Here is a 139,149-nt window from a genome sequence, read left to right on the forward strand (position 1 = left end):
TTGGAGCTTTCGCTGAGGCACTCATTGCTTGTTAACTAAGTGATAAGATGATGCTTCAAGTTCCTTTCCTCTTAAACAATGGATCTCAGGTTTCCAGCAATATTATCAAATGATTTGGGGGATTCCATTACTTCATGCCCTGCCTTTTACTGGTAATAAAAACATGCACCTCACAAATTTATGTCAAGAACAGCGCTCAACGCCTGTTACGAAGGATATGCTTGCCACCTTATTGCTGTCACAACGACATGACAGGTTCATGTGAGGCTTTAAGCCTACTCTGGTTACCCCATCTTAATCACGTTTTCCATTTCTTTTTCCCAGTCAAATAATTAGATGTGTTCGTCGCTCAAGCGCCACCTTAGATAAACTAGTATAATCCCACTACGTATCCTGTGACTGTGCTTGTCCTTCACCGTCTTCAACCCCCCCACTAGCAGAGGTGTTAAGGAGCCATGTCAGGAAACACTCAAGAGTTTGATGAAATACGCGAGTGGAGAAAGCAGGGCTTTGATTGGTTTTAGGACACCTCTTGACGGTCTCGATATTTTTCATGCTAAAACACGTAACTTCGGCAAGGAAAATCATTTACATAAAAATGGGCTAATCATTGGTTCCTAAGACATCAAAGCTTTAAGGCGCCAAGAAAGTTAGATTGGTAAACCTTGCCTGTACTTGTGTCTTTAGCATCATGAATCGAGAATTCTAATCTTGGGCAAAGTAAATCAGGATTAACACTTTTAGCATTCAAATACGAGCATGGAATGCAAAGAAACACGCTAACAGTTGTAGCAACAGCAGCATTACATTACATGCACCCCCCCTTTAATGCCTTCAAATAGATATTCACAGACTAGCAGACCAGTTTCTTCCCAAATCTCTGCATTTAAAAACCAGAAAGAAAAAGACAATTTGAAGTTCGAATACTCCCATCCTTTCACCTAACAATATGTGAACCATTGGATAGCGAAATCTTTAAAACTTGCTAAATGGATTCTTCTGCATCAACCCATTGCATACTTCTGCGTCCAGCTGCGGGCGGTGGCCTCATACTTAGCCCTGTCAGTCTTGTACATGTGAGCGATTTCAGGCACAAGTGGATCATCAGGATTTGGGTCAGTCAGCAGAGAGCATATAGATAGCAGCACCTGGATTGAAAAACACAGCTGCTGTTAAACACTTCACACAAATAAAAATATTCTAGACTGGTTTGCATGAGTGAATAAAATGAACGACTTCATCCTATTATTCCAAAAACACCTCAACAAGTGTTGTTTGGAAAGCGCCAGATGCCCAACTGTGTGTTCAGGAATGGGTTACATAATTCACTTTTTCACCAAAATCAAATAGCATCAGAGAAACAATTGTTGATGAAATATTTCCTTTCCAATCAAATTTTCTGTCACATCATCTTCTTACAGGGAACCCATTTTAGTTACCAAAATCTTGTAATTTTTCTTTACTTTGTTTTCAGGAAAGGCAAAGCAGGGTCAGAAGAAATACCTATTCAGACAAGTTGGGGAATAACAGACCACCATATCCACATCAATCAAATAACAAGCTCACACCAGTAAGTGTTAGAGAAACAGCTATCAAACACAACATACAAAGTCTAAATCTCAATTCTGTGAAGGCCTAATTCACAAAGCAATATAATTAGAGCTGACGCAATCAGAAACTGTGAACCTTCTACATTTCCTCCTTTTCCTGATTCCAATTTTGTGAAAGATTTAATTAGCAGCACCATGGTATTCTCCCTAATCACCAAGAGGTAAATGGACATTGAAAAAAAGGCACGGATATGCAATTAAACGTGTTCATACACAGTTCGAGACATTATTTATTACATTCATTGATACATATAAGAATATTACTAGCAGGCCTTCCAAGACCTTATCATTAATGGTTACTATCATTCTCTTTTCTATTCAGGACCCAGGGCCACCATAAGTTCCTTCATATTGGTAGCACATACTCTTGCATAGATGTGAGACCTTCAGGACCTTAAAAGACTGTTCAATACATCACTGCTACAAACCTTAAATCCCGAACTAGGTACAAGTTGTGTTTAAACTAACATTTGTGGTAATTCTTCATATTACTTATGTTGTTTTAATAAAAAAAAATGTTGAAAGATCGTTTTTAACGGATAACAATATCATAGCGAACACATCATTTTGGTTTCAAGTATCAGTTGTGATTCTAAGCATTTTATGTATACGCATAGAACACCAAATCAAGTTATCAGATGAGTAAGTGTTTCAGCATCAACAAAAGCCTACATGGATAATAAGGCAAAAGAGAAATGGTCATATCAAACCTTGGAAATGGTTAGTGCAGGGCTCCACTGCTCTTTAAGAATATCCAGACATATGCTTCCATTGCTGTTAATGTTCGGGTGGAAGACTTTTGTCCTGAAGGCAACCTGATGTAAATAATCAAGAGTCAAATCAATTTGTTTAGTAAAAAAAGAAAAAAAAAAAACACAAGATACTGAAAAATTGAACTCATTTTACAAATCAAGGCAAGCAAGTTTATGGCCCAAACTAAATGGGATTGGCTACAAGATATCTCTTATATTTTATTATGATTGGATCAAACTTTTTGTGAATTGTGGTGCTTCTATTTAAGTGGATTTGAAGTACAATGTATCATCAGACAAAAGTATTCAATCCATACCTATCAGCCACTAAATGTAGAACATTAAAGCACAACACTTTCTGCTTATCTAAATGCCTAAATTGATTCAAATTCCAAAAATAGTGCGGCCCTAAATCTATCATCAAAGCACATAAAGATGATATTTAAGCCTTATGACACTGATATTTGATAGCAACTCTATTTCACGCAATCTTGGGTATAACATGAGCTGTTCTCCAACTATATAGCTCTTTTAGGCTTGAACTTTTAGCATGGTAAAATAAATCCTGGCTATAACATGCAGGATTATAAAAACTATCTAGAAAGTCATTCTTACTTCTGTGCTGCCCTCTGATCTTAAATTGGTAGCTCCTTTTCTATATTACAAGTAAACAAAAAAACTTGACAGTCATTGCTTTGCACATAGAAAGCAAGTAGAACTATCAGACATTAATGCTCATAACAAGCACTGACCAGAACTTCACAATATCATTTCCATAAATACCTTTCATTTTACTTTTTCAAAACCTACATCTATGCTGGAGCAAATTTCAACCTTTATACAAATATCAGCAATCAATAGTTTTGTGAAGTTCAAATAAGGTCTGACATAATCATATTTCTCTTTCCTTCTCTTTCTAACAAGAAGACCAAAAAACTTGATGTAGTAAATACTGTGGTCTCAAGGGAACTTTGCGCGAGCGCACGATAAAAAAAAAAAAAAGTACAGAGAAAATGATCACCTTGGGGGGCTTAAAAGGATAATCAGGAGGGAAATGAATAGAAACTAAAAAGACACCTCCTGCATATGGGCTATCAGCAGGTCCCATAATAGTCGCTTGCCAATGGAACATGTCCTCAGCTACTGGACCTAAAATTCCAACCATTTACAAGTCAAAAATCAAGTTACAAAGCCAAAAAGAAGGAAACTTTACACCACTAATTCCACAAATGATACAGAATCAGCTCTCAAGAGCAAGAGGGTCAACATAACTAAATAATGTAACAATAGAGGGGAAAACAGTTTTAAAGACGAGATTTTTATCAAGTTGAAGAAAAGAACAGGAACCATACCAGCACTGCAGGACGTAGGTGGATCTTTCTGCAAGTCCTTGAGCTCTTTCAAGATGCGTTTGGAAGCCATCGAATCAGAACCCAAAAATCAAATCTAGACTGAGTCGCTGAATAACAACCAAAACAGCCAAAGAAAAACAACCCAGATGAGGAAAAGAGCAGATCTATAAGTACACACAAAGGATATAGAGAGAGGAGCACAAAACCAAGAGAAGCCTTTTGGAATCTAAAGACAGGTGAGGAAGAGAAAGATGGTAGCTTTGTAAATTATTAGAGACCTGGCTTGAGAGAGAGAACTACTTTTGCTTCTAGAATTTTCTCTTATCTCATCAATTTTGCGTAAGATCAACGTCCTGCTCTTTCTTTATTTTATTTTATGCAAGTCCATTAATACTGCTATCCTCTATGACCATTAATATTATCTCTTTGTTTGCATTCTGATCCCTCTTTTTTTTTATTTTCATTTTCTTGCACTTTTTTCTTTATTGTTTCTCCCTCTGGTCCCTAAAATGAATTACATACAGGCAACATTTTGTTCACCATGGTAGCCCAGTTGAATGCAAGTAAAGTATAACGCCTTTAGGTAATAATGATTGAGATGCAGATGAAATTCTTTCTTAAAATGTTTTTTATTTAAAAATATATTAAAATAATATTTTTTTATTTTTTTTAAATTTATTTTTAACATCATAATATTTCAAAATCACAAAAAAAAAAAAAAAAATTCAAATTCCAAAAACAAAAATAATTGAAACAAAGAGAATTGTTTAAATTTATTCCAAAAACATACAAGATACAAACTTATTTTATATTTTTGTCCCTGTCGCTTCAGTCATATACATTTATGTATATTCTGTATTTGTCACTTACAGCCTGTAACTCTAACCAAACGGCAAAGGTGGCATAAAGGAAACCATAAAATAATATAGGTAACTTGTAGAAACAAGACATGAGAACACCATAAAAAAACCATGTCAAGGAAGAGGCCACACTGATCAATAGCCTGTCTTGCTGAACACAAATCCAGATTTTAAGCTCCTGGGCTTTGACATATTACTGCCTAAAAATTAGAATTGTTTGTCATGTGTAAATTTAATGTTTGATAATCTCAAGCAGTCAAAAGCTGTTCTTGTCACGCTTTAGCTGAGAAAATCATGATTTCCAAGTGCAGACCAGAAGATAACCGTCGTTAATTTCATCATTTTCATGAAGATGGCTAAGATGGTGTTCGACATCAAAAAGGAAGCACATTCACCATCCAAGGCAGAAAAAATGCAATGTTCTTGATTCAAGTCAACAATTCATTCACAGTATTGAATTAAATTTTACAACGAATCAAGAGGTTTCCACCTAATCAGACTAAAAAATCGAAAATCAAAGCATTACTACACATCTTAGGAATAACAAAGGAAAAACATGAGACAAATTCACACTCTATGATGCTGCACATACACATAAGTTGGAAAAAATGCTCCAGAGACCTTTCAAGGCAGTTGCTCATAGCACATTTTGAATCTTGATCCTTACATCAAGCGGCGACAACATTCAGTCAATCACGGAGTCTGCACATTTGAGTCCTTGGATTTATTCTCTTCAGAGGATGGCCGGTTCTCTGAGTCAGATTGCCGGATTTCTTCAATCATTCGAACAACTTCTTCCATGTTAGGTCGCATGTCTGGCACCTTTGCTACACAGGTCATTCCAATTTGCAACATCTGCACCATTTCTTCTTCAATGTTTTGGTATCTCATCAGTTCAACATCGAAAACCTCAGCTGTCCACTCCTCCCTTACAACTGATTGGACCCATCTAGGGAGATCAACCATGTCATCACGTCCTGGTGATTGGATTGGAGCTTTCCCAGTCAGCATCTCAAGGAGGACAACACCAAAGCTGTAGACATCTGATTTATGAGTGTGCTTACGAGTTTCAATCACCTCAGGAGCACGATAACCTGCACTCCGAGATGAAGTAGCAGGGACATTCATAAGAGGGGTCAGGCCAAAATCAGAGATGCAACCATCATGGTCTTGGCTAAGGAGGACATTTGTCGACTTGATATTTCCATGAGTGAACTTTGGACCGCCAACTGAATGCAGGTGGGAAATTCCCCTAGCAGTTCCAAGGGCAATCTTAACTCTGGAGTCCCAATCTAGTGGAGTTCTGCCAGCTCCCCTGTTCGCTGTTGTCATATTTGAATGAAGTTTAGCATATTAGTGAATCAACAGTTTTAAATTCCATGCCTGAGTGAATTTAACAGCAAAGAGTATAGGTTGATTGATGCAAAATGGAAAATGACCTCCTAGAATCATCTTTTCTAGGAACATGGACAGCTTGTCCAAACACAATTGATTGAAAAATGACAAAATCCATAGTGCCATTCTTTGGCATGATAAATAATTACTGAGCTAATCCTCCATGTAGGACCTCAGAAAATGGTTATTGCATCCAAAAGGCTGGTCATAAACTGCGAGGAAAGTAAATTTGGTAAACAGTTGTCGCAATGTGTAAAAGATTTCATAGTATTATCACCGTTCCGGTCATACCCATGTTCTTGTAGTGTAAGATAAAAGTGAGTGAAAGCATCATTCATCAGTTTCTAAAGCAACTTCTAAGACTCATTACTAGAGCTTAAGGCGTACCATGCAAAAGGGTGGATAAGCTGCCACCAGGGATGTAGTCGTACACTAGAAGCTTCTCATCCTTTGAGTAGTAATAAGCACGAAGTGGCACAATGTTTGGGTGCTGCCCAACCCTCCCCACATTCTCCATTTGCTGCTCAAAGTCTCTCTTCCCAATCACCACTTCTCTCAACCGTTTGACCACAACTGTAGTTGATTCCTCCAAGACAGCCTTATATGCTGTGCCATAACTACCCTTTCCTAGAACTTCAGCTGAAGCTCTTAATAAATCCTCGAGATCAAAATTGTAAGAGCAGCCTTCAAAGAACACCAGCTTGTTTTTCTCATGTTCTTGCACCCCGCTTCCAAACTCTTCTTTGGGCTTCTCGCCCCTCCCACTGCTAACTGCCTTCCCTTTCAACACACTACTGCCGCCATTATCTTTTTTCTTCAAACAGCAGCACAAGATGGTTAAAACAACAAGAAACAGAACAGCAGACCCTCCCACAGCTATGGCAATGATAGCTCCCATTGTCAGTTTCACTTTTGAGCTTCGCTTATGTGGAACTGTTGGTGGGGGAATGTAAGCAGGAGGTGGAGAAGGCGGACGAATGACTGGGGAGCAAGGATTGAGAGGAGGTCCACATAAGAGAGAGTTTCCAATGAAGGATGAATTAGGGAAATTTTGAAGAGATACTGGAATTGAACCGTTAAGATGGTTGTAGCTTAAATTCAAACGCTTGATCCTAGTGTGGTTAAGATCAGGTATGGGTCCAGAAAGTGTGTTATTTTGGAGGCTTAAGCCAATAAGTTGTGTTAAATTTGCTAATGTTTGAGGAATGTTGCCTGTGAAAGAATTGAATGAGAGATCCAGCACATTGAGCTGCAAGGAAAAGGAGGTTGGAATGCCACCGGAAAAGTTATTATGTTGGAGGAAGAGGTTCGTGAGTGATGGAAGCGAGGTAATATCAGAAGGAAGATCACCTTCGAGGACATTGGATCTGAGGCTGAGAACCCTGAGGGCATCAAGTTTACCAAGAGTGTTTGGTGGGATATGACCCACAAGTCCAACTCCAGGGAGTCGCAGTCGAGACACACGAGTGCGATTCGAATTGCAAGTGACACCCACCCAAGAATTGCAGACCGATGAAGCAGGGTTCCAATTGAGCTTCCTTAAATGAGGTACAGCAGTAGCAAAGTCCAGAAGAGCTTGCTTATCTGACTTCAGGTCAGCAAAAGCAAAAGGAAAAATGGTGGTTAGGATGACGAAGAAATAAATAACTGAACCCAGGAAGATCTTCATGGGGAGTTAATTTGGACTTGCTATATGGAAATATAGGCCCTTCACTTATTGCTGTTTCCCTGATTCAGCACAGAAACCAGAAAACAACATTAGACAGCCAACACAAGGCAATTCATGAATCTTTACAAGAAAAGAATATAAGCATCCCCATTATATCACAAGCTAATCGCAGCAAAAAAGACAACATTCTCAAATGCAATAATCATGGCGTAGCAATCTCTCACATGAAGAGCTTCTCACTTTGCTATGCATCCATCAAATGAAAACTTCATGAGTTGCTATCGAGCTTAAATCTGAATCGTCTTAGTTTTCCAGTTCATATTTTCCACAGCATAAGCAATAATGATTACAGCAGTCTTGTCTGCTAAGCACCCAAAACAACAGCAAGTGTGTCCTGTACTTCAGCCATTAAAGATATGAAAATCTAAAATTAAAAAGCTATTGATTGATCATTACTTTTCTTGCCAGAAAAGTTGAGATAAATTTTTCTACTCCTCCTCACTTTTATGTTTCATCCAGTATCTAAAGAAATGCCGAGGACAAATAGAAAAGGTAACACCATCCAAAAGCAAGAGGCAAAAGACATCACAAAACGAATAAAGCAAGCAAAAGAACAACTCTTTTCCATTACATTCCGGGGCTCCCCAAATGAAATGCTTATTCTCTATAGTGATGGCCAAAGGACATAGAGAAAGACCCAATACCAACAGGAAAAAATAAATAAACAACAAAAAGGTGAGAAATAAAAAGGCAGCACATGCTTTTGCTCATCAAAGACCATCAAATAAAGCAAATTACACCCACATGCTAATTAATTAAAGAAAACAAAATAAAAAAAAGAATCCAAAGACTTTGAGAATGACCAAGTTTGGTTCTATACCAGAAATATCCCAGTAAGATCCTACATTACAAGTATTTGAAGGATAAGAGTTAGGCTTCAAGGACATAACAAAGGTACAACACTTGTTGAAGTTGAAGAGAGAAAGAAGCCATGGAGAAACCAGAAAGTTTGCTAAATTTTACTGGACAGAATGGCAATTAAGCAATTTAAAGTCATGCTAGCTAGAGTTGTTGAACAACTAAAGGTGGATTCTTTGCATTGAAAAGAAAGAAAACAAGTCGAAACTAGTCAAGCCTAAAAAGCATCCTTAAGAGATCCAAAGCAAACACAAGTATGACAAACATTGCAACAAACTCACTAGAAAATCTGGAAACCAAAAACTTTCCTCATATTAGATAAGAAAATGACTTTCTTGTGAGAATCAACAAACAATATTCAAAATGAAACAGATCTAGAAGCTTAAGAAGATGCCCAAAATGCAAAAAAAATAAATAATGCAGGTAGACCTTGAAGAGCTTGATTAATGAAACAGAAGAGTAAAGAATTAAAGGCAAAATTGTGAACCTGGAGAAAGAAGCATGCAGGAAGACTCTCTCATCAAAAAATGCCTTGATAATTGAACCCAGTAGCTGCCATTTCTCCAGCTCTCTCTCGCTCTCTCTATGGAGAAACTATAACTGAAACCTCCAAAAAACCAACCAACTGAAGAAACCCATTTCCAGCATATCAAGAATCTGCAAAGAGAGAAGCTTTAGATCCAGCATGAATGTTGTAATTAGCTGAAATGGGTAATCTTTGGACAATGAGCTAGCAACATTGGAATTCACAAATTTTGAGGATTTGATTCCACCCCCAGCGAATAGTTGAGCACTTTTAGCCCAAGATTATCATAGCATTTAAGAGGGTAGAGTCAGCGGCAGCGGCGGCAGCTTTAAGCTTTGAGTTTACTTAAGACAAAATAAACAAAAAGTGAGAGCAAATAACTAGTACTGTTTGTCTAGTTGAGGAGTGGAAAAGAAGGCAAATTTCTTGTTTTTGAATTAAAAAAAAGGCGAAAGGGAAAGATTAGAAGCAAGAGAGAATAAAAAGGTTAGAAACTTAGTCCCTGTAACAGTTACAGTAAAGAGAGAGGAGAGAGTGGAAGAGAGAGAGAGTGGAAGAGTTTGACTTATCAAAGACAATTACATAATCAACCTCATACCTTAAACTAATCAACTCCAAAGAAAGCCACTTTACTGTACAGATTCAGGGAGTTGAGGAGATGTTTATCTCACTCTTTGTCGACACTTCACTCACGTCATAATCACAACTATGCCACTATAGGTTACAGTCTGTGGAAGGATGCCTGGCCACATGGATAGGCGACAGAAGTGCAAGCCTGGAGGCAAAGACTTTTTCTTTCTTTTTTTCTAAATTGCAACTGCTCTCCCCCTCCCCTTCCTCTTCTCACCAAAACATGACAATAAGAATTTGGTGGGGACTGGCCTGCGGAGACTTGCCTCCTTTTTCACTACCATTTGCTACGCAGGCAATTCAGCATTTCCTCGCAAAGTCATCTGCTTGTGCGTGTTTCGCATCCCAGAATATATATATATATAGATCTTTTTAAAGAAGTATATTGATCTTTTTAATATATTTGATATTGGTATATAAAAAAAACACAAAACAATAATTTAAAATAAAAAAGTTTAAATATTCAAATAGATCTAAATACCTCCAATTGAATATGAATAATAGTTTTAAATTCAATCAATTATAAATAAAATAGTATCAAAACACTACTCGTAAACATCTATTATATTGCTTTGATCCTCAAATTTCACACTGTTCTGATAGAACAAAACAAAATAAAAACTATATTATTCTATATTTCATGGGAAAAAACAAATAAATAAAAAATATTAGTTTCTTGTCATTTTTTCCGTCTTCGTCTATGATCTACTTTTGCAACTTCGAGAGAGTTTCAGGTTTGAAAAGGATAAAGTCTTTAAATTCAAAGTAAAATGCCATGGGATGCATGTTCAAACCCATTGAAAAAAAGTTCCACTACAAATATTGCATGGAGCAAACTTGAGATTTTATACAGACAATTAATAGCTTTACAACAGTAATGCCCTGCATTTCTAACTCTTTAATGCCCCCTCCTTTTTCCCCCCCATAATTCAATGAAATTATAATGTCTCCTCTCCACTATTATTCCATGAACTACATTTTTTTGTCTTGTTATTGTTTTCAAAAACACTTGAAAGCTAGCCAAATAAATAAAAAAGTTTGTGGTCTGCTTCCTGAATTTTGATAGTATTTGATATTGTTTTAATTTTTATTTTTTAAAATATTTTTTATTTGAAAATACATGAAAATAATATTTTTATAATTTATTTTTTATACCAACACATCAAAAATATTAAAAAATATAAAACATATTTTTAAAAAAAAAAATCATTTAAAAAAAAAAACACAACTCCGCCATAATAACAAAGGGTACTTTTTATGCTATCCTATAACCATATATATCTGATTGGGTATTGGACATTTTTAAATTTCATCTTAATTTAAAAGTTTAAGTTCATCGTTGAGACTTCATAAATAGTTTTATATTATTTTTCAACATACTTTTAAAATAAAAGTATTTTGGATTTGAAACTTGTATAAAATCAAGCGATGATTATCATTTAAATTTTGATATTATATTGAATAATTATGGTAACTCAAAAATTTAAATTGATAAATAAGGATTTCAAGAATGGTTTTAATCATATTAAATATAACTCATTCGCTCACATGAATGGAGAGGACAAATGGTAGCTGGCTAAGCCAAGCAAAACAATAGCAAGTCACAAAGTAGTTCTCTCCTTGGTTTCTGCGTTTTATTTGCCAGTAGTTCTCTCCTTGGTTTCTGCATTTTATTTGTGGGAATGGGTGGGCAAGTCAAAATGCACAATCTTGGGAAGACTTTGAACACCATGAATATGAAGTGAATTCAAGATCCTACTACTTAACAACGAGCTTCAATGCAGACTTCTTACCACAAATCTAAGGCAATGTAATTTATTTTTTAGAAATAATTTTTATTTAATAACATTAAAATGAGTTTTTTAGATTATTTTTGAATCCAAGCTCACATTATTGAGTTGTCCCATGAACAGTATGCATTAATTTAAAGAGAAAATTTGAAATCTGGAGGAAGAATGGATGGGCAGACCTTGGAGGAACTATGAGGACAGGGTTTGGGAAGATCGAAGAAAATACAGATCAAATTCCAACAACTATCTACCTTCTTCTTTTTTTTATTAAGCCCAACCACCGCCACCAAAACCATTTCAATTAATGCTTTTTTTTTCCACGTCCACATGCAGCTGCAGATCTTTTATATGTAAATATATATAATGTAAAAAATTATGACAAAAAAGAGAGTTGTCTTTGCTTTGAAATCTGGTCAATAAAATGTTTGGAGTCATAATTGATGCCAGTGATGGATTTTGGAATCATGTTTTGCCTCCTGCTGCTGCTGCTGCATATTTTAAATGTTCCAGTGAAGTTTACTCCTAGTTTAACCACAAGCTAGCGAGCGAGAACCCATCTAAAAGAATCCATGGATGGAAACTTCCAACCCTAATTATGATGTCTGATCAACTCTCATAAAAGAAGTTCATGATTGCCATCTGGGGACTGACTCTCTTTATCATACTTCATTTGGTATAAAAAAAAAAACACTACCAGAAAATCAATAAATACAAACCGAAATTATTAAATTTTCAGGGATTTTACCGACGATAATTAAAGGGAATTACCGAAAAAAAATAAAAAAGCTCATTTTTTATCAATTAAAATCACAAATTTCCAAGTCTCTCAGTATTTTACTCCAGAACTGGCACTGTTAATTGTTTTACTATGGACAAAATATAAAATACGGTTTTCTGATTGATTTAAAATTTTCATTTAAATATTACAGACAGAATCACCGACGGATTGAAAAATCATCAGTAATTTTTTGCAAAAACTTATGAAAATTAAATTAATATTACCGAAGAGTCGGTAACATGAATCTGCTTATTTGAAGAGATAGACTATTTCTTCTACTATATGTAGCTGGGTATGTCTTCTTCTCTTCTTTATCCTCTTAGTTTTTTTTAATTAATATGGTTTTTTCCTTAGCTTCAAAGTTATTGGTAAGATCTTTCTTTTTTCTTATTTTTTCATGATTTTTCACTATATATTTAAAATTGATTTTGTTCCATATGAGAAATTTTTAGTTGATTTATTTATAGGATTTCAATTGTTCATTTTTTTCATATGAATTTTTTAGAATTAATTTTTTTGTTTTACAGCTTAAAGCATTTTGAGTATATAGTTGAATAATTTAATATGAAAACGTTTAGGGTGAATGAAATCCGACGTGTTCCACCAGAAGTCTTTGGAGACAAGTGTGCACGGACATGGCAGCTGGTCATGGAAAGTTATTTTGGAGGAGGAGGAGGAGTGGGGACTCGGAAACCATTACTTTATGATCACGTAATGTCCACATCAATTTAGTTTTAAAACTTGAATAGAATAATTACAAGTCGAAAAAGTTGTTGATCTAATTTTATTTTAAAAGAAATTAAAATAATATATTTTTAATATATATTAATGATTAGATTAATTTAAATTACCAGATTAATTCAAAGTTTTAACCGGATTAGTTATATTTTTATTTTTTTTAATTCAGATAAATTCAAGCCAATTAAATCTACGCATGAGTCAGTCCATGTCTTAAAAATAATGTCCATAAGGAATATTTTAAAAAATTGATTTGTCAATGATCCTAGGTGGGTAGGTGTACATGAGAGCAGACATAATTCCTGGGATCACCTAGATGTGATTGAGATTATAATTAAGGTGATGTTTATTTTTATATTTTAAAAATATTTTTTTAAAAAATAATTATTTTATTTTAATTTAATATTATTTTTTATTTTTAGATTATTTTAATACACGAATATGAAAAATAATTTTTTAAAAAATAAAAATATTATTTTAATATATTTTTAAATAATTATAATCGCGGTCATCAAGCTGATTTTGACTTGTAAATTAAGTTCATAACATTCACTGCTCAAATCTCTTTCATATTCTTGTATTTATGGGAGCACAAAATTCTAATTGCATGCTCATTGAATTGCAAATTAATTAAAGCAGCATGAACATTGCAGGTTTTTCTTTTAAAAAAAAATGAAAATAAAAAAAATGGTGTCCACATGATAGGATATTTTCCATTTGTTTACGATCGCTGTGTGTGGTTACTGTATTATAAAAGCAGCATGGGAGGGCCCCATTCCTTTAATCTTTCCCTTTCTTTAATCCTAAATCGTCCTCGTTGCGAGAATCTTGTTAATTTATTTATTTTTTTTTTTTTGGGTAACCCGGGTGTCCGGGCCAGCTTACGCGCACCACGACTATTTCCCGGGCCCACTGAACATCCTGCAAGCCCAGTAGGCAGGTAAAGCACCGCGGGGGTGACAGGCTGGTACTCTTGAGGATCGAACCCAGGACGTTCGCAAAGACAAGCTTTGCTGTTGACCAATGGGCTAGACCCTCAAGTGTTAATTTATTATAGTTCGAGATTGTGGCCCAAAACCAGGTAGCCTTGGACCTTTAATTATAGGGATTAATTTAAAATATAATAATTATCAGAGATAATTTTAAAAAATATAGTTTAATTAATCATATTTGAAATTCTTTTTTTCTTTTCTTTTTAGTTTCGTTTCCCTGTAGAAAATGAAAATGGGAATCACATTTATACGAGGTGTGGATGAATTGCTCTATGACTCTAGGCTCCCTAGCTAGGTAGGTTGACAATAGCTTATCAGCTAATTAATTTCATTTAATTGAATAAAGAAAAGTGCTCCGTTTCATTGGAAGGAATCTATTCAAAAGGTCATCTCTTCCCAACCTGTCTCGGCTCGCCACCCTTCCATGCGAGTCAACCTCAAGCATTCATTTTTCTCATCAATAACAAGACGCAGCAACCAACCCATCTTTTCATAACGAAAAACAATTATTTTTTTATCATTATTTCATTTTTTAAAAGATAAATATACACGCTCTACAGTCTTCCTTCTCTTTATCTTTCGTGTACATCAATTCCACACATATATATGTCGCAGCATGATCAGGTATTATCAAGGTGACAGACGATTGCCACAGGAGTATTTTTTTTCATATTTCTATAGTTTCCTCGTGTATTTAGGAATCAATGAACAGTGCTTTCAGGGAATAACACAGACAGGAAAGGACAAACAAAACAGCGGAGAGATTAAAAAGTTAAGGTTTCCTCTCCTCTCCCCTGCATTACCTGGTAGTATATACTGGGTTAACAGGATTACTAAATGTCCAAAACCATCAAACAAAATTGATCTAAATAGTTTCTTTTAAACACTCAATTCAAATGTTATGACTTATGAACTCCAAAACTGCAATGCTTTTTTGTTTTTCAGCGTGATTTAGGGTCCATTTGGCCCAGCTGCGGTGCAATTTATCCATGCTCCCAAGCCGGGAGCATAGTCCCTGTTTTTTGTTTGGAAACATGAGTTGCACCGCAGCTGTGCCAAAGTTGTGATTCAAGTCATGACATTGTTATCAGATCCATCAGGTAAAAGGGGATTCAGGTTCTCCATCAAATCTTCCATTTTGGCTCAGGGCTTCAGCGTATCTGTCCATCTAGTAGCTGCCCACTGTGACCTTAAAAATCCTGTGAAATCTGTCCATTTTCAGACTTTAGCTATGGGACCAGAAAGTGGTCATGTTGAAGAAAAAGTTAAGCCTGAATCTTTGGTGGTCAATTAAAAGCCCAAACCGGGATTGATTCCACTGTAAAAAACCAGCAGCATCTACCATTTACACTTCATCATCAAGTTTCTCCTCTGTAGACACACACACACACACACACTCATATATATATATATATATAACTAAATTATCTATTTGCTCCAGTTTAAGCATCAATTGTGTTGAAAAACGAAGGGTGCAAATACAATTTCCTTTGGGCAGTAAACAAGAACTAAAGGACTAAAATGGGGGAAGTGAAAGATGCAGGTCTAGAGCATCATCATAGTCTACAGCCTGTTTGCTTCGTGAAAGTCCAAAACCATTTGCCTAGCATCTTAAAATCCAAGCCAGCAAGATGAAAAAATCACAACCCAGTTCATGAAGTAGAAAACACCAGCATGCTTGGAATTCAAATGAAACGAAATCCTTTAGACTATTAAGAATTAAATTTTAAATAGAATTTAATCTTTCAAAATACTACAAATATAAATCAAAAGTTAACCTCTCTATCTACAATTTCAAAGTAAAAAAAATTTAATGTTTAAACTAATTTTCTCAAAATACTCATTTAGCTGTTTTTTTTAAAAAAAAACATATGAAAAAATAAGATGAATATAATAAGAGTAATATAGAAAATAAAATGAATTAAATTTTATGTGAATTCAACTTATTTATTAACTGAATTCAAATTAAATACTATAATTAAATTTAATTATAGTAAATAATTGATTCTAAACAATTAATGTAAAATATATAAATATGGATTGATTAAATTGAAAACACGGTAAAATTAATAATTGAAAATAAACACATGATTAATTAATAAACTATAGAAATAAATAGACTGTTTTTCAATATTTTTCATATTAAAATTATATAAAAAAAACATTTAAAATGACATAATTTAATTAAAACACAGGTTGAAAAGCATTTTGAAATTTGAATGATTAAACATAATTAAAAAAAAAACCCGATTAATTGAAAATTTCATAAAACATTTCTCCATTAACCAATTATTTCCCTTCTTAAGTATTTTACTTCACATTGAGATTACACAGATATTCACTATTAGAACTTATAATCCAAATCAAGTAAGAAACTAAAGGAATTAAACAAAATAATACCATCACAATATTCGAGTGGATCACCAGCCCAGCTCCATCTACGCAAATTTATCACACAAATTCAATGGAAGGTAATTAACTAGCTAGTTTTAACTTCTAAGAAATGGAGAACCTTCTCCTCCTGGGCTTGGTAATATCCACAGCAATATTGTCATCGATATGAGTTGTATCCTTAGATCCATGCTTGAAAGGATTCAACTTCCCCAAGGTCTTCGACATGGATGAGAAGAAGGTATGTTTTCGAGGCCCAGAAGTAGCAGCAGCAGCAGCAGCAGAAATACTTTTAGCTGAACTCCCTTTATTCTTCTGCATGTCTGAGATGTATAGCTTCATCTTCGTAAGCTCTGATCGCAAGGCCTCATTCTCTCTGACAAGTGAAACATCAGATTGCAATTGACTCGTTGCAGGAGCATCAGGCTGATCATCTGCACCACTCCTTAGTTTAAGCTGATCGTAGTAAAGGGTATGCAAAACAACCTGTACTGGTAATCTTTTGTTTTGTGAAGCATGGAGTCGAGCTTCATAGGAGAGTTTCAATGGATCCATGACACTGCAAACCTTCTCTCGTTCTATCTCATCGAGATTCGGATGAGCCTGCAATCAGCGCTCAAAACCATTACTTCTATGCCTATTCTCAAATGAACAAACACTGAAAAAAAAAAAATAAAGAAGCTTGAATTGATAAGCATAGCTAATAAAAGTAAACTGATTATACCTTCAGATAGATGTCGATGGCACGATAGAGATCATCGTTAACCTTTCTGGCTCCTTTCCACACAAGAGTTGCAATCCCATTGAATTTGGAAATGGTGAGTTCAGGATAGGTTGCGATCTCACCAAGGTACGAGTCCACAGTTTTTGCGACTCTGTGCATTGCTGCAGAACATGTTTCCTTGAAATCACCACCACTAAAGACAGCCATATTCTTCTCCTTCTCCATGAATCCTGATATGATCCGCCTGATGCTATCCAGATCGTAAAGTTTCTCACCATTATAAGTGAAAGACATGACGAGTAGATCATCAACCGTGACATGCTCTAATATCACAGAGATTCGCTTCTCGAGCTCATTCTTGCAAGAATTTGAGGCCTTGACAAAGATGGCAGTACGGAGAAGGCAGCAGAGGAAGTTGATAGGCAAGGCAGCTTTCTCCGAGGGCAAGAGAGAGACTATTGATTGCAGAAGCTCGCGTTCGCGGGCATACATACCAGAATCATCAGAAATGGAGGACTCGGTGCACCTGCCGGAGTGATCTCGAACAAGATCTCGAAGATTTCTTTCTGTGTATGTTATTAAAGCACTTGCTAAGGCTAGTGCTTTCGCGCCGCGTTTCCTCATTCCAGACAGGATTCTGCCAATGAATTCTATGTCTAAAATTGATAACTCCTCAGTCCACCAATTTGGTGGTGCTCTGCTTGGAAAGTTTGCCTCATTACAAGCCTGACAATCATCAAACTAACATCAATCAACCAAAATTGTAGTGAAAATTAACCAGATAACCCGATGATATATGTTACACAAGCTACTAATTTATGTGAATATAGCAAAGTACCTTAAGGCTGATGGCATCGACACATCTTTGGACAATTTTGACGTCCTCAGCCAGAGGAAGGAGATCTTCGCAGGATTTTAACACAGTGATGGCGCCGGAAAGGCTAGACAGGGCTACTTGAGCAAAGAAATCTTCAGTCCGACCAGCGAGATTGTTATCACAATACATATCAGTCATTTGAAGATACTCAGCAGCACAACGAAGGGCTGCTACGTTTTGAACCGTGATCTCAAAGTTAACACCATAGCAGAATTTAGCTGCTTTTACGAAGATCTCAGGCCCTCCAGGTATGCCAGACAGATCGATCCTAGGTAGGTCTGGTTCTTTTGATTCAAAAATTAGTTTTCGTATGTAGTTGCTCTTTGCCAGTAGCATGAACTGCCACAAAGTAATCAAAGCATAATAACATATTAATTAAGCATTAGAAAAGCCATTCCTTGTTTTCATTCTTTAATTCTTGCACTTGATCTACAAATTAATACAAGATTGGCAAAAGATCAGTAACACAACATTTCCATACCTTATGAAGAGAAAAGCTGGCTTCACACACTACAACCACAACATCTGTAGGAATATCTTTAGAAAAGACCCTGCAGAAAATTTAGAAAGGACTGACAATAATAAGCAAGAGCTAATGTTCGACTTAGCATGTATAATTAACTACAAACAAGAATATATGTATGAATAATATTGGTGTTCGTACCATTTGCCAGTTCTCTCCATGGCAAGAGAGAGCCTACTTCTGACAGGAGAAGCCATGTTTCTGCCTTGTCCTAACTTGGCTTTTAGAAGAAAGAGATCTTCAGATAAGTAGAGTATCTATGTTGGGTTATATAGGAATCTTTGTCTGGATAAGTTGCTTTTTCTTAATCTAGTACTTATCTACTGTAATTTCACTGTTTTTTCTAAAGATAGTCTTGCAAATGTATTGATTGTTACCCTATTAATCTACCCTAGTTGGCTTCACGACAGATAGGCATCAACATGTGTCAATTCTATTCGGCTGCAATCACAATCTCAGAAATTTCAAACGTCTATGATGACCCTTTTATGTATTTCCAATCCACCGTTTTTATTTTTAATGACTAAATTCCATGAATTACTCTTTTGATCCTGAAAGAGACGAGAAGAGAGAGAGAAAAGAAAGGTAAATGAGAATGGGGACAGAGTAGGTTATGCATTGCACAAAAAGAACAAGAACTGGTCGAAATCGGGCTATCACAAACACGACTCTTAATTCTATTTTGTTGGCCTGCTGTGATCGGATTTCATCTTATATTTAGCTGTATGCTGCTAATCCATAAATATATATATATATATATATATATATATATATATATATATATATGCAATGTTATTCACCTTATCTCTCATGAAACAAAAGCATATTCTCACCATCACCTAGAGTCTCTAGTTTCTACTGGACCGGCTACATCGTTAGCTAATCAAATTGACATGATGACAAGAATATGACAAGAAACAATACAGGAAAGTAGTCATGGCCAATCTGCTAGATCAAACATACGAATCCAAATAATGAAGAAAGAGTAGCGTAAACATATATTATTGGACGTAGGTCTCGAGAGATGTCTCTGCCACTCAAACAAGTGGTGAAGACTTCTCCAGCAACCTTTGTCATAAAGTTTTGGCCAATGATCCACCACGTCATACGAGGCATTCCCTTCCCGTCCTTCGCCTCGCTATGATGATAGGCCACCACACCCAACCCCTCTAGGCTCGAACTTTGACTGACATGCCTGCTGTTGCTTGCTTGCTTGCTTGGCTGGATAAGAGAAGGTGGGCTTCCACTGGAATCAGATCTCCATCCAATACCGTATCTACTCGTGGCATCTACTGCCACGTTGTCCCCTGTCATTGAAGAAACAGATATCCATGAATTTTCTTACAATATCAAATGAGTTAAGCCCAGATGAATAATGAAAAAACACTACTGCTTGTAGCAGAACACATTGTTCCTTTTGAGATTATGTGTATTGATGGGCCAATGCCCATTGGTGTCTCTCTCTATTCATGCCCATCAACTGTGACCGTACCATGAATGGTTGCAGTTCGTACTCATCTACATACCACAATTATACATCTAGGATTATCTTATGTTTCTGCAAATATATGTGTCTGTACAAAATCCTAAGAAAAATACTTAATATTAGTGGCATAAATTGTATGTTTTGTAGCTATTATGTTTCGATAAATGAAAAGGAATGCTATTTATTACCAATATTTCCTCCGAATTAGTTTCTAAATTGGTATCAATTGTTCTAATCCAATTTTTAACCTCTTGATTTTTTTGTTGTTTTTGTTCTATTTTCAGGGTCATTACTAAAAAGTTTTTATTTTTTTTAACCCAGTCAATTTTTAATATATTATTTTCAAAATCATTTGTTTTTTTTCATTGAGTTGGCATTGATTTTGCTGTTTTAAAAAAAAAAAAAAAAAAATATATTTGAACAAAGATGTCAAAATAAAAAAGAAGAAAATAAAGGACTAAAATGAATTGATATTGCTTGTTGGACCAAACAATTAGAAAATTGATAAAAAAAAAATAAAATTAATGCGGGGCCAAACTCCAAAGTCTATTGAAGGAACTCCGTAAGAAGCACGTTGTGATGGCTACTACTGGTCCCGAATTTCAGCCCTTCGGACATGCTCTTCCAAGCTAAATAAGATTGTGGACTCAATTTCAGATGCAGTAGCTTTCATGCTTGGTGAACGATGTTACTGCTACACCTTCAATTTCATATGGGTTCTTGGTTTCACTGCACGTCCAATCCAAGTTAATTAGGGCTGGAATATAGTTTTGCAGTCGTCAAGCTGCATTCAGCTATCCTAATTTATTGTTTCTGCATTTATGGCATTCCCCGTCCACCAACCTACCTTTCATCGCATCATAATAGCATGCGAATTAGCAAACATTCTTGCGCGCCGCCCCTCCTGACATGAAATAATCGACACCAATCAATTTGGTATTTCGTTTCCCGACCCACGCTAGTAATCAAGTCATACATTTTGATTATTTATTTTAGTACCCAAAAGATAGGAATAGTTGAGATAAAAAAAGACTTCTGGATTTAGAATGACAAAAATCACTCTAAAACATATTTATTTTTATATTTTCATCTCAATCTTTAATTTTAACTAAATATGTTTCTATCACGTTTATATTTATCTGCTCTTTCTTGAAATGCTAACCAAACACAATACAAGAGAACATCCAAATCATAGCTTCTCACTAGGCATGCAGATCATATAACTATGGGAATGCATCGTTAAAAAAATAAATGAAAACCTGGACAACTAAAAATAAGACCTCAGAAGAACAAAATGTCTGAAATTTATTCAACAAGATGATACAGTCGCACATGTACAATTGTTACTAACATTATGGATATCAGAAAGTTAAAAACTAAAGCTTACACTAAAAACCTGGAAATATATTAATCACCGATCGATCAGTAAAGCGTACATTATTTCATCAAGTGGAGAATCTCCAAGAAAGCTTAGAGCTTTGTTGAATGGAATGGATTCCCCGGATTTAGACGTTCTCAAGGAATTGGACTTCGATATTCCACTTGATTCACCTTCTGATGAAGGTTCCATTGTTCTGATGTTATTGTTTAGCTCCTTGATCAAACCAACAGTTCGAGTCAAGTTGTCTGGGATCTTCGATTCCTGGTTTTGGTTTATTTCATTGATTAGTGGCCTGTTTTGATGCAGAATGTCCTAAACTTGCACAAAACTCTTCTGGAATGTTTGCAAAATCTTGCTATCTACTTGGTTTCCATTGCTTAAGCCTGAAGATAAATCACCTTCCATTTCAGTCGATCAAAACCTCTAGTCTTTTTCCTGCATCAAAAAAGTAAGAAGTTCTCTACATTGTAGTTATTTTATCTTATCTCTTCGTGGACTTAGTTTTATACGGTAGCTTTCATGCTTGGAAAACCGACATGAATGATGTTACACTTGCACCTGCGTTTCCATTCGACTGCAAGAAGGTGGGGCCTTGCACTTCCGATCAAAGTTAATTAGGGCTGGGCCATGAAGATTCGCAAGCCCATCTTCTCGCTTGCCAGTCTCACTGCACAAGGCACCAAGTTAAAAAACTCCGGTGATATACCGGAACTTCAATTATAATATTACTGTTACCATAAAAAATATATTAGCGAGAAAAATCTAATAACATCAAAAACATTATCAACAGTGATCCAAGTGAGACACACTTGACATTTAAAGGTGACGGATGATTCAATAACCTTTGACAACAAGTATGACCTACTAAAATTATTATTTTTTAGTGTTGTGAGATTCATTTCCTCTAATTTTTTTTATAGTATTAGTGATGCTTTCAAAATCTTTTTTCTTTATTTCTCATCTCTTGTGTGTGTGTATATAAACTGTGTAATTTCGCATTGCCCAAGCCCACAAGGGGCTTGTTATGGATCCATTAATTGGTCTGTGATCATTATCAGGGCCAAAACACGTTCTTGAAGGTTTGTGCTGAAAATAAATATTTTTCTAAATATATTAAAAAATATCCATAAATCTTGGCCATAACAAATATAATCATTAAAACAAACATGAAATCGACATCTATGGGACATTTATCACAAACTAGGTGCTCTCTACGATGTCGACGAAGAAATCAGAGAATACTTGAAGAACATCCCGTCATAGCTTCTCAGTTACGGCTAGATCACAAGAACATCGAACGAAGTCGGTTCTTGCAATGATCTGGTTAAGACTCGGAAAGCCACAACCCAATATGCTTTCGTCGTCTTTAGATTTTTTCTGAGGCACGAGGCATTTTGACTAGTAGAAAGATCGGGAGGCCTATCGGCTAGTGTTCGAATGTTGTCCCTACTTGGGATTCTTTAGAGATGCAGTCAACTATTTTGGAACAAATATCTACAGTGTTGCATAAAATCGTAAGAGGATGATTCATGCGAAAAAATTGGATTATTGTACATTAGTATATATATTCCGATTGAAATGTAAGCATTCATCACCAGCACGTGTTCAGGTCAAAAAAATTTGACATTTTAAACTATAGAGGTCAGGATATAATTTATATTATTTTTTAATACATTTCTCTAAATAAAAGTCATTTGAACTTGAAATTTATACATGCTCATATTATTTTGTGCTTAATTTTTATCAAATTAATAAAAATAATAAGATTCGAACTCGTGAACTGCTTGATTATCAAAACTATAGTACTATATCAAATAACTATTTCAACCTAACAATTTAAAATGTCAAGTTCAAGGATATGATTTATATTATCATTTAATACTCACAATAAACAGAAAAAAAAACATGTTTTCGATAAACACAATAAAAACTTTAAATAAATTTTTGTTTGAGGTAGTCTTTAAAATGATTTTATGTAATTAATTTTTTAAAATAAAAAAGGCATAGAGAGATATATTTTTATTATCTTTAATTTTTTTTTTCTCGAAACAATATCTAAACGCCGCATTTAGAACTCTAGATAAACAGAATACATCAAGTATACAGTACAGCATAGGCATGATTCCTACCATCCCTACGTTCTTCGGCTCCTCAGAGAAAAAGGGCCTATATCATTGAGCCTATACAAGTTAATTATACTCAACGTTTAGCGTGATATAAGACATTTCCTGCGAAGTGCTAACAAGGTATCATCATCAGATCCCAGTTAATAGTTAGGCCATAATTAAGAAAATATAATAATTAATATTATCAGGGTATCTCACAGTAGAGTTTTCTCTTGACAGATTGTTAGTTCTGGAACCATGAGTTTGCTGCTAGCTAACGATGATGTTCTCTGTAGATGGAAGCTGTATGATGACCAACATCTATTCGGTTAGCACTCACTGCACTCTCCAGAAACATTAAATTGGTGGTGTAGATGCATCTTCAAGGACTGCTGTAATTACCCCATTTTCTGACCATTGTTGATTCTAGGAGTTGGGGTTTGGGTTTGATGTCTGTATCAAGTGCTAATATATAATCTTGGCTTTGGATTTGTTATTCTTTTTTATTTATTTATTTATGTGGATGTCTGGGCAGCTTGCGCGTATCACGACTAATTTCACGGTTCACTGAACATCATGCAAACTCAGTGAGCATGTAAAGCACCGCGGGAATGACAAGTATGTACGGTGAGATTTAAACCTAGGATGGAGAGGAAGACAACTCAAGTGCTGTCTTTGTTATTCTTTGAATTGCCTTGTTGCAGCTAATAATATTTGGTTATTTTGCTGAGTTAAGTTTACGCAATAATATCATCCAAAGCCATCAAATAATCTATTGACTGTCACCAAGTTGCTATGGCCTGTCACTTCCTGACATTGATGATTACGTGTCCAGAACATGATCAGTAGGCTTATATAATTTAGTTTTTGAAAATAAATTGATGATCAGTAGGCTTATCTAGGAGAAATTGATGATTCTCTTCTATAATTTAGTTTTTGAAAATAGTCGCTCACCCTTAGTCGCGTGCATATATGAGCGTATCCATTATATATATAAAACAACCATCAAGCCTCTGTCCTATGCAAGTTAGGGTTTGTCCAAATCCTTTTCAATATTGAGAGATATTTAATTCTTAATTATCATTTACAACCATTTTAATTAATTAGGTTTGTTAAACAACCTTCACATGAAACTAAAAATTTAAGTTGTTAAACAAATTTCAATAATAATTTTTATATTATTCTTTAATATATTATTTCAAGTGAAACAATTTTGGATTTATAACTTGTATGGCGACCTCATATTATATTATATATTATTTATTTTAATTAGATTGAAGGGTTAGATTCGAACTCATATCTATTTGGTTATCAGAACTTTAATACTATATTAAAAAATCATTTTACCCTTAAAAAATAAACTATTATGTGAGGTTTCTAAATAATATTTATATTATTATTTGAGTTATTTGTATTCGAAACATACACAAATTTAATATTATTTTAAGCTTAATTTTTATAATTTAAGCAAATAAAATAAGATAATAAGATTAAATTATTAATTAAGATTTCAAAAATGATTTTATATTATTAGTTGATGCATATCCACGTATGAAAACTAATGATGCCATTGGTTTCATGTCAACTATGAAATGATAATTCGTGTCTTTATCTGCACACGATAGCCTTCCAATAAGTATTGTTTTGCTGAAATCACATAATAAGTTTTGTTATTTTAAAAAGCATTTCTTGGAGAGAAATATGTTATTTTATGTTTATAAACAACTAAGATCTTTGTTTCTTTGTTGATATGAGATTGGTGACATCTTTATAAATGATTATATGTGTCCATATACTTGTTTATTAATTAAAACTTCTAAACCCAAAACATTAAATTATTAATTAAGATTTCAAAAATGATTTATATTATTGGCTGATGCGAAACAAAATGGTTAAAATTTGGTCAACACAAGCTAATTACGATGCTTTACAAAACTGTTCCAGTCAATGGCTTGCATCTCAAGTTTTTTCAGTTTTGAACCCGCACCTTTTTTTTTTTATATTCATAATCATCGATAGATTTTCAACCCACACCTAATATTTGCCACTTGGCGTTCACCTGGCATGGTATTGCTACCCCAGCAACTGACGTGACGAGGTATTAATTCCAGATTTTATATAAAGCTGGGGGGCATCATTTAATAGAAAGGGATTGTTTAAGCATTCATTCTCTTTGATCTTCATATATATATATAACTCTAACCTAGCTAGCTAGTTTCGTTGTCATCTCGATGTTAATTAGCGCTATAAATACAGGGAATATTCAGACTTTTGTTCCTCTTAATAATGTGATGAAGCTGTGCACATGGTCACCAGGATTGTCCTGTGTGGCTAGCTAGAGGGAGGTTGGGTGGTATAGGTCACAGATCATGAATTCAAGAGATGGATCGATCTGGCTCATGATCTCACCGTTAACTGGGGATGGTGAGATGTCTAGGAAGAACATGACCTGCATACATGCATCCATCCATCCGCAGGATCATTAAATAAAGTTAGTTGCAGAACTGCTCAACAATTATTATAATGGGCTTGGAAGTCTCCTTGTAATTTGAGACGTTGAAGAGTATCACACTTCAATTTGTTTGCCCCATTAATTGATTTTTTAATTATTCATTGAACTTGATTTTGCTGGCCTAAGAATATAAGACATACATACATACCACCTCTTCATGTATATACAATCCTAGGATTGCAGGTGATCAAGGGTTTACTTCACGGTTCGGTACAGTGGTATTGAAAATGGCTGGTAGTATAATTATGGTTATTTTTTTTAAAATATTTTTTATATTAAAATATATTATAATGATATTTTTTTTGTACAACCACATTTCAAACATTTTCTATAGTGCCAAACATATGCTAATCACAGTTTTATAAATATTTAAATTATAATTTATATATTTTTTAATATTATTTTTTAAACTATCATAGTGCCAAACACATGTTAATAATAATCACAAGCCTGTCACCAGAAGAAATAAATGTTGAGGTTTAATTTTTGTTTATGATGATCATGTAATCCTGGTCTGAACGTTTTATTATTTTAAACCAACGCGGATATGACCACTTGCTTTGAATGTATTCTATGGACTGATCAATCCTAAAACCATTAGCTGCAGGTGTGATTTAATATTAATCAAATTAGGACTATAATGATATTTAAATTTGTATTTTTAAAAATATTTTTTATTTAAAAATATATTAAAATAATTTATTCTTAATATAGCACATCAAGATTATTGAAAAGCACTTAATCTATAATTAATTCGTATCTTAATTAGGACATCAGCAACTTTAATTATATTTTAACCATTCAAAAAATTATAGTTTATTACAGTAACACCAGTAATTATGTGAATTAATTATAGATTATTACAATAACACCAAATACAGGCCACGATTCCTTCCCTTTTGTTTTCTCTTGCTGACACGTTGACTAACAAATAATAATGCATTTCATTATCGGTTAGGAAAAGAAAAAAAGAAAAAAGAGTTTAATCATGACAGAGAGAGAGAGAAGGATGGTTAGGCATAAAATAGTTAATAACTTAATTAGACCCACCATGCAGAAGACAGGAAGCACGAAGACTTGTATGTATACTTGATTAGGATCTTTTGCTTTCACACGAGGTGTGAACTGCAGCTGTACTGGATGTTCACACAGCCGCCGCCATTCAAGAGGTGACTGCCTGTTCCAATTGCGTGTTTGGAGTGGGTTTTTTTTTTTTTTTTTTTTTTTTTATATATAAAAAATAATTAAATTAATTTTTTTTAATAATTTTAATATGTTAATGTTAATAAAAATTTTAAAAATACATATATTTTAAATTATTATACGTGAAATAAAAAAAAAATACACTAATGGTTAAACAAGTCCACTAAACTTAGGAATTAAAAAGATAAAAATAAATGTGGAGTTTATTTGGTTTGTGAGAATTTGAGAAAAAGTCTTTGAATTATTTTTTTGTTGACAATTTCCTTTTTCCTTTTTTTTTTTTTTTTAAAAAAATTTGGATAGTTGTTATCTACTCTTTTTGCTGTTTAAATTATTATTTGAGAGGATAAGCTCCATCCTTGGCCATCAAAATAAGACTCTTAACTATGAGTTATTTATTGAAATAGAGAAGGGCCTTCCTGTAAATTTTATATATCTGAGAGCATTTCAAAAATGGCTTCTCAATAAACTTGAATGTTTCAATGTCCGATACAAGAAACTGAAAGGGAGTGGCAGTCATCATCTTTGACTTCATTACAAAGGTAATCTTCAATCTTTCACCTACTACATACATACATATATATAATATTGAATCTTTTTGATCTTCAATGTATCATAAGATCAAAAACATATAAATAAATATATATACGGTGAACCACTCCCAATGACCCACCTCCACCTGCAGCCATTTACATGTTCAATTCATATATCAAACACTAGCAGTCTAGCACAAAGCAAACATAAATATAGCTGCTCAATCCCTAAAATTAAGTAAAAAGAAAAATTTCTTGGGCGGAGTTTAAAGATTCGGCTGGTTACAGTAAAGCAAGCCTCAATAGAACTAGAACTGTGTCTACAAGATTTAAGCATGCATTCAATGATTTAATCTAAAATCATGGTTGTTCTTACTAAAACATGTATACATCATATCCATCCAAACTACTTCTTCTGTTTATTAACATATCCACGATTTCTTGCACGTCAATTCGAAGCAACACATCAATTTCATGTCTAACTTTTGCCACAAACCAGTATGAAGTACGAAGACTACTCTCATGTTCCCAACAACAAAGTCAAAAGAGCCAAACCCATTTTGTTTTTTTTATTCAATCAAAAGCATGGTGGTAAGTTATGAAAAGAATCGATTCCATCATACTTATTTTCATTATCCATGATTTCTTCTTCTTCCGCCGCTGTTGCATTCCTAACTGTGACTTTGTCAAAAAGTTGCCAAATTGTAAAAACTCTTCGGTTCCAGATTTTCTTACTCAAGCATCATCAAAACTACTGCTTTTCAAGCCCACCAATAGCTTAGGTCTGTTTGCTCTACACTTCCATATATGTATCTCATCTTTTTTATCTTCTTCTTCATCTGTTGTTTTTTTTTTATAGCAATTCCTGGCTTTGTCTATTGCATTTCCAGCCGCCTGGATAAGTAATTGGATAATATTCAAATGTTTTCACTATAATATATGGACTTCTCTTTTCAAATTCAATTCCTGTAATCTTCCTTTTCTTCGTCTGTTTCTTGATATCAGGTGGCATGTTTGGATAGTCCAAGAAATTTCAGTTTTGGGTTTTAGTAAATGATTCGGGATTCTGGTGATATTTCCTTTCTCGGGATGCCTATATCGAGAACTTGGACATTCGGAGCTGCTCTGCTCATCTGGCTCTGTTGGTCTTCAGTACTTGTAGCAGCACAAGATGCACCCACTGACCCTGTAGAAGGTGATTTTCCTTGAACAGCTGGCTGTTCTTTTCTTTTTCCTTCAAAGATGCTTTCTACAGTAGCATTGCAGCCTTGATTTTCCCTCTTGCAATAGACTTAGAAATGCTTGGAATTGTTTGGCGTGAATAGTGTTCCTACTTAGCGAGCTAGATTGAGTAGTACCTTCCATTGTTTGCTGGTACGTGCATCATCAAGTACTGAACTACTGATATAGTAAATAGAGTCAATTTTGTGAGTTCCAGTAGTTTTGAACTTTATATCCTTGCTTGCGAATTGTCCAAGCAATAAATGATGATGTTTGTATCTCGGATGATGCCAAAAACATCATATGACATTCAATGTGGAACCCTACCGGGATATCTGGTTAAACTTGTACCATCTTATCGTGTTGTTAATTAGTTGTTCTGGGCTTAATAAAAATGATATGATGATGACCAAATGATTAAAAAATCCTGCAGTGAAGGCATTGCGAGACATCAAGAACAGTTTGATTGATATCAATAACAATTTGAGTAATTGGAGACAAGGCGATCCATGCACATCAAACTGGACAGGGGTTTTGTGCTTCAATACAACCAAAGAGGATGGCTATCAACATGTTAGAGAATTGTATGATTCCAAGCCTTAAATTTTCATTTTTCTTATTTTGTGGGAAAAAAATTATTTCCTTTTCAATTTCTTCCGATTTGATGCATGCTGAGGAACAATTTTATTTTATTTAATTTTTTTCGATTTGTTTTAATACTGAAAAAATGCTGGGCAAAGTTGTTCTTCGAGGTTAGGAGCAATTGTGTGAAAATTGCCCTATTTTCCAAAAAACATCACCTTAAAACATGCAAAATCCCAGTTTGAGAATCTATCACAATGTTGCGCTAGCTCTTATCCAACTCGCAAATGACAACTCTATAATTGCCTACTAAATTGATAACTAGCCTGTGCTGAGCATAATGCAAAAGCTACATGTTAGAATTTAAGCTCATAAATTTGGCAATTTTAATGGGACTTTGCATACAAATAGAATGATGGATATTAATTTCCAGATTTTCCTTTCCTCTTTTCTTCTCAGCACCGTGTAACAATATTTTTGTTTTCTTTGCAGGCAACTGTTGAATATGAATTTATCAGGAACTTTATCACCATCCCTCGGCCGCTTATCTTATATGGAAATATTGTAAGGGTCATTTCCTTTGTTCTGAAACAGATCTCTCTGTTAGAATGTCTATGGTTTTGACTGTTTATTTGTCCAACTGATATATATTCTCTGTTGATCTTATCATAGGGATTTTATGTGGAACAACATTACTGGAAACATACCACCGGAGATAGGAAATATTACATCTTTGGTACTCTTGTAAGTTGAGCTTCTGTTTAGCTTGATAGCTTAGACTGTCAACATTGTTACAGCATAATGCAAATAACAGATCAAGCATTTTCAAGTCTCTGAGTTCTAATTTCTTAGGTTATTTCTCATGAACTGATTTATTTAGTTTTGAATGTTGACAACATTGTCAATGTGAATAGAGTTGATGTTGTCACTATTGCTGAGCTACATTCTACAGCTGTTTAAGCTTTTATGTTTGATGGAGTATTTATTTTCGCAGGCTCCTGAATGGAAATCAATTAACGGGTCCCTTGCCTGATGAGCTTGGCTATCTTCCAAACTTGGAAAGGATACAGATAGACCAGAATAATATATCAGGATCAATACCTATATCATTTGCAAACTTGAACAAAACACAGCACTTGTGAGAATTACTCTGATGCTATATTCTCTATAACTAGTGCTAATAATCTTAATTGTGATACTTGAATGATTCATATTTCATGGTACTTGTATTCTTTTCCCTTGTGGACAGTCACATGAACAACAATTCAATTAGTGGGCAAATCCCAGCTGAACTTTCAAGATTGCCAAGTCTACTTCACTTGTAAGTTTGCTACATTCGAGATTCCTGTTTGAGGCTGCAAATTAAGTTCATTTCAATTCTTTCCCTTTCTTGTTGAACTTCTCTCATATGTGTTAATTTATTGTTAATATGACAAATATTTGCAGCCTTCTGGATAACAACAACCTATCAGGAAGTCTTCCGCCGGAGTTAGCTAACTTTCCGAATATACTTATACTGTATGGCTCTCTTACTTCCTGTAAAATCGTGAATCATTAGTTTATGGTTTCTTATGTCAATATAGTAGATTTTAGCTTCTATATTTTTGTGTCTCATAACCTTTGGCTATTTTCATTTTGCAGCCAGCTTGACAATAACAACTTTGATGGGAGCACAATCCCGGCTTCTTATGGAAACATGACTAAATTGTTGAAGTTGTAAGTGCAAATTGCAAATGTAGATCTGCTAGTATTCGAGAAGGAAAGATTGCCTTTTCTTCTCATGTGGATGTGGGTGTTAATGTACGTGCATGTATGTCTATTAGCAGAATTGAATGCCTTGATCACAAGTTCCTTTAATTTGACAAGAAGTTTCTTTGACTTAAGTCATATAGATCTCTTTCTTTGCCTTCTTGCAATAACTGTGTATGTCTGTTGAATCCTCAACTGAATAGTCTCAGTACCAAACTGGTTGGAGCACACTACATTGGTCATTTTCCACCAATCAATACTGACACCCACCAAACTGTTCAAGTTGTAATGGATCAGTCATACAGCAGAACCACTTGGAGCTTTACCTTGAGTTGTTTGAGTCTTTATCCTTGCATTTTATTGCCTCTACGAAATATGGAGTCTTCTATTATTTTTATGAGTTTTTATACTATCATTTTCTAGCTACTTGTTGTCTCATCTCACCTTGGATAATCTATGCTTGCTGCAATGCAGAAATCTGCCGTGTCAAATAGTCCAGATTTCACAAACCTTCCACGTTGTTAAAACCTTTGTGTTATTTCTCATTTCATAATTGCAATGTAGTAATCCATGCTTCAAAATCTGCACAAGTTTTTTAATGTGATATCTGCATGTGCCTTGATTGGCCTTTATCAGGAGTCTGAGGAACTGTAGCTTGCAAGGTCCAATGCCTGACTTGAGTGGGATACCAAATCTTGGCTATCTGTAAGTTCATTTGTTTGCTATCCGTGGCTTTCACCTGACTGAATAATTACTGTTTCTTTCTTTCCTGGATAGCTCTGCGGGCTTTTTTTCTTCCTTACCACTTACAATTTTTGATGTGATTTCTCAGAGACCTCAGTTTCAACCAGCTAGCTGGACCCATACCTACAAATAAGCTTTCTGAGAATATTACAACCATGTAAGGTTTCTCTATATCGCAAATGTTACACGATCTGACTGATGAATCTCTAAAGTGCCTGAAGGATTTTAAATTTGGACAGCAATGATTTTTTGGATGTTGATGTTCATAACTTTTTTTGCAGCGATTTATCCTACAACAATCTTAACGGGACTATTCCTGCCAACTTTTCAGGACTTCCTCTACTTCAGCAACTGTGAGCATTTTTCCACTTGCTCTTTTGTTCTTGCTCATCAGTTTCTGATTTCTTAAGAATGATATTATAGCTTGTGTTACTATAGAAGCTGTAAGATTGTGATGTTACTGATTAAGCTTATATAGGTCCAAAAATAAGGTGACGGGTAATAAATTAAATGTTTAATTTGATCCTATTCTTTGGCAGGTCAATTGCAAACAATTCATTGAGTGGCTCTGTTCCCTTCACAATCTGGCAAACTAGGGCCAACGGGACTGAAGGACTTGACTTGTAAGAACTGAAATGACAATGAACAATTTCTCTCTCTCATAGAAGTGTGCTTATGTGTGGGATAGAATGTAATTAAAATGCTTTCCTGTTATGTTATGATACTCTGAAGAACACTTCTATTCCTGATTTTTTAGCATGGTACTTGTGTCACTAATCAACAGTTTTTGGCTCTTTGATGTTGCAGGGACTTTGAAAACAATACACTTTCAAATATTTCTGGCAGTATCAGTCTCCCTCAGAATGTCACGCTGTGGTATTCTTCCGCACTAGCAATGCTACATAAGTACATCATGTCTACATATACATGATGTGAAGTTCACTCATGTCCTTCTTTCTGAGACAACTATGTACCTTTCAGGAAATCATTTGTTGATGCATTTTATAAATAATTTTCAGGCTTAAAGGAAATCCTGCGTGCTCAAATTCCAGCATAGGCCAATTTTGTGAATCTCGGAATAGCGATATGAACAATCAGAGTTCAACAGAATCTAATGCTACCTGTCTTACTCAATCATGTCCACCCCCTTACGAATATTCCCCAACATCCCTGATATCTTGTTTCTGTGCTGCCCCTTTGATCTTTGGATATCGACTGAAAAGTCCCGGCTTCTCAAATTTTATTCCTTACAGAATTAGATTTGAGAATTACTTGACCTCTGGTCTCGAATTGAGTCTCTACCAGCTAGACCTTGCTTCAGTTGCATGGGAAAGCGGACCTCGATTATATATGCATTTGAAGCTATTCCCTGTCTATGTTAATGAAAACAGTTCCCATGTCTTTAATACAAGTGAGGCTCGACGCATCATTAGCATGTTCACTGGGTGGAAAATTCCAGACAATGAAATATTCGGACCTTATGAACTTCTCTACATCACTTTGTTGGATCCTTACGTAGATGGTTTGTTTCTTTAACCTATCATTGTTATATAGAAATGAATTAATGCCTATCTAATTAAATAAGTTGTGAAGTATTCTAACCTAGAATGTGATGAAAGTGTTACCAAGTTTTGATATTCTAATCTTCATTCCTGTTGCTATATCGCAGTGATTGCCACCTCTCAGAAATCTAATAAAATAAGCACGGGTGCTCTGGTTGGCATAGTATTGGGAGCCATTGCTGGCGCAGTTACATTATCTGCAGTTGTTTCACTTCTTATCTTGAGAAGGCGTTTGAGGGACTCCCAAGCAATATCAAAAAGACGTCGCCGTGAGTGTCTTTCCATTCCATGATTAGAATGATGCAAATATATTATCTTTTCATGTGGTGTTTTGTCTCGTATGATATGTCAACCCTGTAAATCCTCCTAACTTCAATTATATATGCATTGTGAAGTCCTCAAAAAGAAAAAGAAAAAAGTCACATTTTGTTTCGAGAATTTTCTGAGATGCTTTATTAAAGTCTATATAAACAATTTAATTCTTAACATGCTCTGGTATTTGGTCACAGAAACCAAAGCCTCCATGAAAATTGAAGGTGTGAAGGATTTTTCTTATGCTGAAATGGCCATGGCTACAAACAATTTCAATAGCTCCAGTCAAGTTGGTCAAGGGGGTTATGGAAAAGTTTATAAAGGGATCCTTGCTAATGGCAGAACTGTGGCTATAAAACGGACCGAAGAGGGATCTTTACAGGGCGAGAAAGAGTTCTTGACAGAAATAGAGTTGTTGTCAAGGTTACATCATCGGAACCTTGTATCTTTGCTTGGATATTGTGACGAGCGAGGAGAACAGGTACTCTTTGTGTTCTTTTAAACTTGAGATGTTTAGTAAAGTCTATCATTCCTAATTTTAGCTTGAGCAGCATTAAACTGCTTGCTTCTCATCCTTGGGAAGCAACTCGAAGGAAATTTATCATTTTCAGTATCATTTGGGAAAAAGCTGTATTATCTGTTCCTTTTGTGCATGCAGATGTTGGTTTACGAGTTCATGCCAAATGGCACTCTCAGAGATCATCTATCAGGTAGATCTCACACGTTTCCCTTTAGAATTCCATTTTTCTATCCTAAAGCAAGATTGATCTCGGATTTCGAGTTCGAATTTCTATGTGCTTATTCCACGGGTTTCATTTCATGGATCATGCATGTGGTATCTCAGTGAAGGGAAAGGAACCCTTGAGTTTTGCGACAAGATTGAAAATTGCCATGACTTCAGCTAAGGGCATCCTCTACTTGCATACAGAAGCTGATCCTCCGATATTTCATCGAGATATCAAGGCCAGCAACATATTAGTGGACTCCAGGTATGATGCCAAAGTCGCTGATTTCGGACTTTCAAGACTTGCCCCAGTTCCAGATATCGAAGGGAGCGTGCCGGATCATATATCCACGGTTGTGAAGGGCACTCCAGTAAGTCTATTACGTTCAAATACTATCTTTCTGTAGGATGATGAAATTCGAAGTAGAAATAGAAAATGGGACTTGATGGATTCCTGACATTCCTTATCTTTTAAAATTATGTAATCTTTGCAGGGTTACCTTGATCCGGAGTATTTTCTAACTCATAAATTGACAGACAAGAGTGATGTTTATAGCCTCGGTGTAGTGTTTCTGGAGCTGTTGACGGGGAAGCAGCCAATCTCACATGGCAAAAACATTGTTCGAGAGGTAATGCTTTTCAGTTTATAATTTCATCCTCTTCTGTTGTCGGTGAAAAACATTGATTTGTAGATCCTGCACTATCTGTACCAACAATCTCAACGCCAAGTCTCATGCAAATGAACTTCGGCATTTATTCCCCACGTCCATTGTCATTGTCAGTTCAATTTTATGAATCTCAAAATCTCTGACAACAGGTTAAAGTCGCGTATCAATCTGGTATGATCTTCTCGGTTATCGATGAACGAATGGGTTCTTATCCTTCCGACTGCGTTGACAAGTTCTTGACTTTGGCCATGAAATGCTGCAACGAGGAGACAGATGCGAGACCATCAATGGCTGATGTAGTCCGAGAACTTGAAGGTATATGGCATATGATGTCAGAATCGGACACTACAACAACAGTTACAATCAGCACCGACAACGGAAAGGAAATGACTCCACCCTCTTCATCCTCTATGATGATGAACCCTTGCGTGTCATCGGAAGTGTCTGGCAGCGACCTTGTTAGCGGAGCCGTTCCTACCATCACTCCAAGATAAATAGAAGACACAAAATGGGAAACCAGTTCTTCGGTTGCTATAGAAGTCCTTGAAAGATTGTGTGGGGAGTCATCTATCATCAACTTTCTGTTCAGTCTTTTGTGTAGTCTTCGTCGATTTTTTTTTTTTTTTTTGGGTAAACATACTAGGTAGAGCAATGGCAGTAGAGATGCATTACAGTGCCGAAATATTTTTTTCTGACATGTAATGAAAAAATAGTGATATCACAATGAAATCCATTTGTATATCCATTTTCTCCTTGGTTTTGTGATTATTAGCATCTTGAAGTATGTTTGAAAAAGTGGTTATGGTTATTTTTTAAAATATTTTGTATTTGAAAAAATATAAAAAAAATTATTTTTAATATTAGCACATTAAAATAATTGAAAAAACACTAAAACATATTAATTTAAAATAAATAAATTTTTAAATTTTTTTTAAAACACAAAAATAAACAAGAATTTTCTAAAATCAATTTTTGTTTTTGTAAAGTAGTGTTGTTGAAAATGTGTGTTTTTATCACTATAATTTTGATAATCTTTAGTTATTCAATGCATGTTATATTAATACAAGTTCAACTGAAATTTCTCTTAAAAATTTGGTTAAAAAAATTATAATTTATATAATTTTAAATTAATTTTTTTAAATTACAACAATAAATGTTATCATAATATCAAATACATATTTAGATTTTATTTGGCATTATAGTTTAACAGTATTTTTTAAAATGTTTAAATTTTTTAAATTTAAAATTAATTATTTTTTATATTTTTAGATTATTTAAATATAATAATATCAAAAATAAATTTTAAAAATAAAAAATATTATTTTAATATATTTTAATTCAGCAATAATATTCATGCAATGCAGTGCATCTTGTCACCAAATGAAACCCTTAAAAAGAAACCGACATTGAAGAAGTGGTAGGCTAAGAAAATTGGACCACTTCCAGCCCAATTTGACGCAACCACACACGTATGCAAGCCCGAAACGCGTTAGGGTTTTATGCGGCCTTTTCTCCTCACCCCACCCCTCTCTATAAATGAAAAGCCTCTGTTAAATACCTCTTTCATTTTCTTTCTTTAGGGCATCTGCCGCCGATCCACTGCACAGAAGTCGCCATGGGTAGAAGTAAGCTTCTCTCTCTCTCTCTCTCTCCAATTCCCAGTCTGAATCTTTATGATTTTTGTCTTTTTTTTTCTTGTTTAAATTAGTAATCAATGTAAATCTTCTAAAATTTTTGTTTCTGCTATCATAAATATGAATTGCTTTTTGTATGGATAGAAGATTATTGATTTTTCTTTCCTTTTGGTTGATTTAGAGTCGTCTTTATCTATTGTGGGAATATCCAATGATATCAGCTTTTTTTTTTTTGATCATTTTTTATGGACTGTAAATGATTGTTAGATTTCTGAATGCTGGTATTTGAAGATGGATATGGCTAAGTTTGTGATGCAATGGATATGGTTAAGATTATGTCTAAGAGATAGATGCCTTTGATGAAGAAAATTAAAATAGGATGAGAATACTTCTATTTTTATTCTTGGGCTTTTGGAGTTAATCTAGATCTTAATTTTGAAACGATTTTGATTGTATGTGTACCTGAAGTGATGTTCTTTTTTTTATTGTTGGTGTGGTTGGAACAATTAGTTTATTAAATTCTATGCAGTTTTGAATTACAGGGGCCTTTTGTTTGTTGAAAAACTTTCTTTTCTCTGGTGCATATTTATGCAATATGCTCCATTGATTATGTCCCCGTTTTACTTTCTAAGGGTTGTTTTTTGTTATGTGACGGGATTTTTAAAAGAAGTGTTTTCTGCTGCTAAGCTGATCTAGTTTATTTTCTTCTTTTTCTCATTTTGCAGGACCTGCAAGGTGTTACCGCCAGATCAAGAATAAACCATACCCAAAATCACGTTACTGCCGTGGTGTGCCTGACTCTAAGATCAGGATTTATGATGTCGGGATGAAAAGGAAAGGGGTTGATGAGTTTCCATTCTGTGTGCACTTGGTGTCCTGGGAGAAGGAGAACGTCTCCAGTGAAGCTCTTGAAGCGGCACGTATTGCTTGCAACAAATACATGGCCAAGTTTGCTGGAAAAGATGCTTTCCATTTGAGAGTCAGGGTTCATCCTTTCCATGTCCTGCGAATCAACAAGATGCTTTCATGTGCTGGAGCTGATAGGCTCCAAACTGGAATGAGAGGTGCTTTTGGTAAACCACAGGGCACTTGTGCTAGAGTAGCTATTGGACAGGTTCTTCTTTCTGTTCGTTGCAAGGACAGCAACAGTCACCATGCTCAGGAGGCTCTCCGCCGGGCAAAATTCAAGTTCCCTGGTCGCCAAAAGATTATTGTCAGCAGGAAGTGGTATGCAATTTTTTTCTTTTATTCAGACTGTTGAAGTATGTCTGCAGTCTATTACATGGCCTGTTGCCATCATAGTTGTGCATGAAGGATTGCACTTTTTCCTTTTCATGGTGGCACACCTTTTATTCATTTTTCTTGCTACTTTGCTATTCTGGTAAAAAACGAAGGTCTGCCATCTCCCTATGGAAGTGTGGTAGTGTTCGTTTTGTGTGCTTGCCTCCTATTGCAAGCTTGTTTTGTGTTTTCTAATTTTGGTAGTTCTTTACTTCCTCCTAAGTCAGCGGCTTCACCTTGTCTGTTAACTGTGACGTGCAGGGGTTTTACCAAGTTCAATCGCACTGATTATTTGAAGTTGAAGGCTGAGAATAAGATCATGCCAGATGGTGTGAATGCCAAGGTCAGGCTTTGCTTAAAGTTTATTTTTGCATCCATTCAATAATCAACGAAACGATATATTGAACTTGTGATAGTAGTAGTGTTTTTTCTCTCCTTTTTGGAGCTCCCAATTAAACTGATGGTGATTATGTGTTTCTCTCAGCTTCTTGGATGCCATGGACCCTTGGCCAACCGTCAACCTGGAAGAGCATTCTTGCAAGAAACTGCATAGGATCTCTTCTTTCTGGAAGGAACTTTCATTCATCTCTTGACGTCGGAGGAATTTATCTATTACTGTTTCTGTTTTAGTTTCGAATATTGTCAAACTTGTTGGGTTTCATCGAAACTGTATTTGGAGGATACGATATGAAATTCATGGTATTAGTGTGTTTTTCGCGATATTTGAATCAGATTTGTGATATCTTTTTGGATTTAGCCCTTTTGAATATTTAACCAAGTTGCAAACGTCTTTTATCTTGTTGATGATCACATGCTTCATAAATCCAAAGTTAACAATTGACATTAGAGTGGATATTCATGATTTGGTGGGGATGTTTAAAGAAAATGTAAGAGCAATGAAGGTTTAACAACCTTGAGTATTAATCCTGGTGGATGGATTGCTTTTCATACCATTATTTGATAACTGCCACGCCCTAGCATTAGTGGGATTTAGCTTTGCTGCTTTGCAATAAGATGAAAGGGAGAGATCATCTTCAACCCTTGGAACAGGACTTGTGTCAGACATGGATATGACTTCTGAGGCTTGCCAGAAACCACTTCCACCTTCCAATAGAGGCACCTATCCCAAACAAGTTTCACATTAAAAGACCCAATGGGTCTTCTGTTAATGTGGAAGGATTCATTACAAGATTCATTACAAATATAATATCGGTCTTATAAATCATTTTTTTTTAATCTTTTTGCGCCTAAAAAATAGTTGCGAAGTGAAAAAAATAAAATTCAATTCCATGTAAAAGGGTGGGCAACCAAATTACTAAATGCATGTTTAGAATTATGATATGGAATATCTTTTTTTAAAAGTGTTTTTTACTTCAAAATCCATCAAATTATTATTATTTTTACATCAAAATCATTGAACAATACTTAAAACAAAACATAAATTTAATGATTTTTAAAGCATTTACTAGAGACAAAACATTAATTTAATGAATTTTAAAGCATCTATAAACAAAAATCACCGCACTCCTAAACAAGATATAAGTGCTTGATTGGGGCGGTGCACAACAATTACTCATGAGTAAGTTGGCTCATGCTTAATAAAACAAGCACATTAGGTTTGTTTTTTCATGTCATATTTGCATACAAGTTTTAAAGAATCCTCATTTTCAATGCAAAAGGTTTACTTGCATCTTAAAAACAAAGACTTGGCAAGCCTAGTGTATCCCTTTTTTTCTCCTACAAATCTTATTAGGCTGTCCTCAACACTACATTACAGTGCGTCAGTACCGATGGCATATATATATATATATATATATATATATATATATATATATAATATGAATCCGTTTATGGTGCAGCACCATAAAGATCATAAAAAGATCAGTAGTGAAGATGGTACATGAAAGAATATGCTAAAACATAAAGACAATGGTGTCTTCTTGAATCAAAATTCACACCCGAATCTTATTGGTGGGTCATAACAGGTGATAAACATGCAACATCACAAACAGCTCAAGAGCAAGTTCTAACATGGGCTATAAATCATCAGAATAACTCAGTGCAGATGAAGTTCACAAGTTCTGAAAACTGACAATGCAGCTAGTGACATTCAGTTTATTTGCCAGGAGAACAAGAAAAAAATATGAAGCCTTCGAGAAAAAAGCAGACATCCCTACTGCATGCCTGAACTCAGTACCTGTGTTCCAACTTCTCCTTTTCCTGGTAGTTTTGCACATACCTGCATGGATTACAAGACAACGATGCAGGGAAACACAGTCAGCTCAAGCTAACAGCAGGTAATAACATAGAAAGGCGTTAATGATAAGGCACAAAAGACTGAACATTTCATACACGACTGCATCTTCAGCTCAGTATGTGGTAATGGCATAAAAAACATCCTACTGATCCGAGCCTTGTGAGACTTGTTTTGGCTAATTTAAGGTGCAATTGTATAAAACTAGTAACCTTAGGACCACAGACCTTCTTTTCTATTTCTCTCTCCATCCATTCAACGGACCAACAACACAAAAATGAGGATGAAGGGAAACACTATCATGTCTAAAAAAAGGTATAAACATCAAATAGCATAGAGAAAAAGAAAACATAAAACCACATCGGAAACCAGATTAACAACTTAGACACAACAGAAACCAGAGGATAGAAAAGTTAAAACATGGTTCACGTATTGCTCAATTCTGCAATATGTAAGTTTGCAAATAGATTGACCGAAAAACCCATATCCTAATTAATAATATGTGAGTAAAAATGGTGCGAAAAAATACATGTAACTACTTTTCTTTAGCAGTCCCTTGAGAAAGGAGAGATTTTGTCTAGGATCAGTTAATGAAACATACAAGCAAAAAATATTTAACCTGGCAACGCTGTCAGAAATGCTTTTTTTGTTTCCTGATTTACAAAAGAAAAGGAGGAGGAAAGAGGAGCCTGGTTAAAGGATATGGACAAGTACTCCTTTACACTATTATCAGTCAATCATACAATGATTTGAGTTTTGAATTTGTGCAAAGCTAATAAGAAACACAGATAACAACATCAGCAGGACAACAATTTGGCCGTAGAAACGAAAGGATTTTAATAATAAACCTAAAGCATAAATGAAGCTATAATTGCTGCTTTTCCTCGATTTCACACAAAGGAGAGATCTTTTCGTTTCTTAGATAGATTAATTAATTAGTTAGTTAGTTAATTAGGGGTTTTTAGGGTTTCAAATTAATTTAAGTGATACTGAGATTGAATGAATAGATAGAAGAGAGGAGGTTACGTGTAGACGCCGACGAGAGGAGCGAGGAGGAGGGTGGCGCTGATCCAGTTCTCGGAGACTTTGTGGTGGATCTTGCCGGGCAGATCTTTCCAGAGACCAGGCATTACCTTCTGCTGAAACGGTGACAGAGCATACACCACCGCCTTCACTTTCACCGGTTGCTTCCCCATCTTTGTTTTCTGCCGCTTATGAGGTTGATGAATCCGCGCTTCCAAAAAACCAATTGCTGCTACGCAACGCTCTCCTCTCCTCTGGCACCCTTCCTTTATTCATCAAATCATCGGATCGACCCGGATTATTGAAGTGATTGAGATATATGGGCCGGGGTTTATTTTCTTAAGATGGCCCGTAAAGGTTATGGTCCATTGGGCCATGTTAAACATGATCCAATTTAGACCTCTTGGTGTTGTTTGTAAGACTGTGATTCGCAATTAACTTTTCAAAATGCTTTCCAAATTTACAACCCGAACAAGGGTTCCACTGTAAAAGGATATTTATGGAGTGTAGTGTAAAATAGTTTTTTATTTAAAAATATTAATATGAACCCTTTTTAGATTTTTTTTTTTAATTTTTATTATTAATACATCAAAATAATCATTAAACATTAAAAGAAATATTAATTTAATATTTTTCTAAGTAAAAAAAAAAAAACCATAGCTTTGAAAACTCATTCCACTAGAAACCTTGGTTTTGATAAAATTGAAATTTGATGCCTTTTCAAAATCATGGTTTTGAAAACAAGATCCCAAAAAGAGCCTTAAATTAGTGGTGAACTCAAACCTCAACCAATTTGCTTCAGAACAAACAGAAGTAGCTGCGAATCCATCAGCATTGCTACTTTCATACAAAGAGTTAAGGTAGACTGGCCGACCCATCCCTCACTTCTGCAAATGGATGAAACTCCTCTGGCACTTCTATGGCCACTAAAGGAGGTTGAGATGGCGGCAAGCAACAGTGGTGCTGCTAATGCTATGGAGAGCCAATCATGACGGGAAAAAAAAAGGGGATTTGCTAATTAATGCAAAGCAACATGGACAACCACCATTCAGATAATTTTGCCCTAAACGATTGTTCCTACAATACATTATGCATGCACAGAACTAGATGAAAGAATGCGAAAAAAGAAAAGGAATAAACCAGATCTTCCTTCATTCCACCCCTAAAGAAAGAAAACAGATGTTGCAGTTGCACTATTGGCATTATATTACAGACTAGTTTAGCAAAAATGCTGATTTTAATTACAGAACAAATGTAAATCACTGTTCTATTTATACTTTTACAACTGCAAACAATTTCATTAACCACTATGAAAAATGAATTTCTATTCCTTTCCCTTGTTAATGTTTTTGTTAACAAAGAATAACCTGTTTCAATTCATATCATCAACTCAGCAAACCATACTTCTCTGTAGCTGTACAGAATTGACAAGCATGTGAAGTGTTCAAGAGAAACCAGTGGGGAGATTGGGTCATATGAAGGGTTATTGACCAGTTTTGACACGCTTCATCCCGCTTGACGTGAAGGGAGAGACGCTACCACTCGGACCAGGGCTCTCCTCCCTATAACTCAAATTCAGCATTGCTAGTTCTCTCAACTGTTGCCTCTTGTAGATATCCTGAGATTCATCCTGCAATTTGAAAAACACGGGAAAGTGAATGTCTGGTAGGACAGCAAGATGTTTTTGACATCGAAGACATTGATGTTCAAACGCTAGCATTCTCAAGCCTGCCATACATAAGTATGCTGGTGGAATTCATGAAATATTAATACCAAAAGCAGGAGAGGAGTCAGGATTCCTTAAAAGAGTGCATCTATAGCAGTACAACTTTGCAAGGGATGTCTTCTATTGGTCATCTCACACCGATATCATAACTGTTCCATTGAGGTTCAGCACCACTTACTAAAATAGAATTGATGTATGCACTCATCATTAATCATATGCTGACCATAATTAAAAAAACAACAGCAAAGGCACAGCAAATTGTCTACAAATTATAACTGTGTGATCATCATGTTGACAGAAAGAAAATATAATGAATCAAATAAGAGCAATATTCCACAAACTGCTAGAAAAGCCAGATAATACAGCAGAAGGAAAAGATACAAAGAGATACCACAGGCTTGAGCAATTCTTCTATGATTTCCTGTGCTTGTCTCAGTCTTGTATCTATAACATTGGCAGGTAACTCAGCCTCAATTAGAATGTGCAGCTGCTCACTTAGATGCTCATAACCTGGTCTTCCCCTTAAAGACTCTTCCTTTTGAGTAAAAAAAATGAAAAAACTGTTAAGACAGTGAAAATCACGCTGAACGTTTTGGAAGCTTAGCAATAACTGAATTAAGACTTTCGATGGATTTGACCATAAAAAGGGATCTACAAAAAATTTGAAAGCCTCCAAGGGAATTGAAAAGGCCAATCCCAAGCTTAACTTTATTCTGAAGGGGAAAAAATGGTACCTTCTCTGGGTCCTTTATGGAACCTTTTCCTCTAATATACACACGGCAGCCCAAAGAAGCTTCCACTCGCTTTAATGAATTGCCCCTAGGTCCTAGAAGCCGTCCAACAAAATTGAACTAAAATCCACCAAGAAATTAGGCATTTAGTACATTATAGCCTTAGACTGAAATATATATATATATATATTATGCTCCAAGGTAGACGCTTCGCTTACATTTGGATAGCTATCAACTGGAATATCCAAGCGCAATATTTTCTTCACAATATGAGAACTTGGGCTTGCTGGAGCTGCTTGCCAGTCTATACCCATCCCCTGAGGTCCAATTCTCTGTCACGTAATTAGGATGAGGCTGTAAGTTCATACTACTGTGACCAATATTCCATGAGAATGAAACAGAAAATGCATTTGATTTTTCAAAACCATGGTTAGTCAGCACGTAGGTAGGACGTAACACATCCACTTTTCTGCTAGTGATGAAGACTGGAGCTCATTTTTCTACAGCTTTTAGACAGATCAGAATACACACATGCTGAAACTCAAGAAAATTAAGCAAAATGGCAGAAAACAAACACTTCACTAACTAAAGAAAATTCATCGGCTGAGTGGGGCAAAAAACCAGACCATTTTGAACCTGCCAAAACTATGTTCTTGATGAAAAGTAACCCTCTAAAAACAAAACTTAATCAGCCACCAGCAGTTCTGGTCTAGTTCAATTATAAAAAAGAAAGCATCATGTTGAGGAAAGCCAGTACTGCACTCTCATTTCTGTTTTTATATCTTATTCTAGATAAGTCAATTACCATGCATTTTGTTGAAGTAATATTCTGGTCTAGAATTTGACAACAGAACCAAGTATATGGGTTAGAATATGAAAAGATTATTGACAGGAATCCCAAGCAGAAGATGAGTAGTTGAAATACATACTTCATGTTGGAGTCCATTCCACCCATTGAAGCCTGCTCCTATAGTATTCGGAATCATGTCTAAAGAAGCCATAGGGCTTAGGCTTCCATATTGCAGTCTGTCCAAGTCACCGAACCCCTGGTTGGGGGTCCTTCCAGAAACCCTCAATATCTCTGCTAACATAAGGAATAACTAAAATTTCTCTTCCTCTAGAATAACAGAATGAAAATACTGAACCATGTGTTCTCAAGTTGAAGCTTTTGTAGTTAAAATTTAAGTGATCAAAGTACGTTGACTGATTTGTGAGCAAAACACACACACATCAACCACACGGCTGCCCAGAATCACTATCAATACTACTAATCAACAGACACAATAAGCCAACATCGCCTTAGCTCAGCTAGAGAAAGACACAATATTGATTTATGAAATCCATTTTAGACTGATTCAAATGGTGATCTATCACAAGCAAATACAATTGAGGGTTTTTACAATCGAAAGTTTGATGCTTTATGTGCACTTCTTGTATGACATGCCATTTTTGTGAGATAAATCACTTTGGATTATTGCATAATTGAAATTAATTAGACATGAAATCTACTCCTGAAAGCTGTTCTGCTTGGATGTTTTAGACCATGATTCGTTACTATGATTGATTTTACAATGCACAAAGAACATAAACCAACTCTCATGCCTCCTACTACATCTCAATAATCCAAGAAACAGCTAGGCATGATATAAATTGCTTTTCAACAAGATAAACTAAGGTCGGCAACCTTAACATTACATGTAAGTTACTCTGATTAGTGTTTATTTTAATGATTATTAGCGTATTCTCATCCATGGAAACCACAGTGTAAAACAATCAATGCATAGTAGAGTGTAGAGATGCGAGTCCCTAGATTCATTCATGATAAATCACTTGATTTTGCAAGAAGTAGGTTGACTAACATTATGTAAACATCAAAAGAATAGAATTTAAGGAGAACCATACATTTATATCATCCATCAAAAGTAATTTACAAAGAGGACTCCAACATTCAAGAAGCGGCAGTAACAGAAAATTAAAATTTTAAAAGTAGAAAAACTAATGTTTTCTGGTTTTTTCCTCCTGCATATAACAGCTATAAACAAGAGGGGTAGTCTTTATAGCACCAGAATCAAGAAGGCGGAAAGAAAAAAGAATCAAACAGATCGAGATTAAAGAAGAAGATAAAAAGGAACCTTGATTCAAAAGCCGGCTACAGATGGGAAGGACTTGCATGAAAGGTCCAATCTTTTGGCGCTCCTCTAGCAGCTCTGTCAAATATTGACCACTGGGAACAACAAGAAAACAAAACCCAGAAAATAAAAATCAATCAAAACTATGAAACAAAGATAAAGTAGGTGAAAGGAAATTGAAACAGGAAAAGAAAACAAGTACCTGTCAACATCAGGGGTTATTCTTACATGTGGAGATGCTCTTACAGGTGAAAAGTTATGTGCGTATAAGCCTGACATGATGATGATGATGATGATTCTTATTGACAATCGTGTAACAAAACACAGACAAGCAAGAGAAATATGAGAAGAAGAAGAAGACGAAGACGAAGAAGAAGGTGAGAAGGAGGGAAGGAGAAGAAGAAAAAAAGTGAGTAATAAATGGTGGTGGGCTTTTAGTAGTGCAGTAGTATTAATGGTGGGGTTTAAATATGGGAGCGGAGCTTTAAAGGCTTTTCTTTCTTGCTTGCTTGCTTCTATTTTTTTTTTTTTTTTTTTCCTTGTACTGAACAAAAGTTTTTACAGGTGCAAGGATTGGATTGAAATCACCATGAACAAATCATAGAGTGATAGGGACATATAGATGGACAGTTAAAAAGAAAGAAAAGATTTGCAGAGAAAGGTGAGAGGTCTCAGTGTGATTTTCTTAGCTTTTTAGACATAATTAATGATTTTGATACCACCTCTTATACCTCAAACGAGTGTGGATCACTTTCTCTTTTGTTTACTTTCTTGCTATAATTTTATAATATTATGAGGATTTTATTTTTTTACATGATATTATATAGGGATACCTATTAACGTAAGAAACATACGTGGAAGTGGGAGATCGAAGTCAGAAACTTGAGGCCAAGAGGGGATTGGTGCAGCTTGTTATGTTGGGTTTTGAATATCTGCACCTTTGGAATGAATGGTAAGAGGATCTACCTATCCTTCGCTCCTACCTCCAACAGTTCCTATATTGGATTCTGCCAAGGAAAAGCTTCCCTTAAGTCGGTCACTCTTGTCTTCAAGCTTCCCTCTCTCTCTCTCTCTCTCTCTCTCTTGTACTTTCCCTTTCATTTCCTTGGTTAGACATAAAAATTGCTGTAATAAAATTCAAATAGCAGTACTTTCATGTTGCCTGTATTAAATTCAATTATGATGTTGAATTTTATTTTTTAAAGATCTTAAGAAAAATAAGTATTTTGAGGAAATAGTTATTTTTGAATTCAAATAGTTAGAGAATTTACGAGATACACAAACAATTTATTTTTGGATGGAATTAAAGGAACAGATTTGGTGGTCAAATAGACATATATGCTTCTTTTATTGATTTATTGAGTTTGAATTTTGAGGTCCTTGCTAAGGAATCTGTAGCCGCTATCAAGCTTGTCATTTTCTACGAAGCAAACTACGGAAAATGTATGCAACTATTATTAATCTGGACGAAAACTGGCCAGCTGAGGAAGGAACTTGGCGTCTGTGAACCACACACATATATATATTGAGTTATTGACAACTAGCTAACATATTTATTAATCTAGAAAGGGAGGGATGCTTGTGTTGTGAACTTGTGACATGCAGCTGCTGCTAATTTCTTTCAATCACTCCCAAACACACCCGAATTCCTTGATACAACCTGAAATGATTCTGCTTTATTAATGCTCGCTTTATTTATGTTTTAATATATGATAATCATTATCACATGACAAGAGATGAGAGCGTTGGACCAACAAGCCTATATGGTCTTAGCTCAAGTAGCTACGTTAGTGCATAATTTGGCCTGTCTGTGGATCCTCTTTTTGCCCTCTACCCATGTCCATCGCCACGTGAATCATTTACAACAATCAGGAGAGGAGCATCTCCCACCAACCTGTAAGTCCACCCAGCGCGCAGGAGTGCATCAATCCAATAATGGAGTAGACTGTTGCCCACCTGCTTCCGATTCATCAACCAACTGTTCCCTTGGAAACATCACATTTCTTGAGAAAAATGTGGTCTCTTGCAATCCCGTATCCGACTATGGTTTCGGTTGTATCGGAGAGACATACTTAATCCCGGTAGACTGGGAAAAATCTTGATATCACAAGGCACGGGTGAAAATGAGCATAGGATTCCCATGAGGCCTGCTTGAAAAGCACATGGCAGTGCATGTTGTGCTGGGGACACTAATGTGTTGATCACAAGAAGCCATGGGGAAATCCAACTTATCCGTCATATGGCCATTATTTTGGGTTGCAAATGATGCCTCAACAAGAAAATGTAACTCAAAAGATGATCCATGATATAGATTTTGGTCTCCGTCAACATTGATTATAGCTGATGAAGGAATATTCATGGAAAACAAGCTTGACGGTGATGGTAAGAGCCTTCGAATCAAGTTCTACTGCCCACGGATGTACATGGACTCACATCATGGTCCACCAGATGGATCCGTACGTCTCAATTGGCAATCACACCGACCGACTACGTATATGTTCAGGATTTATTTGGCATGCACTCAAAAGGGAGGGGGCCTGAATTATTTGTCATCAAAGAAAAAGGAAGGCGGTACGTAGTCTGCATTTTGTCTACTGGTCTTAAACTACACGGGTTGTCGTTTCTGATCTCTGGTGCTGTATGGCGATACACTGACAACGCTGATTGCCCTTCTTTTCTCCCGCAAGATATTGTTGCTTGCCAATGATGTTGTCTGTTGATGAAGAGACTTTGAGCTACAGTTGACGAGCTATACAATACTGAAGAACACTCGTCAATTTCTACATGGATCATGCCTGTTCGAGGTATATATCCTCACAGCGTGGCCTCAAACACTATTAGAAAATCAATAAATACAAATAGAAATACTGAGAAAATTACTGTGGAAAAAAAAATTAAAACAAAGCAAAAAAAAATGACAACGTGTCATTTTTTACCAACGGAATTACTGAAGGATTTAATCCGTCGGTAAATTCGTCAGGAAATCCGTTGGTAAACTGTGAACATTGTTCATCATGTCAATTATAAAGGGAATTACCGACGGAATTTTCCGTCGGAATTTTCTAGAGAGCTCCAGAACTGTTCATCTTCCACTTGCACTGTTAATTGTTTTACTTTACGGACAAAATCACCGACGGATTGAAAATACGTCGGTGTGTTTTGGCGATTTTCTGAAAAAATTCAATTGATTTAAAATTTTCATTTAAAAATTACAGACGGAATCACCAACGGATTGAAAAAATCATCGGTAATTTTTGGCGGTTTCTGAAAACTTTTTACGAAATTGAAAATTTAAATTAAATATTACCGACGAAATAATTAAAAAATATTAATATTCAATTATCCGTCGGTAAATCCGTCGGTAACGCGCCCCAATAAAAAGCCTGAATCCGCTTATTTCACAAGAGACAGACTCATTATTTCTTTTTCTTCTTCTACTACTTTTTCTTCTTCTTCTTCTACTTCTTCTTCTTCACTATATGTAAAAAACATCAATATCTATTTCTTTCTCTTCTTTTCTCTCCTCATCTCCTTCTCTTTTTCTCCATGCTCGGGTATGTCTTCTTCTTCTTTCTTCTTTTATCCTCTTATTTTTTTTTAATTAATATGCTTTACGAATTTTTTTTTCCTTAGCTTCACTTGCAAGTATATTAAGGTAAGATTTTTTCTTTTTCTTATTTTTTCATGATTTTTTCACTATATTTTTTTTGTTTAATTTTAATTGATTTTGTTCATAATAATTGTATAAATGTTGTTATGAGATTTTTTTTTTCATATGAGATCAATTTTTAGTTGATTTATTTATAGGATTTTTAAATTTTTAGCAATTGCAACTTCATTTTTCTCATATGAATTTTTTTAGTTGAATTAATTTTTTTGTTTTATTTATTTGTTGCAAATTTGTTTGAGTTGATTTTCTTATTCTTTTTTCCAAGCATTTTGAGTATATATTATACAATGTTGATTTATGTTAATTTAATTATTTTATAATTTTATAAAATGAATTTTTTTAAAAAATGTTTTTAAATAATTACCGACGGATTTACCGTCGGTAATAAAAAAAAAATTTACCGACACGTCTGTTCCGCTAGTAAATCCGTCGGTAATATTATTACCGACGAATTTACTGACGGACAAAAAATTACCGACAAAAAATTCACCGACAGAAATTTTCTGTCGGTGATTTCGTCGGTAAATTAATTACCGATGGAATATGTGTTTTACACCGATGAAAAAATTCTATCGGTAAAACTGTCAAATCTTGTAATGAAAATTGAAGTGTTCAGAGAAACCAGCCAACCATCTGTGACTGATGGTTTCACGAGTTGAGTACCATGGAAGGCTCGATCTGTTGTAATCATTGCTGCTCTCCAGTAACCTCTACTAATAATCTTGTGTCCTCCGGTACTGGTAAACAGGCCGACTTCGCAAGTGGACAACTGGCCCCAAAAGATAAAGTCATGTAGATATTCGGAAGGCTAATCAATGAAGTATATAGTTGCGTCAATTATAAATGGATGAGAATACAAGTCCTGGACTGATTGGGTCCAAGTTCCCTCTGCCATGGCTAAAAAATACTTGTATATAAAAGAAAATATTGTATTATTTATCATTTTATTTTATTTATACATGAAAAATAATGAAAGGTGAAAAGCCTCCAAAATATTTTTTCCAGATATAAATTTTAAAAATATAAAAAAACTAAGTTCTTAGTTCTTCCAATGAAAAAGTATTACATTTAAGCAGTAAATTCCAGTTTTTTTCTTTTCTTTTCAGATCTTAATTTTCTTAAGAATTGAAATATCACTTTAATTTTTTATATTTTTTTAAATAATCAAGGAAGATTGATGGCTACCACCCATGTACCTGGGTTTTGCAGAGTAAACTCAATGTAGGGTGGTGGCCCATCATCAAGTTCGATAATAGCTTGTAGCGTTTCCGTACACTATCAGCAAAGGTGTGGTGTGATTTCCAGATTGAAAGTTCACTTTTTTTTTTCCCTTCTCCTCCTCTTATCTGTTTTTGGAGAGGCAGCGTGCGTTGAGTTATATATTCAACAGTAACTTTCCTCTTCTGAACTCTTCTTTGACATTGATGTGAACCAAATATGATCTCGGCTCCATCTCTTTCTTTTGGTGGAATCAAAAGATTCATAATTCTTATTAGGATCCCTTTACAGCTTAGAATGTATTAAATTCTGGATATGAGAAGTTGTTCTTCTGTCTAAGATTGGAAGATCTTGACCACGTTTTAAGAGCACTTGAACTTGGAGATATTGAAATCGTCCAAAATTATTTTAAAATTCTTAGATTTAATATATTTTTAACTCAAATATATTTTAAAAAAGCAGTTTCATATGTTGTACTGTGCAAAATCATAGATAAAGAGTTGAACTCGACCACCTCTGGAAGAGTTGATTTCTGTGCTCACCATAGTTGAACACCATTATTATACTGAGTATGTAGGTGGAGGTAAATTTGACCCCAAAAACAAAAAACAAAAAAGAAGAAGAAGAAAAGAAGCAGCTTCAAAACGTGTGTGAGAGGGAGAGAAGAGGATGAGGGGGGGATAGGGAATCTATGTTAGTTGAAATGTCCGTGTAGTTGAAGCTTATGTTTCCCTGTCTGATGATCAACTCGTCTCTATAGGAAAAGTTGTATCCTTGTCCTCCTCCTTTCTCAATCCTAATCAAGATAAAATCAGAGAAAGATCAGATTTCAGCAGATGTTATGTGGACAAAGACCCTCATTTTTATTTTTATTTTTATTTTTATAGGAATTAATCGAAGGCACGTAGCCGAAAAGCTGTTTCAGATAAGGACAGAAAGTGAAAGACTCCGTCAATGGAAGCATTAAGAAGAAGATAAATGCTGCAGCTGCTGCTGTATCTAGCTTGTGGGAAAACAAAGCATACCTGTTTTCAGATATCCATCCCTCCACTTTAATTTTGCATTAAAGTTTCATTCTTTATCATAAAGTTCCTTTCTTTGTATATCATTTATAGTGGGAAAAGATTAGGAAAAGGTATGGAGAGTTGTGGTGTAGACAATCTGGTGAAATCTATAGGAATTCTTTTTTAGGAAGCAGCAATAATATTAGTAATGGTGGTCATGATGCTGGCGGCGGCGGCAATAATTCAAGAAGTTAAGGAATCAATATAGGAGCATCAAATTCGACACATGCTCCATTAACAACCCTTTTGGAATACTCGGGTATCCTAGGAGGAAACAACTCCAATTTTTCGCAAAAAAGGGAGCATTTGATTCCTTCTCCATCTACTCTTGGTGGTGGTGGTCACCAAGAGGCTACATTTAGGATAATCAGCTCTACAGAGAATGATCATGATGATGAATACAATGCTTCTCCAAATGTTGAGGAATTACCATATGGTCAACGAGATAGGGTTATGGAAAGCAATGTGAATTCTATAAGCACTGTTTCTGATGGGTCTTCTGGGATTGACATAGATTCATCATTACCGTCGTCGTCATCATCATCTTTTTCTTATCAGAGATATGATATTCAGAACTTAGCTAGGTGGATTGAGCACGTTCATCCATTTTCTTTGCTGCTGCTGCTTGTTTTTGTCTGCCAACATTTGCAAGGTATTTCTCCTGATTCTTTCTTTCGTTTCTCATTTCCAATTCACGAGTGAAATAAAGATAATGTTACCCTCTTTTTGGAATTGTTATATAAAGCATTAATCTTGTTTAGATATGAAGAGATTTTCAATTGTAGAGATTATATTGCATTCTTAGATGTACAATCAAATTATTTGTTTTGGATTTGCATCTATTTCAGGCTTTTGCATTGCATTGTGGATTGCTGCATTCTTGTTTAAATCAAATTATATTTTAAGGAAGCAGACAGCCTTAAAGGTTCTGTAACTTGTATTCTCATTTCCATTTTTCATAGTTTTTCTGATTCAAATAAAACAAATATATTTAAAGGCTACAGATATATGACCTTGAATATCTTCTCATGTTTCTAACTCTATGAAAGACTTGTTTCTGCAGGGGGGAGTCTGTTCTCATAGGCATAACTGTAATGTTGAAATTGTACTGGGCCTGTAAGTTATGAGAATCCTCAGCTTGGAATGATTTTTCTTATGCGTCTGCAAATTTGCAGTCATTTGTTGTCTTTTCGATGGCTTTGTCGGGACTTACTGTTTAGTTTCTTTTGAGCCATGAGAAAGTTAATCACAATTTGTCACTTCGATCTTTTCCTCGACATGTATGTTTTCCATGATGTTGTTTTCCTCTTTTTTAGATGGTTTGGTGCGGGAGGTAGCAATGGTCTTTAAATGTATGCTTTTATTGTATTACAAGAATGGCAGATGCCACAATTACCGTAAACAAGTTACTTCATCAAATTTTAAATTTATATATGCATATGCTTACAATTTTCTCCCGTCTTATGTATCATTTTACATATATCTCAAGTCATTTTCTTTTACAGGTTCAAATGCTAACTGTGGTGGAGTCTTTGCTGATATTGTATCGTGCCTTGTTGCCAACACCTGTTTGGCATCTTTTCTTTTTAAAGAAAGAATATGGAAGCTTTTTTTCATCACTAATCACAGGGTTATATTTAACCGTCAAGCTGACAACAGTTCTATGGAAGGTATGCTGTCATTTATGCATTCTGCTATCTTTCTAGTACCATACTAAAACCATGGTTTATTGACATCTTCTTGATCACTTTCATACTTAGGTTCAACTATTCTTTATTGCATGGCGGACCTTGCCACTTAAAGAAATGTACTATGGTTTTTATGCCACATCTGAACTGGTGAACTGTCTTCTTTTAAGTATAATATCTGTACATTTTAACTGCAATTCCTTTCCTCGGTTAAGGGTGGAAAAACAGTCTCTTCATAGTTAAGTGATCTTGGGATGAATTTGCTAGGCACTTGTGAACAAGAACTTCTGTATTGGTATTATTCTTTTCTTACACACAAGTGTTGCCACATTTTAAGTTTTTGTCACTAAATTACAGGTCAAAGCAATGGGAGATCTCTGTGCCATTTGCCAGAGAAGATGCATGCGCCCATTTTACTACGTTGTAAACACATTCTGTGAAGATTGTGCATCTGAATGGTCATTTTCTCCGCCTTCATCCTCTCTATATTTATGAGGATCATATCTATCTACATAGATGCATTATTTTGGTTGCATAGTACTGTTTTCTTTCCCTCTATTGACTTGATTACGGATTCAATAAAATTGCATCATTGTCTAGTCATACTTCTGAAATCTCTTGCATCTTCATGTGAGCTAGGAATATTGATATAGATAAACAATAAGAAGATGATACTAGATTTATTGCTTTTAGCTGTTCTGAATCAGCAGAAGGCTAACAACAAATTTGTACACAAGTGCTAAAAGTCTATGAATTTGAGGAGCATGTTGCCTTTCTTATGTTGTTTTTACATGGAGAATTTCTGTTTTCTTGTTGCTTCCTGTATCCTTGGCATTTTCAGGTTTGATGGAGAAAGGACGTGTCCATTATGCAGAGCATTGATCAAACCAGCAGATATCAAATCATACAGTGATGGATCAACCAGTTTGTTTTTCCAGTTATTCCAAGATATGATGCTTGCTCTTAAGCTAGAGCCACTTCCACCTTTCAAAGCTATAGGCCTACTCCTTTTCACAGATACAGTGCATATGTGTCATCAGTAAATATTAGGGGACATTTTTCTTTCTTTCTTTTTTTGCTTTTTTTTCTTTCTTTTTGAAGCACTGCTGAGTGCTGACAGTTCACTCCACATGAATGTTGACAACCTCCTATTCATTGTAATCCAGAGGTTAGATAGATCTCCCGGCCATCTCAACGTGTTTATAATCTTTGAACGACAGGTGGGACCCTTCCAAGCTCCAATTCTTCTCCATCAATAAGCATCACGACGTCATTCTTTTTCGAGAAATCTGTTCTATGTATTATGCTATTGCAGCAATTACAGTCAGTAATGCACCTCGCAATATAGCTGCAGAAGTGCTTTTAGTTCTTGACAAGATAGGTGCCGCGCCAACATACTTAGATATAGAATTGGAATAACTCCATGGAAAATGAAGTGCAAAATAAAGATTAACTTTTAATAAATTAAAAATTAAAAAAAAATAATGAATTTAAAAGATAAAAAATAATATAATATTTATATTTTTATAATATTTATATTTTTACACAATCCATATAAAAGATAAAAAATACTGACTTGTCCCTGATTAAATTTTTTTAAAAAATTTATTTAATTGTGCATTTGAAAGATAAAAGACCAATTGTTCTCGATCAATTTCATAATAACTAGTGGCCCTCACTAAAAAAAAAAAAAACCAAATTGTTGTTTTAGAATTAAAATAACAAAAACATATAAGGAGAGTAAATAAGATGTTTCACTAATTATGTTAAATAATGCAAACAAACACAGTAGGTACATATAACATAATAACCAACAATATAATTAAAGTGCTTAAAGTAAAAAAGATAAGGAAAGAGGCTCTATTTTTAATGTGATTTAACAAGTCTACATCCACACTTCAAGTACCAACCGTACTTGAGAATTGTATTCTTTTACTAATCCAAGTAAAAGATACAATGCCATTGATGAATTGACATCGAACAATTACACCACTTAAATATGTTCTTTTTTCAAGATTTTTTTTTTTAATAACAATACCTCACTAATATCAAGAGTTTATCTATGTTTACAATTATGATTTGTTTAGAACAAAATTCATTAACTCGAAGAGTAATTTGTATAATTGAAAACTATTATCTTTATAGCACTTAGGATGATTGAAGATGTGTAAATATAATAAATGTAAGATTTTATACTCTTGTGTTAGAATATAAAGATTTAATTTAGCACAACTTAGAGTATGTTAGAATTAATGATTTTTAATTGATTTTTTTTTAGAATAACTTTTATATTATATATGTTCAGAAAATCTTATTTATTTTGCATAAAAAAAAGTTATATATATGTTTTCAAAATAAACTAGTTGTTTATAACTGTTGAAATACTTATGATCATTAAAGCAGTCAACTAATTTAAATGATTATATTATTTAATTGATCAGTTTTTATAAAATTAGTTTTGATTATTTTAAATTTGGTGAGATTTAAACCGGTTAAAAGTATATTAATTTTATTGATATATGTCATATAAAATGTGTAAATTTATTTTAGTTTGTTATTAAGTAAAGTATAAAATTCTAAAAATAAACATTAAAATGAATTTTTAAGAAGTATAGATATCAAGAAGAGGAAGCAGATTGCAGCAGCAACTAGGAGTGGTGTAGACTAAGGGTGAACATTTTCGGTTCGGTTCGGTTTTGAACTGAAAAAAACAACCAAACCAGTTCTCTCTCTTTTTTTTTGAAAAAAAAACCGAAACCGAACCGAAACCGAGTCAAACCGACCGGTTTCGGTCCGGTTCGGTTTTTGATTTCAAAAAACTGAGACAACCTATATGCAAACGAATTAAAAGCCAAAAATCAACACCATTGATTTCATTCCAAATCCAAAACTCTACCATAAATGAAAACCCAAAATTTCTTGCAAAATAAACATTGTTTTTTCTATATTTTTCAAATACCCAAATGCCAAAAATCCAAACCCGATTTTTTAAAATCAAAACCCCACTTCTTCATCTCAGCTCTCATATGGGCATTATATGCTTGACCGGATTTCAAATCTTCAGACCACCTTTTCAGTATCAATCATCTGTTTTCAACCCTAAACCATGAGGGTTGCCTCTAAAGATTACACCTGGATCTAAAAGGTTGGTAGCAATCATGCAGACAAACATGTTGCTAGACTTCGATCAGGACAAAAATGCTGCTCCCAAGAGTGGTGGTCTAATGTTATACTCGGTGGCCAGAAGCAGTTTGTAAATACCAAGGTTATGCTTTTTAAAATTAAAATGCTGGGAGGGAGATGGAGAGAAAGAGGGGGAGGGGGAGGGGGAGGGGGCTGCGGCTAGGGTCGGAGAGAAAGAGTGAGAGGGGGGATAATTTTTTTTATTTATAGTGTTTTTTTTTGAACCGGTTCGGTTCGGTCCGGGTTAACTGGTTCCTGTATTACAAAACCGAAAACCGAACCGAACCGAATCGGGATTTTTTCTAACTATTCTAATCTGTTTAATTGGTTTTTTTTCCAGTTTGATTTTTCCAATTAATTTTTTCTCAATTTTCTTGATTTATTCGATTTTTGGTTTTTTTGCACACCCTGCTGCAGACCGCAGAATCCAAAGGCTAGCGATGGGTATCAGTAAAAACTGGTACGACTACGTGTTTACATTAGATTAATGGAAAGTGGTCACCGGATCTTCTTGACATTTACAGTGCATCTTGCCACTGCGGTTTAATATTTTTAGTAATTTTTTCATATAACAACGATGCTAACAATATTTTTTAAAAATAATAATAAAATATTATTTTAATATATTTATTAAAAAAACATTTAAAAAAAAAAAACGCTGATACTAATCATTAGTATGATCTTGGCACCTTTTAGTTTGGTCTTGTCTGTATGTAATAACCTCTCTCTCTCCCTCTCCCTCCTTCCCTCCCATTTCTACTACCAAAATCAATCGCACAAAAGGAAAAGAGAAAACAAAAGGAAGAGAGATTTGGGTGTTTTCTGATTGTGGTTAGATCAGATCGAAAGCTGAGGCAGAAGCCTATTTACTCCATAATTATCTCTAGATTAGTTTGGATTATATTAGATTTCTTCAATAAATTAAAAGAAATATCCATCCATCCCTCCTTTAATCTATGGCATATAGAAGAAGGCAGCAGCAGGAGGAGGAGGAGACATCAAGCACAAGCAGCAGAAGCAGAGGCAGGCCATCTCCAATCAGGACGACAACACCATCTTCTTCTTTTTCATTGGACGAAGAGGATTGGATGTATGAAGATGTTGATTATAACAACAATAATAATATTAATATTGAGAATAAGAGTAATTCCACCTCTCTGGCTACCAAAGCCATTAGAGCTTCTTCCGCTGCCCACAGAGACTCCTCTCTCTCTTCTGCTTACGCCTTCACTAATCACCCCTCCCCCTCATCTAATCCTTCCAATTTTAATTATTCTTCTACCAAGGTAATTATCTACTTTTTTTTACTGCTCTTACTTTCCTGCAGATCCAATACTGTCTTACTCATTTTTCACTGCTAATTGCTATAAAGCAATTTACTTTCTACTTCATTTTCTTGATAGTGAAATGGGTTTGGGTTTTTGTAGGAGGAGGAACCGAGCAAGGCCTATTATCACGAGTACACATCTATGAAAACGTTGAAAGAAACGCAGCAGCAGCAGCAAGGGTTTTGGGGTACTCTTGCTAGAAAAGCTAAATCCATTCTTGATGATGATTTCAATACTAGTACCTACAATGCTGCTACTTCTTCCTCTCCTCAAAAGCAACAAATGGATTCAGGTACTGACAGGACTACTACTAGGCAACACCATGTCCCCGACACTACAACTAAGTCCAAGGTTGGATATCCTAGCTTGCCTTTTCTTTTCCCTCAATACATACGTACCCAATTAGAAGTTCTTAGCTCTGGCAAAATCCAGTGGTTTTTTGTTACTCTTTTGATATGCCAAAAAACCCGGAAATTGAACTTGAATTTCATGCTCCTTTTTATCTTTTTTTGGCCAAGTGAGTGTTTTCTTATCAGCCGAAGTGAACCTATTACATGTGATGTTATTGCAGTACCAGAACCCCTACCCCCCTCGTGAGACCCATGGGAAGATGGATAGTCCTGTATTACAAAAGGGACTCAATGCGATCTCATCTTCCCTGAATTTTATTGGTAATGCTGTCGAGGTGGGCCTCCCAGTTCGAATTTTTTGCTCAAATTACCCCAGGATTCCTTTGATTGCACTAATGCTGTTTCCCTTTTTTTTCAGGAAGGTCTGACAAGAGTGGAGAACCGGACTGCAGACATTATCCAAGAAACTCGTAAGCATATTCAGAAAAAGCCTAATGGTGCTGCTGCACGGAATCAGGCAACCTATAGGAGTAGCATGTGGCAACAACCTCAAATGGAGACCAGTAGACAACAACCCCAGAAAGAAACTGACCAAGAACTCCAACTGAAGGCATCTCGCGACGTAAGGTGGCAGCTGTGTTACTGGTTCTTATACAATGGAAGTATATTTGCATGTGTGGTTGCCCTAAACTTGTGCAGCTTTTGGTTAAAAAACCACCCTGCTTGATTACCATTTATACATAGTACAAAGCATCGTCAATTTCTTTAAGGCAGAGCCAGCTTATTGACTTGCATTTTTAATCAGTTCCTTGACTGATTCTACAGTCCAAGTAGTTATCCTGCTGCTTCCCTTCATCAAAGTAGCCTTCTAAAGAAGTATCCTAATGTTTTCATTGTAAAATTGTGTCTCGCATGGGAAATCCATCCTAATTTATTTGATGTAAGTGTTTACTTTTCATGGCAAGATGCATAATTTGGCGTTGATTTGTGTGACAGGTTGCGATGGCAATGGCTGCCAAGGCAAAGCTTCTTCTTCGAGAGTTGAAAACTGTTAAAGCGGATTTTGCTTTTGCTAAGGAGCGATGTGCTCAGCTGGAGGAGGAAAATAAAATTCTCAGGGAGAATCATGGAAGGGGAGAGAACCTGGAAGATGATGATTTGGTATGCATTCCTTTCACTTAAGTGGTTTTTTCTTCTCAATAATCTGGAAGATGATAATCTGGTTATTGACAAACTAGTAGAGGTTCTTTAATACTGCAAAGGGAAGTATCTGAACTAGAAATTTGGTACTTGGTTATGTTAGAAACAAGGGCAGAGAAGACAGTATGGTGCCCTTAGCTAAGTTTATTTATTGCTCTGAACATGCCAAAGGATTTTAATCATCTTGTAATTGGCTGCGTCATCAAGCTCCTTTCATTAAATGGTTAACATAAGCATTTGATTCTCAAGGCTGATAAAGATGTTAAGAATGCTCAAACCGTATGTAAGATACACTTAACTTTACTTTCTGCTTTCTTAAACAACTGCAAAAGAGTCAGTCTGTTATAAGACCCTATTTGTACTGAAAGTTAGTCCCAGCTATGCCAAGCACAGGAGGGCTGGCATATGTATGATTGTGGATGCTGCTCCAATCTTTTTATGTTATCTTCAAATCCAATTCTAGATCTACTAAAACCCTGATTGCATGATCTATCTCTATGGATATAAATGCAAATCCATCTCTATGTTATGATGGATTTGTTATTGCCGTGTTTTTCACAAGACTAATTGACAGTAAATCTTGCAATCTGTTTGACTGGGCTTTTCATCAGACCTGTCCTTCCCCCACCCACCCTTCCCAACAAACAGATCCTTAGTTATAATTAGTGGCACATGTTTCTTGTTTAAAACTGAGAGTAAGAATGGCTTTTCATTTCTTATTATCTAGAATGACCAAAGAATATTTCTCTAAAAGAAACACAGAAATGAAAAGAATGACTGGAGTCTAGAACCCAATTCAGTGACCATTGACGTGAAAATTCACAGTTATTGTGCTATTCCTTTTCATCTGACTGTTAATATCTATTCCAGTAGTTTGCTTTTTTCTTCATTCAAATGAAATGATAGGTTTATTGAACTTGCCGTGATGCAAAAATATTTTTTTTTTATTGGAATTTTTTAATATATTGTTATATTATAAAATGTATAAAAATAAATATTTCCTTTTTTTTTTTTTGTTAATTATTCTCAACTTTAAATATATTAGTTTTAAATACAAGAATAAATAGCACAAGGGACGGGAGATCTTTTCAATTTGGGAAAAAGAAATCCTATTTCCAGTGAATGGACATCATGATTGAAGCATGGCAGTCTGTTTGTATCAAGCAATTTCAATCCTGATTACACTTTTTCCAATTCCAGATTCGGCTTCAACTTGAAACACTCTTAGCAGAGAAGGCCCGGTTGGCACATGAGAACTCAGTCTATGCTCGTGAGAACCGCTTTTTGAGGGAGGTTGTTGAATATCACCAGCTTACCATGCAGGATGTTGTGTATTTGGATGAGGGCACTGAAGAAGTAACTGAAGTTTATCCCATCAAGGTGGTCTCCAACATTCCCTCCATCCCGTCAACGTCAACGCCAACGCCGCCCCCTCCTTTGCATGCTGAGGCTTCCCTTGGTACAAGTCTGCCTGTGACTCGAGACATCTTGCCTCATCCTGTCCCCCCACCAGGGTCTGTGGAGGTTTCCAAGAGTGCTGCATCACCAGATTCATCTACTTCGACATCAATTGCAGCAGATCCTAGAAAACGCTCGAATCCTCCTGTTTGAATGGCAAGGCTCCATACTCTTTTATCTTTTCGGACAAAAGTTTGAAATTGTAACAGCATGGTTTGTCCTTGATTCCTTGTTATTCATTGTCAGTCTTCCGATGTTGGCTGACGCTCATGTATATTTGCTATGATGTACTCTCAACTTGTTCTTACGTTAGAACTACAGCATTTCTTCAGATTTTGATCGAGAGTATTTTTCCTGTGAATTTAATTATATATTCACGGTGATGTGAAGGATTCATGTGACGCCAAGCTGGTCATGTCAAAGCCTTCTCAGAGCATCACCAAATGAGCTACATTTTACAGTGCTGTTCTAAAGCTACTGGATCAAGGAATTTAATGACGGAATGTGTCTCTGGATGCGGCATGCTTTGTTATAATGCTATTGCCTGAGGTGTAAATATGAGGAGAACGTGTGGGTGTGGGTACACGGTGCTGTGGGGATACAAACTGTAAGGGTGTGGGGTGGGATCTGACAATACGATTTGTAAATCCTTGTAACTGAGGTTTAGATCAGAGCCTTATTATATCTGAATCCCAAGCTCAGAGCATTATTATATCTGAATCCCATTCTCAGAGCCTTATTATATCTGAATCCCAAGCTCAGAGCACTAGTTCACTGTCTAAAACGTAGTGAAAATTTCGTTTCATGAAAATTTAATTTTTTTTTTTTTTTTAGATTGTTTTGATATACTAATATTAAAATAATTTTTTTAAAATAAAAAAAAAATATTATTTTAATAAGGTTTTAAATAAAAAATATTTTTAAAAATTAATCGCTACTATATATTCTTTTATAAATATTACTATTCACTGCAATAATATAAGTAATATTTTTTTCTTACACCAAAAAATCAATAAACTTACTATTGAAGATGATTTGTGTTGACTTTTAGGTCATTTTATATTTTTAATGATAACAATTAAATGAAAATAGCATAATAATATGCTCGGATTAGATTAAGTTTTAATAGGGTTATATAAAGATCATATCATTAACAGTAAGAAATTGAATGAAAAAATTCATTAACAAGTTCAAGATGCAAAATAAAAAAAAGACTTTGAGCCTATTTGTTTTTACTTGGTTATTTCTGTGGTTGAAGTAATCATAACCAAACAATTGTTTGGTAAACACAAAAACACAATTTATTTTTAATGAGGCACACTGTATATTACATTTAAAACACATGTAAAATCAAAGCAGTTCTCGGCTGCTTTTCTTCTTTGCACTATTTATTAAAGTAACAGTGCGTTTTTTTTAAAAAAAAAAACAGTGCAATGAATTGATTTCACTCACATTGTTCACGTGAATCTGAACAATAATTTTTTTTTTTGAAAAATTAGTTTAAAATGATTTAAATTTACTTGCACTATAATCTCAATTTTATTCTTGATAATATTTTATCTAATTTTATTGCACGCTCAAAAAATCATGGAAAATGTAGTTCTTGTCGGATGAATTTTGTATGTAATGAAATTGTAGATAGTTTAATGGAATAATAAAAAATATTTTATATAAAGTATTATTTATTTCATGATGTAATAGTAATTGTTAAATCTACATTATTTAAATTTAAAACAGACATATATAACCTCAATTTAAAAAACATTCTTAATTAAATACATTAAACTATTTTTTGTTCAACCTCAATTTTAACCATATTTTTAACCAAACATATATAAATATTAAACCAACGTCAACTAAAAGTACTTTTTATAAAATAATTTTTTTCAAACTACAACCATAAAAACTACAACAATACCGTTTGTTTTAGCTTTAGTTTTATGTTTGCGATGTAAAAAACATAGTTAGGTGTCTGATAATATACCAAACTGTGTTTTATACTGTGGATCCATCAAAAATTTGAATTTGAAACGCAGTTTTTGTGAAGCGGTTTGTACATGTTTTTTTAATTGAATTTCATAAAACTATGTTTATTTTTGCATTTCAAAAGCTTTTTTTTTTTAATTTGAAAATTGTTTAATTTTTAATTTGCTTCAAATTATTTTTTTTTGTATTTTCAGATCATTTTGATGCGCATATATCAAAAATAATTTTTAAAAAATAATAAAAAAAATTATTTTGATGTATTTCCAAGTAAAAATATATTTTTGAAAAGCAACCACAACCAAATATTTTATACATGTTTTTTTTATGTACATAAATCTTAACCATAATTTTTATCAAACACGTATCTAAATTTAACTAATCATACATAATCATATTTTTTTTAAACATACTTTTTTTAAATTATAACTATAAAAGTTATCTAAAAAATAAACACACTTTAAGCTTTATGTGCTGAGAGGGAATATACTGTTTTATGCAGCTCGATGATCCCTTGAATCTCCACTTGTATCCATTGCAAAAAGGCCCTCTCTGTACAATTTAACATCCCTAGAAGCCCACCTTGTATCAATTGCAATCCACCATGAGTTATATTTGGACTTGTGCTATCCATTCTGGGCCTTGGTTTGTTGATAAGTGGGCTTCAGTCTAATCCTTTACTTTTTGGCCCATAACACTAAAAGGCCTCCATTCGCTAATTTGTGTTCTCAATAAAGCAGGGTTTAGGGTTCGACGGACTTCAATTATTGGCAGTAAATCATTTTTCCAAGTTACCATTGCTAATGTGATCCACCTCTCAAATCTTCAGCTGCATCCGACTTATTGGAAGATCTGTCTTCACCTGTTTCTTTTATGTGCTCTATAATTCAGCTATTGTCTTTAGAGGCTTCCAAATATGAGAATTGGGTTTTTAATGGGCTAAGTTAGATAGAAAGCTTGCACTATGTTGCTGGTCTATTTCATCTAAAAAAAATTCTAAAATTATAGTTATTAATTCAAATAAATTTAATAAACTCAATTAATTTAATGATATTAAAAAATATGGTATCAAGAACAAATAAAAAGAAGAAAAATATAACACAAATTCAATGTAAAAGATGAAAGTTTATCAATATTATAAAAATATATCTTACGATACTTTTTAAAATGTCTCGGTGATTTATTTGTTAACAAAATAAAAATTAAATAAGAATATGATAATTGCATAAAAAAATGAAAAAAATATCAATCTTAGTTCTCTGCAAAAAAAAAAAAAAAAAAAAAGACGAATGAAAAAATTGCAAAGAAATTTTTTTTTAAAAAATTAAAAAATAAATTGACTCGAGCTTGTCTGAGACATGACATGGGTTAACTCTTAAAACTACATCCTCCGACAGAACCAGTCATGATCATTTTTTTATTATCCAGCTTGAGCAAAAGTCAAACCATACTTATAACCTAGTTATGGTACCGAAATAACTTTATAAAAAGCAGACTAAATAAAATAACAAAGCTCAATTCTCAAACCAACCTAATATTAAAGGACAAAATAAAAATAAATAAATAAATAAATAAATAAAAAAAAAAAAAATCTAAGTCAAACTTGGTGAACTTGCTCTATAACCCAAGACATATAACATCTGAATAATCTAAAAAAAAAAAAAAATACAAAGAATATCAATTGTTTGTGAACTGCGTGAGGGGTAAAAAAACTAAAGTATTGACTGATTGTTTATTTAAATAAAAAGCATAAATTATATTTTAAAGTATTTCCGAATCATTTTTTTTTTATTTTTAAAATTTAATTTTTTCAATCAACTCATAAAAATAATCTAAAAATATTAAAACTAATTAATTTTAAATAAAAAAATTAAATCTTAAATGCACAGTGTTTTACCAGTAATGTCAAACAACCCCCCTAATTCAATTATATGGGAAAATAAGGGAATGTATCTGTTCACAAAATGGTGGTTGGTTGGGGATGGCGGTGGCCACTATTCCCAGACAAACCAACATGGGTTGTTCTGACGGCGTTGATGATGAAGTCTTTAGTATTTATTTAGCCGAAAAGATTTTATTAATATCTAGGAAAATGGTCATTTGGCATGGAATTAAATGAAAGCTTGAAACATGGTGTTGGCAAATGTATATACATAAAGACATGAAAACACGTTGACATGTTTGCCTTTGGAATCATTTTCCTCTTTACAATTAAGAATCTTGTAACCGAACTTTTGGTGGGTTATTAGCCCTTTCCATGCTCTTTTTTTTAATGTTTTAAAAATATTTTTTAATATTTTTTAATTTTTTAATTTATTCAAATTATTTTTTTGATATTTTTATATCGTTTTGATATATTAGTATTATAAATAATTTTAAAAAATAAAAAAAAAATATTATTTTGATATATTTTCAAGTGAAAAATAACTTTTTTAAAAATAACTATTATGCTTCCAAACATCCCTTTCTTTTGAAGGGTTGAGCATGTAGAAATATTGTTGTTTATTTGTACTAGTAGATGATTTTACCGCTGTCTTTTCAACTATCATTGAATTAAGTATAGTTATGATTTTACTTTTATGAATTAATATATTTAAAATCAAGAAAATTTATTAATTTATTACTTAAATTTTAAATTTAAGTTAGTATCGAACAAAAATATAATTTAATCAAGATTATTAATGTTATATTGCATTTAGATAGGTTTAAAATGACAACTGGAATAAAATTTGAAAGACCAAATACAAAACCATAATATATTTAAAAGCATTTTTTGAACGCAAAAACAAACACAGTCTTAGCCTCCTGGTTCCAATTACAAAACTTCTTCAAAATTTGAGAGGAGCCAAACTTGATATTTTTTAAATAACAACAACAACAAAAATAATTTCAATTTTTGTTTTACTTTTTGTATCTGTTTTTATATGTATTAGTTTATTGATCGTGCTTTTGTTGTGGCTTGAATCAATTTTTATTAATGTAAAAAATAATGTGTAAATTTTTAATTTTTTTTTGATATTATCATAAAACTCGATATAATAATTCAAACTTTTCGGCCTGTGGAAGTTACCTTATGTGACCTTGTTCACATGGTAGGTTTAAAGAAAAAAAATCAATATTGATTGATAGAATTAAATTAAAACTCTATGTTAAATGATAAAATTAAAAAAAATAAAAGATAAAGAAGGGGTGTCAAAAAATCCAAAGACATTAAAAATATCATATTAAATGATGAAATTTTTTTAAAAAAATATTAGACAAAAAAAAAGGACAAAAAACTTTTATTATATGATAAAAAATAAAAAAAAACTGATTTGGCATCAACTCAATATTAAAAGATAAAATTAAGTAAAAAGCCCATATCCAAAGATTAAAAAAAAAAAAAAACAAAAAAAAAAGAGGCCGAAAAACCTAAATACAATAAAAAAACTAAAAAAAAACAAATAAAAAACCAAAAACCTTAATAAAACAAGCCATAAGCTAGTGTGAAACAACTTAAACCGGGTGGACTATTTAATTTTTTCTTGAAAAGCTAGATTAAAGAAGTATGTTAACATTATGGATTATTTTGCCTGCATTGCAAATCAACATATGCAACCTTAACATCTCTCGTGTATTAACCACTTAGCTACAACACATGATTAAAAAAAATCTATAAACTAGAATTATTATTTATATAAATAGTTAAATCATCTCTTAACTATTTATAGTTGTTACTATAATATAGTTGTTGTTATTTTTTTCCTAACTTCAACAGAACTTATTTTTATTGCAATTTTATTCAAACACATCTTCTTGTTTTTTTCTCTTTCAGTTGAGAATAATAGAGGCTTAACCTTTTAGTTAGCAAACCTTTTCTATCTATACATGTTGGGCAATGTGTGATAGTTAATGTAGAGATTACAACACAAGAATAATAAACTTTTTCTAATTATATACTAGCCTATAATATGCCTCCTCAAACTAAAGGTGGGGATTCAACCTAAAGTTTGAACTTAAGAGTAGTAAAAGAAGTATCTAAGAGAGGTTTTATAAGAACATTTACAAGCTGATTCTTTAAAGAAATAAAGCGAATTTGAATGGTCTTTGTAGCAACTTTATCATAGAAAAAATGATAATCAACATGTACATGTTTTGTACGAGCATGTAAGATATGTTTTGCAGACAAATAAGTAGTACCTAAGTTATCACATCAAATTGTAGGCATAGAAGGAGTAATCTACAGATCTAACAATAAATATTCAAGATATATGACCTCAAAAGTGTCATTGGTTAAGACTTTATATTCAGCTTTGGTAGAAGAATGAGCAATGGTGCATTGTTTCCTTGACTTCCAAGAAATCGATGTATGTCCAAAGAAAACAAGATAGCCATTTGTAGATTTATGATCATCAACATTAACAACCCAATCACATCTATAAAACCATGCAAGGAAAAGGAAGAGCAACGAGTGATAGGAAGACCAAAAAAAGTTATACTCTTAAGATAACGTAGAATGTATTTAACGACAACCCAATATGAATCTGCAGGAACATGTATATACTAAGAGACTTTGTTAACAACAAATAAATATCTGGTCTCGTAAAAGTGAGATAATAAAAAGCATTAATGTAAGATCTCATATCGGAAGCGAGCATTCAGAGTCAGGGCCTTATAAGTGCATGCTCATCTTGACTAGTAAGACGCGTTTTGGGGTCATGTGTGGTTGTTAAGAACAAAACCATGAGGGGGACCTGGGTGGAAGCCCTGGATTTGGGTGGACTGGGAGGCCCAAAGCGGACAATTTTTTACTAGTGAGATGGGGTGTTACATTTGGTATCAGAGCCGAGGACGACTCGTCTTAAGGTGGGGTGATTGTAAGATCCCACATCAGAAGCGAGCATCCAGAGCCAAGGCCTTATAAGTGCATGCTCATCTTGACTAATAAGACGCGTTTTGGGGTCATGCGTGGCTGCCAAGAACAAAATCGTGAGGGGGACCTAGGTGGAAGCCCTGGATTTAGGTGGACTGGGAGGCCCAAAACAGATAATATCTTGCTAGTGAGATGGGGTGTTACAACCAATATTTTACTTGAAATGTTTAGGTAGAACAAGCAATTAGACACTTTAGCAACCTTTGATGTAGAAAAAGAAATATCAACAGGTCTGTAGAAAGACATACCTGTCTGGTGAATGATGTTAAGAACATATTTTTCTTGTTGTAGCTTGAGATCTATAGTAGTAAGATGAACCTCAAAACCTAAAAAATAATGAACAACTCCTAAATCTCGAAGCTTAAACTCTAAGCTCAACAACTGGATCAATTGGTAAATCAAAACTAAATTGCTTTCAGTTAATAAGATATCATCAATGTAAACTAGAAGATTAAAAATATCATTAACCATAGATAAAATGAATAATAAGGTGTCAACCTTTAAAGCATGAAAGCTAATAGAGGAGAGATAATCATTAAACTGAGTGTACCATGTCTAAAGAGCTTGTTGCGGGCCATATAAGGATTTATACAACTAACACACATGAGAAGAAAAAATAGAGTCAACAAAACCTAAAGGTTACTGCATGTAGACCTCTTCATCAAGTGTCATTGAGAAATGCATTATGAATATCAAGTTGATTAATCTTCCAACCACGTGACACCGCAACTGTGAAAATTAACCAAACAGTGGATTGCTTAAGAACATGACTAAAAGTCTCAAAATAATCAATATCTTCATGTTGACTAAAACATTTAGCAACTAGATGAGTCTTATAGCATTTAATGCTTCCATCAACATGACGCTTGATCTTGTATACCTTACAACAACCAATAATATTTATCGAATGATGAAAAGGAACCAAGAACCAAGTGTTGTTGGAATGCAGCGCCTGAATTTCAGCCTTTATAGCATCTTGCCAAGCCTCATATCTATTAGCATTAGAAAAAAAGTAAGTTGTTCATGGGCAAAATCAATTACTGGAGATGTATGCTTGCTAAAGATGATGAATAAGCAGTCAGATTAACTGTATTTGGCAACCACATATGAAGAATTGTATGATGTCTATTAGCCATAGACAACGAGATAGGGAGAGTTGGACTCTGATGATGATGCTGCAATGGATAATAAGAGAGGTTAACAACCAAATTAAACTTATTAGCAGAGGCAAAGCTTGCTTCAAAGGCATCATTGTTGGATAATTTAGAATTAGTAGTAGAAGAATTGGGAGAACAAATAAAATCAGACATGTTATAGTGCAAATTAGAAGGGGCTGGACTTGTACCTGTAATATAATTGCTAAAGAAACATGTATGTGGTAACCAAAGAACAAAACCTGTGGGTTGTTATGAGTGGGCAGAAATGGTAGCCTGAAAGGCTGTAAGTGTAAGAGAGTGAAAAAGTGTGGAGATGAGGAAATTAGGCAAATGAGTAGGATTGGATAAAAAAGGAGAAGCTAGTTATGCAATTTGTTTAGATTTGTCAAAAGGAAAGACTTGTTCATGAAAACAGACATAACAAAGGATATAAATACCTTGAGATGCGATGTCAAGACAACAACAACCAAGATGAGAAGAGCTATAACCTAAGAACACACATGGAGAGGAACAAAAATCTAATTTATGATTAAGACATGGATGCATAAATGAAAAATAAAAACACCCAATTGTACACAAAAAATCATAATCAAAAGAACATTTAAAAAGACAATCAAAAGGAGACTTATTATCTAGGTCAAGAGTAGGCATTCGATTGATAAGATAAGCCGAGGTTTCCAAAGCATAATTTCAAAATCTTAATAGTGTTTTGCACTGCCTTAGTAGAGTAAAACCAGTTTTCACAATATGCCTATGATGACGTTCAATGGTTCCATTTTGTTCATGAGTATGGGGATAATTTAAACAATGATGAATTCTAATAGTTTGAAAGAAAATGGATAGCTTGTGGCATTCACTACTCCAATCATTTTGAACAAATTTAATTTTTTGTGAAAATTGATGCTCAACTAAAATTTGAAATTGAAGAAAAACAGAGAAGACAATAGACTTCTCAACAAGAGGATAACATCATATATATTTTGTATGTGCATAAAAAAAAAATAGAAAAAACCATCATATGAAAAAAAAAAAAGTAGGACCCCAAACATCACTAAATATTATTTCAAGTGGATCGAAAGTTTTATAACCTGTAGATCCTAACAACAAACATAACAACTTTTTTAATGGACAAGCTTAACATTGAAAATAAAAACGTCTAGAGTTATAAATGATTTTATTTTTTAAGACTACAAAATTAAAAACACCAGAATTAGGATGATCTAGTCAACGATGCCATAGATCAGCAGAAGCAGATACACAAGGAGACCAATAAGCTTGAAGAATTGATGTGATAGAAGACTCGAAAAAAACATAAAGACCATCTTTACTTTGATCAGAAAGGAGCAATGCATTAGTGTTGAGATTTTTAATATAAAACATAAATGAGTGAAATTCAAAATAAACATTATTATCAAGAAAAATTTTTTGAATAAAAAGCAAAGGTTTTTTAATATTTTGATATGAAGAACATTAGATAAAGTGAAGGTACGTTGTGATGCATGTAACTTAGCATGACCAATATTAGATATGGAAAATCCCTTACCATAATCAACATACAAGTGATCATCACCAAGATATGGTTTTAACCTTGTCAGATTTACAAGATCAGGTGTGACATATTGATTCGCACTAGTGTGAGGAAACTAATTCATAGAGTTTGTAGAGGAAATATTATTGAGCATAAGATTGATATTAGGATGTTGTCCATAACTTTAAAACTGAGTATTTTAATGGGTTGATTGACCAAAGGTTTAGCATAGTTGACACCAAACATTAGACTACTATAAAAGGGCCATAATTCCATTGATTTTGTTGCCAATTCCCTTTCCTCCAGTCAGTGTTTGAAGACTCATTAAAACTTTAAAAATCAGATCTATTATTACACATGTTATGGTTGTTGTTAGCATTGTTACGTCAGCCTCCACAGAAGTGTCTTTTGTCATGACTAAAATTTTAATTGTTGTTATATGAACCGGGAGTCTGATGTTGGGCAACATGAGCTAATAGGGCTGGAGTGGTGAGGGTAGAAAATTATTAGTGATAACAACACCCATAGATTGAAGAGAGGTCTTGTGAAGGAACTAATGAGTTAAAAAATGACTATGAAGATCTGCATACAAAAGAGGTTCTGTCTTGGTCACGAGAATTGTTACCAAGTCTTTGAACTCACCCCAAAGACCACAAAACACATATAAATTGAAGTCCTCTGGGGAAACTAGCTTGCTAAGAGTATTTAATTCATCAAATAATACCTTTGCTTTTTGTATAAATATAGTGACCGAATCACTACCTTGTCAAAGATCTTGAAAAGAACCATGGAGTTGTATAATACGAGAGTTAGATAGAGAAGTGAGGGCTTGCTCAATAGTACGCCAAAAACATTATGAGGTTTGGAAATCGATAACAAGATATAGTACATTCATTAAAAAAAAAGAAAGCAGTGCTTTCAGAATAAGTTAGTTTTGTTGTTTGCAATGAAGAAAAAAATTATTAACTTAAAGAGAAAACACCATTAGTAGCAACATCATGAAAAGGAGGACATGGTAAAGAGCCATTAATAAGGTGGAAAACACCTTGTCTAAGGATATATGATTTCATTTGCATTCGCCAATAAAGATAATTTGTGTTTGTAAGTTTAAAATAAATAATTTGCTGAGTATTAGAGAGGGGAACAATTGAGACATTCATGACAACATCATTAGAGGAAGAGTGCAAGATTGAAGCATTCATGATGGCAAGATTCACGACAACAACAAGAGGGGAAAAGTGCAGAATAAAGAGAGATTAGAAGGTCTGAAGATTTACGGAAGCAGTATAGAAAGCTTCCAAAAAGAGAGGGAAGAAGAAGTCTGCACTGGTGGTTGAGAAGAGAGTCTATTAAAGAGAAGGAAATAGAGTTTTAAAGTGTTATGACTCTGATACCAAGTTGAAAATAATATAAGACTTAACCTATTAGTTAGCTAACCCTTTCTATATATACGTGTAAGGCAATAGTTAATGTAGAGATTACAAAACAAGATTAATAAACCTTTCCTAATTATGTACTAGCCCATAATATGTAATATACTACAATACTTCCTAAAGTTATTTTTAATAAAAAAATATCTTAATACCGAATGAAAGTTAGTGTATAATTATATAAAATGACATCATACAATCATACACACACAAACACATGTCAACTTATATAGGATAGAAGTTTACATGCGATTGAGTGCCCCATCACTCATCAACCTCGATCTCAAAAAAGAATTAAGAGACCAAATTAAAAAAAAAAAATCATATCTAACCATCTTTAATTTTACAGAGAAAAAAAGAATGATTTTTAATAGTACATTAAAAAAAAGGTTTTGCTTAGTTGGACTTTGATCCAACTAAGTTCCATGAAATTCAGTTAGATTGAGGCCCAACCGAGCCTCACAAGGCTCGGTCCTTGAGCTGGTTTTCCTAGCCTATGCTAATGGGTTCTTCATGTTTTTCCTCTTCTCACTTTTTATTTTATTTTATTTATCCATGTCAACTCTTCTATTTTTTCTATGCTACCACGTCGAGTTGTACAAGGTATAGTTTTATCTATACTTTGGCTAGAATTGCCATATTCAAAATGAGCCATAAGTTACATGAGCAAGCTATGTTGTGACAGTAATAAGCTATAAAATGAAATTGTCATATTTTATGATAAATAGCTTTATATTTTTTCTACGATAAACTAAAAATGATTTATCTCATCTCAAAACAAAAGAAAAATATCTATTTTTCTTTGTGTAATTTTCTTAGACATTTTATAGGTAAACATCTATCATTTAGTCTATTATTGTAAACAATCTCAAATTTAGTGATTATTTTTTTTAGCATTGTCAATTTTTTTTCCTTCTCTCGAGACGTTATGCTACTACAAAATTATAAATCAAGAGATAATACAATATAATATTATGATTGAATTTTCACGAGGGAAGTCAATAAGGAAAATTTCACCAACTGAATAGTTGAATTACAACCAATGATCGAGTAGGAAGAGGAGGGATGAATTGTCTGGGATTCTCAATGTTTGGAGAAGGGTTTTTATGTAATTTAAGCAGCATATAAGTTGCTAGCTACAAACCCTACCGATGTCTGTCCGTGTCCACGCCAGAAGCTCCTCAAAAGATTGCTGATAGCTACAGAGTACAGAGTGGAGAGGACAAAGCTTTCACTTGATTGATGATCAAAAGAGACAACCCCACCAACTATTCTTTTCCTTTCCTTCCCTACATAATAAATACATAGTAAAAGAAAAAATAATATACTCCTACTATGTGGTATATAAGGCCTCACTTCCTGTTTTTGAGCAGAAATAGTGGGGGAGAGAGAAGAGAAGAGAGCACTTTATTATCCTCCAAACTATACAATCCCTTGCTTGTTTCAGCTTTATATTTATTCTCTACCTGCTTTCAACATCTTCTGAAAAATCTCCTGTGGCTGTGGCTGTGGCTGTGGCTGTGTGCCTGTGAAAAAGATGCCCCTCCCTCCCTCATGCCCTCATCTCTCTTTCTTTTATGTTTAAACCGAATAACTTTGCCAGATTTGTAGAGATCTTCTATCGCTTTCTAGCTCTTCTCTGACTCTCATGAGGACTGCGATCTTTCCTCTTCCCTGCCTTTATTGCAGCTCCTAAGTAATTGCCTTCCGTGATTTCTGCACTTCTTTCTTTATTCCACTCTTTCATTTTTATTTTCCCTTCTATATATACTCACTCAATTCTTTGTTGCTGACTGCTGACTACTCTTTTGATTACTTTCTTTTCCAAAAAATGAAGAAAATAAAATAAAATAAAAGACATTGCAGCTGAAGCTGATCACTGTGGAAGCACTGGATGCTTTATAGGTCAATGTTCATGCACGGCCAGTCTCAATGGAGCTATATGGTGTCGCAGAAAACCGGTTTGGTAAGCAAACTGTAATCTTTCTTTCGTTAACGCAACCCCATTAGGTCCTATAAATGTTTTGTTCATCTTAACCTCAAACTGGTTCTTTCTTTGTTTGCAGAGAAACTGATCTTTAGGTTTATATAAGGTTGACATCTTGATAGAAATTTATAGTGTTACTGCAGGGAGAAAAAGAAATGGGTGGATGGATCTCTGATTGCCATAAAATTAAGGTAACGGATGATCATATATCATCTCAACATAAATTGATCTAATATTAGACACTATTTCTTGAGTTCTTCAGCAATCTAGGTTCCAGTGCTTGGTGGGATTTTCCTGTTTTGGCAATTGAGCTGACCTATTCGCTTTCTGATTACCCTTTTCTTTTCCTTTACAAGTAAAATAACTCTCATGACTTTAGGGTTAGGGTTCATGCAACCACATTTTCAACATTCTAATTCGTAAATCAGCACCATTTTCTGTTACTCTTTAATTCCTTGGTATACGAGGGCAGGTCGATAGGAATATTCCTAATTTTATATTGCTTCCTATATCTTAATTTTAAGGTTCCAAAATTTGGTACATAACATGTTAAGAATTATTCCTGCTGTTTTCTCCCTTGTTTTCTTAGTTGGCCTGCAACTAGAAGTCATTGTCTTGAACAAGCTTCCAAAATGACCTGTTCTTCTTCCATTATCGTATGAATTTGAATTATTGTTGCCTTTCTCAGTTTATGTAGGATGTCACAAACAACTCTTGATTTCTTGAGTCCCATTTTGTTTTTGGCGTTGAAAAACATTTTTGCAAAAATATTGATTTTTTTTTAAAATTGATATATTTTTTTGGTGTTTTTAAATTTTTATATTAAAAATAAATTTTTAAAAATTATAAGTAAAAAATATTTTAAAAATTAATTGGTATCAAATTATGGCTCTTAATATTTTAAATGAATTGCATTTAGTGCCAATTATAGGAGCTTAATTTATCCTTGATATCTGCTATTTAGTAGTAGTTTTTAATTTCCCCTACTACCCAAAATTGAAAAGCAAATCATCCTGTTTAATTTACAAATCCAGTAGTGAAATTGAGATATCATTGCACTTTCATAATTTGATTTTGCTTGAAAAGAATGTTTTAGGCTTTCATATATATAATTTGTGCTAGCCATATGAATGTTTGCTATTAACTTGCATATATTCATCTCTCCCTCCAGCATTTAAACATCTGTGACAGCCAATCACCTCAGCTGAATACGCTGTGAAATGTCATAATTTTCATGAAAAATGGTTTAACAGAGCTTCCTTCAGTCCACTCATGGACGGGCGAAGGTTTTGGATTAGCTGCCGACTCATTCATTCAAACACAGTAGACAAGGAGTGGCAGCGGCTGCTATTGTGAATGTGTGAATGACGCGGGAGATTAATTTCATCCTTTTCTTCTCTGTGCTTGGACTGAAGGGAGCTCCCTTTAATTGTTTATTCACCATCTTAGATGACAACATCCTCTTCTTCAATTGTTTATTCCTGTCATGTCGATCGAGGAAGTAAAACATGTATATATTCCTGTTAATTAGATCTGATCATTCACCCCGCAGAGTCCTAATCTTGTCTAATCATATGATCCCTTTGCTCCATATTCCTTCCACATCTGAAGTAAAAACGTATGGATTCTTTTGACGTATATGTTATGTTAGCACTTTGTAGGTTATTTTGTGCTTGTAGTTTATTATATGGCGCTCTCCTCTTTCTTGCACTCCAAACCAATTATGAATCTTTAACATTTTGGAGGGAGGCTATTAATGTGCTTGCTAGAAAACTTTGACCAAAGGAAGATAGTATTGGTGAATGATCATATGAGATATTCATATTGATCTTTGCACATGCCTGTGTTAAGAAATTAGCAAGCAGTGCATGCGAAATATATTCATCCATTTTTTGTTCTTGAGACGTACCTTCTCCTTCTATCTGTGTAAATCACCTCTGCCAATTACATGATCAAAAGAATGATAGCTCAAATTAGACACCATATTCTTTCTGCATTATTAGCTTTTCTAGAAGTAAAACATAGGATTGCAACTGTGCTAGCATAGATTTCAAATCCTCAACAATAGCATCAATTTCCCAATGAACAGAATCTCCAGGCTGGTTGATAGCATTGACAGCCGCCATGGCATCAGATTCAATCACCACGTGCTGGTCTGCAAGCTGCTCTGCTAACCTTACTGCTTTCTATAACAGCCACGGCCTCTACGTCAAGGGCTCATCCGCACCTGAACGATGACACTTTGCCACCCACAATCTGCCCACTGGAGTTCCTACAGAGCCATGCAAATACCTGTTGGCTCAGATCAATTGATGAAGGAGGCATCACAGTTATTATTGACAGTACCCTGATTAGGTAGGTCTATTTGGATGGTCTATGACTCTATCTGCACCATGCCTCTTTTAGCTGACTTCTGCCCAAACAATTGTGGAATTTCTCCCAACTCAGCCGACACCCTCCTAGCGGACTCTACTATCTTCTGTAGCATTGATGCCCAACCTGCAAACAGGAAATCGTAACCCAGCAATTAAGGAGACAACCTCAGCACACTTTCCCACTCAAAACTATTAAGCACCCCTCCCAACCATTTTCCAAACCCGCAAAACCCGCCCTTTGAGTGACGTAACCCACATTAGAAGCAAACCAAACAGCGGTAGCGTGAGGGCGAAAGAAAAGCATATGTTCAATGGTTTCCACCTTCCCGCCTGACGCCTGATTATTGACAACTAATCATTAAGTTTGCTTGCCATGGATGCTATCTAAAGACATTTTTGAAAAGAATTTAAAATATTTTATTTTTTTGTTTAAATTACTGGTTTTTGATGTTTTAGATTATTGCATGTATGAAAAAAATTTATTTTTTAAAATATTATCTTCATCTATTTTCAATTAATCTTTTATTGCTCTCCAAAAAAAACTCAAGGTTCAGCCTCCACCTTCAAGCCTTGTTATCACATGGGAATCCGCAGTGCATTTTGATCATTGTTCATCGGTCTTACACGAGTTGGCTGACCATAAATGAATGGAGATGTTAGAATTTAACAGAAATTTTGCAAGGTAAAGAGTGATGTTCTTTTTACACTCTTTGAGTTCCATACTTCCATGTCCCTAGCGTGCTCTCCCTGCACCACCTCCCTCCCTCCACATTACCCTTTTTAAAGGAGGAGTGTGTGGCTTAGCTCGTCTCCAGTTTGTATCAGGACTGGATCTGAAAGTACGATGATGCAGGGTTGCATGTTGCTTTCAGTTTAGAAAACAAGTAGCTTAGGCTAAATCAGCGAGTCAATGATGAACAAATGTAATGCAATGAGTATTTTACTTTTCCTCTCTCCTGATCAGTTCTCTAGCCAGTTGTAAAACTAGCCAATGCCAGCCCCAGTGGACCAGGGTAGGCCTGTGTCATGATAAAAAAAGAGGCTGAGACCTGAGGATTCCGCCAGTCCAATCGAAGAAGGTGGGTAGACGGTGGTCATAAATATTTTAAGCATTATAAATCTCTCCACCTCGTGGCCCGAGCCTTTAAAGCGTACGTGGTTGGAACTTGGAGCTAGTTTATGGGCTACATGGCTTCTTCCCACTTCCCACCCACACCCTCTATTAATTATTTAAGCCCTGTGTTTTCTCTACAAAATGGGGCGTCCATTATTTTTATTATTAGCTACCAGTAAATGACATTGCCTGTTTCCAAGCTCGGAGCAGTCAGCATTAAGTTAGAGATAAATTAGGAGGAGATAGGACTGGTCCCCGCCGACGACTATGTATCACCTCAATTGCCACCATCATTTTGTGGTGGATTCTTGCTCGATCGATAGCGGATCCTTTGAGAGGAAGGGACCTGGCTTTTATCACTTGAAACTGTGGTGGCTAATGTGTAAGGATCCCACAATAACTGGGTTATAATAAGCGCAAGGATCTGACAACAACTAGCATATATAAAATAAGGCAGTTCCTGGGGGTGATCAAGGCACAGGGTGGAAGTACAATGGAAATTGATTTTATATTGTTCATCGGATTCATGGGGCGTGTGTTTTGCTGTCGTCTTACGCAGCTTTCCAAACATTTCCTAGCGTTGCATACGAGAATGGCTTTTGAAATAAAATCTGCTGCCACTAACAACTAATGGTGTTTATTTCCAAGTATCTTGTTGAGCTCTCATACTGCTGCATGTGTGTGTGTGTGTGTGTGTTTATATATATATATATATATATATATATATATATATATGCACATCATGGTTTAGGGATTGCATGTGTACATGCACGCGTCTATAACCGGCCATTTGATTGATTTCGAATTAAACAAAAAAATGCAATCATTAATATTTTTTAAATCCACCGCCATCTAAAAAGAGCATCAGGGTTCTCAACTGGAACCGACCTTTCGCTATTATAGATAGATTCGCAAAAACAACCTTAATTACATGTGCCGTGTTTTGTCTCTCTTGCTGCAATACATGCACATTGACAAAGAAATTAAAGGAGATCACTTGACGTTTCATATTTTACTATTTATATCATTGTTAACGGGGGCAAATTTACTTTCCAAGTTTCAATTTCTAAAAAATTTCTATTCTAGTTATTGAACTTTATTTTTTTCAATTTTATCCTTAGAAGTTATGTTATCAAGATTTTCTATTCAAGATTTTTTTTCAATTCTATTCTAGCAAAATAACTTAAAAATTAGGTATCTGGAGAAGATAACAATGGATGACAAGTTTTTTTATTCAAGTGGATGACACGGCAATTTATCAATTTTAAAAACTGTCAATTCATTTACTTAAAAAAAATAAAGGGGGGGAGGGGAGTGGGACTAGTCGTGCACAGGCTTGGCCTTACATGCTCAATATCTTTTGACTGTTTTCTTTTTATTTATTTTAATTAGTATCATTTCTCTTATTTATAACGAAAATATATCCTCTCTCTCATTTAGTTTAAGTATTTTTTAAATTGCAAAACATCTTTTTAGGCTTTTATGATCTTATAATACCTATAATAGATTATTGTAATTTTTTTTTTTAAAAAATCCTCTTAAATCTAAAATAGATTTGTTGGATATGCATTATGCATTTATAAAAACAAAAATCATGTATCTTAAAAACCATGGTAAATCTATAAGATAAATAAAATGAAATATATAAAATAAAAAGGATGACGAGGGTAAAATATTTGTATTTATATTAATCTTTTGTTTTTTACTTGAAAAATTATATAACTTTTTATTTTAATTTTTAACCAGTGCGAACAATTTCTCTTGATATATCTGTTAATATATTTTTCATTCATTATATTAAACACAAACATAATCTTAATTTCCATTTTTTATCTAACAAATTTAATGATATGGAAAAACACATGTATGATATTTTTTTGCGTTTGAAATTGACTTGAAATTGTGTCTTCAACATAGCGTTGATCATATGATGCCTAGTAAGTAACTTTGCTAAAATAAAGGCTCTGTGTATAGAACAAGAAGTAAAACAAAAACTTGATGATACTAACCTTTCATGTATATCCTCTAGCTAGTGAGTAGTGAGCGAAGCTCGGGACGTTTGGTATGCGGAGCTGGTCTCTATGTTGAGGATCTCTGGTACTCAATGTCACAAGCATTCTACACAAAAACCTGACCCAAGCTCAGCTGCGGCCCAGTATCTTCATTATTTTTGTTTGTGCTAGTTTTACATGCGTATAACTATAGCTTTTGAAAACGTGGATTAATATGTTAACTTTAAAAATAATTTTTAAAAAATAAAAAAAATATTATTTTAATGTATTTTGATGTAAAAAATACTTTAAAAAACAAATACACTTTTAATCATGCCTGTTAGGTCTCCTCGAGGACCCTGAGGCAGCATAAGGTAGAATTTGTTGGTTTTATGCATGTATTTTTGGGTACAGACAAGATGGTTGAAGCCACCATTACGAGGGAGTACAGTACTAAAAAAAATTACACGAGATTACTGGCATTAACTTAAGCCACCGATATGATTAATAAGCAGTGAGGTGGTAACTCATAGTCTTGATATGTAGTTGAAAGTGTTAGCTGCTTAGTGATCAGCACCAGCTTACAAAAATGAAAACTGAAGCAGGAGATACCAACCTTGAAGCAAGACCTGAGTGAAAAGAAATGAGGGAACAAGGCCAAACTACTGAAGCACCAAAAAGGCCAAGGCTAAAAGAAGAACAAGTTGTAGCTGTGAACACTGAAAGCAAATTAAGAACAAGTTTGAAAGACAGAAATAGTACTATTATACATCTGTTGGGATAAGCGCAACAACCATTCCATCTCTTATTCGATCGGGACAGGAACCCTCATGCATGTTGAACTCACAATTGAAGAGCCAAATCAGGCTGCTGATTATCCATCGAGGTTGACTGTTGAGTTTCTGAAAAGCAATGACCGCTAGACTTGGCTTGATGAACTTGAGAATCTACTCCTTCAACAAAGTTTGTTGTGCCAGACAGTGACATTGGTTGCATTGATGCAACCTGTGATTGTTGTTTCCTGATCAATGCATTCTGTCGTGATAGAATCTGCTGCTCGCTAACCATCTTTCGCATGATTGGAAGGTTATTATATACTGCTTGTGGATCCCATGGTGGTGGAGGTTGGATCCTTTCAGCTGTTTGAAGTTGAACGGCTTGAGGAGGTTTAGCTCCATATTTGTGCTCAACTACACTTGCAGCACCAGTGCTTGGCCCCTCTCCATTTGCACATTGAAAATCAAACTGTGGCAAAGAGGTTGCTGCCAGACTTGTAGAGGCGAGCTTTGTACTTAGGGAAGGCAAGTACAACGGTTCTGAATGGTTGTTTAGCCATGGCTGAGGCTCAGTGATGAGCTGTGATGGCTGGGCAGGATACATTCCAGTAAGAGGGAAATAACCCGATGGTGTTTGGCAATTTCGATTTTGAAAAGCGGTAATTTGCATGAGAGTTGCCATAAGAAGATTCATGTTGCCGCTGGTGCCCCTCGTTTTTGCTTCCGAAGAAGCACAAGCATCCATATTTTTGCTTGTGCCAGCGGCATTTTCTCCCATCAAAGCAGAGTTATTGCTTCCACCATCGTTGGGGTGAGCTCTGATCCCTTGTAGACAATTTGGAGCAGGAATCATATCTCTTGTATTATAACCATTCACGCCTCCACCGGGAAAGACCATCTTTCCTTCAAAAGAAGCAGGTGAGATAGAATTGAAACTGTTACGAGGCATACGGCCATCAGTAACCCCAGTCAGACAAGCAGGCCTGTTAAGTGCAGATGACACAGGGACCGGATTTGTTTTCTTGCTAGAAGAGGTGGGCATCCAGGACGCGAAATTTGGAGTTTCAATTGGATGTTTTCCTAGTTTCTTATTAGCAACCATTTGAGCTGTCGGTCCCAAATCTTTAACGAATTGCTTGAGACTTTCCTTGTATCGGATACTTGAATCTGGAATCTGCAGCATCGAATCACATCAATCAGCCAAAGGCAGGGGATGCAATGAAAATTATTAAATTCAAAAGATTATAAGCTAATCAGCTTTGGCATGGGACACTCAAAATTAACTGGACTGGAAGAATTTCACATTTAACAGAAATGGAGGAACTGAGGATTCTATTTCCCCAAACCAAGTTTTTCATAAAAGTAGTGTTTTGGCTCTTTATTTGTTGACAGCAATAATCACACATGGTTTGTGAACCTACAGAAAGAACACTTGCATTTCATTTTTAAGACCTTTCAAACAATAAAAGCAAACCCCAGATGAACAAAGGAAAATTGTATGTTTCCTTTTTCTATATTTCCCTGCATCTTCCAGCAGAACTTCAAAAGGTCAGGAATGGAAGCAAGCAACAAATTCTGCATTGTTTTACAAGTGGATAAGGCCAATTCTTGTGTGCATGCCGTATCAAATCGTGCTTGAAGGCTATAGTTTCACATATTATGCACGTGCCTGTTCCTTTGTGCGCGCGCATAAGGGCATGCATTTGTGTCAGTATGTATGTGTTGCATTCTCAACATTAAACGATGAACTTACAGGGGTAAGCACTTTTGGGGTATTATAGAGTTCCGAAATTATTGACCCTTTGCCATTGATAGAGGAGGTTTGAGGCATATATGTCATCCGCCTAGCAGTTTCAGAGGATTCTAAATTTCTACCATCTCTTGAGCCTGTTCAATGCAAGTAAAAGACAAGGTGTTAGCTTACTTTCACTCTATAAGCAGATGGCCTTAGAGATAAAAGCATATCTAGCTGTGTAAAGAAAACAAGGAGAAGAAGGGTTTCAATTTAGTAATAGTTCAAAGCTTTGACATATTCCTACTGAAATGAAGCCCGATTAGTTCCCTTGAAAAATTAAATATGGGAAAATGATGCAAAAGAATTGGAAATAACATTCATAATCAAACAATCATCATTGTTGCTTACCGACCTAGAACGGTTCACTTGGATTATAAAAGCTGTTCTTCATGACTTCCTCACAACTAGTTGAAGATTATTAGCCTTGTCAGTCTAATTCAAGCAAGCTCATGCATTTCAAGTGTGTTTAACTCAAGCTAAAAATTATGTTGTGGAGCGTATAACAAGAAATTCATGAAGTTATGGTTTCCACAGTAAGTTTATGAACACGAGTTGAAGGAATCACTTTCCTGTGCATGAATCCACCTTCTACGATCAAACAGACTACAGTATGTTACTTCATTATCCTCAAAATTGAATTAGTGGACTCCACGGTAAGTATGTTAAGTCAATAAAGAGTGCTTGTAGATCAGATTCTCTTACCAGAAGGCATTTCATTTTTTGTATGGTCAACGAGAGGATTTAGACGTGTTGAAGCAGGGTGTGTTTGGGTAGCTCTCTTTAGAGAGGTGCTGTTGAGTGAAGCACCATCTCTGAACCCAGCAAGTTTAACAAGCTTATTCAGTACACTTCCAGTTTGACCATGGCCTTTCTGAGCTGGGTGCCTTCTCATCCTCGAGTGCTCCAGCACAAATTTCTCAGGTTCAGTTCTCAGAGAATTGAAGACCCGCTGAGCGAGTTCACTTATAGCACGGGCCTGGAAACCATGGTGTTGCATTAATGGAGATGCATAATATCTCTTATTACTGCTACCGTTTTGCAAAATAAAACTTACAGCTATACCTCTGAATAATAAACAGTTGTCGATGAATTAAATTTCATTGCATTGCTGGATATGAGGAACACATCACGCTGCAGAATATTTCAAAGAAATCAAGATCAGTTTAGGATGTTATTGAGGGAACATATAAGTTGATGGATAACTCTCTCTCTCTGAATCAGTGTTCCGCGAACTGACCTGCAGTTTTTTCTACTTTCAATAATGAATGACCAAATTTTAAACAACAACAATGGTGATTACAAAGACTTGGACATTCACATTTCGCAGAGAATAAAAGAATAAGCTTCGGAACCTGTACTGAAAGTTACAAACGCAGGGAAGCACTGTAAAGGAAAATAGGATGCTATATTTGGAGCATTACCTGAAATTGATCCAGACTTGTATACATCCCTTCTTGAAGTTTAGCCCTTATGGTTCCAAAATCCATTGGCTCTTTAATGATATCGTAATAGCCAACAACCTTTCAAGGAAAGAAACACTATTAACATCATCGTGGATGGGGAGAGAGCGAGTTGTTTCAGTTCTGTGTACACAGTGAACAAGAACCCCGATTACCGACCTCATCAGGGTCAACTGGCTGTGCAAATATCTCTTGTGTGTCTCTCCTGTGTCAGAAGAAATGTTGAGATATCAAAAACTGCATCGTATTCATATGATCATCTATGTCATCCAAGAAGTGGAGTCGACTCTTTTCTTGTAAGTACAAGAAAGAATGCTATCAAAACAATCACCTCTGTAGGATGTCAAGGATAAATTCCAGAGTCTGTTTCTTTGGCATTCCTTGCAATGACGAATCTGCAGGTTGATCTTGTAAAGTCAAGTTAGTTAATTAATAAATGGGAATTTAAGAGAGCAAATCAGACTCTAATTATGTTTTTAACCACAGATTAAGTAATGATTGGAAGCTTGAAAGAAGCACATTGTATATATTTAAATTGAAGACAGACCAGTTTCGATTGAACCACCACCATCCATTGGGTTTCCGTCTTCCTGCAAACAGATAAATGCAAGTACAGGTAAATAACACACGAAATAGGATACAGGATTATACCATCATAAGAGTGATCAGTATTAAAAAATATCCAAACACGAACAATTAAAAATAAGAGCATTCCATAATCTGCAGCTCCAAGTCCGCCATCCAATGAACTCTCTTCAGGCACACCGAAATGTATCTTATTAGCAAGATTTCTCATGTCAGTCATGGCATATCTTTCCCTGTTCTTCCTCAGCCGCCGACCACCTCTCGTTTTCTTACTCTGAGAAGCATCAGAAGGGATGGGAAGTGGTGTAGGAAGCCTCACAGGATGAGGCTTTAGCAACTTTTCTATTTTCTTCAAAACCTCCACTCGAAGACATATTCCAATGTTCCCCGATGGATCTCCCTTAGTAGAATCCTCTCGTGCAGCAGGTGTTGATTTTGAAGCCAAGTGGCTACAAGGACGAGCTTGCAGAGATGGGGGTGAGGCCTGAAATACATCTGTTTGCTCGATAAACCCACAATATCCGTGAGAAGTCGAGATAATCCTGCAAGGAACATTTTCTTGGAACCAAGAAGCTGAACATCACAAGAGGTCACGGTGGCTAATTCTGTGTGACTGCCGGGAGTGATCATGAGGTTGGCAGCAAAAGCAGTCCCACAACAGCAGAAAGATTGGATTCAACAATTACCATTCTTGCTTCTACAAAATCTAGGATCTTTTGAATCAAGAGCGAAAGCTCGATGCCATACATCTATGATGTTTGGAAGGACATGATCAGGTAGTGGTTTACAAAATGTTGTTGAAGCCATTGTAGAAATCACTACAATTTAGAATTCAATGGCAAAAGGCCTTGAAAATCAACAAAATTCAAACCCGTTTGGTTGCCAGTCCTAAATCGGAGGTACTTCTTTTTGTATTATTATGAGACTGAACCAACTCAGTTTGTCACTAGATAGTAGCCGCACGCCACGCCCCGGGCCGTGTTATTTTTTTTCCTAACATTAAAAAAAAAAAAAACCTTAGGTGATTCAACGCTGCGGACTTCCGGACTCGATAGATCTTTGTAGAGTTAATTATTACGAGTGTTAGTTATGATGAATAAGTGTTTTTTTATATAAAAAAATTTGAGTCTAATGAGTTAATTTAATAATATAATTATAAAATAAAAGCCAATAATTAAAAAAAATATCAATATAATTATAAAATAAAAGCCAATAATAAAAAAATATCAATATTATAAAAAAAAACATTTTTTAAATACTTTAAAAGTTTTAACTATTTTATTTAATATTAAATAAATGAGAATAGGACAATCTTATAAAAAAATATATAAAAAATTAAATCACTGACACAATAAACACTAAAAGATGAATTAAAAAAATTAATTTTTTTTAAAAAAAAAAACTATAATCAGCATGCTAAACACGTGGCCAACTTATAAAAACAAGATAATCCTATATAAAAAAATTAAATAAAACAATAAAGGTAAAATAAAATATTAAAGGCTAAACAAAAAAATCAATAATAAAACATCGGGAAAAAAAAAAACTTGAGTTAACATAAATTAACTCAACCGACATGTGACAACCTAGTATATAAGATCAGAATAACCTCATAAAAAAAAAGTGACAAAACTCACAATAGGCCTAATAATATAATATCAAATGATGATATTAAAAAATAAAAACAAAAATAAAAAAGAACCTAAAAATAAAAGAACGAAGTCAAACTGAACTAATTTTTGAAACTCATGTCCACGTCGTGAGACCAGCTTATCATATAAAAGGCAAACCCAAAAAAATCATAAAACAAAATTTCCAACCATTCATTTAAAAAAAAAAAATAGCAAACAAAAAAATAATGACCAAATCTAGTACAAAAATTAAATGAAATAAAATAAATCAAGAAAATGATATAAAACAAAAAATAAAAAATAAAAAGAATGAGGATCAAATCTAATATTAATATTAAATGAAATAAAAGAATAAGGGATTAAATTGAAAAATAAACAAACCAAGAAAAAATGAAAAAAAATAGCAATTTAAAGAATAATAACTATTATTTCAAAAAAATTAAAGAATGATGAAATACAAAAACCATCATGACTTTATAAATTATATCAAGTAAAAAATATATATTTGAAGAAAAACCAAGTTGTATGGCTAGCTTGAAAAATTGGATAGTTTGACACAAAAATTGAGAGAGAGGTCGCCAACGACAAATTGGTAGTTTGTTGGCCACATGTATCACCCAAGTATAAAAAGGATAACAATCACTTTCCGATTCCAATTTAAAATATGGTGTTTGGTCAATAGGTGACGATGCATGCATTGCTCAAACCCCTCATACAAACCCAAGTGTTAATGCATTCAATGCAAGCGTTGACTTATTTTTTTTTAATAATATTTAAATTTAATAAATAATCAAATCACCCCTTTTATCCCACATGATAATAAAAAAATACCATAACAAAAAAAAAAAAAAAAAACCATCGACAATAAATTAGAATTCTTTATTATTAGAGGTAATTTAGTTATTTTATTATTTTTTAAAAAGTGAAAAGCTAAGTATTCCTTTAACTTTATACAAGTAATTTAATGATCGATTCAAGTCCGATCAATATAATAATATCAAATACACCCTATGAAAAGACAATCCACCACCAATTTATGCTTCCATGGCTTTTATTATGAATGGTAAGAACATCATTAGATATCTATAATACAATGGGTGTTGCTCCGAATCACTTATGCCTTTTAGGTTTTTTTTATATGATAACATGCTGGACCTCACAACCAAGGGCCTCGGCTTACATCGTCTTTATGAACTTTAATTAACGAAAGGGCCTCAACCAGGCCATAGCCATTTACCCAAACATCTATAATGGGACTGACTATAAGAGAGCCCAATCCAATCAAATATCACCACATTAATTTTTATCATGGGTAAATACTTTTGTTTGTTTTTTTTAAAAAAAAATATAAAAGACAGATAAGTTCGTAAGCAAAATATTCTTCTTAAGAGAAAAAGCAAAGAAGGGGAGGAGACAGACCACCTGGTTCATGGGGGGAGCAACAGAATTAACGCCCATGTCTAGGAGGAGGCTTTTGCGTTTGCGGCCCCTCCTTTTCTTTTGATTACTTTCTAATGCTGATGGTGATGGCGGTGGCTTGTGAGTCCGTCTTTGGAGGGAGAGTTGGCGTGCTTTCTCCTCCAAAGCCCATATTCTTGCACTCCTTCTGGTATGTCCATGCACGAGCCCATAAATCTGACCTGTTCCCTCCTCTTTCAGCATTCTTCTTCTGCTCTTGTATGCCCCCTTGACCCCTATTCAAATTCATTTCATTACAAACAAAACTGATTTAGACTTCCTACTATTCATCGATCATTTGCCCAGTTTGAGGCTAATCAGTGTTCATATCAGCTGATCTTTTTCATATTTTGTACATGGTCTCTCCCACTCCTACTGATTGCTGCATTCATATTAGTTTTTTCGGTTTCACAACAGCGACAGGAAATTATTTCTGCCATAGACGAGAGTAAATTGATTTCCCCTCTCTTATCGGAAAGAAGGAAATATGTTATAACGTAAAGACTAGAGAAAAATAAGGGCTGATTGATGGCCCTCTTCCTATCAGAAGAAAATAACAAAAACTTAATGGCTGAAGGCTGACATGCAATTCCAGATTTCAGTTGCAATTTGCATGTTCAACTGTCTCTTTACGTTTTCATGCATGCTTCATTTCAATCTCTCTGTTTTTTTTCAATCCATTTTCTTTTGCACTTTTAATCACAAATACATGTACCCACTGATTGACTTGAACAAATTCAAGCCAAAAATAACAGAGCTCCAGAAGCATCAACACTCGCAAAACGCGAGAAACAACCAAACTGAAAGCTGCCCATGTCACCTCGACTTATCAATCAGCTTGCACTATAACAATTATTTTGAGGAATGCACAAATCTGTAAAAAGAAGTGTTTCATGGTGTACAAACAATGCACGGCTTGAGAACAAAGAAGGTACACAAGACCAAATAACCAAATCAACTCTTACCAACAGCAAGGAAATGAAAGCAGCTAAGACTTCAACAATAGCAGGATATCTTCCAAAACTAGCTAGATATCTATTGCTTCTTCCTTTGAAGCAGCCCTGTTACCTAAAATGATCTTTTGAGAATTTGATAGACTAAATCCATAGACTTAACACTAACACTACTCTCCATATAAATCAAGATATGTGATAGGGTCAGCGTAACGTGGATCAATCAATTTGACAACTGTATGGTGATTCCAGAGCATGTAACTTCCATTTTGGTTTAACATAAGATTCTTGACACATTTGGCACAGTGCCAACGCGTTAGGTTCTGTCTTCATCGATACGACAAAGTTTGTAAGGTAAGCTTGAATAGATTCTGAAACGTAAAGTTGAATCAGTACAGTCAAATGAAGTATGAGGAGCAAAGCAGCATGACAGGCACAGAGAATGCTAACCATGCACATCATGTTATATCACTGCAAATCACAACTTATTGTGTTTGTAAGTGCTAATGTGCAACTAGGCCTACTTTGTCAATAGTTTTCTGCTTGTCCGGGTTTTATATGCGACGAGTATATGGAAACTCAAAACCTTAACTTAATGATGTAATAGAAGGTTGAAGGACATGGCTCTAAAGAGTTCATCAGTGCATGCAATTGAAAACAAAAGCAAATACTGCATACATGGAATTCCAAAAAACTTTAGAGCATCTCCTGAAAAACCTGAGAGTCCAAAACATGTAAATCATTTGGTGTGATAACTATACAACAGAAAATAATGGAACAAATTTCACTCATCATCAGCAAGATTAGACATTGGAAGAAATCAGATCTACAGTTTTTGGGTGACTCTTCATGCATTTGATTGACCAAGTTATGTAGGTTTGCGTATCTCACCATAATCTCAGTTGAAATTGTCTTCATCCATCAAATGGTATTGCTTTCTTTCTTTTCTTCTAAGACTTAACAGATATTATCCCTTTGGTTGTTCATTATGATGATGGAACCCACAGACGAAAATCATCAATTGGTCTTGTACAACAAGGTTGCATTTCGTAGGAGGTCAACAACATTGGCAGCTGAACAACTTCAAGCTTTGTATGGTCAAGGGAAGATTGCAACATCTATGCCTCCAATTTAATGGCTGAATCAAGGGCATCCACTGTGCTATTTTGCTGTGCCCATAGCTGCGCGTATCTACCTGCCTTGGTCAATAGAACTTCATGGGGTCCCTGTTCAACCACTTTACCATTCTCCAGAACTATTATCTGGAAAATCATATTTTAATGGCCAGGAAAATATGAGTAAATATTGACAGTAGAGGGAAGGTAAGAGAATAATATAGAGAAAGAATAATGACGATGCACACAGAGCATTATAATCTTAGAGAACTCAGAACTGAAGTTAAATAGGACGTTGTATGTTAGAGCTTCCAATAAAAAAGCTAACATGAAGAAGCCACGCCTTATAAGGCTGTTTCAAACTTCCCAAATGCTTCTTTAACACCTAACTTCACTAGCAGGTCAACATATTTCACAATCAACAAATACGTATTGCATGGAGTTTTACATCAGCAGCAATGCAAATTGTGACTTTACTTATGCTCCAATCCAAGTTAAAGCATTCAATACAAAACTTAAGATAGCAGGTTGAAACTCCCATGAACTATAAGATCTTATGCAATTTCACACAGAACCAACAGGGGACTGCTTTAACAATGCAAGTGCATTTGCGTCCCACAGATCTAAGGGAGTAAAAGGAATGCCTATTATTTTGCTTAAAAAGAAAAGGAAACAAGATGTAACAAACTTCCTGCTGATGAAAGTGGAGAGAGAGCCTGAAATTGAAGTAAAGACAGGCAATAGCAGAAGCATGAAATTTAAGTGAGTAAGACCGTGGGCATGGTCTAATCAAGTTAATAAATATTCTGAAGCAGGACCCTAAGAGTTTAAAAACTTAAAATAATGAGGGAAACATGGTTTCCAAGAATGCTCACCTCATCACACTGCATGGCAGTTGTAAGCCTATGGGCAATGAAAACTGAAGTTCGATTGCTGGATAATGATTTCAATGCATCTAGAATCTCTGCTTCAGTGGTGCTGTCAAGTGCACTTGTAGCTTCATCACATAGCCTAAGGAAATCAAACGAGACAAAGTTCATTAGGCATAGGTGACTGAGGGAAAAAAGAGCTGATATTTCATCTGCTTATGTCTGCAGTGTTGTTTATGTTGATTTAGTTCAACACAACAAATCATTTAGGTTATTAGATGTGACCATTGTCTTTTGGCTAGGTTCAGAAATTGCAGGGGCACATACAGCAGCATTTAAACTAGAATTTAGATACTGGACACTGGAACAGGCAAAATTGATCATCAGTGTTATTGGACATTGTTATGCTGGTTGAGAATAAGTTTTACTAACACAAACTTGAAAAGAACATAAGGCACAAAAAGAAATATCTTCTTAATTTACAGAAGCAGTGGACAATATCATTTGAAAAATCTATATAAGAACTATAAGACCAGTTGTGGTTTACAATGAAAATCATATGGTAACTCCATTTTGTTGGGCACTAAATGTAATTGTTAAATGCACATGAATGTAAGACCAAAATAGAAAGAGTAGGTATCTTGAATAGACAGAAATATTAATTCAACAGCATTCTTTAAGATTTGGTGAAATGGAATAACCAACTCGATATAATGGATGGATGCATATTGATAAACAAGGATGGAGTTCTTACATGATAGGAGCGGCTTTCAAAAATGCACGGGCCAAAGCCACACGCTGCTTCTCACCACCACTTAACTGGATGGAAAAACTTTCTCATTAGAAACAGTCAATATTCCAAAGAATACAAAACTACACACAATTGTTTCATTTCATTTAATTATGGAGCACTTTGTGTTCCAAGTAGATTCCTAAACTATCCACAATTTATAGAGTTATTCTGCCATGGAATTTCATCACATTTGTTAAGTTTTAACGCTATCTACCTGTGTACTTTATGGAGTCACTATCCCAATCAAGGAGATATGAAAAAACGGTGCATCCACTGAGCAGCCAACACCAACTTTTTCCTATTAACTTATAGTATGATGGTTAGCAGTTATTACATGTATGTGGATGCATTGCAGCCCACACAAATGAATGACATGACATCTGAGAACCATATTTCTCAACTTTCCTTTCTTTTCTGGCTGCTCTTGCTCCATGCAACAGGAAAAAAAAACCATATGGTATACACAAATCACTCACCCTCTCCAAATGGATTAAGACACAACTGGAGGGCAATGGATCCATAAGGTTTAGAGTGGCATAGATCAAAAAGTAGACCATCTTAGCCTAACCCACACAGTTTCATGTCAAAAGGACGAGCCAGGAAAAGACAGGTTGTAGTGAAAATGAAAAGATCATCTAGCAGTAACTCATAGTCTTTTTATGTTCTCAGTTCGCTTTTGGTGGGTATAATAATATTTGGATCATAAAACAGAATTCCATCCAAGGTCTTGAAGTTAGGACTCCTATGGCCATTTCAAATAGAAAATTTATTTAGTTCATAGCAGTAGATCTCTCACCTTTAGCCCTCGTTCTCCTACTATTGTAGAATATTTATCAGGGAAGTTCATTACAGTGTCATGGATTGCAGCATGTCGGGCAGCATCATAGACCTGAGGTTATAAACAATGGTAAGTGAAGAAGTAATAAGTGTCATAAATCATGAATAATTTCAAGTGTGAAAAGGAAAAAGACACACTTCCTCTCTTGTTGCTGAAAGACGACCATAATGAATGTTGTGAAATATTGTGTCATTGAAAAGTACCTGTAGGTCAAACAAAAGTAGTTCAGCTCCTCAACATTACAACTTGCAAGATCTCAAAAGGGAGACCTAATTAATATGGGTCATTAAAACAACATGGATAGCTAAATTGCTCAAGAAAACATACTGTGTCTTGTGGGACAACACCAATAGACCTCCGCAAACTATCCAGTGTTACATCCCTTATATCTTGACCATCAATTTGTATCTGCCAAGGAGAAAATGCCAGTTGCCAAACCAAGAATAGGGAAGAGTTTCAATTGGAATCAACAGTATTGTTATGGATCAAACAAAAAAGTTCCAGAAAGACTGGGAGGAAGAAGTGAAACAACAAATAGGCCTTTGTTTCAATTCTTCATCAGAACTTATTTCAGAGGAAAATACAAATTGTGGGAGCAGAAGATCTGTTGGACCACATGGCACTAGCAATGGAGGAATCAGTACTTACACTTCCAGAAATAGTGTCGAAAAGCCTGAAGAGTAATCTAAGAATGGTTGACTTGCCTGCAGACAGATGCATTTGAAATAAATTAGCAGTGTAATCAAGAGAAAAAGCATTCCTTAAACGGGTATGAGATTGTCATTTAATTCCAGCACATGTAAATGAACTTCCTTGGTTGCATGATATAAATTTATAACAATAATTGCTTAATATAACACAAATGGAGAAAAACATGTTTCTAGATTACTATGATATTTTTATCTCAGCCCTGGTTTCATAGATTACCATGATATTTTTATCCCAGCCCAGGATACATCCTACAAAACATCACATCATGAGTAAATATCATCCATCATGGGATATCAGAACTATGCATCATCTTTGGAAAGGTTAATATTTGAAGAAAGTGAAACATAAATTCCACATTAGATAACTATTCTAATAAAAATGGTCACAAACACAAGTAGCCCATGATAGTAAGAACTCTAAAACAAACGAAAACCTTACCACTACCACTTGTTCCAACAATAGCCACACTTTTTCCAGCTGGTACAGAAAAAGTTACACCATCAAGAATTTTTCTTTCTGCCAAGTAGCTGTCACGAGTTTAATATGTACAGTGGATGAGCAATTAATAATCAACAAATCATCAAATATTCACGCATGAATAATAGTACAATATTCAATTTCAAATCTAACCACAATCAAACAACAAACATATAATCCGTGTCACTAATCTGTCAAACCAATTATACTGTTTAACTGCACATGGATCCAAAATAACAATTGGCCTGCACACGTACAGAGAGTTGAGGACAGGAAGGGGGGATTGAATTAACTACAAAGATAGTTCAAGGACAACAATGAATTGAAATTCCTCTGGAGATCTTCAAGTCTCCATAGATGATAAAGGATGACTGATATATAGTATAAGTGTGGATATGTTTAAGGAAATATGTTACAATTTGGGATAAAAGAATACAAATGAAAGTTAAGATTCTGAAACTGCTCAACTCTATGAACCTTGAAACATAGGTTTTCTTCTCAGGAAAGAAAGAAAGCAAAGCCTCCACTTTTCAAGATGTCACCTGTAAGTAATCTATTCAGTATTGATTTTGTTTTCTCTCTCTCTCTCTTCGTAGCTTAATTGTCAAGAGTTGGAAATGTAGGACTTTAGCTCTTGAAGGAATTGAAATCTGATTTCTGGACCATACCAAAAGAAAATTTAAACTGTAATAAAATGAGATTTTCTATGGAAATAAAAGAAAAATATTTCCAGCCTTCAAACCTAGCCTTCCTTCTATATTGTGTGATTAAAAATTTCATTACATCAACTAGCTTTCGCTGGCGAACATTTAAGCTTGCTTTGCAGTGAGAGTCCTCGATCACTCAGAGTTTACCACCATTAGATCAAATTCTGGTCTTCAAGTAGGCAACAGGCAGCAAAAATCTATATCAGCTCATCAAGCACTAAACCTGAATGATTTCAACAGCTGGGTTGCCACATAAGCCATTCTCTATATGATACAAGAACAAGAATTTTATTTTTTTATAAGGTCATCCAGGTACAGGCAGATCAGAATCACAGATTACTAAAGCAATATAATGATCCCAATTAGAAACTGGGAAAAGAAAACCTATACTAAAGTAAAATCAATATCAGAGCCAGTAGCGGAAGTAATTTTGGATAGCAACGACTTCAGGAAACAGACTTGCTAAATGCAAGAATTTGACAGCTTATTCAAAATAATTGTGACAATGGAAATAACAACTCAACTTTATATATGAAATTGAGACTAGCTGGATGTCAAAAAAATTTCAACAAAGAAGGAACCATCATCATACCTGAAGTGTACATTGTCAAATTGAATGCCACCACCCTTTAACATTAGAGGTTTGGCATCATCTTTATCTCTAATATCAGGTTTCTCCTGCAGAAATGTATGAAACAAAGTACTTCATAAACCAGGTCCACAAGGAAGCAGTTTTTTTTTTTTTTTTTTTACAGAAAAGGAAAAATCATTTGGATCAACAATCAAATCAGTGCACTATAGTGTTACAAATGAAAATGAAATAAAATAAAAATGGTGCATATTTTTTTCCTTTTGCTTTTGCTATTCTACCATGCTTTATGGGGGTATGTTCAGAAATTGTCAAGTTGCTTCACAAACTGGAAAAGATAATGGAATTGTAAAGAGTGAAAAAAAAATGAAATGCTAGATTGACTCCCGAGCTCCAAGAAAACTTCAGAGTTCCTTGAAAAAATACCTCGAGTAATTGAAACATTGACTTCATGTCAACAAGACTCTGTATTGTCTCACGGTAAACACTGCCAAGGAAATTAAGTGGAAGGGAGAGCTGGAAGAGTAGTCCATTTACCATAACCTGTGTTTTGGCATTCATACATAATTTGCATGACCATCAGTTAATCACATGAGATAATAGAGCCTTATAATAATTTTTCTTTTATAAAGAAGCTTTACCAAATCACCAACAGTCATCTGGCCATTCATAATCCCATGTGAACATAAAACCATAGCTGTTGACAGAGCTGTGCTAAAAATCACATTTTGGCCAAAATTCAAAAAAGCAAGACTTTGCGATGTTTTTAAGGCAGCATCTTCATACCCTGAAAGAGAGCATTAGTATGAAATTGTGAGAGAAAAAAGCAGATATAAACACAAGAAGAGACTGATTAAAAGCGATGCTTGCGTTCAGAAAAGTAGTATGGTATAACATATAGAGTCAAGCATCTAGAGTACCATATCCTTGAATTATAGATGAGATTGTGATGAAATTGACTCGCTTGGCTTGCAGGCCAAGATAATCAGAGAAAAAATCAATAAAAGAATGAAGCAGAAATAACAAAAAGAAAAGTGCTTGTCGCAGGATGCCTTCACAGGCATTAATGATAATGGAGTTATTAAAAGATCAAGTAGAAACATAAACCATACATAAATCCAAATATAGAAACTTTCTGAACAGGAAAAGGGTTAAGTTAAGAATAGTAAGATCCGGTGATGCCATTAACTGTAATACCAAACAAACCATTTCAGTTACTTGCAAACTCTAACTTAGTCTCGAGCTAAGTCAAGGGTTCAACTACTCACCATATGAGTGTTGCTAGGTGCCTGAAGGTTAGTTCATAGCCACATTTTTAGGCACGTGCTTGAGAGTATAATATAAAACCATTACCTGGACTCACCTAACCATTTAAGCTCTTGCATCGAGTGGTTCTTTAGCATGGTGTTATAGCTTTTTTGATCAAGTGGTTAAGAGTTCAAATCCTACCACCCACATCCTCTTTAATTAAAAATTTCAACACAAGATAATGGTAAGCCTTTGCAAGTTTTAGAACTAAAGGGCTATCACTTATTGTGGGTTAGAGAGTATATAAAACCATGTACTTGAACCTCATCTAACAGCTTCTGGGTTGAGGAATACTTTGAATGCATGCACAAAAAAAATGCTTGCAGGATTTGTAAGTCGATCATTTGGCCTCTCTATCAGCCGTCACCCAGCACAATATATATATGAAAAACACGATTGACTATAATGCAGATCAGTGCCGATTAACATCTCATTCTAGCAATGCCACATCATGATTGTCTTTTTTATGTTTCTATGGGTCATCAATGTGTTAATTTATTCCTAGCAGTGGCAGATTTAACATTAAAGAAGTAGATAGCAACTATAATGCTCCAACTACTCACTCTTTAAGTACTCATCATATTGCTCAGCTTCATAAGCTTCGTTGTTGAAATATTTGACAGTCTGGTGAAAGCAGGGAAAAAAGAAAAAAGCAAGATAAGCAGAAGCCTTGACAATTGAAAGAAATTGGTTGCAGCACAGTAAATGAGGCATCAAATAACAGATAGAAAGAAAAGCATTAAAAAAAAGATGCACCAGAGTTAAGCAGTACATAAGCAGAAAAAAATACCAATAAAAGGAGGCAACATAAACTCACCTCATAATTGATAAGGGAATCAATTGCCTTTGTACTAGCATCATTATCAGCTTTATTCATGGCCTTCCTGAACTTGGTTCTCCACTGCACGCGACATGGAAAATTTCATGAAAAGGTGATCAACAAAAACACTCTTGCTAATTTATGAAAAAGTTTCAGGGAACAGATCATAGAGCTACTAGCGATCACAATCTGTAGCATGAAAGAAAATGACAAAGGATACCACCACAGCACATTCTCAAAATTCATGCAGAAAGATGATTGTGGAAGAAGAAGTGATCAATTACGAGGTGAGAATTGGAAGAATGTGAATTGGAAGTGATCAATCAGTGCACTATCTATTCCAGAACCCATGTGCATGGTGGCAACAAAGAATTAGAAGAAGATATATTACCCGTGTCAGTAGACAATGTGAAAGTAACATATGCAGCGACTGAGAGTGAAGTGATCAACACAAAAGGGGCTCTAAAATTTGAACCTATCTATTTCAGAACGCATGTGCATGGTGGTAGCAAAGAATTTGAATAAGATATATTACCTGTGTCACAGACAACGTGAAAGTAACATATGCAGCGACTGAGAGTGAAGTGATCAATGCAAAAGGGGCTCCAAATTTGTATGCCAGTATACTCGAAACCATAGATATCTGGAAAGATGCATGATAAAAATCAGTCAGAAAATGTTCAGAAATAAGGAAGCAATTGTACAGGTAAATGCAACTAAATTTCTAACAGGTTATGCCAAGAAACAGAAGAGTTTCATTACAGACAGGTATCAAGAATTCCACAAAAGATTGGTATGTTGTTTACCAGGGATATCAGCATGCTTAACTAAATCCAACATATTAAAAAAGTCACGTGACACAAAAGAAAAAAATTCCAGAAGAAGTTCATACCTCTAAAATGGTTGGTACAACATTGAATACCATAGATGAGAGGATGAAGTTTATTGCTCGGCTACCACGATCAATTATTCTACTTAACCCGCCAGTTTCTCGACTGGAAAGACAGTGATCAAATGAGACACGTAGCAGAATGTCACGAATAAACTATTAAATGCCGCCTGTATATATGACGGAAAGGAAGGGCTTTTCTATGATGTAGCATCATCGGTTTGAGGAAGCAAATACCTAAGATGAAAACGGAGGTCAAGCTCATGCAAATGTGAAAAAACCTGCAATTTCAAAAGGAAAAAAAAAAAAAAAACATGTACATCAAATTTTTAAATCAGAACAAAGAAAACAAACACATCCACAGATAAGACCCAGAATAGGTAGAAGCATTGATTAACCTTCCCAGACACAGTTCGGATTGTCCTCAGAGCTACTTTAGAGAACACAGAAGTCCTCAATTCTGGCAAAAATACAATTGCAAATATGAGAGGAAAGGATAAAAGATACAAACTTGTCAAGTGTAATGAGTAAGCAATCGTGTTAGTCGCAGTAAGTTACCATTGAAAGCAGAGGATCCACAGCGCGCAATGCCATAACCAATAAGAACAGAAGCAGGGGTAGCAAAGAGAGCAAGGAAAGTGGAATTAGCAGCGGTGAAAGAAGCAAGAGCAGTAGCATTGCCTGTAGCAACAGTCAACCAATCGACAGCCAGCTTAAAAAGAAAAGGGACTTGAACATTCAAAACCTTAGCAACCAAAAGGAAACCAAGGGCCAGAAGCACCCTTAAGCGAAATTCAGGGTTATCTTTTATCCATAAATAACTGGCCAGAGTCCGTAATATTTTCATGTCAGCAAGTTGCTGGTCTGATTTATCAGCAATAGCAGGAGTCTTAATCGATGATGATGATGAAGCTTTATTGGCAGCATCATCGTCTTTATCCTTTGGAGCTGAGGTTGAGAAGAAAGCGTGGCCATTGAGCATTGAGTTCTGTTTTTGTAACAAAAATAATAATAAATAAATATATAATAGTGAATTACGAACAGATATTGAGAGGGGGTGAAAAGACAAACCGGTGGCCGGAAAGGAGTCGAGGAGGAGGAGGGAGTGGAAAGGAAAGCATTGGGATTCCATGAGGGAGGAGTGGAGTATGATGCGTTGGATAGGAAGGGGAAACTGGCGTGAAGAGCAGTGCTGCTGTCGGTGCTGCTCGGCCCAAGAAGGAGGTGGCATCTTCGGGTGTGATGATGATTGGGAAGGGAATGGTTGAAGCAGCAGATAAATAAGAGAGGATTTTTATTATTATTCTTGTATTTGTAATAATTAGAGTGGTGATGGCGAAGGAGGTGGAGGTTGTTATGAGCCCTCAAGCACTTATTAGATGCCGAAGCAACTGTTGCCGCCGTCGCCGTCGCTAACATGCTGGATTGGGATTGGGGTAGGGATCGGGATCGGGATTGCTCTCTGTTTCTGTGTCCTTACTAATTTAATATAATTTTAATGAAGGGAGCCAATGCACTTATACGGTTGACTTAGATTCTTCTCGATATGCTCGCTCACATTTCAGAATCTACTGACAAGCCAAGCCCCTCCCTCCCTTCCTTCTTCCCTGAAGAGAAAAAAAAGTTAACCGCAACTGCCATTGCGTAGTTGTGAAATGTGTGGCCGTACACTTACGTTGCAGCACTTCCATTCCATGCTCTCGTCGTGTTCACTCACTCAAAGACACATGAAATTGAACCTGTTGTCTATAATTTCTACACCTCCATTTACTAACTATTTTTCTTGGTAAGGGCTTCCAAAGCAGAGGCAGAATGGCAACTGCCTGCAGCCTGCAACAATACGGGAGACCACCACCCTTTATCAATCTCCGCCACAAACAGCAGCACTCTTTAAGCAACTGCTCCTCGAGGATTGGTGTAATGGTGGGAAACAGGAGTGTTATGCTTCAGGGATTTGGCAATAACAATAGCAGTAAGGCAGCAACTGCGGGGATGGTGGTGAAATGTAGTGGGATAGGAATTGGTGGCTCTACTGTGTTTGTCATCGCGTGCAAATATTTTTCTAATTTTTTTTTTTTTTTGAAAACATATTAAAATTAATTGTTTTGTAAGATATTTTTCTATTTTAATATATTAAAACTATTAAATTAATGTATTTTCAATTCAGGTATATTTTTGAAATAGACCTAGTTTATAACGCACCAAACAGTCACTTAATACTCGATCCAGGGCAATTGGCTGTGAGATGTGGAGGAGCACAAAGCCATTGCCATTTATCTCAGTCGCCTCATCCGTCAGGGCTACTGTATCCTTGACCTCACTGCTTGTGGCCTCGGGGATCCTGAGACCTCTCTTACCGAAGTTCATCCTGTTTGCCCTAATGGTCATTTCAACATCATACCACATGATTCTTCTTCTTTTTGTTGTTGATTTTAGGCACATCTGGGGAAGCAGCTCATAGCAAGGTGGTCTTTTCCCCCCTGAACTATAATACCATTACAATAAATTACTCTGTTATTTAACAGACTGCCCAAAAATTCTTCATGTACTAACTCCATTAAAACAAACATAATACATCTCATCAACGCTTTATACAACATAAAAATTATCATTCACAGTGGCTTTAGGCTCACAACCCATCAAAACATATACCTAATCTTGTTCTTTTCCACGACAAGCTTTCCACGCAATCCATATAGTGTTTTATCATTACATTCCTAGATATTGAAGGGATATATATATATATATATATATATATATATATATATATATATATATATTACCCATCATTTTACCTGGATGAGAGATAATTACAACATTACAAATATTTACATGCCAAAATTCTCCATTTTCTAGTCTATCTAAATGAGAGAATAAAAATATGATGATGTGATCGTTACGGAGGGAGTGCATGCAAAAAACATGTGAAATACAAATAAATATAAGAAATAGGTATATACATACTATTACAATAAACTTTTAAGGAAAGTCCAATCTCACTATTGTATTACTATTTTTTTCTAATGCATAGTTTAACTATTTAAATTTCATCCTATCGTTAGATTCTCTCGTTATCATTATAGTCTAATAACATTTACACATAATTTAATAACATTTTATCATCTTGAAATTAAGGAAAAATCAAAAGGTAAGGAGGAACCTAATCTAGAGTTCATGTTGATGATCTCTAAAAATCCAATATGCTCAAGAATAGGGTTTAAATATTTGGATAATAGATGATCACATATTCACATCTTCTAAAAAGTGAAAGAACAAAGAATTAGTGGTTGAGGTCTCAATTCCTGCAAAACAATCATTTTTTAGGGTTTTTACTCTCTAATGATCAAATCAATGAATAACAAGAAATTGTAATAAATAAAGAAATAAGCATTCAATTCTAAAAACAAGAATATTTGTTCTTGGATCATGAATCCCTTGATTTACTGGCTTGTAGGGTATTTATAGTCATTGTACTACGAACCATGTCTTTTTTCTTAATGAGCGAAAGTCTTTTCATTTTGAAAATTTTAACAAGAAAGAAATCTTTTACATCAACATTAATAATGAAGGAAATGTCTCTTACACAATATAAATGTAGGTGGGAATTACATTTTCACATCTTTAATGTTGACAAACAAACAATAAAGTTATAGAAGGCTTTTATGCCTTATTTTGCACACAGCATTAATGTAGATGGGAATGATCCTTTCTTAGAATTATTGTCGATTAAGATATATTTGGATCCTGGAGGACTTTCACACACCTAAGGGTGTAGGAAAATGATTATTTTAAAATTTGACATTGTATTAGATTCACGTGCATTTAGGCTCTAGTGTGAACCTGAGGGATTTGGGTTTGGCATCTTGCCAGACCCACAAGCGCTTGGGCTCAACGTGTAGTTGAGCATAGAAAAAATTGAGCCTGACATCTTACCAGACTTATAGGTGCTTGGGCTTAGCACGTAGTTGAGCTTAAAAGTGTTGGGTCTGATATCTCGCCAAACCTATAGGTGTTTGTACTAAGTCCAAGGGTATTGTCAGGCCCATAGGCATTTAGACTCAACATGTAATTGAACCTAAAAAAAGGTTAAGTCTGGCATCTTAATATTTGGGCTCAGCCAAATATTGAATATAAAGTGTTGGATTTAGAATCTTACCAGACTCTCAAGTGTTTGATCTCAGCATATAGTTAAGTTTAAAAAATTTGAGTTTGGCAAAAAACCTAGACCCATGTCACTTATACTTATTATCATGTTATAATTTAGCGTGACTTTAGCCCTTCCATTCATGTTATAATTTACTTATATGCAATTGTCCATGCCATTTTATTTTAACACAACTAAAACATTATTACTCATTTCAACCCAATATAGTACGATTCCCTTAATCAATTTTCTTAAAAATTGTATTACATCATAACCCAAACTAATTCTTCCTACTAATACCTTTAAAACATTATCATTTACACAAATTAACACATTTCCAGTCCTTCTATTTTACTCTTCTCATGGCTGAACTTGAAGAAGGGAGAAATACCTTTAACCAAAATCAGTTTATGAAACCACAATTCTTCTCTTCCAATATTATTTTAACATATACCCTAACTTGCACAAAATTGAAGATTTCCAATTCTGATCAAAATTTCACAACCTAAACGAAATTAAAACAATAAAAATACCTTACCACAAATAATTTAACAAGTTTGTCTTATTCCTTGCAACTTCTCCTCTAAAAATTTTCCTTTCTCTCTCAAAATTATTCCTTTTCTCTCTACCCACACAGCCAATCTCTCTCTCTCTCTCTCTCTCTCTCTAGGACTCACTTGGTTTCTTAGTCCTTGGAACATTTTAGTGATGATGAAGAAAATATAGGAATGACCATCTTCTTCGTTAGTTTAGAATGCTTGACCCCAAAATATTCTGCCAGCTCCAATTCATTGATGATTTTGGTCTCGACATACTCCAAACAATGAACAAGCTAGTCCAATTAACTCGTATCAAATCCTTGCATAGTTTCCCGAGGTTATGTTTTTCTTTTAGTGAGAGGACTATTGCTGGATTGAAGAGGTCATTGTTTAATTGACATAAGTAGATAGTCAAACTTTCCTCATATAAAGCCAGCAAACTTCTATAGTTTTGGGATTAAATAACAGCATGAGAATCAAGCTACATAAGCCATATAAATTAATTCTTAGAATACAGTTTAAATTATTAAACTAAGATATAAAATTATTTTTAAAATTTTATCTAATAATTTAAACTATTAAATTAAAACTATCATAATAGCCTAGCCCAAAAATATTCACCTTATAATTTTAATTTTGAGTAGGAATAGGTAACTTTTAGACTTCGGATATAGCAAAAGAATAAGGTTATTTAAGGTAAATTTGTAGGTTACACTTGTTTTTAATAAAATAAGATAAATTAGTTAAGATATCCTTGAATCTCTCCGGTGATTAAATCCAAAACCAAGAAGAAAAAAAACCCCTGTGCTAACAAATAGGCTACAAAGCTGAGTGAATTTGTTTGAGAATATAGTTTAGCAATTATTTTTTAAAATGTTTTTTATTTAAAAATATATTAATTTTTTTAAAAAAAATTATTTTTAATATCAAGTATTAAAATGATCTATAAATATAAAAAAATATTAATTTAAAATAATAAAAAAAATTAATTTTTTTTACAAGCACTTTCACATACACAAACAAAATAAAGCGAACAAAAATGCAAAGGAAGTGGTCTTGTTGAAAACCCTGCAATTGTACAAGTTGAAGTCCTAACCTCCGTCTCATTTACCCTTTAAATTTCCTATTCTCCTATTCTCTCGTATATCAACATAAATTATAAAACCTACAAAGTAACAAACTAAATTTTTCTCTTCCCACGCCTTCGACTGTCCAGATTATCCAAATCTAGCAGCCTTGATGATGAAGAAGCTGGCATTGGAGTTGATAAACCAACAGACTCTGGAATGTCGAGGTTGACTCCCATGGACTGGCTTTCCATAGCACGCTTGATATCAAGTTCATGAAACTGTTGAACTTCAATTCTTAGCTTGGCAATCTGCTCATTGGAGGATACATGTAAAATAACAGGTAAGAGCTAGCAGATGGTCCAAAGTACACCTTTTGTCGTATATGTAATTAATTGTTGTCATATGAGCAAAATACGAGTCCAAATTAATTTACCAGTTCAATGTGGTGAATGGATGAATGTGCATCAGCAAGTTTTGTTTGCAGATCATCTAACTTTTTATTTCGATATTCCTCATTCTCCATTTCATTCCCAATCTCTCCTAATCCTTTATACAAACCTGCAAGAGCAGTTGTGGTATAACCCAGATGAGATGATAACCAATAAACCGAATGAACTTGACAGGTATGGAATCATAGAAATGAAAATCTCTCCAAAATAATCTAATCTAGTAGAAACAGGAGAGCTTGTTCTCCAAGGCTAGCATTCTTAAATCAACAAATTAAAAACTTGTACATAATTTAGTCTTAAAGGACTGCTAATCTCAACTAATTTAAGTATCAGTTAGGGTTCAAAAGAATTGCTATTGTTTTCAAAGCAAAAAACTTTCAAGATAAATATAACTGAGGTCTTGCAGAATGATCATGAGATTCAAACTAGTATCATTTTTGGTTCAATTCCACCACCAGCGTTTTATTCCCTAACTGCCCTCTCCCCATAAATCCAGAAGGAAGGAAAGAAATTTTACATCTTCGACACACATACTACATAACTGGCCATGGATTGCCACTTTATGACAGGCAAAGTATTAAAGAGTCAACAACATCCACATTGTCTGTCCATTCTAGTAACATACAGATAGAGAGTGGGAGTTATATTGCACTTCAGAGCTGACTAGATCAAATCAAGAGCAAGGATTCAATGCAGAGAGTTATACCTGTCAGAACCGACAGCACCCAGATCTGAGTTGGGATATCATAAAGCTTCTTTGCCAGCGTAAGGGAAGATCTCAAGATCTCTCTGGCTTGTACGGTATCATGCAAAGCAAGAGCCAAATGTCCAAGGATTGTCAAATACTGTGCAATGAGTTGAAGGTTACCCATACTATTATGAGCAATCTGCAGGCCCTTGGCCAGCCGAGCTCTGCATGAACAATGTTATTTTAACACAAGAGGAGAGAGATGGAAAAGCAAAATTTTGAGATGAACCTCGAAACCATTTATTGAAAAGAATAAAAGTGTTACACACACACCAAAAAAAAACAGGCAGGGGAGCAATATTTCTTAATCAATCTATATTTATACTTCTCCTAGCACCATTTAAGGTGTGCGTGCCTTCCTTTTCACAGTCCACACCAATAATTTACTTCTGGTCCTCTCTTTTTTCCTGTGAATAAGTTCAACTCTAATGAAATTTTAAAAATATCCAGAAAGCACTACATAGTTTAAGCATTCAGGTGTCATATCCAAAGATAAATTGTTCACTTCAATCTTCCATAGCACTTACTCTTGCATTGGATAAAGAGAGAGAACAAAGCCTGGCATCCCCACAAAAGAAGGATAATAGCTTTTGGCAAAACACAACTTTGAAGGTAAAACTATTTTCTTCACTAATGATGACTTTATTAGTTACGGGTAGTTAAAGGATAGCATAAAGATATAGGGATGTAGAATGGACAGGACATAAAACCATTGAAAAATAATGGCCATAAGCTATCCCAGCCAAACATCCTCCAGTTCAAACAAAACTTTCCATAGTGAAGTTGTTAATAAGAGCCCAAGCATCTACCGTGCTTCCTCATATTCGTCCTGCCTCATCAATAAAAGGCCATAAGCAAAAAGAACACTTGCTTGCTCTCGAACTCCTACAAAAGAATCCTTCATTCTGTAAATTGGTCCAATCAAATCAAGTGCCTGCACCAAACAAACTTAAATGTAAATAAGCTAAAGTATTGAAGAAATTTATTGCACTTGAAATTTAAATTGCTATCTACAAAAGTAACATCAACATCATCATCATCATTATTAAAGGAGACATTTAACCTGTGATGATGATTCAGCATCACCAATGCAGATGTAAGAGACAGCTGCATAAACTTGGCACATAGCTTGCATTGACTTGCTCCCTGTTAGCTGCACAAACAGCATATTTGAAACATTTGGTGGGTCATATGATAAAGATCTGCTTGTTAAGCAGAATAAACATTTGCATATGCAATAACTAGCTTTTGCTGATTATAACATTAGCTAAATAGAATGATGCTCATTATATGATCCCTATGCATCATTCAGACCATCGAAGTTGAAATTGGTTTGTAGTTGACCAACTGTAGTGTGACAGTAACAGCAATACCTTTGCAGCTTCAATGTAATGAAAAGCTGCTTCACTATAACAGCCAACAGAATGAGCATACTGCCCTCTTAGCATCTCAATTATACTCTCACAGGCCTGTAAAATTGTTGGAAAGCGAATGAACCACTCTTTCATTTGCACCAATGCCTGACAACATAGAGATCATGATAAGTATTTTGTTTAATGAACAGCAAACCAATGCCATTGGTTTGTAAAGTATGAAAGACCTGAAAACCAAAGAGCAGACTAAATCAAATTCTACTAGCCATTAAATAGTTGTGGTGGGTTAAAGTTCTGCTTATCAGTTGGAAAAAAATAAGCAATTACTAACTGGAATCACCAATTCAAAGAGAAATTCTCATTTGTGAAAGCTGGCTTCTTATGTGAGCAAGTGAACCAAAACATTTTAAGGTGAACTCAAAAGCAGAAAAATTCAATGCCTTAGTATAGGCACAGGTACGTTATGCATTTGACTTGAGTGTATTGTGTCTAACTGAATAAGTATATCCATTTAGTGTTATATCATATCATTGCCAGATATTGATAACTCCTCTACAGCACTGTGTTTACCAAGATAGAATAAAGAACTAATACAAAATAAGCAATGAAAACATTTTCGCACTTTTATTTGATCTTTCCTGTTCAAATATCGCATGATCAAGTTTATTAGTGAACTCAGCAACCCTACCAAAGGGGATAAGCAACTGCATCCATATGAAAACACTAAATTACACAAATAGAAAGATAATCTCGGAATATAGAAGGTCTTGTGCCCAAATGCCACCCACCCCAAAGGACCCAAACTCACTTCTCCACATTGTCAGACAGAGAACGAGAGAGAGAGGTAGGAGGTGAAAAAAACACACTGCATGATAAACCATAGTACTGGAGGCACCACCCACCTACCTCTTGTGCTTCAACAAATTCAGATCTTGTGAGTTCCACGGCAACTTTGTTTTCAAGGAACTGCATTAAAAGCATTAGATACACACCAGCCATCCAAATGGCGGAGTGCTGCAAATCCACCTCTGCTCAACAGAAAATGCCAGAAAGCTCATATAAGTGACCCAAAGGATGAAAGATATTTTGAGCATCATGTAAGAATGAGGCTAACCTCTAACACCATCAGTTATTCCAAGCTTCACCAACTCCACTGCAAGACAATAACTTATCATGTTTCTGACTAGCACACATGGTCAATACTTGAATTGTAAAATCTAGCATTGTTTAAAACACCAAAATCTCTCATACTGACTGTCAAAATTATAAGAAGTAGGAGCTGCAATTCATTGAGGCAAGACTAGAATATTTACCATGCTAAAAATTTCAGACAAGGGAAAATCCAATGAAAGGTTATGCAAGCCCCAAAAATGCTTATCATATTAAAAAGAACTGTCAGAAGTGTGTCCACTTCAATTTAACCAAGGAAGTTTCAATAATTCAAAATGAAATATCAGTCTTAACTCAGATGGATGAGAACTGACACTAATACAGTAACATGATTTTTATACAATGCAACTAAAAAATCAAAAAGATGAAAGAAATGAAATTGGCCTTAGTTACAAATATAAAACCTTGAATAGCACGCATCCCGGATTGAATCCGCTTTGCACACTCCTTAAAAAGTCCTCTTGGTCGACCAAATATGACCACCATAAGATCAACCAGAGCATAGACAGCACTTTTTGGCAACCATTCTCCATCAATGGGAGGTGGTGCCAACACAAGCTTCTCTTGCCATGGCCGTTTAGTATTTCCAAAATATGCAGGTTCCAGAGGTTGTTCAGCAGACCAATTCGTGTTGTTCATACTTGAGATACGATCTTGAATTTGAGCTTGCTTTGAAGACAGTAAGGACCTCTCTCTGTTGGGCAAGTCAGGCCTGGAAAGACTTTGATTTAATGCATTGAGTTCATTGGTTAGTCTCTGTGCTTCCCGCATTTTCTGCGAGTCAGCCTTCATAGCAGCATCCAACTTGTCCACGTGCTGGTTGGCATTCTTGTAGTCGCAGACACGAAGTTGATAAAATATGTGAAGTAGCTCATTGTAAAAAAGCAAACCAAGGCATTGTTCCCTCTTTGGTGCCACAACAACCAAAAAAGAAAACAAATTCCAATCATAAGGCCTAAATTACACTACAATCAAGATTCATTTAGCAGAAATTATCAAAAAAGAAAGAAAGACAAATTACTGACTCTATCAGGGCCTAATGATTCCCAAAGGTCGTCGCATCTACGAAGAGCAGACTGAACCGAATTATCATCGTACCATTGCATCAGATGCACGTGCAGTACCGAAGTTGCAAAAAACATCTAAGATTTGTATAGCAGATTAGTGAGATGGTAATGAGTAAAATAAACCAAGCATCCACACACACGCACGCACGCACAGATATATATATATATATATATATATATATATATATATATATATATATATTATCAACAGAAAATTAAAAATAACCTGCAACTCGGGATAACATAATTGAGAAGCAGACTCAAAACCAGATTCCAAAGCAGAGAAAGCAGAATGATAATCTCCTTCAATAATCAAAGCATTAGCCAGCTGAGAATTGAAATTGCAAGCCCATAACCTCACCGAAACCCTAAATAAATAAAAATTAAAATAAATAAACAAATGACAGTATATTTTTACAAAAATATATAAATAAAATGAAAAATGACAACATACTCTGGAGGAAGGGAAGCGGTGAGGTCGAGAGCTTTAAGGAGGGTTTGTTTTTGAGGAGGAATAGCGCCAACGAGATGATAACACTGACTTAACATGCTGAAAGTACGGAATTTTAAGTCGAAGCAAGAAGGAATCTGTTTGAGAAGAAGTTGGGAGCGTTCCAGATGGGATTTTGCTTGATTCACGTTGTGAGAGTGCTTCAGCAGTAGAGTTGAGATGCGGAGACGGGTTTTCACCTCCACGATCGGTAAGAAAGACGCGTGGCTTTGACAGATGGCTTCAAGGCATTTCACTGCTTTTCCTATTTCTCCTTTCTTCTCCGCGTAATCTGCTAATCCCCATAGTCCCTCTGCTACTGCTTCCATTTTTTTTTCTTTTTTAATTTAATTACATAATGAATTTGTTGCAGATTCCATTCACCAGCATTTTAAGGGATTTTTTTCAACAGCACGCCAGGAAGATTGTTACTGAAACGACACCTCTTTCTTCAGCACTTTTACGACACGTCGTTTTTCGATTTTTAAAGCGGTTTATTTTCATCAAGGGGTCTTCATTTAGTTATTGCTTGGATAAAAGAAATATTATTAATTGGCGCACACTATTATTCTTATTCTTATTATTATTATTATTAAAACAAAATACCGATGACATGTTTTTAATTCTATAAATTCAATTCAATTCAAAATTTTGAATGAAATTTTATATTTAAAATCATTTTTTATGTTAAGAATTGAGTTTGAAATTAAAATTAATCTTTAAAAATTATAATTCTAAAAAAAATTAATATTAAAACTAATTTTTTAAAAAATAACTATCTATCCATTTTTCCAAGATCTTAAAGAAATAAGATAAAGTTTGATGAAGGTAATATAAAAAATAAAATGAATTAAATTTCATATCTTACAAATACTTGAAATCAACTTATTTATAAATTAAATTCAAATTGAACACTATAAAATGAATTCAATTATAAAAGAGAATTGGTTCCAAACAAGCCATAAAACGTGTGGACAAACCATGCCTATGTTTGTTTGCACACATATAATTTATTGTAGAAATGTTTTTTTATTTTTTTTATTTTGGCCATTAAAGTTTTTTTCTCCTAGATTCAATCCTTTGGCTCTAATTTGTTAAATAAGGACATGATTGAAAAATGGAGGATCAAAGTGGAATTTTCAAAAGTTCACTTTTATCCTAATGCTTTTCAATTTATTTATTTATTTAGTTCAATTCTTTGTGACTAAATTGATGGTCAATTGGCTTTGATTTGTTGAATAAGAGCATGATTAAAAGATGGAGGGCCAAAATGAAAAAGACTAGAAAAATAGCTGGTAGCTTCAAAGTTTGTGTGGAAAGTTCTCTTTGGTTCTTATACTTTCCAATTTATTTTTTCAGGTCCTTTGATTTTTGAAATTTTAATTTTAAAACAAAATATCATTTTTTTGTACTTTTCGATCTAGTATGAGAGAATAGAGAAAGTCGTGAAATTCTTGTGATAAAAAAAAATCTCGAATAACACTGATTTAGCTCATTAAAAAAGAATATTGATGTCAATGAATTTCATTAATAAAAGGAGTTTCCTCTAGGTGTTCATATGATCTTGATCCAAAATTAGCCTTCTTATTATATAAGATGGTAAATCTAAGCTCGTAAAGTTTTTTCATTATAGGTTTTGGGACAGTTTTTTAGGGTTTTTAAGGTCATATACCGATTTATCAATATATATTTAGTGTTTTGGGTCAAAATATATTTAAAAATAGATTTTTAGATCAAAATTCCACCACCCCCAATTTAGTGGCTGGATTTTGGAGAAAATAAGGTAAAGTGTTGCTTGCATTTTCTTTCCAAAAAAATAACCTTAAAAAAATAAAAATCAACCCAATAATAGGAGCCTAGGCTAAAAGATCCATATGTCTAAACTTTTTTAAACCTGGACTTGCCGGACCAGTAAAGGCAAGCTTGTGTGCCTGGTACTCATTTTTTTATCCATTGTTTTTTTTTGTTCTTTTTCTTTTTTCTTTCAATTTCATTCTCTAATGGTTGAGTTTTTGAATTTTTTTGTTGGCTTTTTTTTTTTTTATCAATTCTAACACATTTTAATAATTTTTTATGAAGTTGTTTTTCTACTATTATACAATTTAATTTTCACATAGTTTAAGAATCAGATTTTTATATATTTTTCTTATATTAGAAGGTATCATTTTTTTGTAGTGTTACATAAAATTTTGTTTTCTTTACTTTTATTCAATTGCTTTTCTATGTATGTATTTTTTATTATCATTTTATTAAATAAAATAATAGTTCTAAGGTACAAAATTATTGAATAAAATTGAGTTTATAGCTAGTGTTTCGAGATCATAAATCTATATCCATAACTATCTCTTAACTTTTCAATTTAGTTTTTGGTTAAATATTGTTTAGTTTTCATTTGATTTTCAAATTAAATGATAACACATTTTTTAATATATATATATATATATATACCTTATATTTTTTTTTTCCTTTGATTTTATTCAATTAATTATTACGTGTGTTTTTATTTTTATTATCGTTTGATTAAGTAAAAAATTGATTCTAATAAACTAAGTTATTAAATGTAATCGAGTATATGACCCATGTTCAAGATCAAATATTTTGATATACATTGATTTCTCATTTTTTTCTAATTTAGTCTTTAGTTATCGTTAACAAAAAAAGTTTTTGCATTTATTAGCACAAAATGATTCTCAATTCATTTAATTAAATGCATGTATCAACTTTTTAATTCACGACTATGATTTTTTTATGTCAAAAAAACATGTTAAAAAAACTTGCATATTTATTGTTTTGTGTAAAACAATTTATCCAAATTGTGGCAAAGTCACATAGCTAGTAATAAGCTAAAATTGAGCTATATTTTCAAAAAAAAAAAAAAAAACCATTACATAAATCATGTCTATGAGATAAAATATAAGACATAAATAAAAATATAGTAGTTCTTTTAAGAAATAAAAATTCTAGCATTAGATTGAACCACTTCAAAAGTGATAAAGTAATGTAACTTTCTAAGATGGACATATTAATCTCTATCATCATAAACCTTTTAATTTTTTTTTTTTTAAAATAACCCTATCATTACTAGTATAAATAAAATCATCTACATAGAAGCATACAAAAAACATATTTTCTCCATCTTTAATTTTAATAAAAATTTTATGTTTATATTGACATCTTTTAAAACCAAGCATCAATACGACTGTATCGGACTTTTAGAGCTCATAGAGCCCTTTTCAATTCATATACCTTATGTTCAACATGTAAACTGGACTTTTAGAGCTCAATTTAGCCTATATAGAGCCTTTTTCAATTCATATACCTTATGTTCAACATGTAATTTCATATAACTAGGAGGTTGATAAATAAATCCTTGTTTTTGTAGGTCTCTATATAGAAAAGTTGATTTCACATCCAACTGGAAGATAAACCATAAATTTGAGTTGCTAAAGTAATAATTAATCTAATTGTGTCTTGCCTTGCAACCAAAGCAAAATCTTTTTTGTAATCAATACCATACTCTTGCTTGTAACCTTTAGCTACTAGATGTGCTTTATATTTTTTGACTTTACCATTCACCTTCGACTTTTTCTTGAACATATTTTTCATGCCTATGGTTTTTTATACTTTTTAAGCTTTGTATACCCTGAATTGTTTTCTTTTAATGAAATGAATTTCATCATTCATAGCCTCTCATCACTTTGATTCTCTTACAACATCTTTAAAAGTCATAGGATCGCGACACGAGAACAATATAAAATGAGTAGTGGATCATTAGATTTATCGATTCTAGTTTTCTCATAATCATTCATCCATACAAGTCTTTTTCTAACATGTTGCGATCATTGTTCATCATTTGATAAGGTTAAATGTGAGCTTTGATCATCTATTGGTTGTGGTGTATCCTTCACATACTTGTCCATTTTCACATCATTTTCTGTATCTAAATCAACTAAAATATATTTTTTAACATAGTTATTGCTCTAATAGTATTTGTTTTCATAAAAAATAACATCATGACTAATAACAAAATTTTGTTTGAGGTATCCATATAAAAAAATAACATTTCAATATGTGCATGTACCTATGATACCCAAAGAATTTAACTTTTGATTTATCTATTATTTATGACTTGTAAACTCTTGAATGATTATTGTCATAATCTTTTCACTTTCTCTGAGAATTGGAAGGATATGTTATTTGCAAATGTTTTATTTGAGAATCTACCATTACTATTGCTCATACTCTTTCCTCTTTCTCAACCACCTCTATATAAGGTAAAAAAATAAAAAATAAAAACAATAATTAGATGACACTTGTAAAGCTTACACCTTCTTCTTGATTCATTTTTTGCTCAAGAAAAATAATCTATGACCAACTCTCTTATATTAATCCTATGGTATTTTTTTGCCTTTAAATCCTTCGATCTTTGCCTTTCTACCTCCATTTTTACGCATCCGTTATTGCTATTCTAGTTGGTGATTAAACTATTTCCTTATAAACAATTTGCCAATACTTCTTGAACCTTGAGAAGTTTTCTAGTTGTTAGAGAACATGATTTATATTATTCTCTAACACACTCATTCGAGTGAAACCCTTTGGGCTTGAGACTTGTACATGTCCACACTATATTGTACTTAATTTTTATCACATAAATATAGATTGTGAGATTCGAACTCGTAATCACTTGCTCATCAAGACTCTGATACCATGCCAAAAATTATCTCAACCTAATAGCTTAAGTTGTTAGGTAAGGTCCCAAGATATAATTTATACTATTTTTTAACACTATTAACATGCTTCCATGATCATAATGACCATGAAAATGAGAAATAATTAGCAGAGCAAAATTTTTAGAAGCAATTTGTTGCTTTGAAATTTATTCTACTATAATTAAAAAGAGAATCTATTGTGTTTTGATTACCCTTGTTTCTATGATTTGCTGTCATGAAAGGAGTCTTCGATGTGTTATCGCTGGTGCATTTTAGAGGCCAACCTTCTATCGTAAAAAGAGATGTTGATGTGCTAATGTTATTGCATTTTGAAACTTTTGCTGTTGTGTTTTTATGCTGAATTTTGAAATTGTTGTTGTTGAGTGTATATTTTTTCTTTGCATGGGACATGTATAACTCATCAATAGAGGTTACTATGATTTTCTCTATTGTGAAGAGAGTTTTGTCGTTGCTACTGCTACGTATGAATCTTTCTTAATGCCTTACTCTTCAAAACTTAAACACACAAAGAATTTTGAACCTCCCTTCTTTTATTTATATAAATTATACATATATGGTTATTATAAATATATAGTTTATAAGATAAAGATAAGATCAAATTAATATAATCTAAAGTAATAAGGATTCTAAATAGTTGTTAAACAAGTATTTTATAAACTATTTTTTTTTAATCTAAACATAAATCCTTTTTGATATAGGAATCCTTGTTGATTTAGAAATTCTTTTCCTATCTCAATATTTCACAAGCTTAACACATACCTCAATATCTTAACAAACTTCTTTATTTAAGGAATGGCCATCAGAGTTTAAAATTTAAAGATAATATTCGTGTATATAATTCCATGTTTGCTTTCACTTTTATGAAAGTGAAGTTTGATGACTCTGTCAATGATGGATTTGCTATATGCACTTATAAGATATTCGACCATGTCCATCACTTGACAGGATCACTACTTCCACTATATCAATGATGGATTTGCCCTATATGTTGACTGCAATGATGTTGACGAGATTGCTCTCCCTTGAGCATGCTCTTCTTTTGCTACACTGATCCTTGAAACAACTGTAGAACAATTTCAAGAGGAAATCCACCCCTTTAAAGAAATCTCCACATTTGATTTATATATTTATAAGACAGTCTTTTCACCGTCAATAATTACTCTTGTTTCCAGGATGGGCTCCATTTCAGCTTGTTATAACCGGATATATAACCATTACCATAAATCTCTCTTTAAAAAAAAAAAAAAAAATCAAGAAGGATATCTTTAAACCGTTCTTCATATGTCAAGACTAAAATCAACTTTTAACTAAAGCAAACTCCTTGTGAGTAAGTATTCCTTAATTGGAGTTCTCCAATCCTTAGCTTTCATAACCAGGAGTACTATGACATATCTCTCTCCCATGTTGGGCTGATCCAAGACCTCAATCCAGACATCAATGTGGAGGTCGGTTGGGTTAGCACTAGCTAACTTAGAGAGAAACTTTGTTTGTGCATTGCCTTCCTGGGGTACCCTGGTGATGCTGATCACTCCGTCCCTCCGAGTCACTATGGCTTTGGCCTTCTCAAAATACATGACCATAGATAGTTAGATCCCTGACTTTTTATGTCCCTTGACACTGTCCCATAATTAGCTAAGAGTCATTATGCACTTATAAGGGGTATGCCTTTAGAGGCTCTGTCAGTCCTAAGCCTGCTATCAGAGCTTCATACTCGACCACTTGTTAGTAGCTGAAAACCCAAACCTAAGCCCATTCTAGTAGATCTACCCTTCTAGGCTAGTAAGGAAAATCCCTACCTTACTTCCTTCCTGTATAGAGTCACTATCCATACAGAGTTTCCAACATTGAGGGGAGGTATGCTTTAGTGACTCAGGCTCTACCAACTTTAGATCAAGGGAAGGATCCTATGTGATAGCCTCTTCAAATTTGCACTCCACTACGAAGTCGGTTAGGGTTTGCCTTTTAATTGCAGGTCTTGGTCTGTATTGCAACCTATATTCTCTTAATTCTATTGCTTATTTCACCAGTCCTCATAACATGTCTGGTTTGTGAAGGATATATCTTGGGGGCTTGTTTGTCAATACCACAACTTGGTGTTCCAAAAAGTAAGCTTTTAGCTTTCTGGAGGTTGTCACTAGTGCTAAGGCAATCTTTTTTAGTCTCAAGTAACGAGTTTCTGCATCTAGGAATGTCTTGCCTGCATAGAAGACTAGACATTGTACTTCTTCTTCTTCCCTGACTAGTATTACACTGATAGCCTGGTTTGCTACTTCCAGATACAAGAACAGAATCTCTCCTTTGTTGGGCTAAGAAAGGATGTTGGAAGAGGAAAGGTAGACCTTCAGCTTTTTAAAGGATTTTAGATAATCGGATGTCCACTAAAAGTTGAGGGTGTTTCTTAGAATTTTTAAAAACGGTAAGCTTCGTTCCTCCAATCTGGCTATGAATCTGTTTAAAGTTGTTAGTCTTCTTGTGAGGTGTTGTAGCCTTTTTATTGTCTATTCAAAGTTATTAGTCTTCTTGTGAGGTGTTGTACCTTTTTCATTATCTTGAAAGGAGCCATGCTCAACAACATCTGAATTTTTTCTGGGTCGGGCTCAATCCCTATACCACTGACTAGAAAACCCAAAAACTTCCCGCCCTAGATGACAAACACATACTTGAAGGGGTTTAGCTTCATACTATGGCTTTCTAGTACTTGGAAGACTGCTTTGAGGTCTTGTAAATGTTGTTCAAAAGTCATGCTTTTCACCAATATGTCATCCAAATAACCTTCCATAATTCTACCCAATTGATGCTTGAACACTTTGTCCACAATCCTCTGATATGTTACCCTTGCATTTTTCAGATTAAAAAGCATAACCCTGTAATAGTAGGTTTCTCTTTTGATTATGAAGGATGTTTTCTTTTCATCAGTTGGATTTATAGGGATTTGATGGTATCTAAAACATTCATCCAAAACGAACTAAAAAACTTATACCCCTCTATTGAGTCCATCAACTTGTTTATCTTGGGAGGGTAACTATCCTTCGGGTAGGCCTTATTTAAGTCTGTGAAGTCTACACACATTTGTCATTTGTTGCTGGCTTTTTTTACCATCATAACATTAGTAAGCCATTCAAGGTATATCACCTCCTTTATGAATCCTGCTGATATGAGTTTATCCACCTTCTTAGAAATTGCCTTTTGCTTGTCTTCCCTAACACTTCTTTTCTTTTATTGTACTGGAGGAAAGCTATCTCAGTATTGATCCCTAGCATGTCCTTTGGATAGAAAGCAAAGTTGCTTTTCTGTGACACTAGTAGCTCTGTAAAAGCATGTTTTTGTTGCCTATCCAAGGTGTGGCCCCCTTTTATGACCTCTTTCTCTATATAGCCCAAACAAACTTTAACTAGTTCTTTAGCTACCTTTGTTTTGACCTTTGGCTTCTTACCTTAGGTCTTTAGGTGATCAATCAATAAGGTTTTCTTGCCCTTTAAGTATGTGTTTCCACACTCTCTTAAGGCTTCTTGATTTCCCTTCATTGTAGCTACCCCTTTAACAGTTCGAAACTTTATGATTAAATACTTGGTGCTAACCACTACAATGATCTGGTGGAGTAATGGCTTTTTAATGATGACATTGTATGGGAGATGGGTATCAATGGCTATGAATATCTGTTGGAGAGTCACATAACGAGGTGTAGTCTTTATAATGACAGTTAATTTCACTACCCCTTTTACTAACACTATTAGTCCTTCTATCTTGATGAGAGGTGTTGGCATTGGAGTCATTCTAAAGGTGTCCATGCCCTTCTTTGTCATGACTTCTACTAATAGGATGTTCACTGAGCTATTGTCATTCATTAGGATCATGCAGACCTTGTGATCATTCATTACTATGGAGATCACCAAGGCATATCATATGGATGTTCAACCCTTTATACATCAATAGGGGTAAAGGTGATGGGTTCATGCTAAGATCTGTCTTGACCCATTGTAACTAGAACTTGGTCTCCCAATCTCATCCTCTTATTATTGTTGTTGTTTACACTATTGATGAGCCCCCCAATATGATCAGAACTTTTGGGAGTACTAGTCTTTGTTGCCCTGCTTCACCTCTATCCTCTTTTGGAGGTGTATCTTTTTTCAGGAATTGTTTGAGGTATCCCTGTGTTATAAGTCTCTCCATTTTTTTCTTGAGAGCATAACAATCCTCAGTATCATGTCTATTCTCTCTAAATATGGAATTGGCAATACTTCTTGGAGAACTTGAGGCTGGGAATAGGCTTCAAGAGAGGAGGACACTAAAGCAAATTATGACCCCTTAAAGCTATGTAAATTTCCATATAACTTGTGTTTACATGAGTGTAAACCTTTTCGGGTCTCTTTCTAAGATGTTCCCTGGAGGGCCCTTTCTGCCTAATATATTGTTGTTTGACAAAGGTACGATTCTTGCTGGGGGGTTCAGTTCTAACACCTTCTTTATGGATTTGAGAGAAGCTTCTACGTGCAACCAGGGCCTCTTCTACTCTTATATGGCTCTCGATCATCTGCTTGACCCTCATGAGAGTTCTGTCATGTAGAGGGTGAAGTTGTTTCCACAACTCTTCACTTTTAACCCCTTTGATCAAAGCCTCACAGGCCATAGGTTCCAATAGGTCTTTCACTTGAAGCATTTCTTCATTAAATCTCTTCAGATATGCTTTGGTGCATTTTTTCTCAACTTTAGTAACCTTAAATAGTTTTGTGGAGCTTTTCTTCGTGGGAATGCTAGTGCTAAAGCGTGTTACTAGCTTAAAACACAGATCTTCAAAGCTTAAGATAGACCCTAACTTCAAGTTGTTGTACTATGACCTCGCATTCCCTTTGAAAGTAGTGGCAAAATCTTGCACATGACGTCATTGTCACGGATGACTAGCTCAAGGCTTCCTTTTACATTCTGTCTATGCTTTCGGGGGTTTGTAAGTCCATCATAACTATCCAGGTTCATCTTCGTGGATAAGTACTCTTTTAGGACTTTGGCTTTGAGGACTCTCTTAGATAGAGATGTACCTTTTACCTGATATTGATGGACATGATTGTGATGTCATGAACTCTCCTCAACCTTTGTTTTGAGTCATTGTTTATATGAGTCAAACAAACTGGAGGAATCTAGTATGGGACGACGAGAGTTGTGATTTCTTTCTTTCTCATAGTGGCTAGTATAGGCTTTATGAGAATGTTCACTTTGTAGTGGTACAGGGAATGTTGTGAACGTTCTCGGGTTGGACTAAGAGAACGACATCTCAAAGGTTCTTTCTTGTTTTGTCCATATCTCTCTGCATAATCAAGGTGTCTCCAGACAATGGGGTTTTTTTTTTTTTATGGCTGAGGTGGTAAGATGTGAGGGGGCAAAGTGTTTGGGGGAATATGATGAGGAGGGATGTATGTCGGGACATCATAAGCTGGTTGAGGATGAACATGAATTCTTAATCTGATGGCTTCTTAAGAAAACAAATGTATTTGCTCAACCATCATCTCAATCTAAGGTTGGGTGGATGTACCAACGGTAATGTTGGCATATGTGACATGCTCTAGTGTGTATGGATATGCCATATCGATGTAATGAATGGAACAATATGTTAAAAGTAGGTTTAAAATATATGTGTTTGATTAAAACTATTGTGAGATATATTTTTGTATAAAAAATAGGTTATTTTAATTTTTATAAAACTAAAATTTAAAATACAATTATGTATGAGATTTAGTGTAAAAAGTATAAGTTATTTAGCTAATAAAATGGTTTTTTCCATGTAGTTGGGTAAAAACAGAAAAGGGATTAAAATAACCATCAGGAAACAGTTGAGGGACTTACATGCACCTCATCCGGGGGACATGACAAGGTCGAGTCTCCTCCCAGTTCGAACACGAAACATGTTACTAACATGCTATGAATCCGACCAAGGCCAGATTGGTCACTTGGCTTTTTCCATGGAATCAAAAGCCTCTCTCAAAAATGAGAAGTGATTCATTTATTAATAGAGAAAAATAATGATAAAGGCGGCGCAAGTGCTGCTGCCCTCTCTCGCTTTCGCACATAGCATTACCATTGACAGCTGCCTTCTTCCTCTTCTTCGTCCCCAGGATTATTCTTCCTCAAAGGGATTCAGACCTATTTCCACCACCATCAACACCACCAAGGTAAACTGAAGAAAACCCTTCTTCTCTTATTCTTACCATTTATTTATTTATGAATTATGATTTTAATCATCCTCATACTCCCTGACTAGATGTCGACGTCGACGGAAAGCTATCAGTTCGGGCCTTACAAAATAGACCCAAAAGAAGTGTTCTACTCCACCCATCTTTCCTATGCTATGGTCAACCTCCGTCCCCTTCTACCGGGTTTGTTCTCTATTCCACTCCCCTCCACGTCGCACCCTTTTCCCTTTTCCATTTTCATTTGCTTTCTATAGTGTACACTTAGGGCTGTTTTTTTTTTTTGGAACCTCAAATATAGTAGTCTCAATTTTGTACCCAAACTTTTTTTTTTTTGTATCAATTTTACCATCATACTATTTTGATTTCTCAATATGGGCTTCTATTATAATCACTCAATGGAAAATTTTGAGTTTAACAGTCCTTTTTTTACCAAAAAAAAGAAGTACAATTTGGATGAAAAGTCGTAAAATGGATAGAAGTTAAGTTGAGACTAACTTTATAGTTGGATGGTAATTTTGAGATTTGCCCCTTTGTCCCCTCCTTTGCTGATAAGTTGGTTATGATTAAAGAAAAAACTTTTTTTTTTTTTTTAAATGATAATTTCAAACAAACACGAGCTGTAACAATATTTCATGTCTTTCTAATAGTTTAAAAATGTTGGGAATATAATGTTTGTATCCTAGCAAGCCAAAATTGCATTCCTGAATGAGTTTAGTTAATAACTAAACTGAAAAGCTTATGAATTGTTTCATTTGTGGTGTTTTGAGTCAACCTCAAGAATGCAATTTTTTTGTTAATTATATATTATACATGATTTTACTATCTCAAAGTAGTTTTTAACTGAGCTTAAAATGCAAAATCTTGTTTGATTTGCATGTTCTTGTGTCTCTTTTACGTCCATGTTTGAATTTGTTGCTTTTTAATCAATTTTCTTTGTTTAGTGTTGATTAAGGAGTCAATTACTAATCTTTTGGGACAATGCACTTATTTAAATTCTCAGATAGGAAATTTTGCTATGTTTAGCTATCAAATATTTGGAAAGTAGGGTGATTAAACCATGATGTTGGTAAATTTTTGAAAAAGTATGTTGTATGTGTTCATCTGTTTTTGGTTTTTTGGTGATGTGCTGATTGCATTTCATAATAGGAGTTTTTATAGATCACATTTCTATAGTTTTTAGTGCCTCAATTTTTATTAAGATTAAGATTGCAATACAATTTTCTTTCGGGATTAATTATGTTGCTTTGTTTTTATGTAAAGTCAAACTATTTAGAGTGATTCTAGCTGCTTTTGGTTGAGAACCGAGAATGTGTGGAAAAAAGACTCTTAACCTGCTGGGAGGGACTTTATGACTCACTTCTTTTTTGAAAATGAAAAAGTGAGATTTCTTGAAGCTCCCAATCTTTCGTTATTTTTATTTATTTTAGTTCAGCTTTTATTTTTCATTTCATGTGATTTATAAAGTTTTAATCTTGGAATGAAAAAGAGTATTCATTAAATTCACATTAAAATTGTCGTTTGAATTCAAGGAAAATGAAAAATTAACATTACAGATACTGAGCATCTTTTTGTGATTATTGTTAAAGACATTTTGCTCTCTTGTGTTTTGCTTTCCTTTAATTTGTGCTTTGTAGTTGGTGCAAAGTCATTTTATATCTGTATTAACAAGCTACAGTGGACTTTTTTCCTCCTTTGGTCAATAACAAGTTGAACTGATTAGCATCACTGGAAAATGAGTTATTAATAGTCCAATTGAACAAGGAAGACTGAAAGCAATTAAAGATCCAGATTCACCTTATAATATCATCGGAAAAGGTTTCACCAATAAGCAAATAGATATCCATCAAATGTGCACAATTGTGTATTCTCTATGTGATTTATTTTGCTTTTCTGTATTCTTGCTATAACCGAACTCTCTTCTCATTTTGATTCATGTCACTTTTCCTTTGCAGGTCATATCCTTTTTCAGTCAAAAGTTTGAATGATTTGTTGGGATGTATCTGCACAGCATCAATTTTTTTCTCATGAAATTCTCCTGGGTGAACAAGCAGTGCTGAATCAATGCAATATGTTTTTATTTGCGTTGTGCATCAATGAAATTATGGACAGATATGCTATTATGCTCCTGTAGTACAACTAAAAAAGCTTGAACAATAGGAAAACCCCTTGTGAGTATATGCATGTAAATCGCAGTAACATCGTGCGCATATATTTTGGAGTTTAGAAAACTTTATGAATTGTCTGTTTACTGGCAAACTGACCCTGTCCAAATGACTATTAGGATCACCAGGGAAAAAAAAGAGAGAACAATCAGTAGATTCATTCTCTGGCTAAGTTTAATTTATGTTTCAATATCTGTTTACCCTGGCCTGGCTTGGGCACTAATGCTGATCCTTTTGAGCTTATAAGAATTGGATTTGATGCACACAGCCGCTTGAACAAAGTGTATAAGCAAGAGTTTGACTATCGTACCTGTGTGAACTGACCAGTATGTCCAGAAGACTGAAAGCACTTACAATTTGCATATGCATTCAGCATTTATACGAAGACATTGTAAGACAACGTAACATAGCTGAAAGTATCTCATGTGCTGGTCATTTCATGAATGGTAGTATGCCCTTAGAATGTTGGTCAAATTTCATGATGATGTAATTTGATTCAATTTATTATGCATATTACACCTTGTTGAGTGTTCGATTTTGTTGGCTTGACATTTTGTACATGTGCTTGTCTGCCCAAGGCGTGAAGTGAAGCGCTTTGTTGATCTAACTGCTGATGAGACCAGTGATTTGTGGTTCATGGCAAAGAAGGTTGGCAGTCAGCTCGAGAAATTTCACAGTGCAACCTCACTCACATTTGCCATCCAAGTAAGAAAGTTCCTCATAAACTCATGCTATCTCTTCTTTTTTGTGTTAGAACATAGGATGAGTGTTCTTGCTTGTTATCACAGCCACTAGGTGATCAAAGCATGCTCTGGGTGTTTGAACACTAACCACTTGAATTTTGTTGGTGCTTTAGGATGGGCCTCAGGCAGGACAGACTGTGCCTCATGTTCATATTCACATCATCCCAAGGACAGGTGGCGACTTTGAGAAGAATGATGAGATATATGATGCAGTAAGTTGTCGAATATCCTTCATTATTTGTGCCTGAACCTGATCTATATGCTCCAAAATGAGTGTAACAAATAATTCTGTCTGTGTCATTTAGATTGATGAGAAGGAAAAGGAATTAAAGCAGAAGCTGGATTTAGACAAGGAAAGGAGTGACAGAAGCATGGAGGAGATGGCTCAAGAAGCAGATGATTACAGATTGCTTTTCTTGTAGATGATCCATCAAGAGAGACTTGTTAAAAGAAGGAAGTTGAAACCTATAGTTTCCTTTACTATCCAATGCACTAGTTCGAACATTTGATTCTTAGTGAAAAACCTGATTTGAATTGCAGGTTTTAAAGGGAAAATAACTAGTAGATGTTATGAATGCGTTTTCTTACCTTACACAACTTGGTTGACGTTAACATCTTTTATTTTTAAGGTATTCCAGGAATGATGATACCATGTGTATTATTTATTTGCTTTTTTTTTTTTGACAGTCAAGCTGTCATTAGACAAGCATGTGCATCAATTCATATTATTAACAAATGGAGAAGTCAACTTTAAGGGGTGTAGTTTAACTGGTCAAGTTTTAGATTAACATCTTTTTTTTAAGGTATTCTAGGAATGATGATACCATGTGTATTATTTATTTGTCCTTTTTTTTTAACGGTTAAGCTATCATTAGACAAGCATGTGCATCAATTCATATTATTAACTAATGGTGAAGGTAATCTTGAGAGGTATAACTCAACTAGTTAGATTCTAGATTTACTTCTTAGATGTTTTTAATTTGAGTCTCACAAACTTCAGGGTCATTGGAGATTTATATTATCGTTAACTTCAAGGTTCATGGAATTAGTTGAGGTGTGCGCAAATTAGTTCGGACATCCAAGTTAATATTAAAAAACAAGTGGAGAAGGCTGTGTGCATTCAATTGCAGACACAATAATTCATCAAAGTGAAGTGGTGGAAATCACTGGCTTACCAATTAATTTCTCATGGTATCTAAAGCAATGGATATTTGCGCTTGACAATTCAGTAATTGTCATTCAGAAAGGAGCACTCATCATTTATGAGAGGCAAATGGGATGCGCGCATCGTACAAGGCAAGGCGCGTGGTGGATGGAAGGGTTTGGGAAAAAGGCTTTGTCTGTTAGAAAGTCAAAAGAGAGGGGGTTAAAGGTTACAGCTAATGCAATGATTGTGGCTTGGTTTCAACTACATCGTCGCATATATTTGTTTAAAAATAGAATTTTTTATGTTCTAGTAATTTAACTGGGAGTTGAAAAAAGCTTCTGAAAGCGAGAAGTTTAAAAAGGATAATCACCATCACTCAGGGTAATGGATAGAACGTTTTTTTTTTGTAGTGGGATTATGGACATTTCATGGCTCCCTTGAAGACTTGTAGCAGAGTATGTCTCTTGTTGCTCAAGTCCTAGCATATATTTTCCAATAATGATTTTAGGAAGCCTACTGCTTGCTCAGAAGATTTAGTCAGAATACGAGTAACTTATGTGTTTGCTTTTATCCAAACCAGTTGGAGAAAGACATTGCTATATGGAAACCAACAACCACCGACAATAACATTTATATAACTTTTTCTCCGGGGGAAAACTCTTAAGAAGAATCTGGGTTAAAAAGCTTTATGCATCAATTTCAGTATTGAGAAAAATATATTCATGTTGCTTATCGCAAACGATCATTAGTTGTTGACTTCATGTTTGTAGTTGTAGTTCATTTCTTTCATTGAAACACATTTCCTCTATAAATTTTTATACTATACTGTTTGTTGACGTTTCTTTGAAATAATAAAGTTTAGTTGCTAGTTTTAGTTAATACTTGCTACTTACAGGACATCTGATGGAGACTGTTAGAGATACATAAATTTGTAAGATAGATTGTGATCTTTCATTTTCTTGAGTGCAAATTTACAAACTAGAAAACTCACATGGAGTTCTGTTCTTCATTCCTCTCCCCTCCTACGTTTGTTTGTCATAATTGATCAATTAAATGCAATTCATTAAAGTCTATATCTTTATGCATTGAAGTAAATCCAAAAGGATCCTTTTGGATGAGAGAACCAAGCTTGCTAAAAGCTTAGGGACTGCCCCGTAGGTTCATATTTCTTTGAAGGCTACAAATCCCCAAAGAACAGTTTAAGTGAGTAAGGAATTTGCCATCTGAGCAACTGTTCCTATCATTTTTTTACAGATATGCAATACGTGGTGATCAAAGAATCAAATGTACCAAAAACCCCGCTAGTCTAAAAATAGAATTTTCAGGTTGGATAATCAGTTAATCAATTAGTTTTAACAATTTCCTTCATTTTTTCTAGCCAAAGTAGTTAACAGCTTATATTTGGTTCTCAGGTGGCCAAAGCTGCTCGTGACTAGTACATGTAAAAAATCTTTTTTGGTAGAAGTGGAAACTCTTCGATGCTTAAACAAGTATTTTTTTAGAGATAGAAGATACAAGAATATTCTACAAAGAGATGCTCTGAAAATATAAATATAGTAGAGAATTGAAGATTGCGAACTTTTGTTTTAAAAGTCTCATGGTGTATTTATAACTCACAAGTCCTGTCTTTTTATGAAAAGAAGGGCTTATGGTGTAATTACCCTAATAGCATTTAATGATGGATAAATATTCCTTACATCTATATTAATGTTTGAAGGAAATATGGTGGGTCTTTAGAGGACTTTTATACACTTCAAAATGTGTAGAGAGATCTAGAGTTTATGACGTCAAATATAGCTAAGCCTAAAAAGGCCAAGTTGTTTCCTGAGATTTAAACCCAAGAAAGATTGATCATTCCTTTGGACATGCCAATAGATGGTCGTCACCAAGCCCAAGTGTCTTGGGCTTGACAAGTTTTCCACACTCATGTCACCTTGGACTTGGTTGATTGCCAAGTCTTGACTAACTGTAAAGTCCAAGCATTGTTGGTCTGACATAAGTGCCAGACTCATGTTCCTTGGACTTGACTGACTGTCAAGTTCAAGTGTATTGGGTCTAACATGTGTGTTAGACCTACATTCCTTACACATGGTTGATTGTCAAGCAAAATCCAAGCGTCTTAGGTCTGGCATGTTTGCTAAACCCACGTTCCTTGGACTTGGCTGACTAACAAGTTCAAGTGTCTTAGGTTTGACAAACATATCAGACCTATGCCACTCTGTATTTGGTTGACTTCCAAGTTCAAATGTTTTGGATCTGACATATTTTCCAGATCCATATGTTTTAAATAATCAAACAAAAGCTTAATAAAAAGTTGACTCATTAATTGCCCCACCCAAGCCTTTAATATATGATTTTGCATCTGAAGGCTTAAGAGAGGTGGAGGTGACAATTGACTAATAAGCGTCTCGTCATCCTTTGAGATAAAAGTGACGGGCATTTGTGTACCTCACGGATATTGGATCATAATACTATATATTTTTGCATTTCATTATTGTTGGTCTTCCTTAATGTTCTTTTTCCTCCTGAAGATCACATACCATATAGCACTGGGAAAATCCATTTCACCCCTTGAAGATTAGTGTATATAGCATTAGGGAGATCACATCCATATCTTGGAGAGTGAAGCATATAGTACTGGAGAGATCACATCTATCCCCTAGACAGTGATGCATATAGCACTAGAGAGATCACATTTATCCCTTGAGATTCATGCATATAGAAGAAAAAAAAAAATAACAGTGAGAAGAGGATACTAAAGTTTAGAGCAATTGAGGACTGAATTAAATAGTTCAGAAAGAATAAGGACTGCGCTGTAAATGGTGCTAAAATTCAGGGTTCTAATTATAATTTATCCAGGGGCTTGATTACAAAATTGTCTGGAATTTTAATCTTGATAGAGCTAAAAAGAACAACTTAAAGTTCACAACCTACATATCAGCCTATAACATAAAATAATAAAAAAAAACCTTGAAAATCCTCCAAATTTTTTCCCGATTTAAATAATTTCATGCTACATATATTTTTTCTTATCACAATCTACTTCTGGTATATCAAAATCTAAACTTTCATCACCTCTAAATCATTAGCAAACCAAACCGATATTAAGCACAATAATTTATCAAGAAATTAATTAAATTTAGTTCAAATAATCAGTATATAACAATAAAAAGGTCACTTTTCCCCCCCCAAAACTTTCTCAACAACCAAACAAAATGACATTATAAATGGAACAACTTATGGTATAGACTGTAGAGGAAGCTGTTGATGATGGAAAAAAAGAAGATCACTGTTGATAAAGGCTAAAGAGTAAGTCGTTGTTAAAGACTAAAGAGGAGAGTGCTGTTGATGAAGAGTGAACAATCTGAAGACTGAAGAGCGCTGCCGTTGTTGATGAAGAGGAAGCCTTGAGCCGTTGATAATGGGGAAAAAGAAGAGTGCTGCTACCGTCAATGAAGAGAAAGAGGAAACTGTGAGCTATTAATAGAGAAAGAGATTAGATTTATGGATTTAGAATTTTAGGGATTTAGATTTTATTTTGTGTGTGTGTGTGTGTGTATCAACAGTTGATACAAAGATGAAAGAACGCGTAATAGCCAATAGCCACTGGACAACTGAAGCTTGGAGGAAACATAGTTTATGTTTTCTGCTAAAATCATTAAAACGGTCATGAAATCTTGATTTCACCTGATTTAATGATTTCATTGATTTTCAAGTTTTTAGAATAATTTTGCACGTTAAGTATATATTGAATTATAAAATTATATGATTTTTTGAGTCAAATTGTAATTTTAACAACCTTGAATGTGATGATGACTTTTGTCATTGGATCACGACGATTCTAGATTCTAGTAGTAGCTGGTCAGTTGGTGGTTGCTTTTGGCAGATATAAGAGATAGCGGTGGTGGCAGAAAGAGAAACAAAAGAGAGAAGATGGCAGATAAAAAACTAGAAAAAAAGTTATTTTTTTTGTTGACTTTGGATACTAATTTTTTCAGAGCATGAAATCCACCCCCAGGAGTGAAAAAAAGGCAATCTTATCTTCATTGCTGCTCAGATTATAAAGAAGAAAAGGCCTCTCTTGCATTGCACAAGACCAACAGGTTCGCCCTATCCATAATGCAAACCTACTTTCCCCAAGGTAACGTCAAAAGGTAGATATACCTGAAGTAAGTTCCACTGCATCAGAGGCTACAGAGAGTTGTTCTATACTGGATTGGCTTGAGAGCTATGATGAAGGGAAGAGCAGATCCAGCTCTCTGCATTAATTGATGAAGGGATTTAGATATGTTGTACTTCATATTTTCGTTACATGGCAATTCGATACGTGGATATGTTGCAGGTTTTACTGCATATTTTGGAGCATTTCAATGGCTACAAAGAGGAATTGGTGATTGATCTACTAAGTAGCCTTGCAAGTGACTTCAAAATATTCAAGGAGAATGACCTCTATATGCTTTTGTAAAGAAGAGAGAAAAAGAAAAGAAAGAAAAACATGACTTAATCCGTACAGACAAAGGGAAAAGAGAGCAATAAAATAGGTACTTGCCAAATGCCAATCATTTGCGAGGTAAACAAGCTGCAAACTACATACTTGCATGATGGGTAATTACAAGAAATAATCATCAATAAACTACTGTCGAGTTCAAATTTCAGCAGGGCTATATCATCGTGGAATAAGATAGTAAATTCAAAGAAGGGCATGGGCATTAATGCTTTCAGCATTACAAGCTGTCCAACAAAAAATACACCAATTATCCAGCACTATTAATAACAGTAATTGTTTGTCATAGCATTCTCTTGGAATAAGAAGCTGCAAGAATGCCAACTATCACTATCAAAAAACGAGAAAACTTCGACAAATCAGCAAATATATTTTTGTCAAAGGAAGAGCGATGTTAATCATTTGGTAAGGCAGGAAGGACCAAGCTGGTTAGTGGGATAAATTCTCATGAAAACCCCACTTGGACTCTAACCTTTCAAAACAAAACAAGAGGTTATTGCTTGTGTATTGCATCATCCAGTTCCAGTTCCATCCCTGCACGTTTTTTAATAGAGGCAGTGGCATCCAGAGGTGATTTCAATTTAAGTTGTAGCTCCTTAAATCTCTCAACATCAAAATTCAGCTTCTTGAACAACTTCCTTTGCCTTGAGAGAAATAGCCTCTTCATCAGGTCTTGGTAAGTTGGATCTCTTGCAGTGATCAGGAAGTATGCATAACCTATGACTATGCTACCGGCTGTGCCAAAAAAAGCTATAGGTTCCATTACATCCCATGAAAATTCCCAAAATGTTAGCCGGAAAAACAGCCCAACCTGTAATAAAGCTAAACACAACCCACTATAAAGGATGCGGCGAACCTGCTTATGTGCCAGCACATCAATTTCTTCTTTCTTCCCCTGAAGTATCTTTAGCTCCTCTCTTGCAGGGTCGTCCTCAGGAGTTAGAGCAAGCGGCACTGCTCTTCTAATCAGATATACCACCTACAACAATAGAATATTATCAAGGCACAACCAATCTGCAGTCAGGAAGATTAAGATCCAAGGGCTAGGGAAAAAAAAAAGAAACGATTTAAATCCCTCGTCTTGTTTAAATGCAAATTCATGCACTTTCTAAATCTGTACCAATGACCACAAGATAAAACACAAAATAAAGATCACGTTGCTTCAGCCTGATTTAAGTTGGTGCTCAATGACCACAAGATATGCTATCTTTAGAAGTCAAAATTAGTGTGCTTCTGCATATGAGGTTCCAAGACACAAGCAAAAACAAATTATGATGAATATTAGCAAACAAACTCGCTGCCTAATGCATAAACGGTTAGGATAAAAAAAATCTACATGTTTATCATTCTTCTGACTTCCTTCGCTGCACCCTATACACAGAGAGGATTGTGAATATCCCCGATTGTCATTCCAATAAGCAAAGAAAGAAGCAGATCTGCTTCTCAAAATTACACTTTGATGAAAAGCAAGAAAATGAATAGAGCATTTACATCCCTTTTCTCAGCTAATATTATATTACTAGTAATAGAGATGAAACTTTGAAAAGGTGCTGAATAAAAGGAGAGAAACCAATAGAAGAAGCATAAGCTCGAACAATGAGGAAATATAGAGAGATAGAAATAAGCGATATGGGAAGTTGGAGAGAAGAATTGATAGTAACTTCTCTACTATATAATTGTGATGAGCGCTGGAACTTGAAAATCCCTCGAAAAAGGAAAGCGAAATAAATGATGGGAATTCCACAATCAGAATAATAAAAACAGTGAAAAGAAAGAGAGGGGGAAGACGAAGAGAAGATGCGGTGTCTCTCTCCGCAGTGGGAGTCTGCCCCACCACCACCAGCCCAATCCATCCGAAAAGTAGACTATCAAGCAATTGATTGAATGCAAACATTAACAATGAAAAACATATAAAGGTATAAATAAAGGAAGAAGGGTAGAAGAGGAGGTATGTCTAGTGGCTACCTACCTTATCAGGATGAAGATAGACTTTGTCACCGAAGAGAAAGACGACACCAGCATCGTCAAGGACACGAGCAAAAGTAACGGCTTCATCATAAGATCTGGCAATACCCATGCTCTGGCAGGCTTCAAGGAGGTCTGAGTATGGGATAATTTCCTTGGTTTCCAAGCCAAGCTTCATCTTTAGAGCCTCCACATTCACCAGTCTCATCAGCCTCCTCGCTTCCGCACATGTTATCAAAACATTTTTATTACTATCATTTTTACTATTATTAGAGGAGGGTGAAGAATCATTATCATTAGCATCAGCATCGATAATGGAAGAAAAACAAAAGGATGTGATTTTGCTGCAAAATGGTGTTGCAGCAGCAGCTCCTCCTCTACCAGAAAAACACGAAGAATAGGCAGAGGAAGCAATAGTCCTGGTGATGCATCGCGGTGATGTTAAAAGGGATTTAGTGTTGGCCGCCAATAGGGTGCGCTTCAAAACCCCAGAGGCAGAGGAGGACCATAATCTGCTCCACATTGTTTCTTTTTTTCTTTCCTTAAATCTATCTCTTTGGATTGGAACTATATAATAAATAGTTTGGATCTTAATAGTTACCAGAACTTATTGGCCTTTCTTCTTTCTGACTCCTCTCCATCACCTCTCATGATCTCTCTCACACATCTACACAGACAGACAGACAGATCTGTCCTTTCTTTTCCTGAAAGAAGTAAATAGTATCTATCTTATACTTGATTTCTCAAACAAAAGGAAGTAGGGAAGCCAGCCTTTAGCTTTTAGCAACAGGGAAAAGTGAAGGGGAAGGAAATCAATTAAACCCGAAAGGGAACGAAGGGGGAGGGGAGGAAGAAGCAGGCAGTTGGAAACTGTAATTATTTATAGTGTTGAGAGGGGAGGGATGACTGTTAGGTTAGGGGAGGACCAGGCAAATTCAATGCGGGCGACCAAAAGAAATGCTTAAGAATTAGACCAAACATAACAAAAAGACGTACGTGTGCACTGCAGCCCCGAGCTGTGGGTTGGTGAGACTTCCCTTGCTTGTTACTTCTTTCCTTCCTACAATTGAAAATATAATAGAGTAAAAATGATTTATTTTTTTTGAAATATATTAAAATAATATACATTTTATTTTTAAAATTTTATTTTTTACTTAGAAAATATAAAAAATAATTTCATAATTTTTTTTTAAACAAACAATATTTTAATTGTAATACCAAACACACCATAACATATTACAATGTTTGGGGGAAACTATATTTAATCATGTTTAATTTAAAAAATTATTAAATTAATATTTTTTAATGTTTTTAAATTAATTTTACTAATATAAAAAGTAATTATATATTTTTTAATATATTTTTACATAAAAATACCTTCGAAAAAAATATCCAAAAAAAAAAAAAACCGCTACTATGGATAGCCGACTAGGAGTAAAAGTTGCATTTGCTGCAATTGCATGGGAGGTTAAAATTCAATTGAGTTGAGGCCTTCCAAGTTTGACCCCCCAGGCCCCCACCCACCCCACCACTACCACGACGACCATCTCCCTTCTCCACCCACATGCCTCGGTTTTGGACTCATCAATAGAATAGATTAGATTAGATTTATTAGCGCTCCACTCTTGGACCAACCTCTCTCCTCGCTCTCTTTCTTCTATTTATTTAATACAAGAAAGTTCTTCTATGATGCTACTTAGTGTCCAATGGGAGCAGCCAAGAATGCTCAAAGAGGAAGGGGTTCTTTTTTTTTTTTTATATATATTTTTTATAATTATAAATTTTCATGTTGTCCTTTAAACTCCAAACTCCAAAGGGATACGATTTTTTTTTAAAGAACAAAACAAATTCCAAGTTGAGATCCACAACAAATCCAATGACACCTCACATATGACAAAATGGAGAATGTTACTAAATCTTCACCTCTACTCTCTCTTTTAAATATTTAAAAAATCCACAGCTATATGGCACTCAAATCCAAATGGAAAACAAAACGGACTACTTTGCAGCTCAAACCAGTACAGCGGGGTAATCTCAGGTCTCCCAAGTATGAAATGGGAACTATTGTTACGGTATGCAACAATACACAGACCTCAAACCTTCCACAAGTCCGGGCTTAAAAGCTGTTGTTGAACCATCACTAACTAGCTGAGTTAACAACTATACATGTGAGTGCGTGGTCATACCACAAACCAAACGGCGGGGTTGGGTCACTGACCATGTCTAGCTTTAGACAAGGTTTTCATCAAACCTTTCACTATCTTCCAAAACCATAACACATTCATCACTGCCAATGTCCCAGGTATCACAAGAATGCTATAGAAGCCCAATGGAAATATTTGCTTGACCTGAAACAAAGGAATGTATGATATGAGGGAAAGAGAGAACAGCACCATGGTAATTTGTAACCCAAAAATTCATACAACCACTTGCCAAGATAATTGCATCATCCTGAATTTACACCATTTCATTATCAGCATATCACAAAATCATAGCCACTAAAATGCACAGAACGAAAGCAAATATTACAAGTATTCTGATGCCATGTCAATTCCAAAACTTGAATAGAACATGTCAAACAACCTGTTGGTTAACGAAATCAAATATGATATGTATTCTGATACCATGTCAATTCCAAACCTTGAATAAAACATGCCAAACAACATGCTACATCTATACCTGTTGGTCATTGAAACTCATATTGATAAGAGTCAAATTGAGATGCATCACTCACCTGATCAAAATGAATAAAAATGTGGCTGAAGAAGAAGATGAACAAAAGAATCCTTGCAACCTGACCACATCAGCAGTTACTGTCACCATTATTGAGCCACATTAAAGAGCAGTAAGAACAAATATGACACATGGTGACATTACAGAGCTATGTGGAAAAGATAAATGACAATCATTAAGTTTGGAAACCTGTCATGATTCAGTCCCAAACTCAATCATATCATCTTCTACTGTCTGTATTTATGATCTAACTATCAAAACAGAACCAATCCCCATATAGGAATGGCATACACTGGCCTCTTTAAGGGTCACCTTAACTAAATTGATCCCCAAAGGCTGCCAGAATGTTACTCTCTCTCAAAAAAAGAAGGCATAGGAGAAAAGGGCATTTCAAAGTAACATATTGAACTTCGAATCATGCAACTCATCATTTTCAAAAGGCATGCTCTTAATTATCCACCTTCAGTGCCTAGAATAAAATGGGGCTTCTCTCTTCCTTTTGATCTTAATGCTCCATTTATGGAGACAAACAAGTCATGGTCTATTCATTTCCGCACCAACACAAATTTGAATAAGTTCAACACTCAAATATCATGTTAAGTAGACTACAAGCAAAAGAAGGCAATCATAATATCTAAAGTGATATAGCTGTACTTGCAAAATAAGTAATGAAGTATGAAATGAATTCCACATCACATGTGCATAACATACAGAAATTACTGCAAGACAACTGAAATAACCAGGATTTTAATGTGTGTTATTACCAGCCACCCCATGAACAATAAAACTCCATTCCAAATGTACAATTTAGAGCTCTTCTGACCAGCAACGTCCAAATACCTAAATTTGCATCCAGCAGATTAATGAAGCGCTAAGAACCAAGTAATCATAAGGAAATTGTGGAACACCTTCAAATGATAACCTTACCATCTCAAATTTACAAAGGGAGTTGTGATCTCAGAAAAGAGAACCATTAGTATGTAAATCTGTGCTTGACCACTTAGGAGGGCGAGGATTATGGAGAACATGGATAGTCCATGGTGCAAAAGCTTACAGAAATAAAGGAGATCATTAGAAATTGGTTCTTATGAAATGCCACTGAAAATCAAAATCTCACACAGTTAAAGAATATCAACATCATTAGCAAATCGTTTATAGGAACTAATAAAGAACAAATCAAAGGGTATTCAAGTCAACTTGACTTCTCAGGCAGGCAAGAGTGTCTGCCAATCTTGTTTAAACAAACAAATTATTGATAATAATGATGCTTAAAACAGAAAATTTTGCTGTGAGTATATTACGGGTAGAAACCAAACAGTTCAATTCACAGTTCATAATATGGTTACTTATAATGACAGTCTCAAGAGGACTTCTCTTTTTCCTTATCGTTTCCTTGTTTGTTGGAAAATGAATAGACAGGCTCAAGGCTTGGAAAAAAATTGATTAAAATGTTCATCCACCATGGACTCTTTATACTTACATACTCCAGACCACCTAATGCTGGAAAATGAAATAGAATCATCGCCAGATCTGACAGAAAATAGCCAATGGATATCTGCCCAAAACCCAGTAAAAATGAATTAGGAAAGACAAACAAAAAATTCCTCTCAAGTTATCAGACATTACTGAAAATATGTAACCGATTCCTATATAAATGGTGAGCTCATTGTTCCAAATACTTGATCAAATATGGCAGTGTTTATCGACAATTTTAGTAAATTAAACCTCTGCCAGATGATGTTTCTAAACATATATTTCTAAGCCTTCACTCTGGTAGGATTGTAAATGGATAGCATTTTAAGCAATATATCAATGCAATATGTTACAAAATGATGGTTCTTCACTGAATTTAATGTTGCAATGAATTGGACCGATGCACTTCAACTGAAAAAGAATCCTGTACACCATGTTAACTATTGATATATTTCTTAAACAACAGAAAATTGGTCTTCCAGTGTATGATTGCTCTCTCAACATGCAAGTGTTCACAAGTACACATGTGTACATGACATACTGAGAAAAGCTGCTCATATTAATCAATCCATATAAGTAATCAGTGTGTTATTCAAGATGCAGTTGAAACTATCAACTGACAGGATTCTAGCAGTGCAACAAACTTTAACTAACAATTATAAATTTGAACTATCTAGATGCAGAAAGTCAAAAACATTTAGTGGAAAAAGAAATCCAGCTTTACATCGGAGGTTCATGCAAACACAAATCAGGCATTGATGGAACATAGATATACCATAAAGTGATAACTAGTATGCTTGGCATGCAAAGAAATAATGTTCATCATGACCATCGGTGAAGATGCGACAGTGAAGTCGATGTTCATAACCAAATGCAGACATGACAAATTAATTGCTAAAAGGGATAGAAATCATGAGAGATGAAAAATTAAAGAAAGAAACCCTATAATAACTTTCAGCTTACCCCCAATGTGGAGTTTGATAAAGTAGAGGTTCTATTAACAACTAATTCATCTCTAGAATCCTCATAAAAAAGACCCGATAACAGCAGGAGGTATAGAGAAGCTGATGCAACAAAGAGAGCATGAAATGTCGAGAACCCTCTGTATCGTAAGGGCAATCAAAGTGAGTTTACGCCTCTAGAGAGCTTGAAAATCAAAAATAAAAAAGAAGGATGAATGTGCAATGTGATTGTACCGGTTATTCCATTCAACTTTCTGCGCATCAGTTAGTTTCCCATAACCTTTGAAGTGCAAACGGCTAACAAAAGCTGTTAGCTTGTAAACCTTCATGGGAAAGATCGGAGCAAGTGAGTACAAATGATGTGAATTAATGCTAAGATTTGTTAAGCTAACAACAAGAAACAAAATGCAAGTGCAGGGAAAATGAGATGTAAAACCAACCGAACAAAATTACATGACTGATTTGCCTTCTATCAAAAAGAATTTTACTTTACTTGACAAAAATGGGCTTGTAATACAAGCCCTAGGTGGGGAATGGTAACAAACAAATTAAAGTAGAAAATTGAAGAGGCACACTTACAATTCTGCAGGCAATGATGCCAGACAAGACGGAAGACAGCAGATGAAATTGTTTGGTTGCAGTGTCAAGTGCACAAGGAAAAGACAAGGCCGCCGCCATACTAGACTTGCTACTAGTCTTTCTGGATGGAAATATTTTATGAGAGATCAAAGACAGGCCAAATGTCAGACTAATCTAATCTGAAACTGAGTTGCCCAAAATTATGACAAAAATTGAGCATAAAAAATATGAGGTAGGCGATGTATAAACAGTATGGATATAATTAGACATAGATATAATAATGTACTCACTTTTTTTTTTTTGGGTCTTGTAATGGCGAAGGAAGTCAGGTAGTGAAGAAGAAGAAGAAGAAGAAGAGACTAACAACTGGTACCCGCATCCGCCTCTGCCATTAGCAGCATAATGTATTATTTTATCCGCCCTCTTAAATGCTACTAATTGCTAACGCTATCTGTTTACTGTACCACTACCACAACCAGACGCTTCGGTTTCGAATTGTTATAAAATTAAATGAACAGCTTTAGAATTATTTTATATACCATCATTTAGTCTTTCTTCTATCTAGACTCTATCACCATGTAGTACCGGAAAAAGGGAAACTTTGGACGGAGCGGGGTCAGATAGATTACAAATATAGATGGAAGAAGAAAGATCCGACTGCTTTCCTTGGGTGTGTGTGGATCGTGGAACCAACTGGATGGGTATGGGCCTTGCGTAATTCTTTGTGTGTTTATCTATTTGTTACGGAGGCCCAAGGGCTACATTAACAGCATTAACAGCGTGTTTGACAGTGTGATAGTAGTTGTTTTTCAAATAAATTTTTGTGCCGAAATACACGTTAATAATGTTTTTTCATTTTCAAAAAATTATTTTTGACATAAGCACATCAAAACAATCCAAAATGTACAAATCAAACTCAATTTTAGCAAAAAAAAAAAAATTCAAAATTTTGCAAAACACAGGTAGAAACGCGGCCCCAAACACTACCTAAGATATGGCCTGATGATCACTATGCCCGCAAATATGATCACAAACTAATCATTATACCACTACACTCAGAGTTCTGATCCCCTGATGAGGAGCAAGATAGACTAGAAATCAACAGCGAAGGCAGAAGCAGAAAAAATCCAAGCAGGAAGAGGATTTTCAGCTGCAGTAAGTCAGCAACCAGAGGCAGATTCGTTGTGGCAAACAGAGAGGGAGAAAGAGGAAATATCCTACAAAGAAAAGGAGAAGGAAAGTCCACTATGAGGTGATCATCGGTCAATACAAGGTACCTGATAAAATGATCAACTCTATGGTATTTTCTGTATGTAACACAATGTTGTAGATACCGAAGTTGTATTGATTAGGATACAGATGATCCTAATTCAATTATTTTCTTTGCTTTCACATGGCATTAACTTTTCTAGTCATCACTCATCAGACAGCTTCAAATAACTCTGAAAATTATTATTAAAGAACACTAAAAGGCGTGGGAAAGCACTGTAGCTTCCCCACGCCTTTTAATTATACTTATATATAATAATAATTATTATAATTATATTATTATATTATAATTAAGTAATATATTAAAACGCGTATCTTTTTCACTGTAGCTAAAGTTGTTTTTGTTTTTTTACATTTTTTTTTAGTTTTTTCTTCTGTGGCATTTTGTTTTTTTTTTTTTTTCTATAGCAGTTTTTCTTTCTTTTTTTTTTTTACATTTTTTTTAACGCGTAAGTTTTTCACTGTAGCAACTTTGTTTTTTTTTTTTTTCCTCGCTTTTGTTTCTTCTGTTTTTTACATATAATTAAGTAATATACTAAAACGCGTAGCTTTTTCACTGTAGCTAAAGCTTTTTTTTTTTTTTTGAAGTTTTTTTTTCTTTTGTGGCATTTTTGTTTTCGTTTTTGGTTTTTTTTTTTTCTGTAGCAATTTTTCCTCTTTTTTTTTTAAATGTTTTTTCATTGTAGCAGTGTGTGTGTTTTTTTTTTTAATGCGTGGGTTTTTCATTGTAGCATGTTTGTTTTTTTTTTTTTCTCGCTTTTGTTTCTTCTGTTTTTTACATATAATGTATCATTGTGCACACAGTGAAACACTTGACTTTTTTTTTTTTTTTTTTTTCGTTTTGCCCATGGGTTTTTTTTTTTTGCCTTTTTCTTTGTGTTTTTTTTTTTGCAATGAATTTTTTTTGTTTAATTTAGTTTGTTAATGTGAAAAAAATTTAATTTAGTTATCATACTTTCATTATACGGATCTCGGTTTTTTTTTTTATATATATTAAGCTGATTGAGAACTTAGCTTTGTAGCTTTTTTAAAAAAGAAAGAAAAAATACTATGGATTAATACAGTGTTTCCCTTATATGATTTTTGTTTGGTTGCAGTGTTTCCTCCACATGTTTATTTTTTAAATTATCTTTGTTAAATTTATTTTTTTAATATTGAGTTGGTTGAGAATTTAGCTTTAGCTTTAGCTTTCCCCACGTTTTTTATTATAATTATTATTATATTGTATTATATTATATGACTGTTTTTTTCTTTTGTTTTTTCTTTTAAATTTTTTTTTAATGAATTGTTTTTGTTTGATTTAGTTTGTTAATGTTAATTTTTTTTTTTAATTTAGTTATCATATTTTCATGATACGAATCTTGGGTTTGATGGGTTAACTTGATTTGACGAGTTATTTTTTTCATTTAGTTTAGTTTGTTAAAGTTATTTTTTTTTTTCTATTTAATTATCAGACTTTCATGACACGTATCTTGGGTTTGACGGGTTAACTTGATTTGATGGGTTAACCTGGTTAATTCTGGGTAAACCCGTCATTTTTTTTTTCTATTTAGTTATCAAACTTTCATGACGCAAATCCCAGGTTTTACGGGATAACCTGGTTTAAAGGGTTAACCCAAGTAATTCAATTTCTTTTTCTTTTTCTTCATTAGTTTTTTCTTTATGTTGATTTTTTTCTTTGTTTTTTTTAATTAATCTATTTAATTATCATACTTTTATGATACGACCTTATAGCCAGACCCACATCCAATATTTTTGGGTCCGGTGTTACAGTCAGGCTCACTTAAACTTACGTCATGCAAGTTTAATTTTATTATTAATATTATAAATATTACTCTTAGGTCATGCGTTGCAGCTAAACCCAAGATTCTTGGGTATAACTTTGTAGAAAAACCCAAGATTTTTAAATTTTTATTTTTTTTTAATATTTTATATATATGTAAAAATGACCTGCGGCATCGCGCGGTTATCAAAGCTAGTACAATACTCTAAATGGTGTGGGGGAGTTCCCCTACACACAAAGCACTGTGGAATCCACAGTGCTTTCCTCTTCTTTCTTTTTTTCATTTTTTCCAACTTTTCTCTTTATTATTTTTTTTTGTTTTTTTTCCCCAAAATTACTTCTTTTTTTCAACTTTCCTATTTTTTCTTTTTC

General features: G+C 34.6%; 14 protein-coding genes and 2 long non-coding RNA genes across 32 annotated transcripts; 6 read left to right on the plus strand and 10 right to left on the minus strand.

The window, feature by feature from the left end:
• Positions 1–725: 725 nt before the first annotated feature.
• LOC118044228 (ubiquitin-conjugating enzyme E2-17 kDa) lies at positions 726–4,082 on the minus strand. Of its 3 annotated transcripts, none has more exons than XM_035052444.2 (5): positions 3,993–4,082; positions 3,715–3,821; positions 3,384–3,511; positions 2,321–2,425; positions 726–1,148 (listed from the first exon to the last, which is right to left on the minus strand). In XM_035052444.2, exons 2-5 carry the CDS (start codon positions 3,782–3,784, stop codon positions 1,005–1,007), a joined length of 447 nt encoding a protein of 148 aa, XP_034908335.1. In that variant the 5' UTR covers positions 3,785–3,821; positions 3,993–4,082; the 3' UTR covers positions 726–1,004. The 3 variants fall into 3 exon arrangements, with proteins under 3 accessions (XP_034908335.1, XP_034908334.1, XP_034908333.1); XM_035052443.2 differs by having other exon boundaries at positions 3,921–4,080; XM_035052442.2 differs by having other exon boundaries at positions 3,715–4,069.
• Positions 4,083–4,964: 882 nt separating this feature from the next.
• On the minus strand, positions 4,965–9,902 carry LOC118044229 (probable inactive receptor kinase At5g58300). Of its 5 annotated transcripts, none has more exons than XM_035052448.2 (4): positions 9,681–9,902; positions 9,044–9,213; positions 6,357–7,697; positions 4,965–5,896 (listed from the first exon to the last, which is right to left on the minus strand). In XM_035052448.2, the coding sequence occupies exons 3-4, from the start codon at positions 7,636–7,638 to the stop codon at positions 5,268–5,270; spliced, it is 1,911 nt and encodes a 636-aa protein (XP_034908339.1). In that variant the 5' UTR covers positions 7,639–7,697; positions 9,044–9,213; positions 9,681–9,902; the 3' UTR covers positions 4,965–5,267. The 5 variants fall into 5 exon arrangements, with proteins under 5 accessions (XP_034908339.1, XP_034908338.1, XP_034908337.1 ...); XM_035052447.2 differs by lacking the exon at positions 9,681–9,902 and adding an exon at positions 9,295–9,623; XM_035052446.2 differs by lacking the exon at positions 9,681–9,902 and having other exon boundaries at positions 9,044–9,623.
• Positions 9,903–16,330: 6,428 nt separating this feature from the next.
• Positions 16,331–19,540, minus strand: LOC118044231 (root phototropism protein 2). Its single transcript, XM_035052452.2, has 5 exons — positions 18,667–19,540; positions 18,484–18,553; positions 17,964–18,341; positions 17,126–17,851; positions 16,331–17,004 (listed from the first exon to the last, which is right to left on the minus strand). Exons 1-5 carry the CDS (start codon positions 18,720–18,722, stop codon positions 16,507–16,509), a joined length of 1,728 nt encoding a protein of 575 aa, XP_034908343.1. The 5' UTR covers positions 18,723–19,540; the 3' UTR covers positions 16,331–16,506.
• Positions 19,541–28,018: 8,478 nt separating this feature from the next.
• LOC118044232 (probable LRR receptor-like serine/threonine-protein kinase At1g06840) lies at positions 28,019–36,048 on the plus strand. 3 transcript variants are annotated; one of them, XM_073406464.1, is made up of 22 exons: positions 28,019–28,527; positions 28,605–28,647; positions 28,751–28,940; positions 29,400–29,550; positions 30,041–30,112; positions 30,221–30,292; positions 30,543–30,686; positions 30,798–30,869; positions 30,995–31,066; positions 31,190–31,264; positions 31,934–32,002; positions 32,130–32,198; positions 32,323–32,394; positions 32,581–32,664; positions 32,849–32,917; positions 33,061–33,563; positions 33,711–33,872; positions 34,113–34,396; positions 34,574–34,625; positions 34,760–35,010; positions 35,134–35,268; positions 35,457–36,048. In XM_073406464.1, exons 3-22 carry the CDS (start codon positions 28,799–28,801, stop codon positions 35,799–35,801), a joined length of 2,895 nt encoding a protein of 964 aa, XP_073262565.1. In that variant the 5' UTR covers positions 28,019–28,527; positions 28,605–28,647; positions 28,751–28,798; the 3' UTR covers positions 35,802–36,048. The 3 variants fall into 3 exon arrangements, with proteins under 3 accessions (XP_073262565.1, XP_034908344.1, XP_034908346.1); XM_035052453.2 differs by lacking the exon at positions 28,605–28,647; XM_035052455.2 differs by lacking the exons at positions 28,019–28,527; positions 28,605–28,647; positions 29,400–29,550 and having other exon boundaries at positions 28,815–28,940.
• Positions 36,049–36,781: 733 nt separating this feature from the next.
• Positions 36,782–38,944, plus strand: LOC118044233 (large ribosomal subunit protein uL16). The gene is made up of 4 exons (XM_035052457.2): positions 36,782–36,932; positions 37,667–38,168; positions 38,484–38,565; positions 38,707–38,944. The coding sequence occupies exons 1-4, from the start codon at positions 36,923–36,925 to the stop codon at positions 38,773–38,775; spliced, it is 663 nt and encodes a 220-aa protein (XP_034908348.1). The 5' UTR covers positions 36,782–36,922; the 3' UTR covers positions 38,776–38,944.
• Positions 38,945–40,159: 1,215 nt separating this feature from the next.
• LOC118044234 (cytochrome b-c1 complex subunit 8) lies at positions 40,160–41,777 on the minus strand. Its single transcript, XM_035052458.2, has 2 exons — positions 41,503–41,777; positions 40,160–40,461 (listed from the first exon to the last, which is right to left on the minus strand). Exons 1-2 carry the CDS (start codon positions 41,670–41,672, stop codon positions 40,413–40,415), a joined length of 219 nt encoding a protein of 72 aa, XP_034908349.1. The 5' UTR covers positions 41,673–41,777; the 3' UTR covers positions 40,160–40,412.
• Positions 41,778–42,625: 848 nt separating this feature from the next.
• Positions 42,626–46,834, minus strand: LOC118044235 (KH domain-containing protein At3g08620). The gene is made up of 7 exons (XM_035052459.2): positions 46,288–46,834; positions 46,089–46,180; positions 44,886–45,037; positions 44,175–44,288; positions 43,960–44,076; positions 43,617–43,760; positions 42,626–43,129 (listed from the first exon to the last, which is right to left on the minus strand). Exons 1-7 carry the CDS (start codon positions 46,362–46,364, stop codon positions 42,983–42,985), a joined length of 843 nt encoding a protein of 280 aa, XP_034908350.1. The 5' UTR covers positions 46,365–46,834; the 3' UTR covers positions 42,626–42,982.
• Positions 46,835–50,756: 3,922 nt separating this feature from the next.
• Positions 50,757–55,049, plus strand: LOC140955185 (uncharacterized). 2 transcript variants are annotated; one of them, XR_012168952.1, is made up of 5 exons: positions 50,757–52,689; positions 52,886–53,153; positions 53,354–53,707; positions 53,798–54,262; positions 54,567–55,049. It is a non-coding gene; the product is annotated as an uncharacterized lncRNA (long non-coding RNA). The 2 variants fall into 2 exon arrangements; XR_012168953.1 differs by lacking the exon at positions 52,886–53,153 and having other exon boundaries at positions 50,763–52,689; positions 54,567–55,044.
• Positions 55,050–57,620: 2,571 nt separating this feature from the next.
• On the plus strand, positions 57,621–61,980 carry LOC118044236 (uncharacterized). Of its 3 annotated transcripts, XM_073406477.1 has the most exons (7): positions 57,622–58,194; positions 58,336–58,587; positions 58,808–58,921; positions 59,005–59,208; positions 59,583–59,747; positions 60,987–61,400; positions 61,635–61,980. In XM_073406477.1, the coding sequence occupies exons 1-6, from the start codon at positions 57,865–57,867 to the stop codon at positions 61,395–61,397; spliced, it is 1,476 nt and encodes a 491-aa protein (XP_073262578.1). In that variant the 5' UTR covers positions 57,622–57,864; the 3' UTR covers positions 61,398–61,400; positions 61,635–61,980. The 3 variants fall into 3 exon arrangements, with proteins under 3 accessions (XP_034908353.1, XP_073262578.1, XP_034908351.1); XM_035052460.2 differs by lacking the exon at positions 61,635–61,980 and having other exon boundaries at positions 57,623–58,194; positions 60,987–61,626; XM_035052462.2 differs by lacking the exons at positions 58,808–58,921; positions 61,635–61,980 and having other exon boundaries at positions 57,621–58,194; positions 60,987–61,626.
• Positions 61,981–73,434: 11,454 nt separating this feature from the next.
• On the plus strand, positions 73,435–77,038 carry LOC118044237 (uncharacterized). Of its 2 annotated transcripts, XR_004686752.2 has the most exons (4): positions 73,435–73,950; positions 74,092–74,220; positions 74,321–74,432; positions 76,331–77,038. It is a non-coding gene; the product is annotated as an uncharacterized lncRNA (long non-coding RNA). The 2 variants fall into 2 exon arrangements; XR_012168855.1 differs by having other exon boundaries at positions 74,321–77,038.
• A 3,166-nt stretch (positions 77,039–80,204) lies between these two features.
• On the minus strand, positions 80,205–84,344 carry LOC118044238 (uncharacterized). The gene is made up of 8 exons (XM_035052463.2): positions 84,300–84,344; positions 84,084–84,147; positions 83,912–83,957; positions 83,714–83,812; positions 83,355–83,423; positions 82,995–83,268; positions 82,251–82,384; positions 80,205–81,671 (listed from the first exon to the last, which is right to left on the minus strand). The coding sequence occupies exons 1-8, from the start codon at positions 84,325–84,327 to the stop codon at positions 80,565–80,567; spliced, it is 1,821 nt and encodes a 606-aa protein (XP_034908354.1). The 5' UTR covers positions 84,328–84,344; the 3' UTR covers positions 80,205–80,564.
• A 3,957-nt stretch (positions 84,345–88,301) lies between these two features.
• On the minus strand, positions 88,302–99,517 carry LOC118044240 (ABC transporter B family member 25, mitochondrial). Of its 3 annotated transcripts, XR_012168919.1 has the most exons (20): positions 98,567–99,517; positions 98,054–98,483; positions 97,894–97,955; positions 97,733–97,776; positions 97,499–97,601; positions 97,142–97,249; positions 96,604–96,687; positions 96,350–96,410; positions 95,120–95,265; positions 94,905–95,021; positions 94,482–94,567; positions 93,144–93,232; positions 92,643–92,698; positions 92,322–92,402; positions 92,132–92,197; positions 91,953–92,045; positions 91,118–91,182; positions 90,370–90,505; positions 89,271–89,641; positions 88,302–88,750 (listed from the first exon to the last, which is right to left on the minus strand). XR_012168919.1 is itself a non-coding variant. In XM_035052464.2 (19 exons), exons 1-19 carry the CDS (start codon positions 98,912–98,914, stop codon positions 89,498–89,500), a joined length of 2,319 nt encoding a protein of 772 aa, XP_034908355.1. In that variant the 5' UTR covers positions 98,915–99,517; the 3' UTR covers positions 89,031–89,497. The 3 variants fall into 3 exon arrangements, 2 of the variants coding, with proteins under 2 accessions (XP_034908355.1, XP_034908356.1); XM_035052464.2 differs by lacking the exon at positions 88,302–88,750 and having other exon boundaries at positions 89,031–89,641; XM_035052465.2 differs by lacking the exon at positions 88,302–88,750 and having other exon boundaries at positions 89,031–89,641; positions 98,054–98,359; positions 98,538–98,761.
• Positions 99,518–103,124: 3,607 nt separating this feature from the next.
• On the minus strand, positions 103,125–108,920 carry LOC118044241 (sister chromatid cohesion protein SCC4). The gene is made up of 12 exons (XM_035052466.2): positions 108,510–108,920; positions 108,282–108,423; positions 108,014–108,130; positions 107,393–107,894; positions 106,933–106,971; positions 106,725–106,846; positions 105,819–105,965; positions 105,509–105,598; positions 105,255–105,379; positions 104,404–104,609; positions 103,682–103,806; positions 103,125–103,556 (listed from the first exon to the last, which is right to left on the minus strand). The coding sequence occupies exons 1-12, from the start codon at positions 108,872–108,874 to the stop codon at positions 103,359–103,361; spliced, it is 2,178 nt and encodes a 725-aa protein (XP_034908357.1). The 5' UTR covers positions 108,875–108,920; the 3' UTR covers positions 103,125–103,358.
• Positions 108,921–119,200: 10,280 nt separating this feature from the next.
• Positions 119,201–123,011, plus strand: LOC118044242 (bifunctional bis(5'-adenosyl)-triphosphatase/adenylylsulfatase FHIT). The gene is made up of 5 exons (XM_035052468.2): positions 119,201–119,436; positions 119,526–119,642; positions 122,178–122,324; positions 122,476–122,574; positions 122,668–123,011. The coding sequence occupies exons 1-5, from the start codon at positions 119,287–119,289 to the stop codon at positions 122,782–122,784; spliced, it is 630 nt and encodes a 209-aa protein (XP_034908359.1). The 5' UTR covers positions 119,201–119,286; the 3' UTR covers positions 122,785–123,011.
• Positions 123,012–128,193: 5,182 nt separating this feature from the next.
• On the minus strand, positions 128,194–130,953 carry LOC118044223 (calcium uniporter protein 6, mitochondrial). Of its 3 annotated transcripts, none has more exons than XM_035052433.2 (3): positions 129,983–130,951; positions 128,870–128,992; positions 128,612–128,748 (listed from the first exon to the last, which is right to left on the minus strand). In XM_035052433.2, exons 1-3 carry the CDS (start codon positions 130,499–130,501, stop codon positions 128,737–128,739), a joined length of 654 nt encoding a protein of 217 aa, XP_034908324.1. In that variant the 5' UTR covers positions 130,502–130,951; the 3' UTR covers positions 128,612–128,736. The 3 variants fall into 3 exon arrangements, with proteins under 3 accessions (XP_034908322.1, XP_034908324.1, XP_034908323.1); XM_035052432.2 differs by having other exon boundaries at positions 128,629–128,763; positions 129,983–130,953; XM_035052431.2 differs by having other exon boundaries at positions 128,194–128,992; positions 129,983–130,945.
• A 766-nt stretch (positions 130,954–131,719) lies between these two features.
• LOC118044225 (uncharacterized) lies at positions 131,720–136,454 on the minus strand. The gene is made up of 9 exons (XM_035052435.2): positions 136,016–136,454; positions 135,726–135,846; positions 135,381–135,469; positions 135,148–135,286; positions 134,192–134,266; positions 133,639–133,760; positions 133,476–133,551; positions 132,713–132,772; positions 131,720–132,326 (listed from the first exon to the last, which is right to left on the minus strand). Exons 2-9 carry the CDS (start codon positions 135,822–135,824, stop codon positions 132,189–132,191), a joined length of 798 nt encoding a protein of 265 aa, XP_034908326.1. The 5' UTR covers positions 135,825–135,846; positions 136,016–136,454; the 3' UTR covers positions 131,720–132,188.
• Between the last annotated feature and the right edge of the window lie 2,695 nt (positions 136,455–139,149).

The sequence above is a fragment of the Populus alba genome, chromosome 19 (genome assembly GCF_005239225.2).
Source record: "Populus alba chromosome 19, ASM523922v2, whole genome shotgun sequence".
Taxonomy (NCBI): Eukaryota; Viridiplantae; Streptophyta; class Magnoliopsida; order Malpighiales; family Salicaceae; genus Populus; species Populus alba.

What these genes read in the sequence shown, in the direction of transcription:
- LOC118044228 (XM_035052444.2), bottom strand. Translation starts at nt 3,784, where the DNA reads ATGGCTTCCAAACGCATCTTGAAAGAGCTCAAGGACTTGCAGAAAGAT. An exon ending in ACCTACGTCCTGCAGTGCTG is followed by an intron (nt 3,512 to 3,714) that starts GTATGGTTCCTG and finishes TTGGAATTTTAG; the next exon opens with GTCCAGTAGCTGAGGACATG. An exon ending in ATCCTTTTAAGCCCCCCAAG is followed by an intron (nt 2,426 to 3,383) that starts GTGATCATTTTC and finishes TATTTACATCAG; the next exon opens with GTTGCCTTCAGGACAAAAGT.
- LOC118044229 (XM_035052448.2), bottom strand. Translation starts at nt 7,638, where the DNA reads ATGAAGATCTTCCTGGGTTCAGTTATTTATTTCTTCGTCATCCTAACC. An exon ending in CTTATCCACCCTTTTGCATG is followed by an intron (nt 5,897 to 6,356) that starts GTACGCCTTAAG and finishes ATATGACAACAG; the next exon opens with CGAACAGGGGAGCTGGCAGA.
- LOC118044231 (XM_035052452.2), bottom strand. Translation starts at nt 18,722, where the DNA reads ATGGCTTCTCCTGTCAGAAGTAGGCTCTCTCTTGCCATGGAGAGAACT. An exon ending in ATGGAGAGAACTGGCAAATG is followed by an intron (nt 18,554 to 18,666) that starts GTACGAACACCA and finishes AATTTTCTGCAG; the next exon opens with GGTCTTTTCTAAAGATATTC. An exon ending in CCATCGACATCTATCTGAAG is followed by an intron (nt 17,005 to 17,125) that starts GTATAATCAGTT and finishes CGCTGATTGCAG; the next exon opens with GCTCATCCGAATCTCGATGA.
- LOC118044232 (XM_073406464.1), top strand. Translation starts at nt 28,799, where the DNA reads ATGATTCGGGATTCTGGTGATATTTCCTTTCTCGGGATGCCTATATCG. An exon ending in TTTCCGAATATACTTATACT is followed by an intron (nt 31,067 to 31,189) that starts GTATGGCTCTCT and finishes TTCATTTTGCAG; the next exon opens with CCAGCTTGACAATAACAACT. An exon ending in GTTGGATCCTTACGTAGATG is followed by an intron (nt 33,564 to 33,710) that starts GTTTGTTTCTTT and finishes GCTATATCGCAG; the next exon opens with TGATTGCCACCTCTCAGAAA.
- LOC118044233 (XM_035052457.2), top strand. An exon ending in ATTATTGTCAGCAGGAAGTG is followed by an intron (nt 38,169 to 38,483) that starts GTATGCAATTTT and finishes TGTGACGTGCAG; the next exon opens with GGGTTTTACCAAGTTCAATC. An exon ending in CAGATGGTGTGAATGCCAAG is followed by an intron (nt 38,566 to 38,706) that starts GTCAGGCTTTGC and finishes TGTTTCTCTCAG; the next exon opens with CTTCTTGGATGCCATGGACC.
- LOC118044234 (XM_035052458.2), bottom strand. Translation starts at nt 41,672, where the DNA reads ATGGGGAAGCAACCGGTGAAAGTGAAGGCGGTGGTGTATGCTCTGTCA. An exon ending in CCTCTCGTCGGCGTCTACAC is followed by an intron (nt 40,462 to 41,502) that starts GTAACCTCCTCT and finishes TAATCCATGCAG; the next exon opens with GTATGTGCAAAACTACCAGG.
- LOC118044235 (XM_035052459.2), bottom strand. Translation starts at nt 46,364, where the DNA reads ATGTCAGGCTTATACGCACATAACTTTTCACCTGTAAGAGCATCTCCA. An exon ending in TAGCCGGCTTTTGAATCAAG is followed by an intron (nt 45,038 to 46,088) that starts GTTCCTTTTTAT and finishes TTATGTTAGCAG; the next exon opens with AGATATTGAGGGTTTCTGGA. An exon ending in CCATAAAGGACCCAGAGAAG is followed by an intron (nt 43,761 to 43,959) that starts GTACCATTTTTT and finishes TTTACTCAAAAG; the next exon opens with GAAGAGTCTTTAAGGGGAAG.
- LOC118044236 (XM_073406477.1), top strand. Translation starts at nt 57,865, where the DNA reads ATGGCATATAGAAGAAGGCAGCAGCAGGAGGAGGAGGAGACATCAAGC. An exon ending in TTAATTATTCTTCTACCAAG is followed by an intron (nt 58,195 to 58,335) that starts GTAATTATCTAC and finishes GGGTTTTTGTAG; the next exon opens with GAGGAGGAACCGAGCAAGGC. An exon ending in TTATTGGTAATGCTGTCGAG is followed by an intron (nt 58,922 to 59,004) that starts GTGGGCCTCCCA and finishes CTTTTTTTTCAG; the next exon opens with GAAGGTCTGACAAGAGTGGA.
- LOC118044238 (XM_035052463.2), bottom strand. Translation starts at nt 84,327, where the DNA reads ATGGATGGTGGTGGTTCAATCGAAACTG. An exon ending in AGCCAGTTGACCCTGATGAG is followed by an intron (nt 83,813 to 83,911) that starts GTCGGTAATCGG and finishes TTTCCTTGAAAG; the next exon opens with GTTGTTGGCTATTACGATAT. An exon ending in AAAAAATGAAATGCCTTCTG is followed by an intron (nt 82,385 to 82,994) that starts GTAAGAGAATCT and finishes TGCATTGAACAG; the next exon opens with GCTCAAGAGATGGTAGAAAT.
- LOC118044240 (XM_035052464.2), bottom strand. Translation starts at nt 98,914, where the DNA reads ATGTTAGCGACGGCGACGGCGGCAACAGTTGCTTCGGCATCTAATAAG. An exon ending in TGTTGGAACAAGTGGTAGTG is followed by an intron (nt 92,699 to 93,143) that starts GTAAGGTTTTCG and finishes ATCTGTCTGCAG; the next exon opens with GCAAGTCAACCATTCTTAGA. An exon ending in CTGCCATGCAGTGTGATGAG is followed by an intron (nt 89,642 to 90,369) that starts GTGAGCATTCTT and finishes ATGATTTTCCAG; the next exon opens with ATAATAGTTCTGGAGAATGG.
- LOC118044241 (XM_035052466.2), bottom strand. Translation starts at nt 108,874, where the DNA reads ATGGAAGCAGTAGCAGAGGGACTATGGGGATTAGCAGATTACGCGGAG. An exon ending in TATGTTATCCCGAGTTGCAG is followed by an intron (nt 108,131 to 108,281) that starts GTTATTTTTAAT and finishes TACAAATCTTAG; the next exon opens with ATGTTTTTTGCAACTTCGGT. An exon ending in GACGAATATGAGGAAGCACG is followed by an intron (nt 104,610 to 105,254) that starts GTAGATGCTTGG and finishes TTGTTCATGCAG; the next exon opens with AGCTCGGCTGGCCAAGGGCC.
- LOC118044242 (XM_035052468.2), top strand. Translation starts at nt 119,287, where the DNA reads ATGATAAAGGCGGCGCAAGTGCTGCTGCCCTCTCTCGCTTTCGCACAT. An exon ending in CACTCACATTTGCCATCCAA is followed by an intron (nt 122,325 to 122,475) that starts GTAAGAAAGTTC and finishes TTGGTGCTTTAG; the next exon opens with GATGGGCCTCAGGCAGGACA. An exon ending in ATGATGAGATATATGATGCA is followed by an intron (nt 122,575 to 122,667) that starts GTAAGTTGTCGA and finishes TGTGTCATTTAG; the next exon opens with ATTGATGAGAAGGAAAAGGA.
- LOC118044223 (XM_035052431.2), bottom strand. Translation starts at nt 130,501, where the DNA reads ATGTGGAGCAGATTATGGTCCTCCTCTGCCTCTGGGGTTTTGAAGCGC. An exon ending in TCTATCTTCATCCTGATAAG is followed by an intron (nt 128,993 to 129,982) that starts GTAGGTAGCCAC and finishes CTATTGTTGTAG; the next exon opens with GTGGTATATCTGATTAGAAG.
- LOC118044225 (XM_035052435.2), bottom strand. Translation starts at nt 135,824, where the DNA reads ATGGCGGCGGCCTTGTCTTTTCCTTGTGCACTTGACACTGCAACCAAA. An exon ending in GCATCATTGCCTGCAGAATT is followed by an intron (nt 135,470 to 135,725) that starts GTAAGTGTGCCT and finishes TTTCCCATGAAG; the next exon opens with GTTTACAAGCTAACAGCTTT. An exon ending in TATTGTTCATGGGGTGGCTG is followed by an intron (nt 132,773 to 133,475) that starts GTAATAACACAC and finishes TGATGTGGTCAG; the next exon opens with GTTGCAAGGATTCTTTTGTT.